At 40.6% G+C, this 112,631-nt stretch overlaps 3 protein-coding genes and 1 long non-coding RNA gene across 10 annotated transcripts; 1 reads left to right on the top strand and 3 right to left on the bottom strand.

The window, feature by feature from the left end:
• Nucleotides 1–10,985: 10,985 nt before the first annotated feature.
• INTS8 (integrator complex subunit 8) lies at nucleotides 10,986–63,503 on the top strand. Of its 2 annotated transcripts, XM_031439343.2 has the most exons (28): nucleotides 10,986–11,272; nucleotides 12,526–12,700; nucleotides 14,551–14,691; nucleotides 15,018–15,089; nucleotides 15,811–15,862; nucleotides 16,759–16,941; nucleotides 19,203–19,310; nucleotides 20,815–20,970; nucleotides 23,008–23,108; nucleotides 23,536–23,677; nucleotides 27,779–27,849; nucleotides 28,244–28,419; nucleotides 29,560–29,693; nucleotides 30,890–31,000; nucleotides 32,223–32,424; nucleotides 35,259–35,380; nucleotides 39,372–39,556; nucleotides 40,001–40,034; nucleotides 40,719–40,775; nucleotides 40,858–40,919; nucleotides 43,387–43,505; nucleotides 45,025–45,128; nucleotides 45,878–45,928; nucleotides 47,427–47,500; nucleotides 47,586–47,650; nucleotides 47,805–47,848; nucleotides 58,711–58,777; nucleotides 63,143–63,503. In XM_031439343.2, the coding sequence occupies exons 1-27, from the start codon at nucleotides 11,143–11,145 to the stop codon at nucleotides 58,765–58,767; spliced, it is 2,928 nt and encodes a 975-aa protein (XP_031295203.1). In that variant the 5' UTR covers nucleotides 10,986–11,142; the 3' UTR covers nucleotides 58,768–58,777; nucleotides 63,143–63,503. The 2 variants fall into 2 exon arrangements, with proteins under 2 accessions (XP_031295203.1, XP_010974318.2); XM_010976016.3 differs by lacking the exons at nucleotides 58,711–58,777; nucleotides 63,143–63,503 and adding an exon at nucleotides 51,031–51,234 and having other exon boundaries at nucleotides 10,990–11,272.
• On the bottom strand, nucleotides 51,156–77,909 carry CCNE2 (cyclin E2). Of its 3 annotated transcripts, XM_064476957.1 has the most exons (14): nucleotides 76,816–77,909; nucleotides 74,954–75,175; nucleotides 66,367–66,437; nucleotides 63,116–63,155; nucleotides 62,925–63,021; nucleotides 62,790–62,846; nucleotides 61,530–61,681; nucleotides 60,453–60,588; nucleotides 58,324–58,470; nucleotides 56,990–57,085; nucleotides 55,555–55,689; nucleotides 53,784–53,895; nucleotides 53,106–53,263; nucleotides 51,156–52,673 (listed from the first exon to the last, which is right to left on the bottom strand). In XM_064476957.1, the coding sequence occupies exons 4-14, from the start codon at nucleotides 63,127–63,129 to the stop codon at nucleotides 52,560–52,562; spliced, it is 1,218 nt and encodes a 405-aa protein (XP_064333027.1). In that variant the 5' UTR covers nucleotides 63,130–63,155; nucleotides 66,367–66,437; nucleotides 74,954–75,175; nucleotides 76,816–77,909; the 3' UTR covers nucleotides 51,156–52,559. The 3 variants fall into 3 exon arrangements, with proteins under 3 accessions (XP_064333027.1, XP_064333028.1, XP_010974317.2); XM_064476958.1 differs by lacking the exon at nucleotides 76,816–77,909 and having other exon boundaries at nucleotides 74,954–75,256; XM_010976015.3 differs by lacking the exons at nucleotides 66,367–66,437; nucleotides 74,954–75,175; nucleotides 76,816–77,909 and adding an exon at nucleotides 64,100–64,127.
• Nucleotides 77,910–79,745: 1,836 nt separating this feature from the next.
• LOC135318726 (uncharacterized) lies at nucleotides 79,746–82,061 on the bottom strand. The gene is made up of 2 exons (XR_010377058.1): nucleotides 81,766–82,061; nucleotides 79,746–81,381 (listed from the first exon to the last, which is right to left on the bottom strand). It is a non-coding gene; the product is annotated as an uncharacterized LOC135318726 (long non-coding RNA).
• Nucleotides 82,062–86,447: 4,386 nt separating this feature from the next.
• TP53INP1 (tumor protein p53 inducible nuclear protein 1) lies at nucleotides 86,448–102,839 on the bottom strand. Of its 4 annotated transcripts, XM_064476956.1 has the most exons (5): nucleotides 102,615–102,839; nucleotides 95,892–96,152; nucleotides 94,990–95,350; nucleotides 92,477–92,514; nucleotides 91,223–91,361 (listed from the first exon to the last, which is right to left on the bottom strand). In XM_064476956.1, exons 2-4 carry the CDS (start codon nucleotides 96,001–96,003, stop codon nucleotides 92,493–92,495), a joined length of 495 nt encoding a protein of 164 aa, XP_064333026.1. In that variant the 5' UTR covers nucleotides 96,004–96,152; nucleotides 102,615–102,839; the 3' UTR covers nucleotides 91,223–91,361; nucleotides 92,477–92,492. The 4 variants fall into 4 exon arrangements, with proteins under 4 accessions (XP_064333024.1, XP_064333025.1, XP_010974320.1 ...); XM_064476954.1 differs by lacking the exon at nucleotides 92,477–92,514 and having other exon boundaries at nucleotides 86,448–91,361; nucleotides 102,615–102,837; XM_064476955.1 differs by lacking the exon at nucleotides 92,477–92,514 and having other exon boundaries at nucleotides 86,448–91,361; nucleotides 102,626–102,837.
• Between the last annotated feature and the right edge of the window lie 9,792 nt (nucleotides 102,840–112,631).

Here is a 112,631-nt window from a genome sequence, read left to right as displayed (position 1 = left end):
TGTGGGGCCCCATTTCAGTCTTTTTACTACAACCTAATTCAAAAGTTCTGCCCTTGTCATGTTCTGTCTCCCATTTTCAGATATGTTTGCATTGTGTATGATTCTATTATCTAATATTTAATATTCTGTAGTCATTGAGCACTGGTGATTTTCTTTTTCAATTATTCTTTTTGCTGCCAATGAAGTGCCAGTCAACTTCTGCCATGTGTTGCCAGGAGAGCTCTGACAGCTGATGTAAATAATTCTCTGACCAGCTCCTGATGGTCACTGGTGAGTTCTGATGGGTTGAATTCACTGACATTCTCTCAATCCTAACCCAGGTCACTGAGAATACGGTTGGAATAACTGCATTTGCAATGAAGTCTAATGTAATCCTTTATCTTTTATGCATTTGATAGTTTTATTTGTTCTAGTGAATACTTGACAGTGTGCAGTTCAACAAATTCTGCCAATGAAATGCACCAAGATGCTATGTCTCCCCTTCCTAAATAGTTGAAAATTGGGCAGCTTTTATATTGTATGCTTTACACAAGGTTCACGTTATGGGAGAAGCAGGCAAATGTTGATGAGAAGCAAGAGCAAGTTGATTATTTCACATTCTCTTGTTAGGCTAGAATGCCCTGGTTGAAGATTGAAATCTCTGGCTTAGCAACACCTTGGCCTTTGAAAGGCCCTGGATGATTGCCTACACCATCTAATGGTGGAGCTGCCTCTGTCTGCTAGTTGTCTCTGTAATTAGATAAATCCATTTTTAAAAAACTAATAAATAAATAAGTAGCCCTAATTACCCTGCCCTACCAAAAGAAAACAACAACAAAAATTTTTTTAATCAGAAAAATAGAGAAACTCATGAAGAAAAAAGTGCAAAAATTTAATTGGGTTGAGGATTTTGGAGAAGAAACCAACATCCTGTGGGTTTGGGCAAGTGTAAATGACAAATAGCCATCATTATAGTGTCATACAGAGCAGTTTCACTGCCCTAAAAGTCCTCTGTGCTCTGCCCTTTCTTCTTCCCCTCAACTCCTGGCAACCATTGGTCTTTTTACTGTCTCCATAGCTTTGCCTTTTTTCAGGATGTCATATAGTTGGAATCATACAGTCTGTAGCCTTTTCACATCGGCTTCTTGCACTTAGTAATATGCATTTAAGTTTCCTCCATGTCTTTTCATGGCTTATTTCATTTTTTTAAATTTCACTTTTTTTTTTATTTTGGGGGAGATAATTAGGTTTATTTATTTCTTTAATGGAGGTATTGGGGATTGAACCCAGGACCTCATGCATGCTAAGCATGTGCTCTCCCACTGAGCTATCCCCTCCCCTCTGACAACTCATTTCTTTATAACACTGAATAATATTCCATCATGTGGATGCACTGTAGTTTATTTATCCACCACTTACTGAAGGACAGTTTGATTGCTTCGAAGTTTTGGCAATTACAAATCAAGTTGCTACAAACATCATAATTCAATGGTTCTAAAACACACATTGTTCCATAATTTAATATCTTTAAAAGTTGGATGCATCATGGAATACTACTCAGCCACAAAAAAGAATAAAATGCCATTTGCAGCAATATGGATGTACCTGGAGATCACCATACTAAGTGATGTAAGCCTGAAAGAGAAAGAAAATACCATATAATATCATTATATGTGGAATCTAAAAAAAATGGGGGACACAGATGAACTTACTTAAAAACAGAGACAGACTCACAGACATAGAAAACAAACTTATGGTTACCGGGGGGAAGGGAGTGGGGAGGGATAAGCTGGGAGTTGGGGATTTGTAGATACTAACTACTGTATATAAAATGGATAAACAACAAGTCCTACTGGATAGCACAGGAAACTATATTTTATATCTTGTAATGGCCTATAATGAAAAAGAATATAAAAAGGAATCTATATATATATGTATAAATGAATCACTATACTGTATACCAGAAGTTAACACAACATTGTAAATTGACTGTAAGTAAAAAAAAAAAAAAATGAGGGCAGAACACAGTCATATCCATCATTTTATTTGAGCCTAATGACAATGCTATAAAATTCATTGTTATCTTCATTTTAGAAGTTCCAAAGCAGAGGGTTGGAGGGATAAATTTGCCCAAGTTCCCACTGCTCTGCCAGAACTGAATCCAGAATTGAATATCTGGCTTCTGTCTGTTTAATGTTTTCTCCTCTGTGCCATTCCATGTGGGAAAGTCAGGATTTAGCTTGAGCCTAGACAAATGTTTCTCAATGTCTCCTTTGTTCTTATGGCCCTCTAAGGAGACTTTTCAGACATTCTTTTTGCAATGACTTCCCCCATGAAAATTTAATACCACAGATATACTGTATATCTGTTTATGTACCTAAATGTATATTGTGCTTTATACATAAAAAGGAAATTTTGCAGTCTTCCAAGGACCAGCTTTCTCCTCTTTGGATCTGATATCACCCCCTTAGAGAACATGTGGTCTAGAGAGCCTTTTCCACTTTGTTGATCTGGGGGAGAAGGTGATGGCCGCTGGTATGTTGGTGAGACTCAAGCACCCCCCGGACAATCCTGCTGGATGGTACTCCACACCCTAGGAACACTGTTGAAAATCCCCTAACATTTTGAGAGACACATTATGAGAGACAAATCCTCCTCAGCCATGGATACCCTCGCTGACCAGCAAGGAAAGACATCTTTCTCTTTCTATGGTACAATAGTGAATTCTACTGTGAACTCTCCTTGGTCCAAAGTTAAGCATGTTGTTCTAGGATAGTTCAAGGGGAATTTCATTGTTGGAATGTTAACACCATTCAGTTGAGTTCATTACATCAGCATTTGGAAGCTAAAATCATGTTGTGGTCATAAAAAGAATCTTACTTTCAGCAAGAGAGCAAACTCTGAACAGCAAGGAACGTCTCACAGTCCTTAGAGACAGTGCCCTTCTGTTGGTTGAGACACCTTGTCCAGGGTTGCACTGTGAAGTGCAGCGCTGTACAATGCGTGCCTCATGGAAATGGACCACTGAGATTTTACAGGGACAAAGCATTCACGTGCTGCAGTGTCCCACCCTGGGAACTGGCAACAATGATGTATACTGAGGTTTTAGGGATTACAAAGAACAGACACTGGGCACGCAAAGAGGCATGAAAGAAACCAGTCTCGAGGAATCCAAGGACAGGAAACTCAGGGAAGGTACAACACTGTTTAAAGTTTCTCTAGTTCTGTCTGCAGCAATAGAACTGAAATGGACACTAAAAAAATCTTCAGGCATTTCGCTACTCTCTTTCTCATTGGAGCTAAACCTGGTTTCGTATTTCTGCTTCTGTCTGTTTGCATGTCTGCTCCACTTCTCCTCTCTGTGGATCTGGTTCCTCTGCTTACAAATGACTGCTTCCAGCCCCTAGTCCTCATGATCTGCCAGTCCAGGGCCTGCCACATGCCAGCATTAGTCCTTGGGCCCCTTAGTTCATCCGTTGAAGGCATGTGGCAGAAGTCACAGACTGCTGACCAGCCAGTAGGCTGCCTGCCTTTGGGTAAGTGACTGTCCCTGGCTTTCGTGGAAGGCAGCAACACCTGAGCTGTCAGCTGACAGTATAGCTGTCACTGTAGCAGGGTCTCAGAAACCACCTGCTTCTAGTATCAGCACAGATGGAGTCACCCACCAGAAGAGCAAGAACTTTGCACCTAGTTAGAGCCAAGAGCTGGGTTCCCTACACGTTTGCAAAAGGAATGTGGCTCTCGGCGACAGTGCTGCCGGGTCAGAGTCAGCATCTAGGTTCCTAGTTGCTGGCAGCAACTTGCAGCTCTCCAAGTCCCATGTCCTTCTCTCTCAATAGAGGTTGCATACGTGGTGCACAGCTGAATGGAAGACCTTGGCCTCTGGACAGTAAGAACGCGGAGCCTGCTGTGGCCGTGGGCAGACCGCGCATCACAGCAGGTGCTGCTGCTGCTCAGTTCGCCACACCAAGCCCTGCTGGTCCTTTTCACTGCGTGGACTTGCAGGGTGCAGAGCATCCTTTTTCTCTGCCTTGCCTCCAGACCAAGGTGATGTGGCTCCCAGAGAAGCACATGAAGGAACTGGATCAGTTCTGGTTTAGCTGAAATGACAAACAATTACTTTCCTTTCATAGAGGTCGTGTGTTTTGCTGATTATTGGGTACAGTGGACTTCAGTCTTGTGAAATGTGGCTGAAAATGCCTTTCATACAAGTTTCAGGAAAGCATTTCTCCAACCACCTGTAGTGAAAGAACCAGTTTTGTTCTGCATTTTCATTTCAATCCATTACAGACTGATGTGTGGTCCTCCTGTTTGGGACTTGTTCCCAGTTCATGCTGCATGTTAAGCGACCACACAGGGTCCCCAGTCGCCAAACTCTGCTGAATGTGCTTGGCTAGACGGGGCCACTGATCACCCACTCACAAGTCAGGACAGTGTCCAATTGCTGTGAACATTTCTAAACTCAGACTACCAATCCCAGGGCTCAGTGCAACACAGACCAGCAACAAGCAGTTTGCGGGCTGACACCAGCCTGTGGACTACACTTCAAATGTCTTTGTTCTCTGATTTTGTGTATGTGTGATCTGAAAGCAGGTTGTCTGAAGCGGTCACATTGCTTGCTACCGCCTCCTCATCCGTCCTGTTTCTGAGCTTGTCTGGATAACACTTAGGGAACTCATCTTACGCCATGGGACTGCGTGAATTCGAGTTCTTACTAAGAGCTGATATGTTAATGTGACAAAATGTTTCTAGCTACCAAGAATGCCAGTAAAGTTCTGGGGGCCAACTCTGAAAGCACAGCTTGAATTCTTGTCCTGTCTGTATGCAGAGGGATTTTTATATTTTAAAGCCTTTAATGTAGAAGTTTAGAACTTGGAAGTAAAAGACTAAAATGAAAGTTCCCGTGACTTCCTGTCTCCAGATGCTTGGCTGACAGAATGGAGGTGACAGACCACCAGACAGCCAGGAGGGCTGTGCCTTCTTCTGTGAAGCCTGGAAATGCAGAGATGAGGGCACCCGCCTGGCCCAGGCCCTGACGACGTTTGTCTGCCTGTGTAGAAAGGGTTACATGGGAAGGTGGTATGAGGCTGCCCAGTCAGAGCACAAAAATCTCGAAGGTGCAGCTCTGGCTGTATCATGACGATCAGCATATGCCTGTTCCTTGTCCTAGGCCTTAAGGTCTACATTTAGTTACACTTTCGGCTGGGAATCACTTGAGTAATAGGGAGACAGATGTATGTGATGTGGATACCGCCTTACACAAGCTTTAAGTTCCTTGCTGGTTATGAAACCTAGAACACAGAGGTGAATCCTAAGTCTTAGGGGCAGTTTAATGCTGTAGGTCAGGTAACGGAGAGACCAAGTAAAGCTTTGCAGCTCTGGTTGATAGGGATGCATTTGCATGCATGTGAAATGTATGTGCTATATGGTCAATAAACCGTTTTATTTAGTTAGCAAATATTTATTGGGGGGTCTGATAAGTACCAGGGGCTGTAGTAGGTAAACCGTGCGATCACTATGCTCACTCCACCCTCAAGAGCTTAGAGTCTAGCAGGGAGGTTAGACTGTTAAGTAATTGCAAGGAGGTGAGATAATGCCAGGGTGGGTATGCGCAGTGCTGTGTCAGCTCACAGCAGGGCTCAGCAGGGGCGCGCACCGACAGGGAAGGCTGCGGTGACAGTTACTGTAAGTTTGCAGAAGTAATGTTTGATTAGCTACAGGACTCACTTATTTCTCTCAAAAGATCTACTTTTGGAAGTCGCTATGAAGATATGGTTCAGTTAGGTGTAGCAGGTTAGCTTATGTAAAGAATAGATTACCTCCAATCGTAAGCCTTATGTCATATTTCTTCTACGCAGGGACGTATTCGGAGGTGGTGATGTACTGCTGGTAGATACGAACAATACCCCCAAAAGGCCACAAGATGGCAGTATAACCATTAGCAAATAACCTTTTTTCTTTTTTTTTTTTTTTTTTTTTTTTTCAATTGAAGTAGAGTTGGTTTACAATGATATGTGAATTTCAGGTGTACAGCATAGTGATTCATTTTTACCTACATTTATATATTTCTTTTCGTATTCTTGTTCATTATAGGCCATTGCAAGTTATTGAATACAGTTCCCTGTGCTATACAGTAGGACCTTGTTGTTTGTTTATGTACAGTATTTAGCATCTGCAAATCCCGAATTCCCAATCTATCCCTCTCCCCAACTTCCCCCCCCACCGCCCACCCTTCCCCGTAACCATAAGTTTCTTTTTTATCTCTGAGAGTTTGTCTCTGTTCTATAAATAAGTTCATTTTTGTCCTTTTTTTTTTTTAAGATTCCACATATAAGTGATATCATATGATATTTTTCTTTCTCTTTCTGGCTTACTTCACTTACTATGATGATCTCCAGGCCCAACCATGTTGCTGCAAATGGCATTATTTTATTATTTTTTATGGCTGACTAATATTCCATTATACCATATATTCTTTATCTAGTCATCTGTTGATGGACATTTAGGTTACCTCTGTGTCTTGGCTGTTGTAAATAGTGCTGCTATGAACATTAGGTGCATGAGTTTCCTCCGGATATATGCCCAGGAGTGGGATTGCTCGATCATAGGGCAAGTCTATTTTCAGTTTAGGAAAATACTTACTGAATAAAGTTTAATCTGTGTTCATAATTAAATTGCACTGCATTTGCTTTTTAAAAAAAATTCACATAAATTAACTGAATTCAAATTTATTTATGTTTATGTGATTCTCAGAGACCCTTTATGAAAAAAGTCTTCATCTTTAGGATGCATAAGAGTAACATCTCAATGCATTTTTTTTCGGTGTAACTATTTTCCTATAGTAGTCAGTGGGGGGGTCCAGCTTTCAGAAGGAAAGACTTTATGACTTACCTGAAGAACAAGAATGCTGGGAGGATGTAAGAGAAAATACTTTAAACTCTCCTGAAGAAGGGCGAGAAAGGTATAGCCAGCTACTGCTGTTTTTTGTCAGCATAAAACAGATACTCCTTACTGAATAGTTATTGAAAATACAGAGCAAACATCTCTTACATGATGCTCTGTAATACATAATCATCTTTGCAAAAGTGTTTGCTAGAATTTCACTTATTCTTATGATATTACTAAATCTGGTACCATCTCATATGCCAATTTTTCCTTGACTTAAAGTTAAGCACTCTAGTACCTTTCAGGCTCTTTGACAGCCTTCAGGCCATTTCATTAATTAATAATTACTACAAGCTTCCCTTCTTATCATGCTTTTCTTCCCATATTCCCTCTCCAAGGGGAGATGTCAGCACCCCACAGCCAAGCAGCTGGGGGCAAATGGAGGGTGTGTAGCTACCCAGTAACATGTCTGGTGTTAGGATTTGCCTGGAAGAGGGCAGAGTTGCCAGGATGTAGGACTTTCATCTTTTTTAAAGGGGGGAGGTAATTTGACTGATTGATTGATTTAAATGAAGGTACTGGGAATTGAACCCAGGACCTTGTGCATGCTGAGCACGCATCCTACCATTGAACTATGCCATTTCCCCTAGGATTTTTACTTTTAAAACTGGACCAGTCCTGGCCAAACCAGGATGGGTTGGTCACCCTCACGATGTTCAAGGAAGCAGGGTGGGGCATAGAAGTTTTGTGAAGAGAGGGTGATGGAGACAATTGAGACACCTGGATGAAGGGGTTGCAAGAGTTCATACTATTCTTGAAACCTTTTTGCAAGTTTATAACTATTTAAAAAACAAATAAACAAACAGCAAGATATCTTCTTGAGGAAGAAGAATGGTAAATTTGGGCTCTGGGTTCAGATAAAATGGAGACTCAGATCCCTAGTTTACTGCTAGCTAGGTGTGTGATACTGGGCAAGTCCCTTAACTCTCATAAGACTCAGTTTCCTTATTTATAAAATGGGCATAGTACTGCTAATAGTACCTGCCTATTGTAGGATTGTTATGAGGCTTAAATGAGGTGGCATGTGTAAAATACTTGGCACTGTGCCTAGTTCACAAATAATAAATACCATATTAGCTATTTTTTTTATTATGTTTCAAGTATACAGCATTATAGTTCAACACTGGCATACACTACAGAGTGATCACCACCACAAGTCTACTTACTGTCCATCACCATATAGTTCACTCCCTTCACCCATTTTGCCCACCTCCCAACCCCCTTACCCTCTGGTAACCAGTGATCTGTTCTCTGTATCTATGTTTTTGTTTTATTTTGTTTGTTCATTTTTTGGGGGGATTTCATTTTGCTTTAGAGTTCACATTTGAGTGAAATCATATGGTATTTGTCTTTTTCTATTCAACTTATTTCACTTGGCATAGTAACCTCAAGGTCCATCCATGTTATCACAAATGGCAGGATTTCATTCATTTTTTATGGATGATCTATCTATCTATCTATCTATCTATCTATCTATCTATCTATCTATCTATGTAAAGTCTTCTTTATCCATTCCTTCATTGATGGACACTTAGGTTGTGTCCATTTCTTGGCTATTGTATATAATGCTTCAATTAACATAAGGGTGCATATATCTTTTTGAGTTAGTGTTTTCATGTTCTTTGGATAAATACCTAGAAGTAGAATAGCTGGGTCGTATGGTGGTACTATTCTTAATTTTTTGTTTTTTAGAAATGTCCATACTATTTTCCACAGTGGCTGCACCAATTTTCAGTCTCACCACCAGTGTGTGAGAGTATATTAACTATTATTTTAGTGCAGAAATGGGTTATATTCCTTTCTGCCATATTTAGGAGCAGCAATTGATTCTGCACTGGCAGAAGTGTCGAAGCTTAAAGGAGCAGGTTAGTTTAACAAATGTTATAAATAGAAATAGCCCATGAAGATACTGGAACTCAACCATATTGGCACCCTGATCTTAGACTTCTAGCCTCCAGAACTGCGAGACCTACATTTCTGTTCTTTATGAGACATAAATCTGTGTTGTTTATAAGTACCAGTCTATGATACTTGGCTACAGCAGCTTGAACTAAGACAGTGCATAAAGTGCTTAAATCAGTGTCCACATGTAGTGAGTTCACAATGAGAGTTTGCTAGTATTACCAGCTATTCTTTTTCTGTATACTCATCATCTGTTATAGCGCTCAGTGCCCACTGGACATTTCCATTTCGACACCTGACAGGTGGCGCATATTCATCACTTACAGCATGAGTTTCAAAGCTGCCCCCTAGCTCTTCCCTATACTGATAGAGAGTAGAGACGCATGTCATACACCCTGGCACTGGAGTCAGAAACATGGGAGTCATTCTTTCTCCCCTAAGTTTTTCATGCCCAGATGGTGAATGATACATGCCAAATTTTCTGTGAAAATAATGACTTAGTCTTTCTGTTTGTATTTTATTAGTTTAGGTCCTCATGATTTTATTAGTCTAATACATGATTTCCAAACTGTGGACTTCAGGGCCTAGGACAGACTTTCAGGAATGGAGGACGTGACCCAGGGATGGTTTTTACAGTGAGAAGAGGACTAAAAACAGGACCTCAGGGAACACCAGAATGAAAGGTTGGGAAAGAGGCAGGGCAGAATCCAGAAAGCAGATGGTACAGGAAGAGAAGAACAAGGCAATGGTTGCCATCGAAGCACTTATTTACCTCCACTTATGGAGGGGCCACTTTCATTTATTTTCCCCAAAACTTCTCAAAGCTTTATCTCTTCATTCTGGCAAAGACAATAAGCCATCAGTGTTAACCTCTCTATCCAATGTTGGAAGCAGCCTGGGTACAGTGGAAAGATCACCAAAGTTTTGGCTCAGTCCCTAATTTGTTGGGAAATCTTGGGCAAATGGTAACTCTGGAACTTCAGTGTCTTCATTAATTAAAAGATGTATAATGGGGTTGTTTGTAGGAGAAAATTAGAATCATGTACATTAAAAAAATCACTATGTGATATTAACTAACTTTTGCCCATGTTTCTAGATGGTAGCCCTTGTTTACAAAGCTTACCTGTGTCATCAAGTTCCACCTTTGATTTTATTTATTTTTTTATTATTTGTTTAAAAATCGAACTATAGTCGGTTTACAATGTTAATTTCTGGTGTACAGTACAGTGATTCAGTTATATATTCCTTTTCATATTCTTTTTCATTAGGCTATTACAAGTTATTGAATATATTTCCCTATGCTGTCTTTGATTTTTCTTATTTTTTTTAAAGTTCACCTTTATTTTGAACAAATTGCTCTTTCTTCTTCTTTTTTTTTTTTAATTGGAGGTGCTGGGGATTGAACCCCAGGACCTTGTGCATGCTAAGCAGGCACTCTGCCACTGAGCTATCCCTTCCCCCCTGATTTTTCTTATTAACCCTAAGATTAGGCACTATTATAATTCCTGATTTACATATATAAAAACTAAGGTTTAGAGAGATTTGCATTCTTAATATATAAATCGTGTGCTGGACCTATGTATACGCTTTTGTCAATTTGTTAATGAAAATCACAGGAACATTACAGAATGGAAATAAGTGTAAAATGGGATTAACAATATTTCTAGCCAGGATTTCAAGAAAATTAGCTAGGCGCTAAATATTGAGAGCTAGTCCTGAGAAGTAGCCAAAAAGCTGGATCTCATGTCCAGCGTCAGTTGTCCGGGAAACGGGGCTAGGACGCTAGCGCCCCAGACAGTAGGGTGCATCCACTGAGAGGACCTAAGTGGGAGAAAAATATCAGACATGGAAATGTGAAAATTGAAAGCACTGAAAACAAACTTTACCAGGATCACAGTTTTCACCTGAAATGTCCCCAGGCTTTTACGAAGACACTGAGGCCTGCAGATAGGCTGTTTCATTTTCTCGCTGAGAATTTCCCAGGGAACTGGGCAAACCAACCAGAGACCCAGTTTACCCATCCGCAAGCCGTCTCCCATGGCAACCGGGAGGCGGCTCTGTCTGGCGGTAGGTCCCGCCCTCTTTCTCCAACTCGAACAACGATTGGTCCAGAGGCGCGGCGTGGTGCAGGGAGGCGGATCCAGGAGCCCCGGCTCTGGCCGGGTCTTGCCGCCATTTTGGATTGTGTGAGTTTCCGGGACGCTCCGAGTACTTCCTCGCTCCCGGCGGTTCCGCACTTCAGAGGCCCGGGGCCAGCGTCCGAGTGTCAGGTTGGAGCCAGGAAGCGTCCCTGGGGGTAGCGGCGGCGGGGGCAGGATGAGCGCGGAGGCGGCGGACCGGGAGGCGGCCACCTCCAGCCGGCCCTGCACCCCGCCGCAGACCTGCTGGTTCGAGTTCCTGCTGGAGGAGTCGCTGCTGGAGAAACATCTGCGCAAGCCCTGCCCGGGTAAGCGCGGCGCCTGCAGCCCGAGGGGAGCGGGACCCGGCCACCGGCGCTGCCCGCCGGGCTCCCTCCTCCCCGTGCCTTCTCGGCCACCAAGCTGCGGCCTGGGAGGCGCGGACCCGAGCTGAGCCCTGGCCCGGCCCCTCGCTAAGCATTAAACATCCCAGTGGTGGGGATGGTAGACCAAGGGAAAGCGCAAAACAAAGGCCCTTCCACACCCGCCCCCTTTTCTGTTCGGGGTTTAATCCCCTGCGAGATGGTCTTGTGAGCGTACTTGGGTTGGGAAGGCTGGTTCGAACCCTCCTTTTTACAGAACTCCGGACAGTTTGAGGAGATGGGGAGAAATCAGCTGTTCTGGGGCTGATCCTGACGGCAGTTAGGTTCTTACTTAACTGTTTTATTTCTTAGCAGTGGGGATTTTACTGACTCTTCATTATGCATTCCAAAGTAGGGCTGTAAATTAGAAAGAAATCTTTGAAAGAGGAAATGCTGTACAACTGGGAGATGGTTGTTGTATAATGAGGATCATGGTTAATATCCCAGTTAATGAATGCTGTTAGGGAAGGAGAACTCCAGGCGTTTCTGGAAAGAGGTACTGGCATGAAAAGGTAAGTTCCTTGGATGGTATTTTGCTGATGAAGTTCGAACCCAGATGTGGTTTGTTCAGTCCAATAGATTGGCCTTTACTGGTGGAGACTGCTGTGTTAGTGTACTTCACTCGGTCCTTTTTACCGCTTATGTTACATTGTGTTCTTTTGCTTCATTGCTTTTGACTAACATTTGAGTATTTCTGGGTGCCAGGCACTGTGCTTAATGCTTCACATCTGTTACCTTTTTTAATTCAGGCTTCATAGTAATCCTGTGAGGTAGGTGATACATTGTCCTTCATTGCATTGACGGAAACATGCAGAGAGGTAACTTTGTGCAGGTTCCACTAACTAAGTGTTAATGCTTCTGAAGATTGCATCTGTTTCGTCTAATTAACTTTTTTTTTTTTCAGCTGAGCTGGAAATCTGTAACCATTATGTTCTTCCCTGTAAAGTGCTTTCTTCTGCACAAATCTATTATCCTTTCCTCCTTACACCCTTCCTGATCTTCTCCTTTACTCCCTAGGCACACTTCTTATAAATCATAATCTTTAGTCATTATTAACAGCGGTTTGGATTCCTTTTGTGGATAAAAACCAATACAGTGACTCCTTTTGCATCTTCATTATTAAAACTTACATTCAAGAATTATTTTCTTTTAAATCCTAGATCCTGCACCAGTTCAACTTATAGTTCAGTTTTTGGAACAGGCTTCAAAACCTTCAGTTAATGAACAAAATCAAGTTCAGCCTCCGCCTGATAACAAGAGGAATCGTATTTTAAAACTACTTGCTCTTAAAGTTGCTGCACATTTGAAGTGGGACTTAGACATTTTAGAGAAAAGGTATACAAGATTTGAATGAAATTTATTTTGAGTGCTGTTTAGATATCTTGGTTTATTTCTGTTTATGCCCCTATAATATTGGCTCTTAAAATCAAAATTATTTTTCTGTATATTTTTGGTAAAATATACAAGTATTTTTCAAAAGGTGTAAGAAAGGATTTGAATGTTAGATGACTGTAAATCACCTTTTAAAGTATAAATGGTGTCATCAGTAATGAGGCAGTTAATTGCTGTTATTATTTTCTTGATGTGGTGACTAGAGAAAATCCACACCTGAACAGTTTTAAAATATCTGAAGAAAATGAATACAAATTGATGATGGATGTTATATAAGATGGATGATTCGCTATTAAATAATTCAGTTCATTTTACTGGTCATAAATCAATCACTGTCTCCCCAAATTTTAAAATATCTTATTATAATCAGTGATTATTTAAGACTAAATACTTTCAAAGGTATAATTAGAAAAAGATGTCTTTTATGGGGATTTTCAATTGCATTTTATTTTTTTCTTTAAAAATTTCCTCTTATGTTCCTACTGAGTCTTTTTATTGAAGTATAGTTGGTTTACAATGTTGTATTAATTTCTGATACTCAGCATAGTGATTCAGTCATACATATATATACATATTCTTTTTCATTATAGGTTGTTATAAGGTATTGAATGTAGGTCCCTGTAGGACCTTGTTGTGTAAGACAATGATATGTTTTCATTCCTTTCTCACAATTTAAAAATAAATATCTTATAGAACATTTGGGGAAATTTAGAAAATAGGAAATAATAGGGGAGGGGAGAGAAGTATTTTTAACATTTTTGTGTAATTTTTGTTGTTTTTTCCCTATATCTTTAAACAAATTTAGTTGCCTGCATACTCTGTACGGTTTTGATTTCTGGCTTTTTTTTTTCACATAGCAGAATTCATGAACATTTCCCTATTTTATTTTTTGAAGATTATTTCATCATATGGATAATTTATTAACTATTCCTCCATTGAAGTTAGTCTGTAGATTTTCACTCTTAAAAATCACAGAGCCTTAAATGTCTTTGTCCATAAACTTTATCTGAATTTTGAGTTACATCCTTAGTATAGAGTATTAAATTGCTGACCAGGTAGTAAAAACGTTTTTAAGGCACATGGTGCATATGGCTAGTTGTACTCCAAGAGAGTTGTATTAGTTTATATCCTCAGTAGTAGTACTTAAACATTATTTTTCACCACATCTTTCTAGCATTAAATGTTAGAACTTAAAAAATTTTTTATTCTTTAATCTGAAGGGGAACTTTTCCATTAATAGTCTCAAAAGGCATATGAACAGATAGCGATGTGTACAAAAAAGTGTGATGTATATGATACACTTGGAAAATTGAACAATGATTGGATATTTGATGATAAGCAATTAAAATTAAAAAAAATTTTTTGGATTTCACATTAATAATGTCATTATGTTGGGAGGTAATTTTTTAGAGATGTATTGTAAAATACCTAGATGATTTAATATTGGAGATTTGCTTCACATTATGGGAAGGAGGTAAGCGAGTGAGAGTAGAGATGAATTAAGATTGGCCATCAGTTGATTGTTGTTGAAGGTGGGTGATGGGCACATTGGGGTTCATTGTATTATTCTGTCTACTTTTGTATATGTTTAAACTGTTTTCATAATAAAAATTTTAAAAATATTTTAAAGTATGATTGGTAAATGTATATTGGTGTAAGTTGTTCAGACAGGTTAATAAAATGGCCGTGTAGATTTAGCCCTTTAACAATAAGATTATTTTCAGTGAAGACACTGAATTGTGTGTTTTGTGCTGCTTATACAGCCTGCATGTCTTTTGCTTCTTCCTTTTAAGTTTGTCTGTTCCAGTGTTGAATATGCTACTGAACGAACTGCTGTGCATCAGTAAAGTTCCTCCTGGGACAAAGCACGTGGACATGGACCTGGACACCTTACCTCCGACCACTGCCATGGCTATCCTTCTCTACAACAGATGGTACATGTTTTCATAAACCTAAGATGTGTTGGGCAGCCTCTTTTTAATTGCACTCTGGCTTTCAGGGCTATGCTTTTAAGGACCCTCTCTGCTCTAGCGATCTCTCGGAGGATTTTGGGAAGGGTGAATCTGATGGTGGAGAAAATTTACGACTGCATAGATGAAAAGCATTCTGATACAAACGTGGATGACTTATAAAGTTTTTATTATCTGTCAATTAGAACTTTAGATAGTTTATATTACAAATCTTCTAAGAAATACTTGAAAAAATACTTGAAGTGACATAATGTATTACATACATTTTGTTTTTCTTGTCTTTTCTTCAGGGCGATTAGGACAATTGTTCAAAGTAGTTTTCCTGTCAAACAGGCAAAACCTGGACCTCCTCAGTTAAGTGTGTAAGTTGGCAGATAGAACCCTACTTGGCACTCTTTTCATCAGAATTTAAAAAATTTTTTTCAAGTTTTTAATCACTCCTGGTACAGAAGAAATAGAGCAGAAATTGGGGAGCAGAAGGCCTGCATGAAGGTGGGTTTGGAGGAGTTAGAAGGGTGAGAGAATCACGTAGTGCTTTGGCTGTCTAGGGCAGAGAGCTCTGAAAAAGGAGGGGGACACTTTGTAAATTGTATCTTTTATCTCCATGTTAGCTGACCTGCTCCAAGTCTTAAGATATTTTTCATTTAATTAAATTTATTTGAAGGGAATATATATTTGTTCCATATGTGAGAAATAGAGTACAAAAGTTAATTATAATTGCTTGATCATATCTGGAGTTGTAAACCTCATTCTTAAATTCCAGGTAGAACTTACCCGGATTTGGAGCTAGAGAGCATAGTTCCTAACTGATATAAATATGCTTTTGCTGCCAATAAGTTTTATTTTTAAATTGAAGGTTTTTTTTTTTCTTTTTAACACAAAGCAAATGAGAAAATGATGATAAATAAAGGAGCATCATCATAACTGAGCTTTTATTTTTTAAGCATGAAAAGAAATGGCATTAAAACCATTTTTGTTTAAATTCAACCTCACTTTCAAGAATGATCTTAAGTTTTGAATTTCCTCTCTTTCAAGTAACATTTGATCATTTCTCTTTTGGACATTCAATCATTTCTCTTTTAGTATGAATCAGATGCAACAGGAGAAAGAGTTAACAGAAAATATTTTGAAAGTGGTGAGTATTGGCATCAGTTACACTTGAACCCTCCTGGGGCGTGTATAGCGCATGTGTAGATACTTCTGGTCTTAGGTGTGTAAGGGTTGGCAAGGTCTAGCTCCAGTGACATTTAGGTTTTTACTATCAGAACATAGTTTGGTAATATTCTAAATTGTACATGTTTTCAGTGTTAATGACAGTGCTTTACCACCATTTCTGTGGTTGAATATTTCACAGTACTTAAGCAGACTTGAGAAGTCACTCTTACAGGTGATATCTTTATATTCTTTTACATTCCCCACAAATTCTACAATAAACATGTATTTTAAAATGACTTTTATAGTTAGAAAAACAATTTTTAAATTACTCTGGTTAATATGAAAGTAGAAACATGGTAGTTCCCATAATATAACAATGATTTCTATAATTTTTTATTTAACGCCTGCAGTGTGCCTGAGATACCGCGTAAAGTGCGGGGACTGGGAGAGGAGAGGGAAGATAGGAAACAGTCTGTATCTATATAAAGCAGATAATGTATTTTGAATGTGGAAGCCAAAAACCTGCATCATTTTATTATTCTCTAATGCCTACTAAAATGGCTGGCACATTGAAGCACACAGACATTTCTTGAATAAATCAATGCAACAGTGCAGATCTTTAAACTTTTCTATAGAAAAAAGATATCAATCTTTTCCAGTTTGTATTTTCTAATTATACAATACGAACCTAGTTTTTAAAAAATCTTTAGATAACTTAATTTTAACAGATAAAATTGTACTTTTGCTGTGTTAGAAACATTTTTAAAAATAGATTAGTATGCTGAGCCACTAAGTATTCTGTAAATATCTTTTGGTTAATATAGTCCAGTGCTGCCATTTTTGTATCTTAATAATTTGTTTGTTGAATTTTTGTAGCTAAAAGAACAAGCTTCTGATTCTATTTTGGTACTAGAGGCAGCCCTTAAGTTAAACAAGGATCTCTATGTCCATACAATGAGAACGCTAGATTTCTTGGCCATGGAACCCGGCATGGTAAATGGAGAAACGGAGAGTTCCACAGCTGGATTGAAAATCAAAACTGAGGAGATGCAGTGCCAGGTATTTCAGTATTTAGTCGATGCATGTCAAATTTTGTCTTATATGCGGTCACCCTAGTATTTTTAATTAGAATTTATTTTTGCCCTTGTCCCTTTGATTTTGACCTAAGATGCTACTGAAACTGTGACTGTATTTAATTTGTGAATTTTATAAGCCCTCACTTGTAATTTTTAGAAAAGAAATGGAAGGAAAATTTCATTTCATCTTTTGTCTCTGAACTAGTTTCTGAGCTGTATTTAGGAGACGAAGTTTAAATATTGACAATGTAGTGAGTATGTAACTGAGTTAACAGTTCATTCATATTATTAGAAATCAATTCAGACCAAAAAAAAAAAATCAAAATTGTGCTAAACTTTGAAAAATGTAGACCCCTAGAGAAATACCTAGTTTTTCAAGGATTTTAAGGTTGCCTTTTCTGTAAGTCTGTGCCCTAGTACCTTTGTTCCTTTCATTTGATGTTTGTTGTTAGATATTATTTTATGTATTGATGTCTTCTTTTTCCCTGCTAGATTGTTAAACTCTTTGAGGTTTGTTTTTTTTTTTTAAATATATGTATATTTTTTGCATCTTCCTCACTTCCTAGCACAGAATCTTCAGTATGATAGAAATATTAAAATATTTGATGACTGCCTAAAGAGGGCCCCTAGGAGAGTACCTTTTATATACTATGTTCTCTTTTTTTCATTGTGTGAGTTAGTGCGACTTCCTTAATCACTATTTCCCGTTCCTGAAAGGGACGGAAGTAGCTCAGACTTTAAAGGATTGGGAGGTACCTTTTCAGATTAGCCAATTCCAGAGACATTACCTTTCCAAGACCTGACGAGATGGAGTCTCATACAGTAGAAGTAGGAGTCGTGAGGCACTGACCATTGGTAACTGCTTTAAATTGACAGTGAAACTTGCATATAGGAGGGTTTCTGATACTGTTGTATCTTACAGTCACTGTGTCTGTTTAAAAATCTTAGTAATACTCAATGTAGTGGATGATAACAACCTGAAAAAACGGAAGTCTTAAAAAACACATGTGCTAGGTAAACCTTATCAAATATTCTTTTAATTGCATAGCTAAGTCATAATTTCTGTTTTCTGAATGACATATTGGTAGTAATCCTCATTTCCTGGCATGTTAATATTTAAAGTGCATTTGCAGTCTTTATGTTACTAATACCTGGCTCAAAAGAAAAATCTTAAATTTTTTCCCAAAAGTATTACTATCCTTCAAAGCAGCTTCATTATCAAATTTGTTTTGGTTTTTTTTTTAACCTGTTGATCACCTTTTGACAACAGAATTTAAACTTGTTTTAATGGTTAGTCAGTTAGTATAGTAATTTTTTTTATATTAAAAAACCCTTTTTTTTAGTATAGTAATTCTTGAAAGTATCTTTTTGGTATTATACTCTGTCTTTGCCTGGAAAGGGGAATTACATGGAGCTGTAATATGTGTACATATATATGTATGTCTGTGTGTGTATAAATCTTTCTGTATTACCTATACATGTAGGTACTTTTTTTTTTTTTTTTAACTTCTTTAGCACCCCTGTACCATAGACAGGGGGAAGCTCTATAGAATGAAAAGCAGCCAAACATTAAGTGTGGATTAAATAGTGCAAAGCAATATTCTAGAGGCTGAGATTCTTGATTCCTGTTCTTGATTTGTTGAAGAGGACAGAACAGTATCTAAAATGCATATCAGTAAAGAGTGGTTTGGTAATGAGTACCAGAGACTACTACAGCTTAGGAGTTTGGAGGGGAAATGAGTATCTGTTGACTAGGGTTGGTTTGGTGTAAATGGAAATAAGGGGTGTGGAATGAAGTTCATTTCTAGATCCGAGATGATTGAGGAATGAATGAGGAAACTGGCGTGGTTGAAATTCCCGGGCAGAAATGTAGCTGCTGCATTCGGTGTCTGGTGCTGGTGGCTGCAGGTGACCCGAGCTGTGGTCTGGTGTTGAGATGGCTGCAGGGCCGTTTGGCCCCTCTGCTGGCTGTTTGCCTTCCTTCCCCCTCTGTTTTCCAAGCCTGAGTCTTTGACTTTCCCATTAATTCTTTAAGCACCTGAAACCTTACTCATTTTCTGCTTAGGTAAGTCAGACTTGATCTCTGTTGCTTGCAACTAAGAACATTGATTGTTTCGCTGCTTATTGAAATGATTTTTTGCTGTATATGTACCTGTTTTGCTGAGAGAAATATGATTTTGACTTTTGTCAGCTCTTAAGTTCATGAAAAAATTCTAAGCAGTTTGGTATTCATTACCATTTTAGGTGTGTTATGATTTGGGTGCAGCATACTTCCAGCAAGGCTCTACAAATTCTGCTGTCTATGAAAATGCCAGAGAAAAATTTTTTAGAACCAAAGAACTAATTGCAGAGGTAAATATAGTTATAACAGTCACATAATTTTCAGGCCTTTAAAACATCTGTATATATTAATTTTTCTAATGATTAAAAAAAGTGTTCATTGTAGTAAATTTGGTAGTTCAAAAAAGTAGTGAAAACGTTAAAAATCTGTAATACTACTGCCTAGAATTAACCTCTTTTGCTATTTTAGTTTATTTTCTTCCAGTTTTTCTTTATTTTTATACAGTGAAGCTCATGCTGTGAATACTATTTTGTATCTTGCTTAAATATTTGAATAGACATTTTAAATGTATTCTGTTCTATTATATAGATATCCTGTAATTTACTTCATTTTCCTAATGTTTGGGCATTTAGGTTGTTTACTGTTTTTATTTATTATAAAACTGCAAAATTTCTATCTGCACACATAAATTTTTGTTCAGACTTTAGATACTTTCAAGTTAGATTCCTGCAAGTAGAATTGCCATGTCAGCAGTCACTAATTTTTTTAAAGGCTGTAATATATAAAACCAAATTGCTTTTTAGGAACATTTCTTCGAGGGTACTCCAATTAGGGGTGAATTTTTTTTTTAATTGTTAATTTGTTGTGTGAAATGTAGTACCTTTTAAAAAATGAATTTCTTTAATTCCTGGTAGGGTAAACTTTTTCTTGTGTTTGTTATTTGCATTTTTCTTTTTATGATTCAGACAAATGAATTTTAAAGTATATAACTAGGTCATTGTGTGCCTGGTACCTGGGAAAATTGCCGCTTCAATCTTTCCTTTCTTCACCGGAAATGTTGATGTAATGTGTGAGAGGTTTGGTTTAAATTTGTGCTAGAGCTGTTGGGAATCTGCATTTTACGTTGCCTGGGGAACTCATCAGATTTCTAATTTTATGGCATTTCAAGTATAGCAATTTAAAACTTTAAATTTTTTTAAACAGTGTGTTTTTAAAATCTTTTAAAAATTTTTTTCTGTTTTGGTAGAAGCATTTATGTTTTTTCCAGTTGAGTGAAGATTGAGTTTTCTTTGATGTTCTCCTTTAAATCTCTGCCAAGTATATGTATTTTTAGAATTTAAAGCTTGTTTTTAACAGTGTTCACTCTGTTAATATCTGAACTGTAATACCTATATAGGGTGATAATAATGTCCACCTTTTTACGTTGGCCTGAAAACTCTAAACCAGGAGTCAGCAAACTTTTTTTGTAAAGGGATAAATAGGTATTTAAGGCTTTGTGGGCCATCTGTAGTTTCTGTGGCATGTTCTCATTATTTGGTTATTTTTGCCTTTACAACCATAAGACTTGTTCTTAGGTCAAGGGCTCTATGAGAACAGGCCACAGGCTAGATTTGGCCTGTGAGCCATAGTTTGCTGATTCTTGCTCTAAACTTAAAACCTTTTCATTTTTTACGGTTCCTCTAGCCCCGAGTTTTCCATTGGCATTTTCTTGTACTGTTAAAATGCACTAAGTGGGTGCTGGACTGTTGTTTCTGTTACACTGATGGATAATGATCTATACCTCTTACTTTACAGATAGGTTCATTATCTCTTCATTGTACCATAGATGAGAAGCGGTTAGCTGGCTATTGTCAAGCATGTGATGTTCTTGTACCTTCTTCTGATAGCACATCTCAGCAATTGACTCCATACAGTCAAGTCCATATTTGTTTGAGATCTGGCAACTATCAGGTAAGATGTGTGATGGGGATACAACAACATAGTTGAAAAGCACTGGGAGCCAGACAGCTGAGTTCAAATCCTGGCACCACCATTTACCAGTTGTGTGATTTGGGGCAGGTCAGACTGTCAGATTGGCCTATAAAATAGTTTTAATGATTAAGCTTCTTATGAGAATCAAGTGAGAAAGGCAAAGCAACAGACAGATGCTGACTCGATATTATCCTGTCTTGAAACTGTAGAGTTTGCCCATTTTAAGTGCATTCTGTAAGAAACTCTGTAGGCAGAACTTTAAATTTTTAAAATTACAGGTAGAGAACTTTTAGCTTTGAAGAGCCTAAAGTCTTGTGTCTGACTTGAAAATACGGTCTTGTAGCCCAGCCTTACTGGCCCCTGCACGTTGTTAAGACTGCAGGAGAAAGTGAGCAGAGCGGTTTTGGTAGGTTTGTGGGTTTGGATAACCCATCACAGGGCCCAGGGAGCTTGGTCATCATCTCAGTTTTACCCATGAGAAGGGCTTAAGTTACTCTGTTGAGATTTTTACTGCCCCCCCTAGATATATGTATGTATGTTTTTCTACGTATATATATACATATGGAATTTGTACTTTTAAAATCTATCAGAAAGCCTTCGTTCTAGAAAAGTGAATAGTACATTTATGTTGTTTATTAATTCAAAACAGAAATCATGAAATGACAAAGCTATAGCATATCTTTAGTTTTGTGTCTTCAAGTGGGCTTTTAGCTTAGGTTTATAGTTCACTCTTCTTAACTAGAGTTTATTTCTTTTCAGAGAAAATAGAAGAAGAGACAGGATAGTACATCCTCTCCCTCCCTGTGGGCCACTCTCTACTTTTTTTTTTTTTTTTTTTCAAATTCTACTTTGCCCTGGGGAAGAAATTAAACTCTCTTGAAGGTGGATTTCAGATAAGATGAATTAAATGCTAGAGATCTCTCAGTTACATATCCCTAGTACAGGTCTATGGAGGGTGGGGATCAATTATAATAACATATAGAATCTTTAAGAAGGTCCCTGGGGTGGTAAGACCTGTGCAAACAAGACCTTAGAAATATTACTCACTGTCAGGCACATGTTGCTCTGCATATAATAAAGTACTAAATGTGTATCTCAGTAGTGTCATGCAATTTTTTTTTTTTGCAACTCTGAAATTTATCACATCAGTTATATATGCAGGAGTATCTTACAAATCATATTTAGCTTTTTTTCTTTTTGGTAATAGGATTCTCTTTGTATTAAGTATATATACATATATATTTGTGCTGATCAAACAAGTTATTGAACAGCTTAACATATGTGTCTTCTCACATTTGGAAAGTGGCTTGCTTGGCCCTGCGTGTCCCCACACTGCTCATGTTTTGCTGTGGAGGTGAAGCAGTGGTTGCTCTGTGGTTTTGAAACCATTCTTGTTAGTGCTTTTGTGGTAGAGCTGACTACTAGCTTTAGCTGTTTCCAGAAATCCTTTTCCCCATCTCCCCACGTAATCACCCCTTCTTTCTCTCCTCTTCCACTGTTTGATAAGAGCTGAGAAAAAGACTGTAATAATGTGAGTGATTTCTGTAATTCACTAAATAATATATTTTAAACCATTTAAATTGAGTAGAATAGTTTCTTAGCCCATGTTTTTTCTAGCTGAACTATTTTCAAATAATGATTTTTAATATTTTTAAAAGTTTGTTGTATGAACCAGTGTTTAAAGTAGATGAGAAGTTTAAAAATCTCTCTAATAACATAGCTGAATTGCTTCTTATTTGTTGATTGTCCTCTCACCTCTCATTTTTGGCCCATGATCTTCAATTTAAAAATTGGACCAGGTGGTGCCATTTTTACCTTTAATATAGTTTAATATTTTTAGAAAGAGAAGATTTTCCTAGCAAGGTATTTTAATGATTTTCTTCAATGTGTATTTTCAATTATAGATAGATTTTTAAAAATGTATTTAAACTTTTTTTGGGGGGGAAAGACTTTTTTGAAATAAAGCAACTTTGCCATGATTTTTGAAATGGATGCAATTTTGTGTCTGTGTTCTAGGAGGTAATAAAGATTTTTGTTGAAGACAACTTAACATTCAGTTTACCTGTCCAGTTCCGGCAGTCAGTGCTAAGAGAACTCTTTCAGAAAGCTCAGCAGGGGTAAGTAAGTGAATTACTTTTTGATTTTTGAATAAAAGAGTAAGTGTGCATTTCAGGTTTATCAAAGACGTACCTCCAAATTACCTGTATGTCTGTGACAATGCTTTCACTTTTGTTAGTATATAAGAAGTTAACATGGCCAGGGGAGCTACTTGAATTTCCATCTAACCCATATTAAAAGCACTTGGGAGAGAAATTTACATAGTAGAATTTGATTCTGTTACCTAATCTGTAGTTAAATTGTCCCTTGAATTTAAAACTTTTCTGTTCTTTTTTGCCCCACTCACTTAGGTATTTACTTGTATGCCTGAATATCCTAAAATCTTACCTCTCAAGAATAAATGGCTCATTCTTGTGAATTTAGTTTTGTAATATATGCCTTTCTTTTATTAAAAAAAATTAGTTCATCTGCTCTTGTGTTCTACAGAAATGAAGCTCTAGACGAAATCTGTTTTAAAGTCTGTGCCTGTAACACGGTCCGTGATATCCTGGAAGGTAGAACAGTTAGTGTTCCATTTAACCAGCTATTTCTTAGGCCTAATAAAGAGAAAATAGACTTTCTTCTTGAGGTAAGACATTTTTTTCCTGTTTTGATTTGAAATTTTGCTTTGAGTTTACCAGTGACCTCTTAGTTGCCAAATCCAGTGCCCTCTTTTCTGTCTTTGTCTGACTTGCCTCCCTGGCTGATAGTCGGTACAGCTGACACACTGTGCTCACCTGCGTGTCTTTCTTTGATTCTCCTCCATCATTGGATTTTCCTTAGTCCTCCATCGACTTCTCTTTTGCTCTCTCTTTAATGTTTTTATTTGCAAAATCTTGTCCTTGCTCACTCAACTTCTCATACCATTTTTTACTCTAATCCAAAACTTTAGCCACCTGTTTACTAAAAACTCTCCGATGGCACTTCTTGCGTCTCGTATAAGCTCCAGAATCTATGTTTCTACTGGATCTTTCTTCCTCTTTAATAGTCTTTAAGTCACAGACCTTGAGAAAAGTACATAAAGCACAATTAATACCACTTAGTTCCAAAAATACAACATTGCCAACATTCTGGAGGTCCTTCTTATGCTCCTCACCAAACTCCCTCTGCCTCCCCTTGAGGAAACCACCATCCTGCTTTTTGTGATAATCATTTCCTTGCTTTTCATGAGTTATATCACCTTTGTATGTGTCCTTAAAGAATATTCTTTAATATGCCTGTTTTGAACTTTACATTAATGAAATCATACAAAATAAATTGTCTTTCACTTAACATATTTGTGAGATGGTTTTCAGGGTATGTGCAGATACAATTTCACCCTCCCCCCCATTGCTGTAAGGTGTTACACATTATATGACCAAGCTACAATTGACTTACTCATTCTTACAGTGATGGACATTTGTGTTAAATTACAGTTTGGGGCTATTGTGCTGCTTGGAACATACTTGTACGTAGATCTGGTGCGCACATGTACCGTGTGTCTGCTACATTTCCTGGAGAAAGTGTATCTGCAGTGTTACTGTACAGTATCAAAGTGTTTTGCCACCAGCATGTATGAGAGTTCTCATGGTCAGAATCTTTGTCAGTGCTTGGTGTTGCAGATTTCCTAACAAGGTCGTTGTTCAGTGGTATCTCGTTGAGGTTTTAATGTCCATTTCCTTCATTACTGAGGAACTTAACAGCTTTTCATTTATTTTTGCTATATAGATTTCATCTTTAGAGGTAACCTGTTCCAAATGGTATGCCTCATTTTTCTGTTGGATTTTTTTTTTTTTTTGCAGTTTTTTAAATATATTTTGTCCTTTGCCAGTTTTAAGTATTGCAGGTATCTTCTCTGAGTTTGACTTCTGTTTTAACTTTATTTTTATTATTTTAAAAGCCCTTAATTTTAATATAATAAAATTTATTAATCTTTTCTGTAAAGGAGACGATTAGTGAATTTCTGTGTCTTGAAGAAAGCTTTTCATATCCTGTGGTTGTGAAAATTGTCTCATATTTTATCCTCTGAAATCTCTAGAGCTTAGCTTTCCTTTCACATTTAGGTCTTTAATCCACGTGTGATTAATTTTTGTGCATAAAATGAAGTCAGGGGTCTGATGTCATTTTTTCCCCCATTTGTTCCAGTACCGTTTATTGAAAGTTCCATCTTTTTTTCCCTACCAATCTCCAGTGCTACCTCTGTCGAATGCCAAGGGTCTATGCGTGTGTGGGCCTGTCTCTGGGCTGCGTTCGGTACCACTTTTCTGTTTGCTTACCTGTGTTACCCATCAGTATCCCTGTCTTGATAGCATCTGAAGCACAAATCTTGTTTTTCAAAGTTGTGTTGGTTATGCTTGTCCTTTTGCGTTTTCTTGTAAACGGTAGAGTCAGATTGTCAAGTTCCACCAGTAAGCCTGATGGATTTTTGTTTGGAATTACATTACAGTTAAAAACTAGTTTGAGGAAAATTAATATTTTTACAACATTGAGTATTCTAATCCGTGAACTTGTTTGGCTCTTGATTTAGTTAGGCATTCTTTAATGTCCTTTAGAGCTTTATAATTTTTCCTTAGAAGTCTTTTTTTTTTTTTATGAACTTGAAAATAGTTTATGTATTGATATAGAGGTACAGTTGAACTTTGTGTAATGACTTTGTTTCCAATTATTTGGTGAAACTCTTAAAAATTCTCTTAATTTATCTGTAGATTCATTTGGTTTCTTTCTAAATAAGTAGTCTTTGTCTATAAATGGTGCATTTTGTTTTTTTCCTTTTCTAACCTTTTCATTTTTGTGTCTTTTTACTTGTTCTTATTGTGCTGCCGATGACCTCCAGTACAGTGTTCAGTACAAGGGGCTCTGGTGGGCTTCTGGTCTCCTTCCCAGCCTCAGAAGCTTGCCCTCTTTCACTATTGAGAATGATGTTTATTGTCGATTTTTCTTACAGATACTCCTTTTCTGATGAAGGAAGTTTCCATCTATCCTTAATTCATTGAGGGCTCTTTTTTAAAAATCATGAATGATTTTTAGACTTTATTAAATATTTTTTCTATGTCATGATGAGCATGTAATTGTTCTCTTGTAAGTGGGTTAACGTAGTGAAGTGTTTTAATTTTTAAGTGTTGAACTTCTTTTGCTTGGCTGAAATAAACCCAACTAGGTTGTGACCGTTTCTTTTTTTAAACAGATATGATTGACTATAACATTGTATTAGTTTTAGGTGCATCCCATGATCTTTTCATATATATTGCTGGATTTGCTTTGCTAATATTTTAAGATGTTTTACATTTGTGTGTGAGATTGATGCATCTTCCCCCCACCCCTTGTCCTGTCTTTGATTTTTGTTATTAAGGTCATATGTGCCTCATAAATAAATTAGAGTGTGTATCTTTCTTCTAGCCTGGAAAAGTTCATGTGAAAATGGACTCAGTGCTTCTTTTAAAGTTTGGTAACATTTACCAATGATGTATTTGGGCCTGGAGATTTCTTTGTGGGAAGATTTTTTTGTCGTTGATTTAATTTCATCAGCTGTTCTTTTTCTTGATTAATTTTGAGAAGTTCTTTTCCAAGAATTTGTCCACTTCATCTAAATATTTAACTTTATTAATATTAAAGATTTAAATTACCCTTTGAATGCTTATAGCATCTACAGAGACATCACCTGTTTCATGTTTTTCAGTTTTAAAAAGTTGCGGTGAGTCCACATGAAATGTTAGGTTGCTTATCAGTAGTTAACACACATTCCCTAAGTTGTCCTATGACACATGTACAGTGTGTCTCAGTATGTGAATAATCTATTACGAAAGGACATTCAAGTATTTTTTAATCATAAGATCTTACATATGACAGCAAACTTAATTTATACAGTGGGGCAAAATTATTAGAATGTAAACATTGTGCATACTCCGAGATGCTCAGATGTGATGTATACTGATAGGGTAACCTGTTCAGTCAGTATTTCATTCCTTTTTATAGCTGAATAATACTCCACTGAATGGATATACTCTTCAGTGTCTATTTTGTGTGTCCATTCATCAGTTGATGGACTTAAGGATTGTTTCCACTTTTTGGCTGTTGTGAATAAGGCCGCTACAAGTATTGCATAATTTAATTTTTGTGTCAACATGTTAGAGAATATTTGACAATTTCTTGAGGTTAGGGACTTCTACACTAATAATTTTTTTGACTTCTTGTAAATAATATGTGGGAAGGAAGCCTAATCTAATAAACTCAAAATAACATAAGAATATTATTTTTAGAAAACTAGTATTTTTGTGGATAGTTTCTGCTATTTATTTTCATCGTGTATTTTTTAAACCTTTTAACATTCTTAATCATTGGTTCTGTGTACTTTAGCTGTTATTATTCACTCTTTTCAACTAAGATGACTCTTTCTCACTTTTCTGACAGGACTACTGATTCTTAAAGTTTATCACTCCATATAATTTGGCAATGTAACTTATAAACTTCAGCAGGACTAGTTAGTATGCTTAGCAGATTATTCTTTACTACATATGAGTACCTTGAAATGGGCACATTCTACTCCCTCTTCCCGTAATAGATTCTTATTCTTTGGTCTCAGCTCTTAAATTTCTTAAATCTGTGATAAATGTTTGAAGGGAAAATTTAGTTGTTTTTCAGTCTAACCTTTTCAAACTGTAGTATAATTATTTAAAAATACTCATAATCAAATAAAAATTACTCAAATCCCTAGGTATGTTCAAGATCAATAAATTTAGAAAAAGCTTCAGATTCTTTGAAAGGAAACATGGCTGCTTTTCTAAAGTAAGTGCCTTTCTTTTCTTTTTTCCTTAATTTTGAACTTAGAAAAATATCTTTGAACTGTGAGAAAAATATCTTCTAAGTAATACCGTTTTGGATTTGTCCCACATACCTTATAACAAGGCAATAGCTGGTATTTGAGAACAGTCATGGTTTAGAAGTGTGTAGCCACACAAAGCTTAGGGTTCTCAGTTATTCTTTTTGTATAGTGTGGCACTGAAATCACAGTTTTAAATAAGGACCAAAGAGAGATTTTAAATCTACTTCAAATTGTTGTGCAGTTTATGAAATGGTGGCTTTTAAAATGGTTTCTTAATAAAAAATTGGTTAATATGATTCTGTTCCCCAAACTAAAATTATACACTTTTTTGTTTTACAATATTTCTTACGGATCTAGGAATGTGTGTCTGGGGTTGGAAGACCTGCAGTATGTTTTCATGATATCTTCACATGAGCTTTTCATTACATTGTTGAAAGATGAAGAACGAAAGCTACTTGTTGATCAGATGAGGAAGCGGTCCCCTAGAGTAAATCTGTGCATTAAACCTGTAACTTCATTTTATGACATCCCAGGTCAGCTCTGCTAGCTCAAACGTTGGCGCGTTTTGCCCCTCAGTGTATTTGAGGATGCCCTCTTACTTGTTTCGGTTCACACTTATGCCGGGAATTAGTAGAAATTTACCTGTCTTCTGTAGTCACATTTCTGTCTAAGTCTTTAAGTCTTGGGACTCTGCATAGTTAATGTTGATTTAGGCCTAGATACATAAAAGATTCCAGCTGGGGAAGCAGACCTACGAAACTTTGCTGCTGTTCTTCTTGAAGGTGAAAAACAAGGGGCGGGGGGTGGTTGAGAACAGAAAAAAGGTGCAGGCTTTCCTGTATCTCAGCCTGTATCACTGTGTGCTGTCTGCTGGCTAAACATTCAGCTTTGGCAACATTGCCATTTTTGCCTCATTTATTTGATGATTTTCTTCCATTTTTGTTCTTATTTTATAAATGTAAGCAGAAAATACAGTGCTGCTCGTTAAGAGATACAAGCTATAAAACTTAATACAGGGGAGATGGAGAGTTCAGTTATTTAAACAAAGCAAACTTTTAGCTGCTTTGAACCTCACCATATTTAAACTGATCTGACTGTCCAGTTGTAAAAGAAAAGAAATGATATTAATACATATAGAATGCTGGAAATGCATTATGGAAGACTGTATCTGAAAGCTGAGTTGTAGTTAAGGATTTTAATAATCATTTCTTGGTTCTCTGGGAAGACAGGGGGCCTCCTCCTCATTCACTCCCTTCAGAAAACACGTTCTTAATGTTTATTACTCAAAATTAACATTTTATACATGCTTTTAACACGGTGTGTTCAAAAGTACGAGACTCTGTGTAAGTTGAATTTTTCCATATATACCACATAATTTTTTCCATGTACCAGTTAATTTATATCTGTTTATATTTTCATTATCTTTATTTATTAAATGCACTTACTTATTAAATGCAGACATAATACAAATTATGTTAGCCTTTCTCTATGAAGTTAATACATAATTTGCACTATGTTGAATAAAACAGTTTTCAGGATGAGAGATGCTTTTAACTTACAATACTTACAAACACGCAGTTTCTCTCAGTAAATTAGCATTGTCATATTTATAGGATTATGTATATTTTGAATCAAATCATTATTGAAATGAATATCTCTTCTTGCTTTCTTAGCTTCAGCAAGTGTTAACATTGGCCAGTTGGAGCATCAGCTGATACTGTCAGTGGATCCCTGGAGGATTCGACAGATTTTAATTGAATTACATGGTATGACTTCAGAGCGCCAGTTCTGGACTGTGTCTAATAAGGTAAGAAATCTTCTGTCAGGAGCAGATAAGAAAATTACCCTTGTTTTCTTATGTAGAAGAGCTGTTCCCTGACCTTTTTGAGAATAAGAACCCCTTTTATTTGTCAACAGTTCATCAACAGTGTGAAGGACCTTCAGATGACGGTCATTGCACTTTGAACACCCATTGACAGAGAAAATACTAAATTTCCTAAAAAGATACTATTAAATCAGTAACAACTAAAAATGAGTTTATATTCCATTTATTGTCATAGCGCCTACATGCATTTTTAAATACAGCTGTCAATATGTGTATAAGGTATATTATTTATTGCAGTTTGTAGCTAATACCTGCCATGTGCTTATAGAGCATTTTTGGTTTTGTTTTTTAATACTCTCTTGGAATCTAAAGCCTACAGTTTAGAACCACTTCATTAAAACGTCTTTATAGAACATTTTTGGCTTTAGATATTCTTTTTAAAATGCCAAGCTAATGTAGTTACTTGTTTCTGAAATTGTTTATTTAAAAATTATCCTGCGTGGGAAGTGCAAATGAAAATAGCTTTTAAACATTTCATTGGACTGTAGCTGGAGATACTAGGAATAGGCCCTAGACCCAGGTGAAGTTAAAGTCGTGTGGCAGTGCTTCTGATGTAAATGCACGTTCCTCCTCTGCTGAATGTGTGGTAAGAAGCAGCCAGAAATTGACCTACATTGTGGGGTTTGAACATGCAAGTGCAGTGAAATGAAAAATTGCCCCAAACCTTAGTTGGCCATTGTTATTCGTGTTCATTTTTATAGGTGAGGAAGCATAACATAATAGTTGAGAGAGCGAGTTCTGGTACTAACTGCCTGCGTTTGGATCCCAGATCCATGCTTTACTAGCTGTATCATCTTTGGCAGGTTATTTAACTTCTGTGTACCTCCGCTTGCTCATCTGAAATGGAGATAATAGTACCTACTTAGTACTGTTGTGAGGATCCTATGAGTTAATACATATAAAACTCCTAGGAGTTTTTTCCTTCTTTATTTCTACAGACTATCCTTCAGGAAGTTCCGGTCCATTTAATCTTTATTACTAGCTCGTTACAGTGAATATGTTCATTTTGATCAGCATTTCATTATGGCTGTCATTTTCCTTTCTCTTTAAAAAATGACCTCTGAGTGACTCAGATTTGGCTTTGTGTGTGTGTATTTATGTATTTTCATTTCTTCTAGTGGGAAGTACCTTCTGTCTATAGTGGTGTTATCCTGGGAATTAAAGACAATTTAACAAGAGATTTGGTTTACATTCTAATGGCCAAAGGTTTACACTGCAGTACTGTTAAGGTGAGTAAAAGCGTACATCGACCAGTGGTTAAGAATATGCCTTATTAATTCAGCATGAAGCCAGGAATCGGAATCAGTTATGTTTTCCTGATTTTAAAATCATAGTCATAGGCCTGAGAGGATATGTGAAAAGGTGTTTTGGTTTATCCTTTTTCCTTTACCCTTATAACTATACAAAAATGGTTTTGGACATAAGGCTATGACTCTCTTTCTTTAAGAAAAGTAGAAAACGTGAATAGTTATTTGTATTCTTTAGGATTTAATTAGTAAAGATTATATTCCAAGCTTAAAAAAAAAAAACCCAAAGAATCTTTAAAATACTTTTGTAGACTTGATATAAGGAATTTGTAATCTATTTGGGAAGTAGAGAGAGCTGGAAATACAGATTTGGAAATCATCAAAGGTCCCCCTGAGAGAATATACAGAACCTAGGGGATCCAGCACTGGGTCCAAGAAAGAGTGGCGTGAGGGGTATGAGGACCAGACTCATGGAGTCATGGTAGCTAAGGGGGTAGAGGATGTCGAGAAAAGGAAATGGATGGCACTGGGATGCAGCCCCGAAGTCCAGTAAGGTAACTGAGAGGTGTTCAGAAGATTGTGCAATTAGAAGGTCTTTGTTTTGTGAGAGCTATTTCTTCTTCCTGTTGCCCAGTGGGATAGAAGCAAGAGGTAGGAGCAAAGGAGGCATGTGGAGAGAAAATGAACCAAGACTACTCTTTGGAGAAATTAGAAGGAGATGTGTGGGAAAGGGCTTGGATCATAGCTGATTTGATTTATTTACTAGTCAGTTACTAGTCAGTTAATAGAGTTGGATGCAGCATTTTAGAATGTGGAACCTTGTTGACTGATGTAAGGTCTAATTCTATGTTAGATGGGCAAGGGTGTTTAATTACAGAATTGTATACCTGTGTAAAATATGTATATAATATATTTATATAAAAACTTGTTTTTGTTATTTTATAATTTATATAAAACTTGTTTAGTAATATAGTATGTGTATTATATTGACTATTAGTTTTTTTAAGTTACAAAAGAATTGACTATTATAATAAGTAAACAATGCAGAGATGATAAAGAAAAATATAGTCTAGCTTCACTCCCCAAGATTACTAATGTTAACCATTTAAATTCTTCTATTCCTTGCTCTGCACTTATAAATCCACTTATTTTTTTAACTTCAGAGAAAAGGTGATCCACACTATTCTGTTACTTCTTTTTATAGGACTTTTCCCATGCTAAACAGCTGTTTGCTGCCTGTTTGGAGTTGGTGACAGAGTTCTCACCCAAGCTTCGCCAGGTCATGCTAAATGAGATGCTGCTTTTGGATATTCATACGCATGAAGCTGGGACGGGGCAGTCCGGAGAGAGACCTCCCTCCGATCTTATTAGTCGGGTGCGCGGATATCTGGAAATGAGGCTTCCTGGTAAGACAGTTTCACAAAGCCAAATTTCAGAAATTCAGTACTCAAATAACGGGGGGAAAATCTAAAAGAATTATTTACTAGACTTTTTTACCATCTAAGAAGAAATTATTTTCCTCTTAAAACAATTCAGATTTGGCGTTCACTTGAGAACATTGGGGAACATACAGGAAACTTAATTTCCTAGGATTGCCATGAATAAGTATCAGAAATTTATTCTTTCACAGTTCTGGATGTGAGATGTCTGAAATCAAGGGGTCTGCAGGGCCATGCTCCCTTCGAAGGTTCTAGAGAAAAATCCTTCCTTGCCTCTCCCTAGCCTCCGGTGGCCCCCGGCAGCCTTTGGCGTTCCTGGGCTTGTAGGTGCACCCCTCCGGTCTCTGCCTCCTTCACGTGACTTTCGTGTGTGTGTGTGTGTGTGTGTTTCCTCTTGTAAGGGCACCAGTGCCCTAATTTGCTGTGACCTCATTTTCATTCAGCACACTACAGAAACTATATTGCAGTTTTAAGATATTCTGTTAAAAGAATCAAAATGTTCTGGAATCTCAATTTTGAAGGTTTATTTCCTCAGTGCTGCCGTAGACCTCAAAATGATTGCTGGTGGGTCGGGAACTCACTTGTGTTCGCTTTAGGAACAGATTTTGCCTGTCTAGTTGGAAACGTAAATATCTTAGTATGAAAAGGGGCTTATCATAAGCATTATCGTCTGTGTTACGTATACATCTTGCTTAGTTAAAGCAGTTTCTTGATCTTACTTTTTTTTTTTACTATTTTTTTTTTATTGAGTTGTCAGTTTACAATGTTGTGTCAGTTTCCAGTGTAGAACACAATTTTTCAGTTATACACGAACATACATGTATTCATCGTCACATACTTTCACCGTGAATTAATCTTACATATTTTAATAACAGATATTTAGAATAATTAAGTCATACTGTACACATTTATGTACAGTATATACATAAACTGTAAATAGTAAAATTGAAGCATAAAGAAAAATGCTAATAATGTGCCAAAACAGATGGCTGCTGGCCCTCTGGGGTCTTTTGAATTAATTTAATTGTTATTACATTGTGGTTTCTTGAAGAATTGACAACTTTTTAGCAGTCTGTAGATGGAATACCTTTGAGCTTTAATGCATCAGTGCCCCGCAATATCAAAAGAATTGATCTAATTAATATATACTAACAGTCAGTGGAGGTAAAAAAAAAAAAAAAACCCAACTTTTTTTTAAAAGTTGAAGGTTGGTTTTTCATACATGATTTCTCTAAAATGAAAAACAAAGAATTTTAAAAACTCTAACATGTATTGAGTGCTAACTAGATGTCAGACATTGTTCTGAGAACTTAGGTACGTAACTCATTGTCTCCTCGTGGCAGCTCTGTGAAGTAGCTTCTTTAATTATCCCCATTTTGTAAATCAAGAAACTGAGGTTAAGGAATTTGGCTAAAGTCATGAAGTGAGAGACAGACTGTTTTCAATTTATTAGTCCAACTTAAGCCTATGCTTTTCACTCTTTGAAATGGTTGGAAATGGCTTACATGATTGTAGTCTCTCGGTGCCGCCTTTTTGGCGCTTGAGTAGTTTGGAGTTTACGTCACTTTTCCCTGCCCCCCACCCCTTCCTCCCTTTTATCCCTCCCTCCCCCTCCAACTTACTGAATGTTCATGTGCTTGTCCCATAGTTTGTGCTGTAAACAGTGCATAAAATGAGAAGGGAAGGATGTACTGTTAGGGGAACAAGAAAATGATTGAACCCCACTCTCTAGGTGCTGATTCTTCTCTAAGAACCACTGAGGACTCACTAATGAGAACTAATGAGGGATGCCCGGTGAATAAAGGAGGCCTTGGAGCTGAAAGCTGTGTGGCCTTCCTTTGGCAAAGTGTACAGTGCGTAATGCACCTGACATATGTGCATTGGGATATTAAATTCCCTTCTGTCTTCATTCCTTCTTTAAGAATATGATAATGTATTTTTATTTTATTTTGCTGTGTTCTTAGGCCTATTTTTTGTTGTCTCCAGTTGCTTTTTGGAATAGTGAGATATAAACAAATTAAATAGCCACAGTCGCAGTCTTGTTAGAAAGACTGAAAAATATTAGGTACTCAAGGAGTTTCATAGCTCTCTCCATTTTCAGTTTTCACGTTGTTATTTAGTATTTATTGTGTTTCTTTTTCTCTTTAAATATATTAAAACCTGAGTGTTAAATACTTTGAGCTACAAAAATGCACAACATATTTAATATTAAGGTATATTTAATGATCATTTCAAAGGAAATAATGGTCAAACAATTCTGAGTGATTTTTTCCCCATATCTTTTATTTAAAATGGTCCCCGGCACAGTAAACACCCTTTAAATGAGTGAGTTATTTGTTGCTTATGAATATTCATTACATTTTAATCAGGAAGATATTTTTAAATGAATATGTTAACTCAGATTTATTACAGTTTTATATGTGGTTTACTGATTTCTGAGCTCTAAGTGTGCTGGAAGTTTATACTGTACCATTATGTGTTTGTGTTGTTTAATGTGGTTATTCTCTGCTCATTTGAATTATAAATTTGTGGAGACTAGGTACCAACCCTTAGACTTCCACAGCAGAGTGATGGGCATCTTAAGATGTTCTTACTAGAGAATTTTGTTGATAATTGTGAGGACTATGGCAGTTTATTACTGGGAAATCATAAACTTTCTAGAGAAAAGTATAAAATGTTAGTATTTTTCTGTTTTTTCATCTGTGATTGTCAATTTGTTCAGCTGAAATCTGAGCAGATATTTGCTCTGCTCTTTTAATGTCATGTTGGTAATTCCAACCACTTTCTTCTTTGCTTTTCAGACATTCCTCTTCGTCAAGTTATTGCTGAGGAGTGTGTTGCTTTTATGTTAAACTGGAGGGAAAATGAATACCTTACGCTGCAGGTTCCTGCACTCCTGCTTCAGAGTAACCCATATGTAAAGGTAATTCATGTTTAATCTAAGTAGGATTGTTAGGGTGGAATTACTGTACCAGTTTCTTGAGAGCTATGCTCCTTAGCAAGCTTTTCCAGTTTCTAAGAAACAGTGTAAGATTGGACAAACGCATATTGGTTTGTAGGTAAACATAGTTTTTGGTAATTCAAGCACTTGAGTTTGCCCTCTCTACAATTTTTTTTCTCATACTCTACAGTTATGAGAATGCAAGCTAATATTATTTGGTTAACAAACAACATTTTGGTATAATCCTGAGCTAGTGAGAGGTCAGGCAGCTTTTCTTGCTCTCATTGATATAATCGAACTCCAGTTTCAGCTCTGGAATACCCAGGCCTGCCTGGGTTGAACTGGGGGAGCCCTGAGGGATGTGCTGCACCTGTTTTTCGTTTGAGCATCTTACCCTTTGTCAGGGCCTGTTAGACTCTAAGTTGAAGCCTGGTTCTCACTAATGTGCATGTTTGTTGTCAGTGGTCATTTCCATGTGACAGAAGTCATTTGGTGAATTGACGGTGAGTTATTTGTTTATTCTCCTTCCTTAATTACATCTGTTCTGGTCAACTGGAAATGCTTCTGGGTGAAGAAAACATCAAAAATAAAGAGACTGGAGATTTTCCCTCAAATTCTATCTTTCATGTGTTAATATTATGTTTACCCTGAATAAGCAGTGAGCTTTTCTCTCTTTCTGGCCTTATAATTTAAAAAAACAAAACATTTCATGATTTAGCATTTTGTGCTATAGGTTTGGTCCTTCAGATTTTTTGTTCCTTCCTTGGTGCTGTGTTACTTTTTGTTGTCCTCCTCGCCCTCATCTCTTCTTCAGTACATCGTCTCTTAAACTGGCACTTCTCTGGGAGCCTTGTAAGACTGTACCAATTTTTTACATTTGTCTTTGGTTATTTGTTTCTTCCTCCTTATTTCATGTATATTTTTTAAAAAACTGAGCTCGTTTCAACTCTTTGAAGTCTTACTGATTTCTTTTGTTTTTTCCTACTTTTGGTCTTCTTTACAGTTCCTAAAAATGTATTTTTGTATGTGAATCATCCTTCTCTTTGGAATTTCGGACACTGGATTATATCTGTTTTTTCAGTGAACTTTCTGAGACAACAATTCCTAGTATCTAGGTTATCTGTCTGATTATGCCCAACAGTCTCTCAGTCTTCAGTAAAGTCTCAGATGAGAGAACCGTCTTGTTTGAAGATAATCATTTCCATTTAGACTCAGTCGTAGCTCGCTGCTCAGTATTGAGAGGGTGCAGTAGCTTCTCCCTTCGCCGCTCTTAGCAGTGACCCCTGTGTGGCTGAGCACCGGGAGGCGGCGTGCAAGGGCACAGGATGTCGTGATGCAGGTTGCCTAACCTTGGGCTCAGTTACTTCGCTGCTTCCTGCGGTTCCCCCTGATCTGGCCCCAGGGGAGGAAAGATACGTGGTGACCTTGCTGCAGAGCCACTGAGACATCTCACTGTCTCATCCAGGTTAGGATTTTGTGTGCCTCCTTCCCTGGTTGGCCCCTTGCTCCCTTGTTAATGTCAAAGAGAAAGGAATCAGAGAAAGAAGTCCAGAGTAAGGGATTATGTTTTAAAAATTACACGATTTGGAGCAGCTTCCGAATTTCGAATTCTGTGCCGAGTATATAAACCTATGCTTAGTTGAAGACTCTGAAAGGATGTTAACAGTCATTACTGCTGGGTGATGAATAAAACTCATCAGTTTTATTTTCCATTCTATTACATATTATTTACTTGAATGTCTACTAATTATCGCAAAAAGGAAAGAAAAAAATCTTAAGCATGTGACCAAAATATGACCTTTTGAAATAGTAAAAAACTGTCCTGCCTCTCCCTTGGCTCGGCGTGGAGGTAGTATAGAATACTGGAAAATGTGCAGGATTCTTGGGCACTTGGAGTATAAAAGCTTGACTAGTATGGGGAGGAGGGGAGGCTGGTGGTAACGGAGGTAATGGTGTAGGACAGAGACCACGGCTTTTCATATGGCCCGAGAGGCCTTTTAAGGTGTGGGACCTCCTTCCCGCCTTCGTCCCCTCTGCTGCTCGTCCTGCCGGCGCTGCCTGCGGTGCAGCAGCGCCCGTGGGTCCCTGCACACACAGTGCGTTCTCTGCACGTGCCTGTGTGGGTACACTCAGCCAGGTTGCCCTTCCCACTTTTGCCTGATTGTGCGGTTTCTTCGAAGCTTTCCATAATTCCTTTCCCTGCAGCCTTGCTCCTCTTGTTACTTTTGTGCTGTGGACATGCTTCCTTTGTTGTGTTTATACTGTGCAGTGAGTTACTTGTTCACCTGTCTGTCTTCCTCATAAAACAGTGAGCTTCTTGAGGACAGTTAATTTTTATATTCTTAGTGCTTTGCTTGATACCAGCACACAGGAGATGCTCAAGAATGTAGAATTCAATTGACTTGGGGCCTCATACCTCTGAAGACTCTTCCTTTTACTTAAATGTAACTTGCTTAAGGTAGTGGCCTTCAGCGTGATCCCGGACAACAGGAAATGAAGTTGAGATCAAAGCAGTGCATAACCTGCCTGTACTGTGATGCTGGTTCTTAGAGAAAAGTGTGTGCAGTAGGTACACAGGATGGAATGTTCTGCTAGACTGTGGACCCTTGATTTCTGTTCACACAGCAAGCTAGGGGTTTTGACATCATTTGCACTAGTTTTAGGAAGCACCAGAATTCTTGTAAATTTTCTTAGGTGTGATCCTGAAGTTGTGATTACATAAGAAGACGTCCTTGTCCTTAAAGATACATATTGAAGTATTTAGAGGTGAGATGGGCCTGCAACTACTTTCACATAGTTTAACAAACTGTCAGTGTAGATAGATACATAAAGCAAGTATGGCAGAGTATTCACAGGAAGTCAAGTAAACAGGTATTTATTAAACTGGTCTTTCAATTTTTCTATGTTTGAATTTTTTATTCCAAAAAAATTGGGGGAAAGACCACTATTTTCACCTTTGTCAAAATCCTGCCTCCTTCTTATAGAAGCCACCTTAAGCATTGGAACCCCATTATGAACATTTTCTAGGTCCAGTCAGGGAACTGGAATTTCTTGATGGACATGAATTATCTTTGCTACTTCACCCTCTAAAGAGAAATGATGTGTAAGATTTACTAAGAGCAAACAATAGAGGGGCCCTCTCTTGCTTTGAAATTATAGAGGGAAAGAAATGCTGGATTTGGCATATAAGCCTGTTTCTTTCTCTGCATTTTGGGCCTGCCTTTTGCTCTCAGCCCTTCTACTCGGTATTTCTGGGTTCCTACACCTTTGGTCCTGAAGGCTGCCTTCCTTCAGGTCAGTCACTCTCAATAATCTTCCCTTCCTTAACTCTGGCCTCCTTGCATCAGCAGGAGCTGCATCCCCAGTTACTACTGGTTTTTTAGAAGTAGCGCTAAGTCTTGTTCCTTTATTCTGCCAACTTCAGCGTCCATGTTTTTGCTCATTTTTTCATTAAAAATTTTAAAAAGTAAAGTATGTGTTTGTGAGTGAAATTTAAGCACTATTTTAATCTCATCTCTGGGCTTTTACAGTTAACACTGTAGTGTGTATGTTCCATGAGGTGGTTTTTTTTTTTGTTTGTTTGTTTGTTTTAAGTGGGGACCATACTGTGTGTATTTATTTAGCAATTTTTTTTTCAGTTAATAAATTGCATACCTCTTTGCATTGTCTCAGTTTTGTTCTCATTAGACTATACTTGTTTTTGCCCTCTTTAAAATATAATTGTTCAGAAACAAGGCGATTTATAATGTGGTAGAACCAGAGGGTCCTCTTCCCAGATCTGATTCAGATCTGTCAGTAGACGGTGAGCTCTAAATTCCTCAGTGGCTAGATGAAGGCACAGCATAAAATAACTGTGCTTTGGCTGTATGGGCAATTATCCATCTTTCTTCAAATGTGCCTTAATTATACAAATAGCTTGTATGACATTACAGATTATCTTTTGTGTATTTTCTGTTTGTTTTTCATGTTACAGCTTGGACAGCTTTTAGCAGCTACATGCAAAGAACTTCCAGGCCCTAAAGAAAGTAGACGGACTGCCAAAGACCTTTGGGAAGTTATTGTTCAAATCTGTAGTGTGTCCAGTCAACACAAACGAGGAAATGATGGCAGAGTTAGTTTAATAAAGCAGAGGGAGTCTACGTTAGGTATAATGTATCGGTATGTTTCCATCAGTTTGGGTTTTTTTTAGTTATTTATACTATTTGTACTGTTTCAAGAACATTATCTGCCATTATCCTTGCATATCGTAAAGATGGACCGTGTAAGAATTCTCTGATGCCGACCCCTGACGGACTTGTCTGGTGTGGCCACCTTTGGAAATAGTTTGTATGTGTGTTGCTTTAAGAGACTGCCTGTTAATCATTTAAAATAATCAACCTGAATTCAAAAACAATGTCCGTAGTTAGATAGTACTGAAGAAGTCACATGTGATTAAAACAGGAAAGAAATTTTATTAGGTTAGTACGATGAAACGTTACACTCTTTTATACAGGCGAAACTGGAAAGTTAGGTGTAAACTTTCACCTGTAATTTACTTTTTTGATTTTATTTTTAATTTCTGATATTAAATATATATACAAAAATTTTGTGGTTTTTTTGTAGGAGCGAACTACTTTCTTTTATCAAAAAATTACGGGTAAGTTTTATTAAAAGTTGATTTAATTACTATTGCTGATTTCAGTAGAGTATGACTAAAAATACTGAGTGCTTAAATGATGATTATTTAACTAATTTGTTAATGTGCTTTTCATGTTCAGTGATTTTTTTTTTCTTCTTTGAGGATGGGATAGTCTAAATGGAGAAGTTTATTTTGCATTTACCTTACAATGTTTTAGTGAATAGGACAGGTTTTTGTTTTTGTTTTTCCTTAATTGTAAAGAAGTCTTCCTAACAGGGCTAGATGTGAGACCGAGCTTTGCTTTTTGCTGATAGGATTAACGTCATACTTACTTACTGGACATGACCTAGATTCCATTCTATAAATGATATTTTGAAGAATAAAAAGTCAATTATTTTTAGAGGTAGCTGGAAGGACTAGATGGAAAGAGATCTATTTACTCAATTTTAAAAGGCATTTGAGGATTTGAACACTATAAGCCAGACACCTAAATATGGTCATTTTTGTGTAAATTGTGTGTTGTGATTTCTTTCATGAGATTGAAAATAAAGTTGATCTTTAGTGTGCTCTGAACTAAAGATGATGGTAACTTTTAAAAGGGTAAGAATCTTTCGAAAGAAAATACTTTGTATCCTTGAAGTTGATAGGAGAAAGATTAAAATATATATAATATTTAAGGCTTCTCTGTTTTCTTCCTCATAGGAACCATTGGTTTTGACTATTATTTTGTCACTCTTTGTGAAACTTCACAATGTTCGGGTCAGTATTTCATAATTTCATTTAAAAAAATCTTTGAAAGAAATTTCCTTTTAAATCACACTGTTTTTTTTTTCCCCTAAAGGAGGACATTGTGAATGATATTACAGCTGAACACATTTCTATTTGGCCATCCTCCATCCCCAAGTAAGAAGTATTGTAGCTTACAGCCTGTTGAATTGTTTCTGTGTTTAGAAGCCTTCCTGACTGATAGAAATGTCCCTGAATAATCTGATTAAAAGTTCTGTTAGGACTCTCCAGCCAGCTTTGTGTTTCTCTGTTACAGCAGTGATTTTCCTAAAAATTGTGGGTAAGGCGTAACTCTAAGTAAGAGCTAGTTATCCTAGCCTTAAGCCAAACCGTGCCATCTCCAAGTGGTCCTGATTCGTTGTCAGTGGTAGAATTAGAAGGCTGAGGCTCATGAGAGATGAGTTTTACCGGGTTTTTCTAGCACTGTGATTATTGGTGGGTCCCAGCCCTTTCTAGTTGCCTGAAGAAGTTATTAAGTTACTTTAAGAACTCTTCCCTCTTACTTTCATTACCTGAGAACGTAAGGATGGTGAGGGAATTTTTTTTTTTTAGGGAGAAGAAAATTGTTCCTTTTCTGGAAGAAGTCGTTTACATTTTTCTCTTTCCAAACATAACAACTTCTCATTCAGGAGAATCCGTTTGTTTCCTCATAAATATTACTTTTTCTTTTCTCCCTTCCCCCACCAGTCATCTTCTTTGTGCCTGAAGGGTCTAGGTCTTATTTTATTGCTCTTAGTGGCATCTTTGACGAAGGAAAGTTTCTAGTAGATATGTAAGCAGGCAGCAGAATGAGAGTTACTTGCCTCCATCTCAGTCTTAAGAGACTGGACACTGAGACAGGGGTTTGGAGGGTCAGAAGTGGGTGAGCCACCCTCTCCTCCACTTACTGAGCCTTCTTCCCAAAGGAGCACTTTGCTTCCTGCAGGAAATAACCGCAGATTTTTACATAAAATTGGTATATAGATAGCAACCCGAGAATCAGAGGTCATTTTGCCTTTTTAATTGATGGTTATAACACCTCTTTGGCGTTAGATTTTTGGCCTAAGTTTAGACTGTAAACTGGTGATTGACTTTTTTCAGTGTGTATTTATAAATGAGGCAAAAGAATGGTTTACCATAGAGGCTCTGAGCCAGACTCACAGGGTTTGAGTCCCAGCCTCTCCGCTTACCAGGTATATGACCTTGGGTTAGCTGCTTTCCGTGCCAGTTTTCTCATCTGCAAAATGGGCATAAGAGTAGTATCTACCTCAGAATCCTGAGGATTAAATAATACACTTTCTAAGCTAGGTGTTTGGAGTAAGGGTGGCCACATAGTAGGGTTTAACTATATCTTCGTGATAAAATTACTTTAGTGTAAATTAACCCAGAGAAAATAAAATATGACTGCATGTTTGACCAGAGAAAGTATTTCTCTCAAGCAAGAAACCTTTTTTTTTTTTAATTGAAGTACAGTCAGTTTTTGAGCGAGTCTTTATTGACTCCCAAGAATACTGTGAGAATGGTATGGATTAAGTTTACTGTTTTAAAATTGACAGTTTGATATGTAGATCGAATTCTTAGACTTCAACATTTTTAAAATTACTAGAAAATATAATCATAAACCAGTTTATCTCATTTAAATAGATGTAAACAAATGAGCTGTTAGTAAAGAGTTGGGTGTTTGCTAATAGCACCACAGTCCTTTTCCACTATGCTGGGAGCAGTGGTGAGTTACAGCAAAATCTTACCTCAGGGCAACAGAAGTACTTTGTCCAAGTTCACCTTGTAAATGATAGAGCCAGGACTTGAACCTCACGTGTTTCTGAATCCAGAGTGTATGTTCTCTACCAGTGGGTCTCACTGCTTCCGGGAGGTAGGAGCTGTCAACCTGTTTCATGGGTGTTGGCCTCGCTCTTAGCCTTTTAGTTCTGCCTCCTCATTCCGTGTCTCAAGACTTCCAGGTTTAACCGAGCTCAGAGCACTGGCCCCATTCCCTACCCTTTTTTGGATTCTTTACTGCTACTAAATGCGCTGAAGTGAGATACACTTGCCACATCTAGCCCCCAGCCTGTGAGGGCCAGTGGATCATCTAACCCAGAGCAGTTAGTTACTTTTATAAAAAGCCGCAAGATGGATTTAAGGCCACATAGCAGTATTGTTAATATCTGAGCCCTTGTTTTTGTGGCTAACATAAAAATCATGTGGGGAATGTTTATGAGTCTGCCCCTTTCATTTTCTTGTCTGTAAACTGTGTATAAAAAGTTAGTGATAGGGTGTCATCATGCCACTTTATATGCTTTATTTTGTAAAATATTTAAAGATACTTTTTTTAGAGTGGCCTAGTGTACCTTCTTTGGCATTTTGGGGGGAAAAGGAAGCAAAAATCAGATTGTTTTCAACTCCTTATAAAAAGTTAACTTATCACACTTCCTCAGATTTGGTTGTTTTGATAGTTTTAAAAGATTTACTCCTTGTAGTAGTTAACATTGTATTTATGGTCACTTAAGTTTTGACTAAGTCTTTTTGTTTTTGTCCATAATAAATGTGTGTATGGAATTCGAAGCTGACTCTTAGATAGAGAGGATGTTTATTGTCTTTCCTTTAGCCTCCAGTCAGTGGACTTTGAGGCTGTGGCGATCACAGTGAAGGAGCTCGTTCGGTATGCGCTCAGCATAAACCCCAACAACCATTCCTGGTTAGTTATTCAGGCGGATATTTATTTTGGTAAGTGAGATGTGTGGTTGCTGTGTGTTTTATTCTTGTAGCACTTTTAGAAGTAGAAATAAATATATTACACATTTTATTACAGTACTTAATTAAACTTGTTTTTGACATTCTCTAACTCTTCTTCCTAGATAAAATTGAGAGTGACTGTAATTATATATATGCATTTTTCTGTGTAGAGTCTTTGATTTAGATGCTTTTAATTTTATGTTGACTACTTTTTTTTAAAATAGTAAATGGTCATCTAAAAAGTTGGTAAAGAGGTTAAATTTGAGTTTGCAAAACTGCTGTTTAAAGGTCCTAAAATCTGTCTAGGCACTCCTGATAATTATTTGTGTTCATGGAAATAGAGTCCTAATTCCCTCCCCCGACTCCCCACCCCCGGTTAAATGTGATAGATTTTCCAATGTGATATGAAATACCTAATATTTGTTACTATACAGATTAGGTAAAAGTTCTGACTGGTATCATTCCTGGATCAGTTTTTTTAGGAGTTGATTTTTTAAAAGAGAAAGTTCAAAATGATAAGAATGATATAATGAACCCCCATGTATCTGCCACCAGCTTTTTTTTTTTTTAAATTAAGTGACTTATTGCAAGCAGCCTTAAGTCATTTTTATTTTTGTTTATTTCATTTTTAAAAATCAAAATATGGCCTGCGTACAACATTACAGCAGTTACAGGTGTACAACATAGTGATTCACAATTTTTAAAGGCTATATTATATTAATAGTTACTGCAAAATATTGGCTCTATTCCATGTTGTATAATACACTCTTGTGGCTTATTTATTTTATATGTAATGGTTTGTTGCCACCCGCCTTTTACAGCAACTTGTGGTCAGTCTCATTTCACCTGTACCGTCCCGCTCTCTCCTGGATTATTTTTGAAGCAAATAATTGACAGTTTTAATGCTCATTTTCACCCCAGTCTCCCAAAGATTTTATTATCAGGATCTTAATATCTTTATTCAGAATTGATTTTTACTGTTTCTAAATTACCTTGGAAAATTAAGATATGTTTCTAGTACGGGCATTTGGGAAATAAATACCTCCAAATACTAAGTTCTGTGCTAGTAAGTTTGCTGAGAGAGCTGAGCTAAATTCTTGGCTACTCAGTTTTAGAAGGAAAGAAGCTATCATACGACATCTTTAAAGTGGTTTAAAAATAAAGGCAATTTTTCGGGGGAGGTTATAGCTCAGTGGTTGAGTGCGTGCTTAGCATGCAAGAGGTCCTGGGTTTAATCCTCCATTAAAAAATAAACAAGTAAAACCTAATTACCTAATCGCCCCGCCTCCAAAAAAAAGACAAAACAATCAAAAAGAAAGAATTCCTTTAAAAAATAGTAATGAAGGCAGTTTTTCTCAGTGTTGTCCTAGCTAAGTGTTATCTCTAGGTCCGTGGCTTGAATCTGCTTTTGTCAGACATGAAATAATACCTCACTCTTCACAAAAGAGGCCCCATTTTTCTGGCTGTGTGCTGGGATAGGTAATTCCTCACTTCTGTTTCCTTCTTCAAGCGACAAATCAGTATTCGGCAGCTCTTCACTATTACCTCCAGGCCGGAGCTGTGTGCTCTGATTTCTTTAATAAGGCTGTGCCCCCGGATGTTTATACAGACCAGGTAAGTTGCTTTTGTGGGCTTGCTTTCTTCTTCTTTACCTTTGAGTATTCTTCCTGGGCCCCTTTTTGTGTGAGTTTATTCATTTCCTTGTATGTGGTGGTAACTCCCGAATTGATTGCTCTGGACCAGATTGCTCTCTGTATTTCCAGGGCCCACAGACCACTGGTGCTTTGATTTCCCCAGAACACTTCAAACCCAGCCTGTCCGAAACTGATTCAGTGTCATACTCTTCCTTTCTCCCCTCTTATAACCTTCTTTGCATACCAAAACAGAGAGATTGGGAGTCATTTGTTTAACCCTTTGAGTTAATCAAGCACAAACCCTGAATGTCATCCTCTTTTCTTTACTGACCCTCCCACCAGCATCACTCAGCCTTCCAGTCATATTGATTCTACTGCCCAAATCTCAAATGACCGTACCTCCTAAATCTCAATTTTGTTCCATTTCTTTTTATAGGCATTGCTCTTTTCTCTGGTTTGGGTCACCAGTATCATAATTTAATAAATGGCATTTTTCAAAACTTATAATAATGGCTTTTGAAATAAGATTTGAAATTTTTTAGTAGCCAAATTTTTAAATAAAAAATTCTATTTTTTTAGAGCAGTTTTAGATTCACAGCCAAATTGAGTGAAAAACAGTTCTCACAAACTCCTGTCCTCACGCATGTGTACATCCTTCCTCAGAGCGCTGCGTTTGTTACAACTGACATTGACTAGTTTTTAAAAATGATCCGAATTTTGTTTTTGTAGGTAATAAAACGAATGATAAAGTGCTGTTCTTTGCTGAATTGCCACACACAGGTTAGTTCATAATATTATGACGTTGGTCTGTTTTCATGTATATTAGAGTTTATATTAAGTATAAAGCATTGGACTGGGAGGTAGCTTTTATTTCCTGTATCATAATTGCTTAAATTTATGGTATTTAAGAATTTGGCATGTTCTTTAATTTTTTTTAAATAGTTTATAGAATTTTAATTAAAATGAAAGTATGAATTAGGAAACATTGGTCTTTGAACCTTCTAGAAAAAGCATTCCCAAGTATGTTTTCTTATGTTTAAGAGTAGATGTGTACATGACTCATTAGGAAGGTGTAAATCACCACCTCGCTCACTAGGCTGGCTGTAGTTGAAAGACAGTAACACGCATTGGTGAAGATGTGGAGCGATTAGAACCCTCCTATGTTTCTGGTAGGACTATAAAATGGGGCAACCTCTTTGGAAAACAGTTTGGCAGTTCCTCAAAACATAGTATTACCGTATGAGCTAGCGGTCTCACTCCTAGGTATATAGCCAAGGAAACTGAAAACATATGTCCACTGAGGAATTTGTATGTGAAATGTTCATAGCAGCATTACTCAAAATAGCCAGAAAGTAGAAACAACCCACATGTTCATCAGCTGATGAAAGGTTAAACAAGTTTGGTATATCCATGCGACAGAATACTGTTCGGCCATAAAAAGGAATGGAGTGCTGATAACATGCAACAACAGGGATGAGCCCTGGAAGTTTTATGTTGAGTGAAAAAAGCCAAATACAAAAGACTTTGTATTGTATGATTTCATTCATACAAAATGTCCAGAATGGGCAAATGTGTAGAGTCAGAATGTAGATGAGTGGTTGCCCGAGACTGGAGGGTGGAGGGGAGGGTGGGGGGAATGGAGACTGACCGCTAATGGGTATGGAATTTTTTTTTGGAGGGGGATAATGAAATGTTTTGGAATTAGATAGTGGTGATGGTTGTACATTTTGTGAATATATTAAAAACCACTGAATTTTATTAATATTATGGTATGTGAATTCTATCAATTAAAATTTTTTTTAATATTTAAAAACAAAATCAGCATTATGACCTACATACCTGACTGAAATGGATCTGTCTTCTCCGTTAAGCAGACTGGCAGCCTACGTTTTACCAAAACGAGCTTCTGTACTTGCCAGCTGTGAAAGGTTTAATTGGAGGTTGTGTATGTCCTCGAATGTCTGACACTTTTATTTGGCAGTTTTCCATTCCCTTCAGTTGTCTAAACTGGCTTTTTGCCATCTTCTCATTCAAATAGAGCTCTAAAAATGTATGATTTAGGTCACCAGTAAAGAAAATATTGGGTAGACAGACACTTGGGTAAGGGCTTCTGCAATTAAAATTGGTTGGAATCCATAAATATGAGCTGATCCACTCAGCATGCTCTGCAAGGCCTCTCAAATTAACTAATGTATTCTTGACATAAGAATTATTAAACCAGTAGAGTCATTGTTGACATTAATTACATGAAACCACTTTCAATTCTTTGTTTATGTAGGTGGCAATTTTATGTCAATTCCTCAGAGAGATTGACTACAAAACAGCCTTTAAATCACTGCAGGAACAAAACAGGTATGAATGGTTTTTAAATAAAATGAAGTTGAAATTTTTCTGCTTAAGGAAGAGGAAGAGGAAGTAACTGAACTCTGTTTTTCAGTCATGATGCTATGGACTCCTACTATGACTACATATGGGATGTGACCATTTTGGAATACTTGACTTGTATCCTTTCATCAACATACGTGATATTAGAACTGTTCATTTCTGCAAGTTAAACAAGTGTTTAATATTGTGTATTTTCTAAGTAAAAGATGAACGGGGTGAGATTCTATCATGTATTTAATATTATCGGATTATTCTTAACTTATACATTTAGATCTTCATCATAAAAGAGGAGAAACGGATAAAAGACAAATTGCGGTAAGTTATTTTATGTCTGTATTCTTCAGTGATATGCTTAATTTCCCTAATACTAAGCCATTTTCTGTCTCACATAGCGCCAGAGTCTGTGTGGGGTCTGCAAGGCTGCACGTGACTTTCCCCCTTGCTGACTTCTGCTCCACCAGCACCCCTCCTGCTCTCTGAATGTGCCAGGAACATCCACCCAAGGGCCTTTAACATTTTCTTTCAGAGACATTCTTTAACTTCGCTCATGTCTATCCTCAGATGTCACCTTCTTAGTGATCATCCTTTCCTGACCATCTTATAAAATAGCAATGTCTCTCCCTCCTTTCCCTCCAGTCCCCTTATTCTCATTTCCCGTTTAAAAGTTTTTTCTGTAGAGTTTACCTACATCTGACATACTGTATATTGACTTATTTGTTGGCTGTTTCTCCATAAGGGTAGGGATTGGTTTTGTCGTAGCTGATACCTAGATGGTGCCTGTCACTGTAATAGATGCTCAGTCATTACTGAGTAGATGAATTATTTAAATTTAACTTACAAGCCAAAACGCTACAAATTTATGGCCAGTTTAGGTAGCCTGACATTTTCTGCATCAATATCGCTGTAGGTAATTTCTCTTTGCTCTTTTACACACTAATAAAAATGTATGCTGTTTATTAAATGTCTTTTAAAACTTTGTACTTGGACTAAATTGTATGTCCTTAGTTTAGAGGAAACAGTGATAACAGCATCCTTAAAAAAAAAAAAAAAAACAAAACAGAAACAGAAGAAAGGAAAAAGGACATGAAGCCAGTTCCACTTGATCGGAGGCTACTCATTGTCCCATTTCCAACTTACCCAGGGCTGGAAGGCAGTACTGAAAATTTCCCAGTTCCCTGGTGGGATTTCCAGACCATCTCTATTTGTATCATTTTTAAGTCCCTTTTCCTTAGACGTTTACACCTGCCTCCTTACCAGCTCATTTAACCAATCTCCTGGTTGTTCCTCTATACGCATCAAAAGATGCCCTTATCTAACTACCTGACACCCCTAGCTTTCCAAGCTCCATCGTCACCTTTACTCTTCACCAGCCACCCGTACCCATTGGCAGGCCTTTTTGTAGAATTGCTCTACATAAGATCTCTCTGCCAATAATGTATCCCTTTCTTACTTCCTGGCTCCCGTGTTCCTCGTGATCAGTGAGATGTTTGAGTTCATGACCAGTTTTCCCCTAGTCTGTTAGCCCTTTCCCAACTTCCCTTCCTTCCCGACTGACCTTGAGTGCAGCAGTTACTGGTCTGTATGCCCTCAGAGATACTGATTCATTTGGTCTGAGATGAGGTCCTGGGATCCAGTTTTATAAGTTTCCCAGGGAGTTCTGATAAACCAGATTTGGGAACCCTGCTATCTATGGTCGATTGTCAGAACTACTCTGATCAATATCTTCAGCATCTTTGCTTTTTTGTCCTTCACCTCACCTGTAAAAGTCCCAACCCTGAATCTGTTCCAAAATTTATGCTTCTTACCCCTAAGGCACTGAGTCCTGTTGGAAAAAGTTCTCCAACTGTGTAAATTTGTGCCACTACCAAACCATGGCCTGCAACCTTAGCTGGCCCCTCATTCCTTTTGTTTTACTTGCCAGTAGTCAGTGGTCTCCATTCTTTTCAGGAATTATTTTAGACTTTTGCCCTACTAAGTCCCTGTCCCCTCTCTCCCTTTTCCATTTTCAGTAACTTCCTTGCCTGTGTTTGGAATAGACCAGAAAAAAAGACTGACCATCTCTGTCCTTGTGCAAGTTAGTCTTGGGGATTGTGGCCCTGGGAGTCCCTGCTTGGCACCTTTAACGTGCCTATAGCTGTGCTCCTTGTCGAGGCCACTTAGTCAGGAAGAGCTCAGGCTGCTCCTTGACGGAGGCAGGGTTTTATACTTTTGCTTCTGTCATATCAGTGATTCCATCCCTTTTAATTAGTTGTCTCCTCTCCTTTCCCATAGCCTATAAACTACGCTATTCATCCTTCATGGAAAACTTCTCTTGACTGTGCCCCCACCTCCTGCTCACCCCTCCTCTGCCAAGTTCTTGAAGCTCTTCGACCCAGTGCAGTTTGACCTCTGCTGTCCCCACTCACTAACTGCTCTCAAGGGTCACCAAATGCCAAAGCCAGTGGATCCTTTCCAGCCTTGATCCTACTGTTTATATCTCCTCCTTGCTTGAAATTCTTTATTCCTTTGACTTCCGTGGTGTCGTTTTCACTCGGCTCTTTTCTCTGACTCTTCTGCCTTTTCTTCTTCATGGCTATTTATTTCCCTCTGTCTACCCCTTAAACTTGCTTTTCCCAAGAAATTAGTCCTTGGGTGTTTTCTGATTGCCCTGCATTCTCCCTGGGTAACCTCAGCCATTCCTGGTTTTGAGTGCTGCCCACCTAGGGTGTGTCACTTCTCTCAAGTATCTGGCCCCTTTTCCAGGTTCTGACTTACACTTTGGACTTTTATAGCCACTTGTGTTCAGAATATTTTGTTTGAAAAACCCTTTAGTTATACCCCACCACCAGGTTTTCCCACATGCATTCTTTCATATTGAAATGGCATCACCCAGCAATTCCTTCCACCCCCAAACTAAGTGATGATCATTTCAGAATAGGATTAGCTCCCTTCAGGCTACCTATCTTAATAGTCTTTATTGTTTAAAGAAGTTTTTTTTTCAATCTAAAGGTATTTCTAAGGTCCTAAAACATGCTCTCGTAGAATACTCCATGGTGGAATACTACTATAGATTTTTATTAGGCTGAGGTATTTCTTTTTAATCGTGAAGGAGATGGGCCACTCTGTAGTATAGTGCTGAGCAGCTAGCTGCTTTTGCACATTAAAAAACTGAAGCCCTGAAACACGGGTTTTGATTTTTCAAGTTACTTTGTAGGAGCCTTAACTGTAAAAATGTGTGAGAGTACATGTAGAGTTTATTTCCTGGTACTTTTAGTCAGATAAACAACATGAATTTACTTAGTGTTACTCAAAATAATTCCATAAATTGTGGTTCAGCAACTGAGCTTTGCTTTGAACGGCTCTGGTCCGTTTTTGTTAATTTCTTCCACACCTCTTAGCATTTACAGTTAGAGGTTCAGTTTATCATTGTTAGCATGCAGGTCGTTTTATATTATGTATACTAGCAAGACTTCATTTTTGACCAGACCTCTGATAACATCACTTTTCTCTTCTGGAAGATCAAAGCCATCGGCCAGACAGAATTGAACGCAAGCAACCCAGAAGAAGTGTTACAGCTGGCAGCACAGAGAAGGAAAAAAAAGTTTCTCCAAGCAATGGCAAAACTTTACTTTTAAGCAGTTAGTTAAAATTTAACTTTTATTTTTTAAACAATGGGCTAAAAATAAACAGTATTAAAAGATTAAGTTTATATAATACATATATACATATTTAGTGGTGTTTTCTTTTCAGATAAAATACTGAAACATTAGTTTAAAAACAAAAACTATACAGAAGACTTCATACCAAAACAATAGCTTAAATTTATAATTTCTTCAAAGGAAGAGATTCACATGTCCAGTAACAGAATAAACTACTGATCTAGTATAATTTTTCTAATTAAATCCACTTTTGAGGCTGAAATTTCATTCTTAAAAAACTAAAACATGTATGTAGCAGTAGCTAACTATATACAGCAAGTTTCTAGGTCAAGGTTTTTTTTCCTTTTTTAATAAATAGATTTCTAGGAGTCAGTGTACATTTACTACTTTCCTACCTTGAGAAAATAGAAGTTTAGGTCAAGTGTTAAGCTTCATCACTTTGACACTGTCCTTAACTCATAATGTAGGAATTTTAAAAGGACCTTAACAGTTTTGCAAACATAAATAAAGCCTTGGTCACACTAAATTAAGATAACCCTAAGGATTTTTTTTTAGAGTAATAAAGTGACTTTCTCATATAAATAGTTTGAAAGGGTACTTAAGTTTTTCACCCAAATTGTGATGTACAGAAAAGTTATTATAAAGCAACCTATATGTCAAAGCCCCAAGTAGGAGCCCCAGCATTTACCTTGTTTATAATTTCTTTGGCACTCCCACTGTTCAGAGCACAGTTTAAAACACCATGTTCATCTAAGCCTTACTGGTTAAACATGTTATGGCAAGGCAAAGAAACTAGTCAGGCAGATTAAAGTTCACCATTTTAAAAAATTCAAGTTTCATAATAGCTTGCTACAGCACCTATAGGTAAATTAGTCACCTTATTACAAAACTAAACCTTTGTAAACAAGTTTAAATTTTATTTTCAAGAACCAAATTGCACTATCAAGAGTTTATAAATTTTGAGAATCTAAAAACTAGATTCAAAGTACTGTATCACTTAATGTACCCTTTAAGGTAGCACTTAGCTAGTCGAAAACTCCAATAATAAAATTCCTAGTTTATTAAGATAAACACAGTAAAGTAACACTGGGTCAAAAAAATGGTTACGGCGTGGATCACGGCTGGCTTCTGTCCAGTCAACATTGGGAATGAAGTCGCCCTTGTAAACAAGTCCTGCTGTCTCTTTAAACAGCTGACATAAGAATTAAATGAATTTCTTCCTTGGTGCCAATTTTAAGTGGTTTTAAAATCAAAGAATGGCAGTGACACTTCTGAATTGGCTAGGACAGTCACGGCACTGTTTTCCTGTAAAACTTAAGTAGTTCAGTTCTATGAAATTCTGTACATTACTTCATCAGTTCCCACTTGTGTGCTTATTACTTGCTCCTTTAGTGTTTTCCTGGTGGCTTTTCAGTGCTCTTCGGTGGTGTCATAATACCTCCATTGCACACTGGTGACAACTGTCCCCCCTTTCTGAAGGTGTTCACATAATTTACTTCATCCTGTAATGTGAAAAAATTACGCAGAGATTAACAGCTAAGATAAAGCACTGATGTGGTAAAGCAGAGTCCACCCAGACTTGTGTGTGCTAGTTTGAAACAACGGAGGCCTGATGTGACGGTCTCGTTCTGCCTTTACAACAGTGACTAAGTCGTGTTCTAGAGGTTCAACAACATGGACTGCCTGCGACTCATATTTTAAAGACTCTCAACGTGGGCTACTGAGATTGTTCTTGGGACACTTCACAGATCTTGCTTTGACTTCAAAGTTATTTTATTAGCTTTTCTGCATTTTGAAATCAGTATGCTCATTAGAACTTTCTGTCCCCTTACCATCTTGTATAACTGCCTGAAATATTATTCCATAATATCCTTACTGTCAGCTTCAGTGACTTGCCAAATAGTAAGACAAAAAAGTTCTACAAAAAAACATACCAGCATAGTCAGGTAATTTGTGTGTGTCTGTATATTGTGTCTGTCTTCCATAGAAATCTTCTTAAAAATCTTTAGCTTCACTGGGCTAGTACTTTTTACTACGCTGACAAAAGGCTCCATCCATTCTACACATTCAGAAATGCTGTCCCACTCCAAACCTAGAGAAAGAAAAGATAGAAAAATGTGACGGTTACGTCAGAAACTAACATAATGCCTAATGTATTTGCTCTTACTTCAAAATTCAAAGTTAATTTAAAATTCATGTAAAAAGGAAACCAAAACAAACATCAACAAAAATGAACAAATTTAGCAAGTCAAAACAGATGATCACTCTCAAACTATGTTTATAATGTGACTATTTTGAGGGAGAAAGACTTAGAGCTTCTTAGCCAGTACCTGCTACACAGGAAATTGAAATTGTCAAAACCCAAGGAATTCTTAAAGCAGAGTTATAGTCATGTTGACCAACTTCAAGTGGGTTTAAATTCCACTTGACCTTATTTTTTGTTTGTGGATATACGCTGAAGATTAGACAGTACTTCTAGCAGAAGGGAAGTAATCACTAAGCTGCTAAATTTTTAACTTTAAAATTTTAAATTCTTGTTTAGCAGGATGCTAAGTTCATAAATAGTCCCTTTAAAAGTTGTGAACAGGTAAGAAGATGATAGAGTGTCTTACCTGAGGCTTTCTTAACCACTTCAATAGAGGTAAAATGGCACAAGGCAGCAGCAGCCAGTATTCTGTACTGGAACTCTAATGAATCGATGGCTAGAATACACAGATCTAAAAGCTAACAGGGGAAAGTGTCAGTACCTAGGAGAAGGATGAGTACTACGTGTCGCTACTGAACATCAATTAATATTTTAGAGTGCTTAAGATGTGGACTATATGGCAAGGACTGCTAGAACTACAGGGATCCAGAGAGAAATAAGCCACCACCCTGACGGAAGTTGAGTCTTGGGACCGTAGGTGAGGAAGAAGAGAGTAGGACTGTTAGCATGTAGTGTGATGTGTACTATTAGCAGGGGAACCTGATCCAGAATCTGGAAGTCAGGGAAGACTTCTGCTTAAATGAGTCTTAAAAGACAAGGTACCCAGGAATACTGGGGAGTGTAGAGTTTGTTCTGGTTATAAGAAACAATTTGCAAAGATAAATGAGAAGGTATCCCTTGGAACTCAAGTAGTTAAGAACACAAAGTAAAAAAATACAAAATAAGGAATACCTTTCCTTCATTCTTTATTTAAAAAAAAAAGGCATGGCCTAGGTTAGATCATAAAGGGTCTTTAAGAAGTCAGAACTTTATAGTTCTGATTATTGAAATTACCGGAAGATTTTAAATCAGGAAAGTGACATTTTAAGAACAATCCCTTTGGCTACAGTGCAGCAGAAACACAAGAAGGGAACATGTTCTAAACAGATTAGTTAAGAGGCAGTATGATCCATGCAGTAAGAGAGCTGGTCAATGAGCAATGGAATCAGGTAAAGGGGTTAGACTTCAGGGACACCTGTCCAGTGGAGTAAACCTTCAATTAGTTTTGTCCCCATTGGTTCAGAAGATAGAAACACAAGTGGAGTCAGAAAGGAATTATTACTATTACATAGCCCTAGAAACTTTCTACATTGTTCATCATCTCGGCAAGGGTTTGCCCTATCAAGAGGGTAAAGCTGTCTATGATGATCTGGGATACCAGGAAATCTGACGGAAAAAATCAGTAAGCCTTCATTAGAAAGTTCTACAAAATGAACCAATTCCAATATATTTACTGGTTATCCAGTGTTCATAATGTGTTTACTAGATGTTTTTAAAACAAGTTGAATTTCAATCTATGCGACTTAAAACCCACCCAGAGCACCACAAGTTCTTCAGTTCCACGTGTGAGGTTTTCACCTCCCACACGGAATGGAGATGCTCTTCACCTACATGTGGTGCTTAGAGCAGCCGTAAGAGCCTACTTAGGAGAAGCAGGCAGGAGAGAATGGCGCGTTCCTCCATTAACTATTAGTTACTTTCTTAGAATATTTGTTACGTACTGGCCTTGAAAGGTTTAATTTGAACTTAAGTTTTAAAAACATGTTATAACTGAAGTAATTTAAAGTTTAATATATAAAATAGATTCCCTGTGTATTCAAATACAAGAGAGTCAGATAATCATACAGAATAATTTTATTCCACTATAAAGCCTAGAACAGCTGGCTGAAAAATACCTTTCCCCATTTTGTATCAAAAAGAGTTACTTAACTCTGTTTTGTATTCCTAAAGGATGAGAAGCAAGCAAGCAATGTAAATGCTGGGGACAGAGTTTTATGCATCAGAAGTTTCGTTCTACTCGGAGTGAATTCTTTTCAGTGTGCTGTCATTTTGTAGTACAGCCTACTTAACACTATAAATACACTAAACAAAGCCTGTAATTAATAACATTAGCATATACTCAATAAAAATATCAATACCTGAGCTATCTGAATGAACTTTTCCTGAGAATACTGAGGTAGAAGAACTTTAGGAGCATCTTTAAGAGCATCAACTTGGAGGAAGAGGTTTAGCCAGGAGATGACTGTTACAGGACCGAGTTCCCATTTTAAAGCCTGTTAATGAAATCAAGATGTGTGTTAATAAATGTAGGTGTATATATATATATATACCATATTCTATAGCTTCTTTCTTAGTCACTTAAGAGACTTTCTGCTTTAAGCTTATTTCTTCCTATTTTAGTAAAAATATTTATAGGTATCTCACAATCTAAAGCTGCTTGTGTTTTAATCTATCATTGATACAGACCCCTTTATTATCTAGTTGTCTTTACTTAAAAAGTTCACTGGACCTATTATTCATTCCTACTTTTCTCATTTCTTGCAGGCCCTAGTCTTCCAAATCTGTTCTCTACTTTTTTGAAACTGTCCTTTGAATTTTACTGAATGATTCCACAGCCAATCCCATTCAGATCCTCCGTAAACTGATTCTGTACGTTTTCTTACTTTCCGTGATCTCTAACGGCTTCTGCTCAAAATGTAAAAGTTAAAAAAAGGGACAAATCCTAATTTATGATACCATTCCCTCCATGAAGCCCTGGGACTTTTCCATTTATAGGAAGTCTGAAATAATCAGGAGAGGACAGAGTCTTAACGCCTGTAGGACCACCTAGAGGACTCCATCTTCCTTTTACACATGCTTCCTCTTTACACTATACTTCAAGCCTGAATCTGAATAACTTCGTTACAATAATATCAGCATGCCAACAAGATCCCATTCTACAGAGCTATCAACCTGAATGTTTATAGTTTGTAAACAATTCATAACAAAATTTTAATTTATATTAAATATATTAATTTATAGAAAACTTGTAAGTGAAAGTCATATTGATTGTGTTTTCTTGTATGTCCTATTTATAAAACCATGATGTCCAAATTTCATAACATACTTTCTGGTAGCTAACATTCACCCTGTAATCTCTAATTCAAAGCCCAATTAAACACTTTTATGCTTCTCTCCTCCACTCTTATATTAATAGCCCATTCCATGCATACAGAAAAGAAAAAAAGGCAATGAAATAATTCTCATTCTCTGTCTACTGGAAGAAGTGGAAAAACAGAATTAAGAGTTGAGAATCATTGTTGGAATTTATTTATATACACATGCTTTGCTAATTACCTATATATTTGGAAAATATCCTTAAACACTTTTAAATAAAGAAATAATATTCTCAATATAGGGAACATGAAAGGTACAGAAAAATAGAGCTTACAGGTTAAGCAAATTCCCCTCCCATCTTAGAAGTGGATCCTAAAATTAAAACCTCAGTTTTGACTACTTACTTTGTAGTCTTTGAGATTTAATAATAAGTTATTAAACTGCAACTAGAAATAATGAAGATATAATTATTATTACCTTTAAAATAATGAGTTCCATCCTTAAGATATCCTCTTCACTGCAAGCTCCATCAGTGACATAAGCAAACTCTTGGAGCTTAGGAGCATAGATTTCCTTTAAAATGGATTTTTAAAATTAATATCAAGCACAGTTTAGAGTGAGATTAAAGCAAAAGAATTCTATACAAACCACATACAGACTTCATTTTAAAAGGACAGCTCAAATGATTATAAATCTTAGTAAAATAATTCTGTGGTAGCCAAGGCAACATTACATTAAAAGATATTTTTCATTTCTAGGTATCTAAATTAGCCCACTATATTGATTGAAACTTATTTTCATAGATCTTGAATCTTTGTTAATAAACAATTAAGAGTATTTTAACCAGTCATTTCAGTGACTGATTAAAACAAAAAGCCAAATTTGTTTTAGGATTGCCTAATATATCAATCAGACCAAAACAAGGCACTCAACAAATAAGGTCTAGAAACTGAAAACACTTCCTTTACCCTAGTACAAAAGCATGGTAATCAAAAAATAATTTGTGCAGTTTGTTTGATGACATGTCTGTCTCAGCAGTTCAGAGAGGAACAGCTAGAATGATGAGAGGAGAAGGAGAGAAGTCAGCCATAGATGAGAACAGGCTAATGGTCAAGGTTTCAGTCTAGAAAGATACCTGAAATACACTGTGATTTCAGGTAAGGATACACTGAATACAAACACTCATCAGATGTGGCAGAACTTGGGGACAGTCCTTAAATGTGGGAGAGAAGAAAAATACACTTAAGGAAATTAGTGCATGATTCACATAACCTCTCCTACCCTCAAAATGATACAGGCTTCAAAAATTTCAGATGAAGGTACTAATTCAGTATGGGCTCAATCTAAGAAAAGTAGCCTGAGATCGTGTGAAGGAAAATCTAAGGCAGGAGAGGAGTCTCCTTCTACCCTGGCATCACCATCAGAAAGGCTGGATACAGACCGTTATTCCAACCCGGCGTAGTAGCACTTACTGCATTTGAGTGGTTGCTTAGGTTTCAGAGACCATTCTATTGAATCCAAGTGTCGTAATTATGAGATTAGAGACTGCATCCATTATTTTGTTTGTCACAATGAGCCAGGGAACATGTCACCTAGATACCAATTCCAGAATCCAACCAGAGACTTACAATAGGCTCAGATACTGAGAAGGGAACCATGATATTTAGCCTTCCATCCAAATCATAATGTTCAGAAAATGTACTGAAAAAAACCTCATCTTTCCTAAGGAGCAGCATATCAAATTGATACACAGTATTCTCTGGGGTTAAAAAAAAGTTTGGGGTAAATATGGATAAACTTCGAGAACTTACCTCAAGTTTGGAAGCAATGAATAATGAGGTAATTCCAATGAGTTGAAGCATATTTTTATTTATATCCTTTTGGGTCAACATGAATCTATCAAAAAAGTCTTGAGCAAGATAAAACGTTTCCCTATGAAGTGTGTATACTTCACATACCTAGAGAAGAATCCAAACATTTAAATATTATTCCAAGAATTTCACCGTATTAGAAAGTTATCTCTTAGCATATCTGACTTCAGAACACTTTTAAGCCCAACTTTGCTTCTTTCTAGGATATCAAAACTAAGGTGAGGGGAAAACCTAACATATGCTAATAGGATAAATGTATCACTGTCCTCGTTTACTCTTACTAGTTTTATAGTTTTTTTCACATGGACTTAATGTGTTTATTCCCAGATACATTTACTGACTATGGATGACAACTTTTTTTTCCTATTTCCTGATTTTTATTGATGATAAATGGGTAAGTTTTCATGTTTATTAATAGTACCAACAGATTCTCTTCATCATTCTCGAGATACATTTAACTACAAAATGACAACTCTGCTCCTTTCAATGTTTCTATTTCATTTATTTTTCATGTTTTACTGCTCCAGCTAAGAATTATAGAAGAAACTGAATGAATAATATTGATGATAGACAAAAATTTTCTTATCCCTTGTTTCTGACTGCAGTGAGAATTCCTCTAGTGTTTCATGATTGTTATTCATAATAAGGGGAATCTCTCATTTCCACACTTAATATAGGGAATGCTTTTAATGCCCAAAACAACTTCTTGAAGAAGAGGCCACTACTCCATTTTGGAGGAAGCAGAGGGACAGACATACATGAATTTCTAATAAACACTTAACATGTTGAGGAAATCTATTCCTAGTTTCTTACATATTTCAAAATCATGACTAGATACTGAATTCCAAAAAATATCACATTTTGATATATAAACTTATGATTTTTCTCCTTTATACTATTAAGATAATAGATTTCCAAATATTGAACCATCTGTGCATTCCTAGACTGAAAGACTATATTAAGACAAAATTGAGTTTAATGCTCTACTGGATTTATTACATTCTATATGGTTTTGCATATATAATCATATATTTAAGGGAAAATAGGGATAAATTTGAAAGACAACCACTGAATAAAAATCAATGTGACATAAAATGGAAAAATAAAATAAAATCAACATAATTGTGTTTAAACTGCATCCATGATCTTTAGATACACAGAAAAAGTCAAAACCCAACTACCTTCTTGTACACATATGACTGAAAAATCTTCCCTTCTAGTCAGAAAAAGGAATAAGCACAAGAGGACATTTTGTGGTCTTAAGAACTTCTCTGATACCTTCTGAGAGCTATTTTGCCATGTGTTACTCCACCAAAAATCCTGTGGTATTTCTCCCTTAGAATTCACCGTCTCTATCCATATTAAAGACAGGGAAACTACAGAGCAAGTATCCAAGGACTGGAGGAAAATCAGTTTGTCATCAGTACAAGTAATCATTTTCTCAATAATAATTTTAGAGACTCTTAGAATTATTATCCAGAGAAAGGGAACGGGCCTAAACAAGAGAAAATTCTGGCACAGATCTTAAGGGACTCTGGATCACTGTTATTCCTTTAGATTAATGGTCCAGTGTATTTCTGAAAGGAATAGAGAGATATGATAATAAAATGCAGCTACATGGAGCCAAGATGCTGGAGGGCTTAGGGCTTCTGGATATTCAAAGCCTCCTTATTGTTTAGGACACAGAAGTTAGGATTCCAAATCATAATTTGATTTTGGTGCTAAAGAAAGGACCTCTGAGAGTCCTGAAGCCTAGTCCTGGTTCTTCACTTTGTATAGCAAAATTCAAAACCTCGTCAACTATATATTTAGTTCATCTTGAAGTATCCTTGGCATCTACAACTGTGCCTAGTACACTGCAGTACTCAGACACCAGAGTTTGGGTTGTATGGGTCTACTTGTATAGACAGTCATTTTCCATTTTGGTGTCATCAACTACAGTAAGTAGCCCTACTAAAACAGCTCCTGGCAGTAGATGATATACCCTGAGGCCACAAGAAAAGCATATTCATGTCTAGACATTTTCCCATCACCCAGAGGAAAAAGAAATTTGTATTCCTGGAACCTACCTCTAAAAGCCAGTCTAGAAGTATTGACCTCATCTGTGGTTCCAAGTCAGAATGCAGAACTTCAAAATGTTTGTCATGAACATATCTGGTCTCTTTATTTAACATGTTTAGCCAAACATCCTTTGAACATCCCCAGCTATGGAAAGAGGGAAAAAGAATTAAGTGATCTTCATAATATACAAGCTACCTGTTTCACACAGAGTAAACTTAACTTTCAAATGTTGATATCCAATTTTCAATTAGAATTTGGAAGGAAAAGCTCTTAAATTAGGAAAAACTGCTACCTTAACTTGTAAAAATCATTTCTTTGGAATGAAATTATACAGCAAGAACTTGAACTATGATAATCTAAACTGATAGATTCCAAGAGTACCTTCTGGTCCTCATTTATTTACAATTTACAAAGGCTCCTGTTTAAGATAACCATGTTTTCTCAAGAGCAATACTAAAAATGTAAATATTTAAAGCATATGATCCCAGGAGAGACAGTCTCAATCACCTCCAAACTGATCATCAATACACTACAAGCTGGGGGGGCAGGGGTAAGTAGGAGAGTACAGAGAAGGGGAAGGTTGGTGAATTTAAATGTCTGAGTCCGTTAATTTGCTTATTAAAGCCAAATATAAATTACTACACTACACGTTTTATTTAAGCTGTACCTCTTAGTCATTCATTAGCTAGAAAAAAGAATTAAGTACAGACTTTAGTTAAGCTTGGTGAGAAATAAAAAGAGACGATATATCAAGTGAAAATGCTGTACATGTTAAAATACATTTTAACAATTTAGATAAATTATTTAGACTCCATTAAAAAGGTGATTCAGTTCTTCTGATAAGGCTTACAGTACTCAGCAGGAGAATGAAAATCTTTACAAAAGCAATGTTTTAAATATCTATATCATTCTCAAATAACACTACTCTCAGATAAAATATATGCTTAAACACTAGGAAAACAAAAAAAATTTTTTTAACAAATTTTTCTATCTTATAATAAAGGCAAAAAAACCTCAAAATAGCACCATATATTACATCAGTACGATTTTAATATTTGACATTAAATTACTGAAAATGTTCTTACCTTAAATCAGGCAGAGGTGAAGGATTAATAAAAAGATTTTTAAATCTGTAATTTGTAAATCTGGAGAAGTCACTTGTTCCTAGTTCTTTGTGGGGTGTTTCAATGATAATGCAAGGACTAATCCCCCCAGATAATACAGGTGGCCAACAATTCTGTCATAAAAAAAAAAAAAAGAACATCTTTGTGCAATAGGAAACCAGCTTTTGTCTTGGATCATTCATAAATGAAAGCTAATACTTCTCAACAATCTATAGTTTTCCCCAAACACCATCATTAGCTAACACTGCTGATGATCTAGCTAATTTAAGTTGCACTCATATTTTATTTTTATTTTTTTGGTGGGGGGAGGTAATTAGGTCTATTTATTTTCAGAGGAGGTCCTGGGGATTGAACCCAGGACCTTGTGCATGCTAAGCATGTGCTCTACCACTTGAGCTACACCCTCCCCTATAAGTTGCATATTTTATAAATAAGCCATATATACCTCATATCAATCTGCATAATGCATTAGTAACAGGTAGGATGTTTGTTTAGACAACAAAATACAATTCTGGAAATACAAGACATTAGGTATTGAGGGAGAAGAGAAATAACAAAATGCATCTGCGGTCAAAGACTAATCACTTCCAAGGTTATAAAATTCTCGTAGCTGTATTAGCCAGGGCACCTTGTTTTATAGGAAACTACGTCCCCTGCCCTCCTCCCATTAAAGCCTGTTCCAGTACGTTAGAACACATGAAGGCAAAGCCTTAAAAGTGGAATCAAGTGGAATCAATTACTTAAATACTTAAAGGACCCTTTCCCCAGTCAGTGCTGGTTGCAAAGAGACCCACTGTCTCTGAAGTGTTTTCTGTACAACACACAGGAAGAAAAGGTAGCAAAAGGCTGGGTGTCAGTCTGTCAGTGACCTCGCATCCTATTTATGCCCCAAGGAGCAGCTATGAGGACCCTCCACTACAGTCAGAGAGGGAACAAAGAGCAGAACATTGGGCAGATTAAGGCGGGCCCTGGTGCACCAGGGAGCTCCAAGAGGGAGGGATTTACAAAGAGGAACCAGCTGCTTCAAGGCAAAGTTACTCTGCAGCTGCAGTAGGATTCAGGGACATAAAAACCACCCAAAGATAAGTGCTTTCCTGCTGACCTCCGGGGCATTAAAAGTAAAAGTGTCAGAGAAATCTTCGTATTGCAAAGCAGTAACGCAATTCTATTCTTTTTCGTCATGCATTTGTTTCCCCCACACCCAGCCCAATTCTGCATTACCCTAATTTCATACTGATGTTTCTTGGTGACCTTCTCCTCTTTTCTTTTTCTGACATCCTGGAAAATAAAAAAAAGACCATTGTTAAACTAAGGTCCCAGTAAGGAATTTCCTCCCTCTTCCCCCTCTTAACTCACCTGGGCTGTTTTTCTCTTCTTGGCCTGAATTATCTGGGCTTCTTGGGGGGAATCCGTCTGGCTGGGCTGGGGCTGCTGTTTAGCTTGTAAACGGCTACTATAGTGAGTTTTTAAAAAGGAAGTTTAATTAGTAAAGCGTTTCAAAGGCAGCAGCTAACTTTGAAACATATCTCCAAGACAAATAATGTTACCTGCGTCTTGACATTCTCTTCTTTCAGGTGTGTGAAATCTCTGGAGGTGAGAGAGGAAAAAAAAAAAAAAAACACCAAAAAACAGAGTCAAATACATTGTCATCCAAACTCTCCAAGTGCCAGTTAGACGCTGATTCCGAGGTTGCAACTAAGTTCCGCAGGAGATGGCCTGAGCCATTTTACCATGCTGTCTTCTCCACTGTATTAGTTACCCATGATTTTGGACTCATGCTTGTATTTCCTCAAGTGAATGTACAGCCGGGACGAGAGTGTCTTCAAAATTTTGCAAAGCGCCCCGAACGCGCAGGGAGGCAGATGGGTCTTTTTTGCGTCCTGCACCCTCTCCCCCGCACAGCTCGAGTGGGGCTTGGGCCGCGCCCCCACTCCCTCCTCCCATCCTGGACGGGCCCGGGGAGGGGGTTGTGGAGGCGAAACGCTGTGGAGATGCCAGTTCCGCGCCAATTTGGAGAGCGGCGGTGGCGGGGAAGCAGAGGGCGGAGGGAACTTGTGTCATGTCCTTCAGTCTCCTTTCCCTCCTTCTCAGCCTCACCCGACCCTGCTCATCTCTTGGAGGGGCACCGGGACCCCGACTCCAGATGGGGGATGGGAGTGAAGGAAAGGGAGGTCAATTAGGAAAAGGGGAAACTGGGATGCTCCGGGAACGTTCCTTCCTGTGAAGGGGACCCAGACCTCCATCCTCTCTCCTGAGGGATAGCTCCCCAAATGGGAGTGGCAGAGAGAAGCCCCTAGAATGAGGGGCTTTCCCGTGGCCCCCCACTGAGGGGCTACCCTCCATCTGCCGCCGCTTCCCAGGCCCCCTGCCAAGGGTCCTGACAGGGACGGAACGCGGGGACCCATCGCCCCCAGCCGCCTAGTCCTCAGCCCTCCCATTTTTCTTCCCCCAGGTTCCCGCCTGAGGGGCGGATCGGCCCAGTGTAGCTTTCTTTCCTCCCGCAACCCGCCCCATACCCAGCACCTCCTCACCGCCAGACCCGCTACCGCTCGGCTCTCAGCTGGCGCCGGCGCCAACCCAATATATAGGCCGGGCCAGGCCCGCCCCGCACGCATGCGCCTCAGACTGACACCTCCGGACAGCGCGCTCCCCTCCCCCGCGCCCGCCAGCCCGGCCGCAGGCCCGAGAGTTGATCCCTGCGCCAGGGCCGCGCCCGCCCACCTCGAGGGGCTGCAGGGCCGGCTGGCCTGCGCCCTTGGCCGGCGGTCACCTGCACTCACTCCCCTTCACCTGCCTGTGCGGCCCGGTGGCGGGAGGGAGTCTCTCAGAGGCTCCTCCTCCACAGCCCCGGCTCCCCGCCTCTCGGCTTCCGCATCTCCCGCCAGTACGTCCCTGTCCCCTCCCTCTCTCAACTCTCGGATCCCAGGGGTGTCAGGCCGCGGCCGGGCCCCAGCATACGGCCAGGTGGAGACGGTTTGGGCGAGCACAGAGTGGCCAGGAAGTGGCCATCCTGTGGCGCACTCTGGTAGTCCCGCCAAGGCCTCCAGGAACCCGGGTTTTCCTAGGAAACGCGGGGACCAGCAGGGCCCGCCCCTGCGGGAGGAGCGCAGCGTTGACTGGCGAGCTGGCCAATGGGCGGCGAGGACGGCAGCACAACGTGGAGCGGCTGCAGAATGTAAACACAGCCGGGCGCGCGGCGGGCCACGTGTGCCCCGACTGCCACCCGCCGGCCGCCGGGACCACCGGGGACCAGCTGTGGCACCCCAGGGCAGCCAGGCTCAGAGATGCCTGTCTTGCACTTAGCTCCAGCCCGCCGGCCGAGGTATGTATCAACCATGTTTTCCAGCTCCCTGCTCCGCGGACCGTGTTACCCTTCCCGTGGGTGAGTCACTCCGCGCCTCGCCGCCCGGCCCGTGCCTGGCGGCTTCCCACTCAGTAGTCCCGACGCAGGAAACGCTTGCGCCAAGCCGCACGCTCCCTCCCTCTCCTCTCAACCTCCAGTTCTGGGGACCTCAAGGGTAAACACCTCTCCCGAGCAGTGCCGGGGGTGACACTACTCCTTCCCCAAGAGAACAGTGGCTGTCGGGAGCCGCGCCGGGCGGGGAGAACTGTTCCACCACGTGCAGGCCCCGGGCCCGCCAACCGCGCCCCGCCCAGCCGCCGCCGCCGCCGCCGCCGCCAGCGCGCCCTGCAGAGCCCGCGCGAGCCGCCCGCGCGGGAGGGAGCGCCCGCCTCCGAGCTATAATGGGAGGAGGCGGTCCGACGCATTTCTCTCTCTTTACCCCATGTCTAAATTTAGGATTCCCTCGCTGCTTCTACTAAAATCCTGCTCCAGCGCGCCCCAAGATCGGACGTCTCCAAGTAGGACATGCGGTTGATAGTCCGCAAACTGGGTTTGCGGCGGGAGCAAGTGGGGCGGGGGACGCCGGCAGGAACAAAGACCCCCGGGGTAGAGGAGCCGCGCGAAGGCTGCCTTGAACCCGCCGCAGCTCGGGCCAGGCGCGGGCCGGCCGTGCTGGTCTCTCTGCCCTGGCCCGAGCGAGCGGCTGGGAGAGCCCGAGGAGACGCGGCTGCCCGCGCCTGCCCGGCACCGCGGCCCAGGCGGGAGCCCTTCCCGAGATGCACCAGGCGGCGGCGGGGAGGACAGTCCCGGGGTCCCCGCCCCGCGCCTTTTGTGCCGCGTCGCCGGTGTGAGCCTAGGAATAACCAGCGCTCTTCCGGGCTTTTTCGATTCTGACCACAGTCTCGTGACGCCGGCAAAGTAATTGTTTTTCTCCCAAATTTACGCATGAGGAAGTAAAAAGCTTGCCTAAGGTGACCTGGAATCAGAAGAGCCCCAGAATCTTGTCAGTCCAAGAAACTTCGTACCATTTATGATGCTTATGATGGCTTTCTTGTTGGGGGGTGGGGGTTGCCTCCTTTTTGCAGTCACCTCAAAACGTTGTGCTGTTCAGCTGTAAAGCTTAGAGAGCTAACAGCGTGATGATAAGAAATGGGAGGTCTTCCAGCAAGCCCAGAACCGAAGCAAAACTGGTGGCAGTCATGAGTGAATTTGATAGTTAAAATAAGCTGAAAACCAGTCTTAGGACATTGACGCCTAGCACTGGGCTAACTAGTAAATTACTTGTAAACTTTGGGCAATGCCCTGGACTTTGAAGTGAACAGAGTGCAATCCTAGTAAAGGAAAATTTAGAAAGAATCTTAAGACTGCTTTGTGTGGAAACGGATAGGTTGAATTCTGCCAAATTACAAGTGTCAGGTCACTGGTTAAGGGGGACTAAAAAGAACATACGCTTACCCTTCAGAAGGACCGAGGTTTTGATCCTGCTCTACTGCAAGTTACCGAATCCTTCTGAGCGTAGGTTTCCTCTACAAAAGATAAAACAAAGCACTCATTTCAAGGGTTGTTTTACAGATTAAATTTTACCACAGTTTTTTTTTAAATTAAGTATAGTTGATTTATAATATCATGTTAGTTTTTGGTGTATTACATAGTGATTCAGTTTTATACATATATATTTTTTCAGATTCTTTTCCATTATAGTTTATTACAAGATATTGAATACAGTTCCCTGTATTATACAGTAGGACCTTGTTTATCTATTTTATATATAGTAGCATGTATCTGTTAATCCCAAACTCCTAATTTATCCATCCCCTCCTTTCTGCATTGGTAACCATAAATTTGTTTTCTATGTGTGAGTCTGTTTCTGTTTTGTAAGTTCATTTGTATCATTTTTTTTTTTAGATTCCACATATAAGTGGTATCATACATTTGTCTTTTTCTGACTTCACTTAGTATGATAATCTCTAGGTCCATCCATATTGCTGCAAATGGCATTATTTCATTCATTTTTATGGCTGAGTATACATACTCACACACACATACATACCTCATACATACACACAGCACATCTTTATCCATTCACCTATCAATGGACATTTAGGTTACTTCTGTGTCTTGGCTGTTGTAAATAGTGCTGCTGTGAACATTGGGGTACATTTATCTTTTTGAATTAGAGTTTCCTCCAGATGTATGTCCAGGAGTGGGATTGCTGGATCATATGGTAACTCAATTTTTAGTTTTATAAGGAACCTCCATACTGTTCTCCATAGTGGCTGCACCAATTTACATTCCCACCAACAGTTGTGGGAGGGTTCCTTTTTCTCCACATCCTCTCCAGCATTTATTATTTGTGGATTTTTGATGATGGCCAGTCTGACTGGTGTGAGGTGATACCTCATTGTAGTTTTGATTTGCATTTCTTTAATAATTAGCAATGTTGAGCATCTTTTCATGCGCCTATTGGCCATCTTTATGTCCTTTTTGGAGAAATGTTTGTTTAGGTCTTCTGCCCATTTTTTGACTGGATTTTTTTCCTTTTTTTTGATACTGAGATGTATGAGCCGTTTGTATATTTTGGAAATTAAGCCCCTGTCGATCACATCATTTGCAAATATTTTTTTCTATTCCATAGGTTGTTTTTTCGTTTTCCCTACGGTTTTCTTTGCTGTGCAAAAGCTTTTAATTTTGATTAGGTCCTATTTGTTTATTTTTGCTTTTCTTTTACCTTAGGAGACTGCGCTATGAAAACATTGCTACGATTTATGTCAGAGAATGTTTTGCCTGTGTTTTCTTCTAGGACTTTTATGGCATCATGTCTTAAGTTTAAGTCTTTAAGCCATTTTGAGTTTATTTTTGTATATGATGAGGGAGTGTTCTAACTTCATTGATTTACATGCGCTGTCTGAGCACCACTTGCTAAAGAGACTGTAAAGATTACATTTTATAATAAATTGTATATAGAGTCCCTCCCTTGCATATGTACCTGTCACAGAGCAAATGCTAAGTGCTGCATCTTCGCTCTCCCATCCACCACCCCCCTTACTAGTTTATACCCATAGACATTAAGAAGTAATTTTAAGGATACTGAATAAAACAAAAAGCCGAATTATAAAATTGCTGTTTCCTAGAGTTTTGTTATTGTAGTCCTTTTGGGTACCAATTTTAAGCATCATCTTTCAATATGTTATCATTGTTCCGTATTTATGTTCATTTTTAGCTCCCTCTTCTTCTACTCATCCCAATTTTAAAATTCGTTTACTTTGAAATGTATAAAATTTCTAATAATTTTAGAAATTTTGGCGTTTTCTCCATTGTACATGCAGAATTAAAACACCATGGTAAATAAAGTATTGGCCTCTATGGTGATTTCATTTTCCAAAAAAAAGAAAGAAAAAGAAAGATTCTTAGAAACACAGGGTTGGTATTTTTTAAGGCCCAACCTACTTTTTATTTCTTGCTTCTGCACCTCTTCTGTGCCATACCTCCTCTGTGAAGCCTTCCCAAACCCCTCTCTGTGCTCTTCAGTTATGCTCACCTCCCAGGACAATAATTACCTATTAAAATGCCTTTTACCTCCAGCTAGGCCTTGGACCTTGTTTTGTTCTTTTTTTTTTTTTTTTTTTTTTTGCAGCGACTACCCAGCAGTTCAGAGGCATACAAAGCAGGACCTTGGTAAATGTTTAGTTGAATTATGGATAAGAGATCCCATTATAGAACTTTAATTCTGTAAGTTTAAAATGATGGATGGTAGAATTATTCCCGGTTAATATTAGGATTTTTAAAATCAATAAACTATTTTTAAGAAAAGTTTTAGATTTATAGACAAGTTGAGCAGGCAGAACAGAACTTCCATATACTCCTCCACTCCACCCCGCCACCTCATACAGTTTCCCCATCACTGACGTCTCACAACAGTATGCTGCATTGGTTACCATATGAACCAATGTTGATTCATTATATTATTATGATGATGCAAAATTATAATAATTATTAAAGCTTGTGCTTCGGATTTCCTTAGTCTTACCCTGATGTCTTTTTACTGCTGCAGAATACAAACATCCCATTTAGAAGTCATGTCTCCCTAAGTGTCTTCTTGGCTGTGACAGTTTCTCAGACTTTCCTTGACAGTTTTGAGGAGTACTGGTCAAGTATTCTGTAGCCTTTCTATGGGAATTTCTGTCAGTTGTTTTTCTCATGCAAGTTACAGGTTTAGAGGAAGAAGATCACAGAGGTAAAGTGTCATTTTCATCACATCATATCAAAGTACATGCTGTCGTCATGGTTTATGACCATTGATGTTGACTTTGGTCACCTGGTAGTATTTGTCAGGTTTTTTCCATTTATTTGTTTACTTGTTTGTGGAGGGTGGTAATTAGATTTATTTTTTTTTTAATGGAGGCACTGGGGATTGAACCCAGGATCTCGTGCATGCTGAACACGCAGTCTCCCACCGAGCTATACCCTCCCCCAGGTTTCTTCATTTAAACTTGCCCCTCTTTACATGGTATTGACCCCTGGGATCCTCCACCACTGTGAGACAGACACTGTTACTGTCATTCCCACTTTACAGGTGAGGAAGCAGGATGCAGTTTGCCACAGTCCCAGAGTGGAGTCTGACTCTGGCTCCCCTGTGCTGTGCTGCCTCCAGTTACCATCACGTCATTTTCAAATTAATTCTTTTTCCCCCTCCGCCTTAGTTCAGGGCTCCATTCTCTCCTCAGTGCAGTCATCTCCTAACTGGTTTTCCTCGCCTGTGTTGCCCCTTCTAACCTGTCTTCCAATACGTCTTCCAAACTCTCTTTTTAAAGCCCACACATCTGCCCACACCTGCCACTGACCTGTTATGGATCACTTTCGGTTAAAGGCCAAACCCCCTAACTTAACACACAAAGCCTCTCAAACCCGGGAAATCCAGCTGGGTGCTGTTCCCCTCACCCCTGCCTTCTCACTTCCGACCACCTTTGCAGCTGCACCTCTCCTCCCTGCCTCCACGGTCTCCCCCAGCTAACTCCCAGGTATCTGTTAACATGCCAATAAACACCGGCATCTCTGGAAGGCTGCCTGCTCAGAACAAGGGAAGGCTCTCTCCTTTACTCCCCGCTCCCTCCCACCCTTGCCTCTACCATGGCCCTTCCCAGGTTGTGGGGAGCTCCTGGGGACAGGACCCTGGGGCCTGGCCGACCACAGCCCCCTTTGTGGAATGAATGGGGTGGGCAGCAGAGGTGTACTCTCTGGGGATGGCCCTCCTACCAAGAATCCAGGGAACACTCTTGAAACAGCAGGGTCGCGGCTGAGCGCTGCCCTCTAGAGGCAGAACTGGGACTCCTGTCCTCTGGGACTCCGGGAGCACCAAGGAATCTAGGCAGAGAGCGCCGGCCTCTGCGGAGCTGCCCTTGGCCACCATCTCCGAGGGGAGCCCTTGAGAAGGCCGGCATCTTAGGGGGTGAGAGCTAGAGGGCTCCCAAAAGATGGTTGGTCCAGCCTGTTCAGGGTTCATGATACTCCACAGTGCGGAGAAAGAACAGGGATAAAGGGTCGCGCTGGAAATTAAGCAGCTCTGGGTGGAGGTTGGAACAGGCAGGCAAGTGTAGGTTGCATCAGACTGCTCCGGGTCAGGCACTGCTCTTGTTAACTGCAGGGCACAGACTGTCCACAAGAGCTTACGTTCTACTGGGGTAGGGACAGACAATAACTGTGTAACAGATAACTATCATTAAGCACTAAGAAAAAGAAAAACTATTGTAACACGAGAGGGGACTACTTGAGCTACGGGGGAGGAGGAGGGGGACGGACTCACAGGGGAGGTGGTATTTTATCTAGTTCATTCATTCAACAAGCAGTAGGACATAATAGGTAATGAAGTAAACAAAAGTTCCTGTCCCCTCAGAGCTTAATTCCAGCGTTGGCGGGGGTTGGGGGGGGGCGTATCTCGTTTACTGGCTTTGCCCCGCCCCCCACTTCTGCAGGTGACTGAGACCGGGCTGAGCCAGGGCGTAGGGGCAGGGCTGCTGGCTCCCACTTCTGAGTCTCCTAGACGGGGCTGCCACCGTTCAGAAGAAGCTCCCCAGAGACCCCAGGGAGGAGGGCCTGGCAGGCAGCACCTCTGGCCTGCTCCGGGGTCGGCTACCCAGCTACCGCAGCCTCGCAGACGACTTCCAGGCCTGCCATCCACACCTAGGTCCTAAATTGGGGCCTGGCTCTCCCTCCAATCCCAGTTCCAAACCCTACTTAAAACTGAGCTTTATTTTAAAATGTCTGTTCTGTTCCGCTGTTTTGGGTCTTTCCTTAGGGACTCTGACTTCACATGTGTGCAGTTTCCTTTCCCTGTCTTCCGCATCACTCCCTCTCTAATGCCGTTTATTCATCTCTGTTTTACCTTCTTCACTCTTATTTCTATTCTTTGTGTCTTCCACGGTGTCCCTTGAGTGCTGTCTCCTCTCTCGTGTTTCTTGTAATTTGGTTTTTGTTGAAATGTTTTGCATTTATTTTTCTTACACTTACTTCTAAGTCTGCCTCCAACTAGTCCTAAGCTTCCCTGGTCCCCTCCCAGCCACTGATTCCCGGGCACCCGCCCCTTCCTGCCAGGGTGCCCGTCTCTTTTTCTGAAGCTGTGCCCGTGGGTTCTCCTGGCCTCCAGTCACTTACTGGGATTTATTTCTTCCTCTCCCCGTGTTCCTGCCCCCTGCCTTCCTGGTCCTGCTCACAGCCGTTCCCACCCAGGCTGAGTCCTCTCCTGGGGTTGGATTTTCCCTGGGGATTGGTGGGAGTTGCTGGGACCTGCACCCCCGGACTCTTGTGCAATGTCTGGTCTTCCCTGTGGCACCTGGTGAACCGCACGTTATTCGCTTCCCGTGCTGATGTGGGGTGGCGCTACACACCGCATGAAATTTGTGAAGTTTCTCACTTCCTTGTTTCACTGAAGATGTAAGCCTGTAGCTGTTTCACACCTTCATTCCCATTGCTCTGAATGATTTTCAGGAGAACTGGAAAGATTCTGAACAGAGCTGTCACCACGTACCCATCAGGCTGGCCTAGGGTCCTCAGCCAGCCAGTCGAAGCCCTCCACAGTCTGGCCTCAGGTTCTCTCCCTGCTCCTCCGTGTGACCACACACAGCTCCAGCCAGACTAGCCTCCCACCACCCCAGGAGCTCACCGCACACATGCCTTCCTGTGTTCCAGCTGTTGTCCACACTGCAGTGTTCCCTCCAGGGGCCTCTTTATGGTGGCCATTGCTTCCGGTGACCCAGCATGCATTGCTCCTTTTCTCTTTCTTCTGGTATCAGAACCAACTCACCAGCCACCAGCAGGGATAGACGCGTAAACCCAGCTCGTTAATCATGGTGCCTCTTCCCTGGGCAACAGTTTTGGGGAGAGCTAAATGGTCCAAGTGGGGCCAGAGTCCCTCCTTGACTCTTCCTTCCCCTAGAGCTAACTGAGAAGCCTGCCTCCTGCGTCTGGGGTCACTGTGCCAGAGAATGTTCACCTGGAAGAACACCCCATCTGCAGAATTAAAGGAAAAGGTGACAGAGAGAGAGAAAGAGAGATTCCTTGCTTAAGTACTGGATCTGCCCTGAGGTTCCTGGTAACATAAGTCAGTCCATCACAGTTTAGCTTAAGGAACTCTGAGTCAGTTTTGTGACCTGCAACTGAAAGAATCCTGACAAATACACCTTACTGTGTTCTCCCGTTGCCCTGGAGTTTTCGCCTATTGTAACACACGTCACACCACCTAGTAATTATAATTACCTGTTTATTTGTGTATATCCCCCACTGAAAGCCCTTTACTGCAAGGCCCACGCTTATTCACCACTGGGTGCCTGGAACCTAGTTTTGTGCCTGACTATCCTTGGGCAGTCAATAAATATTCCATGGAAACTGCATTTTTGCCTTTTTTAATTCTTCCCATCACTTAAGGCCTTAGCCTCCAAGTCCTTCGTGCAGCATTCCACCAAGCGGGAGCACCCACCTGAACTGTCCAGGAGAAAGCAAGCCCCCATCAGAGCTGCATTCTCCTCGCCCTAGTGACTCGAGTCAGAAGTGATGTCTCCCTCACAGGAGCTCCTGTATCTCATGTAACCAGTGGCAGCTACTCATACTGTCTTAAAGGGGAATGCAAATAACTTAGAACTAATATAGGTTTTCAGATGTGGTTGTAAATGCAAGGCAAGGACCTAGCACAATGCCTCATACAAAAGAAGCCACAGTTGTTGAACGGCTAGCTGAATGCACAGTGATCAGCACTTCAGAGGTTAGATGGAAGCTGGTAGTCTGTTACTGGCTGTGGGGGCCTTGTGCTAAGTGGGTCACGGGGCAGATTCAGAGGAACCTGAAAGAAGGGGAAAGCTGAACCACACTTTTGCAGAATGTGTGAATGCTGTTTGAAAATCTACTTAAGCCATGACAAGTGACCACAGCTGACAAATAGCTGTGGTTATTTTTTACGCCCACATGTCTCATTACTTGGTAAAGGCCATTAACTTGTCCAAGCTGAGTAGCTGGAAGGAGAGATGAGGCATGAGGAGAGCAGGTCAGAGTTTCTAATGCCTGCCGCTCTGATAAGGGGAAACCGAGTGTTGCCAAGAGGAAAGGTCAAAAGCCCTGGCACCAGCACTGTGTTCCCACCTCTCATATCAGCCACACGCTTTTCTTTGGCTGTGTCTTTCATACGTAATTAGCAATAGTCTGACTCAATCAACTTCTCTGATGGAACATAAGCCCCAGAAGGCCAGGGACTTGGTCTGCCTTGTTCAATGCTCAGCCTCCCAGTACCTGATACAGTTCCTGGTCCTTATGTCTGGGGCCATAGTAGGAGCTCCATACATAGTAATTGAGTTCATGTCTCTACAACACTGGACACGGCTTGTTTACCTTTTGTGTATCTTGCTAAGATATTTGTATGTCGAGACTTCCCTTTTCTGACACAGATGTCAAAAGAACATCTCCAAGTCCAAGTCCCATGATATCAGTGAGCGCCAGTGCCTTATTCACTGAAGTATCTCTAGTGCCCAATACAGGAGACTTTCTGTCAATATTTATGGAATGAATGATTTAAGTATTTTTTTAAAGTTTATTTACTTTTAATTTTCTTTTTTGTTGTAGAAGGAGTAGGTAATTAGATTTATTTGCTTATTTTTAGATGAGGTACTGGGGATTGAACCCAGGACCTCGTGCATGCTAAGCACGTGCTCTACCACTTGAGCTACACCCTCCCCCCGAATGATCTAAGTATTAGCGAAGTTTAAATTAAACAAAGAAATGGAAATGAGCAGCTCAGATTTAGTAAGCAGGTTCTGCTATGTTTGTTTTAACCTTTACAGTTTGTAGGTATTCTCACAAACATCCCCTCAGTTGACTCTAAACCTCTGGGGTTTATTTTGTCAATTTTATAGACAAGGGAATAGGCTCAGAGGACCCACAGGGCTTGTCTAAGTTACATGGCTTGCAGGCTGGGACTTGAACCCAAGATCTGAATCCAGACTGTATGATCTTTCTACTTTTTTCATGGATGGCAGCTGAAGATGAGACAGAATTGTTAGAAAACCATCAACAATTTATAATTGGAATTATAGAATCTTAGAGTTGCAAACGGCCTCATACATCACAAATTCCAAACCACTCCCTCACTTTTCAAAATAGGAAAGAAGGTTTGGAGAACATCTATGATCTATCCTAAGGCACACCTTCAGTTTGAGGAGTAATTACTCTGAAGCTGCCTCCTCCACTGATGGCCTCTGGTTTGTCCTCAGAGCTGACTCTCAGGTAGACATTGTGGACTGAGCTCGGAGACCAAGCTCCCCTCTGCTTTCCTGCATCCGAGGCCCCTGGAAGCCTGGTTCCTTTCTGACGGGAGCCTGGCCCTTGGTGAAGGAAATTCGATTTTAATCTGTCTCTCTTTCTGTCATTTTTTTTTTTCCTTCTTTCTTATTTACCTTGCCAGGTGAGGGGTGAGGGTTGTAAAAGAGGCATCCAGTCTTCAAGCTTCCCTGCTCCCTCCCCTGTAAGATCTGGTTTGAAAGTTAACAAAAATAACCCCACTTACCTCTTTATTTATTTACTGTTTTTGAACAAGTGTAACTGAGTTCACTTTTGTTTTTCTTTGTCTGATGTCCGTGGTGAAGACCCTCCAGCTACCCAAGGGTACACTCTGCACAGAACTCAGCAGAATCTTGCCCTGGTCTTGAAGGAGTAATTTCACTAGGCCTTAGAGAGGAGAGGCTCCATTGTTTGGCCTTGCGCATCACTCTTGTTTTAGGAGTCAAATCTGACAACAGAAGAGCACAAATATAAATTTTACTAGTGATCAAAGAAAAGTAATGAAATACCATTTCCCACCATCAAATAGGCAAAAAATTAGAGCAATGGATACTCTGTGCTGGCAAGGGGATGCAAAAATGAGCACGGATACACTGCTGCACCTTTGGGGAATGCAGCCTACTGTCTGTTAAAATAAAAAACACAGAGATTATACAGGAGAAATGTAGAGATCAAGGTTTCAGTTAGTAAAGTGATATGTTTAATTTTTTCCTTTTAGGGGACGGTAAATTAGGTTTATTCATTTTTTTTATTTTTGGAGGAAGTCCTGGGGATTGAACCCAGGACCTCCTAAATGCCAAGCATGCACTCTACCACTTGAGCTATACCCTCCCCCATATGTTCAAGAAAGTTTACTAAAGCTCTGTTTGTAATTACCAAAACCTAAAAACAATTTGAATTTGTCAGGAAATCTGCAATACAGAATACATCATGCAATTATTTTTTTAATGAGTTAGGACTCCATGTGTGTACTTGGAAAGCTGTCTAGGAATATATTATATAAATGTAGTGATAAAGTTGCAGAATAATATTAATAGAATATCTTACTTTTGGAAAAAATAAGGTAATCTTTTTATGGGTGTATACATGATTACAGACCCTTCTGGACCGATGATGGGGTTACATCCCAATAAACCCACCATAAGCTGAAGATGCATTTAATACACCTGACCTTCTGAACATCATAGCTGAGCCTAGCCTACCTTACACATGCTCAGAATACTTCCATTAGGCAAAATCATTTAACACAAAGCCCATTTTATAATGAAGTTTTGAATATCTCATGTAATGTATTGAAAACTGTACTAAAAGTGAGCATCAGAATGGTTGTGTGGGTGCTGGTTGTTCACCCTCGAGGTCACGGGGCTGCCCAGGAGCTGCCCAGCGACAAGAGTGTGGTTCCGCAGATCACCAACGTGGGAAAGGACCAACATCCAGAATTCAAGTATGCTTTCCACTGAGTGCGTATCTCTTCTAAATGATCATAAAGTTGAAAAGTTGTAAGTCAAACCATCGTGAGGCGGGGACCATCTGTGTGTGAGTGTGGAGAGAGAAATGGCAGGATTCCGTCTCAGCTAATGAGGTTCGTGCCTGGAGGGTGGAGACATGAACACGTCTGTTCTGACTTGGTGTAACAAGCATGCTTTGCCACTGTGATTTTTTTTTTTAATTTAAGTGAAAAATTGTTGACAGAATGGGTTTGAGAGATAGACAGATGGGTTATCATCTAATTTCTGTCACTTAATAGTTGTGAGAGGTTTGGTAAAGTACTTAACCTCAGTCCTTATCTGTAAAAGGGTTAGTAATGTCTACCTCACCGTGTTTGATTGAAAGAAGTGAAGTATACAAAGCATGTAACACATTGTAATCCTATAAACGCTAGTTTCTTCTTCCTTCTACACAAGCAGTTTGGAGTAGAGTGTTAACCCTTGCGGTATGTGTTGGTTCTGCAGTGTGTGTTATCCTGATGTGCACAGCGTGGCCCTGGCCTACTGGAGGGGTGGATTAGTGTCTCCCTTCCCCCACTTGGTCCTCATAGAGACAAAGAGTAACATACAATGGTGCCTCAGCCCTCCGGGGATGACTCACCTGGCACCGGAGTTATCAGTAACCCAGCTGTGACGGAGGGAGAGGGCCTCTGGCTAGTCAAAATGGATGTCTGAAGTTCAAGCTCCCACCGGGCCATTTATTCTTATTTTAGAAAACCCAAACAAGCTTCTCCAGCGATGATGCTGTGGCAGGCACCCCAAGAACAGCCGGCGGGGGTCGGGGGCGGTGAGCCCAGGGGTGCACGGAAGACTCAAACGCAAACACAGATTGTCAGGGAGCCAGGTGGTCTGTGGCCAGGCCCTGTTTTCACAGCGAACAACTGATCCTCACAATGACAATGCTGGATTATTGAGGAAAAACTAATTCATGCTTTGTGTAATCCTGTAAAGGCCCCTTATTAGAGGGTGAAACAGTCTAGCAGTATTACCAGCAAAGACGATTACACTTTGCAGTTTTACTACGCAAAAAGTGAATTTTGTTTTGTATTAGTGCCAGAATATAGCAGAGGCCTTCATCCCATGAGGGAAAGACAGAGCAGCTGCCCATGGTTAGAAACCTGCCCAATTGAGTGTGACGGGCATTAGAAATTGTTGAGAAAGGATCTTAACCTGGAACAACGGGATGATTTCTTACAAGTGCATTGTTTGCTTTTTGACTAAAAGAAGTTCCACAATCCGTAATCCAAAATCCTTGGGGCCTGGTGAGTTCTGAAATTCAGAATTTTTCAGATTTCTTAAAGGTAGCATGTACACATACCATATGTGATGTAACAGCCCCGGCAGGGTCTAAGGCAGCACACAATAGTCAAATGTATTAATATTTCTATAGAGAAACACTCATTAAGACAAATAGTATATAGCTTATTTAAATAACAAAACACTAAATGAAACAGTGGGATAGATATAGAATGTAAATACTCTAGTAATCTTATTTCTAAGAAAACATTTTATAAATCTTCAAATATATGCAGTTTCGAATTCAGCTAAATATGCCTATGCGTGGCCAAACCCTGAACATCCATCACCACTGGTTGCATGAGCATCTCAGGAGAGGAACCTGAGTGCCTGTCACCAGCAGCAGCTGGAGGTGGCACCTGATGTTTGCAGGAGCGGGACTGAGGGCAACGCTTTAATAGGGGCCATTTTAAGGGCTTTTCCTGTGTCAAATGTTCCAGCAACTTACGTTTCCATCTGAGCAGTCCCTCTTAAATTATGAAACCATCATACACTCATCATGCTCATTGACAGATGTGCAGGGTTCAAGGCTAGCCACTGACTGATCGCACATTTTCACCACGTCATATAGGGATTTTTTTTACCACCTGTGTTTACAAATTCATCTTCATCATCACTGATATCTATATTTAAAACCATTTTACACACCCATTAGGATAGCTATTGTCAAAAAAATCAAAACCACAAGTGTTGGAAGGGATGAGGAGAAATTGGAACCCTTGGGCACTGCTGATGGGAATGTGACATCGTGCATTTACTGTGGAAAAGAGCATGGCAGTTCCTCAAAAAATTGAAAATAGAATTACCGTATAATCCAGCAACTCCACTTCTGGGTAGATACTCAAAAGAACTTAAAACAGCATCTCAAACAGATATTTGTACACTCATTTTCACAGCAGCACTCTTCACAATAGCTAAAACATGGAAGCAACCCAAATGTGCATCACTAATGAGTGGATATACAAAATGTAGTACACACATACGATGGAATATTGTCCAGCCTTAAAAAGGAAGGTGATTCTGCAATATGCTACAATAGGCATGAACCTTGAGGACATTGTTCTGAGTGAAATAAGCCAGCGGCACACAAAAAAGACAGACACTATATGATTCCACCTATTTGAGGTAAAGTACCCCAAATCCTAAGACAGAAATGATAATGGTGGTTGCCAGGCATTGGGAGAGGGATGGCTGGGGAGTTACTATTTATAAGTAAAGAGTTTAAGTTTCACAAGATGAAAAAAGTTATGGGGATGAATGATGGTGATGGTTGTACAAAATGTGACTGGATTTTAGTACCACTGAACTGTACACTTAAAAATGGTTAAGACGGTAAATTTCATGATGTATTTTACCACACAAAAATATATCCATACAAAATCTTAAAAAAAAAAAACATTCTTAGGCCATTTCCCCACTCAAGACATGCATAGCAGAAGCACTGTGGTCAATGTGAGACATTTCTTTGATGTCAGCTTAGTTTATACTTTTAGCTGATAAACTTTTGGCCTGAGGCAGTCTTCTCATTAGTGATATGAAATCCTTCAAAGTCTTCATCTGTAAATTTAGTTTCTAACATCACTGTAAAGCAAAGTCTGTGCCAAGCATTTTTATAAACAGACTTTTAATTTTGGAATAATCTTAGATTTTCAGAAAAGTTGCAAAGATAGTACAGAGGTCCCCATACCCTGTACCCATCTTCCACTAATGTTAAATAACCATGGCACGTTTGTCAAAACTAGGAAATTAACAATGGTATGAACTGCTATTCCTCGAAGCCCACACTTTAGCAGATTTCACCAGTTTTCCCATTAATGGCCTTTCTTCTGTTCTAGGATTCAATCCAGGATGCCTCATTGTGTTTAATCATCAAATCTCCTTAGTCTCCTCAAGTTTATGGCAGTTTCTCAGTTTTTCCTTGTTTTTCATGACCTTGAAACTGTTGAGGAATGCTGGTCAGGTATTTTGTAAAACGTCCCTCGATTTGAGTTGGTCTGATTTTTCTCACGATCAGTGTGTGGTTATGCATCATAGCAATGACAAGCATTTTTAATATTGATTTATCAACATAATTCCAAGCCTTGGCAACTGTGTTAATGGCATCCTGGAGGCTGAAATTTCCAGAGAAGTCTTTGTTTCTGGTTTTGTGTAATCGACAGAATGGGCGACAGTGACACACCCAAAGCTCTCGGATCTCACTTCAGCACTGTCACTGTTTGTCCGGGACTGTGTCTCCAGGAAAGATCTGTTTCATCAGCATTGCAATTTGCTGAAGAATGAGTTTTTTTTTTTTTAATGAGCTATGCCTTTATCAAACTCACTATCAATTTTCTGACACTTTCTGATCATTAGAAGCGTTTTCCAGTTGATCTTCAGGTTACTTTACACAGCGATGAGCCTCAGTCTCTGTAGCTGATCTATAAAAGGTTCTCACGCACACTTCAGGGTCCGTTCTTCACGGCACAGTCTAGCGAGATTCTGGTCACATGTTCCCTTTGCATTGGATCCACGCAACCAAAACATGTTCCAGATCTCAGACTTATGTCCTAAGCAGTGTTCTCCTATTTTTGTTTTTGTTCATCATCACTGTACACCTTAAATGACTCCTGTTTCTTTAAGTTATACATAATAATGCTTCTGCGCCATGATCTGCATTGAAATGCCTCACAGACACCAGGCTCAAGCTTCTGTAAGAACCTCACTCTCTCCTGCTGTTCACGGGAGATGCTTTTCTTTTCATCTTCTCGCTGTGACAACAGGGTATCCTTGACTCTGACGTTTTCATGGTTACAAAAGAACAACAACAAAAAAAGCAACAAAACACCAGCCCTCGGCAGATATTTCGGGAGGAATGTTATGACACAACTTAGTTCAAGCCAGATTTTGCTGCAAAATAAGTTTTGTGCCAAACTTACAGAATAACTTTTGGTTTTAAGAGCTTTCAGTCTTCAGAATTACAAATGAGGAGTGTGGGCCTAATTTTTTGAAAGAAATAACAGCTCCATCATACATTCATTAAAAAATGTTTCCTGAGCACCTAGGATAGTGTCTCCCATTTTTTTTTCTTTTTTTTTTTTAATTTTTAACCAGAGACCCCTTCAGCCTTGGAGCTCTATACAGACAACCGCCAAACAAAGCTTCTGATCGGCATGGTCAGCCAGTGTAACCACATGGAAATGATGTCATTTAGAGAGACAACCTATTTTGACTTGTATACCAATTCAGGTTCTGCATAAAATTTATTAGCTTAATATATATTGTAACTTAAATATATATTGAAAATAGCATCGATTCCTCTTGCTGGTTTTACTGGAAGTCCAAGGGTCTTTGGCTGCAAACTGCCACACACGTCTCGGGTTCTGCACCCAAAAGTAAATGTCCAGTCCTTGAAAGTTCAAAATTGAGTCACATGTGGGCCACACGTACAAAGGGGAGGCATGGATGTCCGTGGATCCGGACTTGATTGGCAGTTTAGAATGAGACCTGAGTAGTTCGTGGACCTTGCGCTCACAAGGCTTTTTAGCAAGTAGAAGCAGAAGTGGGACTTCCGAGGAGGAGTGACGGGGAGACCAGGGGAGAAGTGGGAAGCCCTCACAGAGCACGTGACACCTGTACCAGGCCTCGCAGGATGGATGGGGTGTTAGTGGGTGGGTGGAAGAGAGCGCTAGGGACCCCCCACCCTGACATCTGTGCCCTCCTCCTTCCTCAGCAGATCTCCTTATGTGGCTGAAAGAAAGGCTACGTTTCCCAGCCTCCCCTGCAGCTGGGAGAGGCCACTGACTGACCTCTAGCCGGGGGCGTGGAAGCAGACACAGGGCGCACAGCCTAGGCAGTGATGCGTAAAGGCGGGTGTCCGATGGTCGCTGAGTAGCTGAGGGAAGTAGCAAGATGGTACAGAAAAGAAGAAATAAAGCCTCATGCAATCACTTAGAGCCTGAGGGAATACCTTCCCCTCTGCTGTTTCTCAATAGCGATTCAGCCCTGAATCGAGGGGGTCCTAGCACAACAAACAGCCCAGCCAGAACCTTGTCCTGTGGGATCAGTACCACCTCACGGCCAGAAAGTTCCTTAATAGAGCCACTGTCCACTTGTCCATCTGTCTGCGGGGGAAGGGCCAGTGCCCCGCCTGTAACACCTCATAAATAGCCCAGTCCCTTTCACATCCCGGCTGTCACCCTGTCAGGCATTTACGTGTATTTAGTCTTTCCATTTAAAGGGATTACTACAGAGTACGCCCAATTTTAGCTTACTTTACCTGTTACAGGACAAAATCAGCCACAAAGAATAAACAGGAGACAAACCACTGCAGAGGGTAGTGTCAGGCATAGGTTCCTGTAATAAAAAGTAAGCCCCACTACAGTAACCTAAGGATGGTAGTCCTCTGGTTTCCACCTGTCGCCAAGGAGCCCCGTGTGAGAGCTTCAGAGGCGTTTACTAATGTCCTCCCATGAGCCTTACATCCTCTGGGAGGTTTCACACGCTTACTGGAATTTCAGCTACAATGTTGCTATTGTGCAACTGGAACCCACATTTCCCAGTACCCAGACTAGTATGTTGTCTCCCCATGTAACAATTGGAAAAATAGAAATAAAAGTAACTTCTGCCAAAATTGACAATAAAACATATAAAGCTTTGGGTCTGAAGTGGGTTATTTTTGTACAATGACCAATGGTATTTGAATGACCAATTAGTATCTGAATTACCAGTAGGTGTGTTAGCAATGGCACTCCCCAAAACTGGTTTTAAAATAGAAAACATAACCACAGAGTATCTCCAAGAAGAAATTTAGTGTGTCAACACTACAGAGATTTAAAAAAATGTCAAAGACATGCATAGATTCTATTTTTTAAAAAGGGGGCAGAAATTTTAGTTGGAACATAAAACTAACATCACCTAGCTGTCAAGTCCTCCCCTAAATGTTATGACCTCATGCATTAACGTTTACCAATCCAATTTTTTGACAAGGTGTACAAGAAAGAATCCTTAAGTTTATTCACTTTGCTAAGTAAGGAATGTAACATATGTCAATTCTTCCATTATGTTTGCTTCTTAAGAGCAAGAATATTAACAGAAGTTTGGTTATGCTAACAGCCCCTCAGGTTCCTCCCAGACCTCTGGGGCTACAAATTCATTCTCTAGCACATGTTGCCAAATGCAACATGGTTTTTTTTTTTGTCAGTTTTTTTTTAAATTGCAATGTGTTTGAATCAGCAAAACTTCTGTCAAATGTTTTTGGATATGTAAAACTTTTTTTTTTTGTAAGTTGTTCCTTAGTTCCAAGATTTTCTAATTTTTCTGGATTTCTGGATAGATATTTGTATTTCTCTTTTTTCCAAAAAAATATACTGCCTGACTTGTAAAACCCAGGAACTTCCAAGGGCATGGTACTAACCAGCTTGACTCCCTTCCTGATCAGTGCCATTGATACAGTCTGGGCTCATCAGGGAGACAAAGCCAGCCGGTCTTCTTGTCCCCTGGGGCCCAGACTTGGTTTGAAGCAGGGAACCCTGGCCGGGCCTCCCTGGCTTTCAGAGATAATAGTGACAGGGTGGGTCCCGGGAGGCTGGTTGAGGACTCAGCTTTGCAGGGAAGCCACCACATCAGACTCTGTTACTGTTATTTTAGAGGTTTCATTTATCACAGACAAAGCCTGGTTTGCTCTTTAACCACTAATCCGTTTTTCAGCTTTGCTGACTTCTCTAGGGTGAGCTGCCTGTTAGAAATGCAAAATCTCTGGCCCCACCCAAGACCTACTAGATCAGAATGTGCATTCCTAATAAGGTCTCCCATGTGATTTGCTTGTACGTTAAAGTTTGACAGCACTGGGTTAGGGGCCTTGAGGAGACTGGAGAATGGGGAATAGTATAGAGTTGACCAGAAGCATGACAGGACGGCCCAACAGTGGACCTGAGTTACCTGAGCTTGTAACCCTGTGTCTTGTGGTCCCGATCCCCATAGCTGTGTGATATCCTGCAGCACCTCTTAGGCAGCTCAAGCATAGACACAAAGTCCTGCATTCAGACTGACATGAGGTTGAGATCAGCAGAAGAGGCACATCTGAAAGAGAAAAGATTCAGAGTTGATCATGAGAATGGCCACAATGATGCAGAATGGTGTGGAGTCTGGGTAGGAAGGAGGGTGGCCATGAAGGAAGGGAGTGACAGCCTGTGTACTTCTAGTAGCTTGAAGCAGGTAAGTTGGTGGGGGTGCTGCATGGCAGAGTAGTGGTCTGAGATTGCTGCACAGGAGCTGGGGAACCACTGATAGGGCTAGAGAAAACTGCCCAGTAGAATGTTTCTAGATGATGGAAATGTCCTGTATCTGAGCTCATATAGCATCCCCTAGCCACATGTGACTATTGAGCACTTGAAATATGACTGAGGAATGGAATTTTAAATTTTATTTGGTTTTAATTAAGATAGCTACATGTGGCTAGGGGCTACCATATTAGACAGGCCAGGTCTAGAGTTTGCAGTCTTATGGGATCCTAAATTGTCAATTTGGGCAGAAGTTTTTACTTCAAATATAAATTTGTATGTTAAAGAGGGATATCTTAGTATTTTACACCTAAAATTAACTCAAAGACACAGAACTCAAGGCATTACCTCTCAGCTGCATAGAACCCATGATCTGATGAAACAGATGACTGAGGCAGTACTACTCAAGGAAGGAAAGAGATCAAGATAGAAGGATGCAATGGAAAACAAGCCAGGGAGAGTGACACTCTTTTCTGGTTGGTCACCTGAAACCAAGAGGGAACTTTACGGTGAGTGGGCCAGCACCTCCGAGTCCCAGCGCGGCAGTCAACCAGCGGCCTTCGAGAGCTGGGGCCTGTGGCTTCCCGCACGCAGCCAACTTGTGCCGGGGATTTCCTCTCCCAAAGAGAGGTTTAGGGCTCTGTCCTTCTGGGGAAGGAGGGGGACTGGGTTCCGGTCCAATGAATTCCTGACAGCACAGTCCCCTCTTCTGACACCTGCTCACTACACCGGGGGTTCGCAACCTTGGCTGCCTAAAAATCACACGGGCAGCTTGAAGAATCCAGACTCCCAGCCATCCTCCAACATTCTGATTCAGTAGGTCTGGAATAGAGCCAAGAAACTGAAAAAAAAAAGTTTTAAGTCGTATTAAATATAAAAGGATGTACACAGTGAAAGTGGCTCTCTCCAACCCCAGTTCCTAGACCCCAGTTCTCTCTAGAGGAAGTTTTATGTCTATCCTTTGAGAGGTATTAAATATGTAAGTATGTGTGTATATGTCTTTTAAGAATTGTGAAATATCCACCTGTCTTATTTAAGAATGTATAAAACATATCTACAGTCTTGCACGTAGGCTAAGAAACAGGACAGGGCCCTGTCTGGTCACACCATCTCCCCTCCCGGGTAACCACCATCCTAACCTGGGTGGTAATCATTCCCTTGCTTTATTTATTTCTGCAGCTAAGTATGCTCTCCCAAATGTCATATTGTTAGCTCAGTCTAACTCGCTTGAGTGCACCACACTTTATCCAGTTTACCACTGGTGGACATCTAGGTTATGTCCAGCTTCTGGCTGTTGAAAAAAAAATGCTATCATGAAAGTTCTGCTGCCTGAGTCCTGATGCACGGAAGCACACATTTCAGTATGGTCTACACCTGGAATGGAATTGCTAGGACACAGGTGTGCATATCAACAGCAGACCATCTGCACTCCGTACTGTCAGCGCCAAATTTTTGCCAATCAAGTGAACGTATAATTGTATTTCATTATGGCTTTAATTTGCATTCCCATCATGATTAATGAGGTTGAGCATTGTCTCAAATATTACTTGGCCACTTGCATTGCCTCTATTGTGGAGTTCCTGTTCAAGGCTTTCAACCATTTTTCAATTACATTTTTGAACTCTTTTGTCAGATTTCTTTATGTATTCTGGATACCAGTCCTTTGTTGATTGTGTGTCACGAACATCGTCACCCACTTTGTGGCTTGCCTCTTCACTCACTGGAGCCTTTCTTTTTTTGAAGTAATTTTAGATTTACAGAAAAGTTGCAAAAGTAATACCTTTCATCTAATTTCCCCTAACATTAAGAACATATAACCACAGTACAACGATCATGTTCAGGACATAAACACTAATATCACAGTAAATTAAATCATCTTACTGCGTCGGGGGGGTGGGTAGGGACAAGTGGCAGGGGGCGCACTCGTGATGCCGCTGCTGGTCCCGTGACAGCCTAGCCCCTTGGAAGCGGGCCTGCTGAACATTCTGCTCAGCAGCAGCCATTCACTCTTTCATCTCAAGCTGCTCCGTCCCAAGTCAACCTGCATGACCTTATTTTCCTCTTTGGGGTGACCCCTCTTCACCCCTTTTCCCAATCTTTTCATCTCAGCCCAAAGTCTCAGAGATGATATAAATGTGTCTTGAAATAAGCTACAGTTCTTCTACAGAAGGCTGCTCTTCCTCAAGGATCCATTAACACAGGAGTTATTCTCTATGCTCCTGTTCAAGTGCTCTGAAGGTTTACCGGCCTGTTTAAACTGCAGCGCCTCAACAGGGCATCAGGGGACCGCAGGGATGCCGAGGTGTCCTAAAATGTTTATGTAAGATTGTGTCTGCATTTATCTGGGAGAGGAGCCATTAAGAATTCACCAAGCTTGTTTTAAAAAGGCTAAGAATCAGTGTATTAAATTCTGTATTTGTTTTTTAACAAGGATTGGCTGGAGGGAAAATGTCCCGGCTGGGAGTCACCCTCCAACTCATGTTCATGCAAATGATTATTGATTTTAGGTGAAAATTTAAATATACTAATTCTATACAAGTTTTTTGTACAGTATTTATTTTAAAGTGCATCTTAAACATATCTTTTGGACAAGTAAAACTAAAAAGCAAGTATTTAAGTTAGCTGTACCTAGTTTTAAGACTAATGACTGTAAAGATAAAATAAGAGAATTTGACAAATGTGAAGTTAAAGAACATTTTATTTACTGACAGATTAAAAACCGTGACTCCAGGTCGTGCAAAATACACCACTGAACCCAATTACAAAGAAATGGTGTTAATATACAATATTTAAGTGATGCTACACTTATTTTTGGCAAAGTGCTGTATTGTTTAGTCTGTGTATAAAACTGACCATCTGTGAACCAATCAGTATAAAAATTTTCTATAAAAACAGAAAAAAAATTTAGACAGTGGCTCAAGAAGACGAGCTGCCATTTATGCATAGATTGATGTACAGTATAGAACCTAATTAGACATCCCTTTTGAGTTTTCAAGTTGTCAAAAAAAAAAAAATTGTGTCCAGAAACACAACAAGAAGGCACATGGTACAACCTGCAATAGCTTCAGTCTCTAGAACTGACGCCCTGCCCTTGAAAAGCAAATGTGTTCACAATTTTACTTGAGGAAAAAAACAAAGCCGCTTTAAAAATATATATATAACACACACAATTATTGATTAAAGTTCCAAACCTCTGGAGGGAAATACAACCAAAAAGCAAGCAAAACCACTCACACACACCAAGCCTGGAAACACACACATCTAACCTCACCAAGTACTGGTTCGGTTTTTGGAAGTCCACCTAGAAAACAAATACTAAAACTTCAGGCAAATACAGAGCAAAATTGGACATTTAACAATTACACTATTAAAAAAAATGTTTTAAGGAAAATCCTCAATGATACACAAAACATTATCCACTTAAGCTGCCTTCCTTCTAACAGTAACTTCTCCTCCCACATAACGGATACTGTTGCAAATAGAAAAAGATACTCTTATCTGTATGCTTTCCAGGACTGCATTCTCCGTCCCAAACCACTGTAACTGGTGTCAAATTTCAAGTGAAACTGGTACATGGCAAGGCAAGGCTGACACCATTGTATTAAATGTAAGTTTTCTAAATAAAGCATTTTATATAAAACTTTAAGCATTAAAATAAGTAGCTAAGGATGCCATTTATAATACATCAAGATGGCTGATGGCAGTGAAACCATCCATGATAGTAGCCCAACTTCTTAAAGACTTTAACCAGTGGGCATGAGACTTGTAAAATAAAAAGATGATTTTAAGGTAACATTACAAACATCTGCTAGTCTCTCCAGGACAAGGAGCAGTCTCTGAACTGATTCTAGGAACGAAAGCTAATACTTGGAACCCCTTACAACTCTCTCCACTAATCTATTTAAACTTATGTGTCTATCTTCTAGTTGGATTCCTTCATTATTTTGTTTGTTTCCAACTCAGAGAAAACGAGAATAAGAAAGATACCCTTCTTTGCTCTTTTTTCTTAAGAGTATATAAAGACAATATATTTTCTTGAGGAAGAGAAATAGCAAAGACATTCAGATTCAACGAAGACACAAAGATTATAAACCAGTGTACTACACAGATTTGAGAAGTAAAAACATTAGGCAATGCTGAATGGCCCTCTCAAGTTTTAAGTAAACTGTCATCTCAACTAGAATCAAAGTACTGATACAACACAGAAGGTATGTAAACAGGAAGTTTGCCTGGGAACTGGAAAAATGCGCAGGAAATGAATACAAAAAAAGCTCCCTGGAACAGTAAGTAAAAAAATCCAATCACTTTGCACCTTCTGCAAAAAACTCCCCACGCACTCAACCATATAAATTGCCAGAGAAGATAAATAATGGATGGTTAATCTTCAACTTTACGGTACACTTCACAAACAAATTAGTTGAGGAAGAAAAAGTAATAAACATAGGATATGCATTATAAAATGTTTTATTAATGAAAAACACAAACTTTGAGAAACCTGGTGCATTATAAAAACGAAGAAACTCATTCATGAAGCACTGTTGCGTGCACCACGTATTCCAGACTTTTTCCAAGTAACATTCTATATTATCAGTTTAGAAACAGTCAGAGCACTAAGTTCAGATGGGTCTTATTTCTCACTGCTTGAATTTTTAAGGGATATGCTTTGAAGCACATTGTAAACCACTACTATTTACAACAGCAAAAATAATAATTAACTTATAATAAGTTGCACTTCAGCCATGTTTCAAAGAACACTTATCAGGTCAGCATCACTCTGTTATTCCTGGTCTCGTGTCTTGCACGTAGAAGATCCCTAACAAACGTTTAATGACTAAGAACTTCAACTGCCGTTATGTAACTGCTTTCTTCAATCCTTACATGTGCCAATTTTAGACAGAAACCTTAGATACTGATACAGAAACCACAGTATATCACAGACGGTGTGTGGTAACCCTTCCCCTGAAAAAACATCCCCAAGGCTGAAATCGTTTGTTTTCCAGGTATAACGCATTAAAAACTTGGCCCAAGTAAGGCAAACAAAAAGTCAATAACTGATAGAGATGTAAATGTATTTAAGGTATCAGGAAATCTGAAAAAAATAATAGTAAAAAAAGACCATTGCAGTTTTATGTACAAATCTGTTCATGCTGCCAAACAAATTCTCATGGCTGAACTTCTGCAGCTCGTGAGGTACTAACAACTTGCATTTAATATATGAAAAAGGAGACCCCCATGTATTCAGAGGCTTACACCCAGAAAACATTTAGCTGGTCTATGCTCAAGTTAGCAACACACGGCCCTGTAACAGTCGTGGTGCAAAACAAACACACTTTCATGAAAACTCTACCTTACCTCCCAACTGCGGTAAACACAAATAGTAACAAAAGAACACCTAGCTCCGTTTGACAAGACTTTACAGACTTGGCCCCTAATTAGAAAACAAATAAATAAAGGGGTAGTCGAAATGGAAGGGGAATAATAAGGAAAGAAGGGGGACCCAGACTCTTGTTCTGAAGAGACATTCCTGGCCTTCCTCACGGCCAGTGGAGGAACAACCTGACGACCACCATCTAACTAAGCTATTTGACCTCTTCCGACCCCACACATCCCAGTCTAGACAGAAAAGAGCACAGCTCTTCACTTAAAAAAGCAAAAAGTCTCCCATGGTTCCCTGCATCCAACTGCTACAGGGTTACTGAAGAATATAATACTTTACATAACTGTACGCTGCTTTTTCCCTTGACAACATTGTATAGACGTGTACTTATGTAACTGGGGTTGCAGAGGAGATGGAAAAATAAGCTATTTGATTATGAAGGTGACACTACCGCTCTGTCAGTAGAATGTGCTTTGGACTGTAAATGTGTTTAACTTAATTTCAGAGGAACTCAGTGAGAGAGAGGATGGCTCAGCAAAACCCATCACAACTGCTGAAAGATAAAGTGACTGGCTAGAGGTAAGGGAATCGATTTTCTCTGTGTCGAGTTAACTGGCCTCTGTGTGACTCGAACCCTGCACCCTGGCCTCATTAGCACCAACGGACTGAAGAACGGCTGCGGCGGGCCGGTCACCCCCGGCCCCACCCCATCACTCGATTCAGTAGAGAGGCCCTGGGAACTTCATGCAGGGCTCAGTTCGGGGCAGCCCCACTTCAGATCAGCACGCAGGCCTCCCAGTGCCCGTGAGGGAGGTCCGTGCTGCTCCCCCAACCCGCCCCGCTGGTGGAGGGAACAGAGGCCAAAGTGGTTAAAGATTTTGCCTGAAGCCCGAGTTAAAACAAGGAAATGAAAACTCAAGGAAGCCAACCTGTCCCTCTTCACTTAGATGCTATGAAAAGATGTCATCAGGAACCCCCCTCACCCGCGCTGGCCACTTGGCAGGACAGGCTCCACGGCAGAGGATCTGTCCCTGTATCAGATGCAGCCCAGCTCTTTTCCCTTGGGCAGATGATATAAATGTGAAGTCACTCAGGTGCCAGGACCAGGACTTCTGAATTTACAGCTGACGCGAGGTGGCGAGTGGGCAGAGCTGGCAGGAAAGAATCCAGGCCACTTAAGCAGTGGACCACTGGGTTATAGACATACATTTTTCCAAATACAATTTCACAGGTTTAATTTAATCCCTCCACACGTGAGACGAGTGCTTCTGTCCTACGATACCTGTAATGTCTGTACCACGTCGCACAGTCACATCGGAATTACTGAATGCACTGTTCACTAACACTTAATGTACCTGAATTCCAAAATGAACTGCATGGCTAATCTGGGAAATGAAAAACCCATACACACAGAAATATATCAAGTTTTCTTCCGAAAGAAAGTTCAGCCATAATTCCATTATATCCATGGCAACCATCACTTGTTAATGCTCATGTTAGTGTGTAAAAATGTATCCGTTATATACAGAAAAGAGTATCAAGTACTGGTCAATAAAGTGTATGGCTGACCCTGAGAATACATTTCTGCTTACTCGGAAGATTAATACCAAATCAAATGAAATTGAAAGATGCCTATTCTCGTACTTGGGAAGAAGTCTTTAAACTGCTAACTCATGTACACCCTAATAGATTTAAAGACATCCCCAAACACCAAACACTGTAACTGTATTGATATGTTTCCAAAAAGAGTCTGAAAATTTTACAAAAAAAGTAAATGTTAAGAGCAAGGCATTACGTGATACACAGCATGTAAATCTGGTTTTCAAGATAGTGTCTAAAAACGCTGATAAAACTATGTGATTGGTCAACAGTTGGCTGTAAAGAGACAGCATCTTCATCGTCCACACACACACATCCACACACATATGCACAAACCAAGAGAAACCAACCAACCGAACGTGAAATTCTCAGTAATTGTACTGACGTGGGCAGGGCTGATGGACAGCCCAGCCGCTGTGCTTGACTGGCCGAGAGTGGCAATCCCTGGTAAGATTTTGGCGACGAAGACTATTTCTGTTCAGAGACTGTCTCTCACTGTGTTCTTTTATCCACTGGGAAGGGCGAAAGCTCTTGGGTTGTTCCAGAAAGGCTGTATGAGCGGCGAGAGCTGCAACATAGCAATGAATGTGCTGCCCCACTTCATTCTCCGCTTCCACTCTGAAACAGAGATGAGGAGCATTAAGTGACAGAGCACGTCATTAATGAAACTGAAAAGAGTTACTCAGCAATTTACTTTGACCACACTAATTTGTTTATGGTTGACGTTTATGCTTTGTGACCACCCTGACTGACAATGGCAGAAAGGAGAAGCCAACTTACAATCGAAATATGCCTTATGACCCACAGGTGGTTAATTAAGTGGACTGTATTTTTAAAAAACGCTTTACACTTGGAATGAATTTCAGTTACGCAGCAAACACATTTATATACGCTTTCCTGGGAGGGGAACTAACATTTTTTGAGTATCTGCATTTGCCCGCTACTTTGCAAATTTTATGTATTTTTATTCTCACCATGACTTAAAAGGGAACTATTTTAATTCCCAAGTTTTACTGATCAGAAAACTCAGGCTCAGAAATATTAAGGTCACAATTATTAACTGATTCAGCCAAGATTCTAACACAGGTCCTGCTCTGAAGACCACGGTTAAGAGGCGGGGTTCACACTCATGCATTGTGCCAACAGCACCTTCACAGACTTTTTCTGCCTATAAATAAAATGTTCTAGGAAACCAGTTTTAAATCTATCTTTAATAAAAATATGCATACAGAAATTCTACTCATTTACAATTTTTCTCGGTAAAAAGTTACTTGCTTATTACACAAGACAACACTAAGATTTAATTTACATCACAACAGGGCGCATTTTGGAATGGCATTTGCAGAGCAATGTTATAAAGACCCCTGGAGAATACATAATCTTAAAACATGGCTACAAATCATATAGTTATTATATGTTTTCTATGTTAAAAGCTAATCACATAGATCTAAACTATATTAACACATAACATGAAGAACTTCAAGATTTTTAAGGGTTATTTTATAGAGGAAGGCAGTTATATACTCTGCCTATACTTACTGGAGGAAAACACTATTATTTTTTAATATATTGTTTTTATTAAATAGTAGAATTAAAGCAGGTCACATTAAGAAACTTAATTAAGAGAGAGCAGTTAAAGACAGTAGTTTTGAAAAGGTCAGTGCCTTGAGTCCTTAGCCTCCCTGCTCAGACTGATAACACATACCACACGGTCTCAAAGAGGATATACTTACTCTGTGCCAGGGAGTCTTATAAGCAGCTTTTCCTGGCCCTACAAATGTTAAATGGCGAACTATTAAATCACTAGTAAGGTTTAAAGTGCTATTTAATTTTACTGTTAGGATGTGATCAACTTTTCTTTTTTATAATTGGTTTAGCAAGTGTCATTAACAGCACACGTATTACTTAAATTAAAATTATGATAGCATGTAAACCTTCACAAACAGTATTTATAAAGGCTAAATGCAAAAAAGTACATACTGCGAAGCCCAGCTGTAATTATGAAGCATCTCACTTTAATGTGCTTTATGGGAATAGCTCCAAGGATAGACAGGATGGAAACTAGCTTTTGAAAAATATATGATTCATTTCCTACTCAGAAAATACAGACATTTACTACATAGCCACTCTCCTAATTTTGGCAACACCTGATTGCTATCTTGATTTAGTGGGCCTTTCTTAGAAGAATTTCAAATTCAAAAATAAAGACGTTAAAATTTTTTTAGTTACTATAAAACTATAATAATTTATAGTACTTTCTTATGTTCAGAAAGAATTTATATAAAATTGTGTTTTTTTGATCCTTTGCCCTGTATGTTTAACTATCCTATGTGTTACGTCAAAACATACAACCAGATACAAAAACAAAATATTAAAAAATGAACATTTTCACTGCATCAAAACTGCAAACACATAACCAGATGCAGTGCAAGGTCCAGAACTGGATGCTGGTTTGGAAAAACTAAACAAAATATTCTGGGCTTTAGTGGGCAAATCTGAGTATAGCTTGTGTAGCTGATGAAGTGAAATTTCACTGAAAAAAAAAAAGGTAGAGATCATTGCCTAAGGAGGCAGATTATAAAACAGTATATACAGCTTGGCCTCATTTAGGTAAAACGTGATGCGGTGCGTGTATGGGGGCACATCCCGAGAAAACAATCTTGAAGGACATGCCCGAGGGTCTTAATAGCGTTCATCTCTCAGTAGTGACAGTGTCATTTAAAAGGTTTTAATTTCTGCATTTTCTCATTTTCTGCAGTGCATATGTACTGCTTCTGTTATAATAATAAGTTGTTTTACAAAGCTGCTGAATATATATATATATATGTGTGTGTGCGTGTGTGTACACACGCACTTAAATACTGAAAAGTAAACACACGTATGCCAGTAAATTTAAAGTGGCTATTGATCATGCTAAATTCTTGAGTGGAATTTCTCAAAGATGAGATCAAAATCAGGCGGGAAGAATTTCTAAGAACTGAAGAAATTAATCTGAACCAACTGTAAAGCAATTAAATCGAAACCACCTCCAAAAGACTGTATTTTAAACTTTGTTGCAATGACTGAAACATTAACCTCTTGATAAATTTATAGTGCTGAATAAAGTGCCAGTTAAAGTAACATTGCCCATCAAAGATCTTAACTAGTATAAAGCCTAGGTAACTATAAAAGCAAATTGCTCTTTAATTTGGTACAAGCATATGTTTATCCTCATTCAAGATCATCTACAACACTGAGACTCGGGAGTGTAGCAGACTCTGGTAAAGTTAACAAATTCATGAGCTGCCTGAGCTTCGCTTATGTTTGGCAAACAGGAAACAGTAGAAGAAAAATACAAAAGAGGCCCTTGGATGACAGCACTAACCAGAGGAATCCTGTGAAATGCTGCAGAGACTCCAGTTCACCTGCACCCCTCCCAGGTGTAAGGGAATTAAGTCAGTGTCAGCATCTCTCAAATACTTTAATACCATAAGGAACTTTCCACTAACATGCGTCATGGTGAGCTGGACTCTGAGCTAACTGACCCAGCCGTGGGCTTTATTTCAGTGGGAGGGAGCAGTCTTGAAGGCAGTCCCCAGGTAAAGGCCACAGGCTGTAAGTCTGTTTTGGGGCATATCACTGACCAGGCACCTCCCTGAACCTTCCCGGGTTCTCAGCTCATCTGCTTCAAGCAGAGCCTTCCAGACTGCTTGTGACACCCATGTAACAGCAAAACACTGTTTGGGTGTGAGATCTTTCCTTTGCAAGGCGGAAAACGACTCTTAGAGAAACACGTGTTTTGGTAAAACTGCCACTTTACTTCATGCTCAAGATTTCTTCGGTTTTCAAGGTTCAGCATCATTCGATGTGACCTAGCTAGGACTACGTGCAAGAAAATAAGGGATTTATTTCCAGGTATACTATTCTTGTCAAATTTGATACCCCAACTAATCCAGCCTATAAAGCGTAGAGTTCTGTTCTAAGGTACTTAGTAGAAGTGCTGGTCTTTTCTTTCCATTCAGTAGTAGAATATTATAAATGAGGCGGCTCTCCATTACTTAACCAGGGCCCATGCTATAACTAACTTATTTGAAAATCTAAAATGAACACGTTTTTTCATACTATCAACCGCCCAGTACACCATGCACGTACTCTCATAAATCTGTAACAATATTACTTTGCATCTTCTAATACCTTAGCTTTGCATTGTACTAGAATAAATAAAATGCATGCTAAATAGACGATGCCTGTGGAGACAGGGACATACCTGGGACTACTTGGGTTATGAAATTCCTCGGTCCCACAGCGGGCCTCACTGAGGCTGGGGCAGGAATTATGCACAGCGTAGACAGACATGCTGGGATGTTCGATGAGAAGGTTTTCCATTGGACTGGTTTCCACCTTGATAGTGGTTAATCCACCTGCAGTAAAACACGGGGGAGGGGTGATAAACCAGCTCTCCTCCATCGGGCAGGACTCAAACTGGAGGAAGCAGGAATCACTTGTATCAGCTAAGCAGTCAAGAGACGCAGGTAAACAGGAAAAGACTGAAGGGTGCTCGGCGGGTGACTCTTCACTGACGTCTTCTTCTTCCTCGTCTTCCACTGCTGAGAAACCAGTGCAAGTGTCTAGATCGTGGTCCACATGTGTTGTTGAAATCCCACGGGACATTAAGTATCCCATTGATAGCACATCAGAGCACAGAAAAAGAAGAGATGACACTGTTAGCTGATACGTTCCTCTCTTTATTTAGGTCAGAAACAAAACCATTTATATTCACTCATAATGATTATAAAAGAATTTCTGAGCATCTAGTATCTGTATGTGTGTGGCAGGGCTGAGGGATGTATCACTGTATGGGATGGATTATGTTGGTTTTGCAGGAATGGTTTTAAGACTGTTTCTGAGCCAAATGGGTTACTGTTTCTCTAGTATGAGTTTCCTCTTAAAGTGCCTCTGATTTGATCAGGGTGCCAGAGTTGCAAAACTGGAAAGTCTGACGTCAATCAACTTCACCAATCATCTGGCACAGAATGTTTCCTGCAATTTTTTTAAAGATAAATTCTTGTTTATTTACTTTTCAGGCTTAAAAACCTTCTGAGTTACTGGTAACCAGATGCAAGAGCTCCCACCTTTGCTGTGACGATTAGCGGCTAAGAATACCCTTACCTATGAAGTCAACAAGGATCCATTCATCATCTTCTTTCTCACTAAATTCTGGTTCTCGGTTGGAAGAAGTACTGACTTCACCCACAAACATTTTATTCAGTCTCTGGAACATTGTTAAGGCAAGATTGAGACTTTGGCTGGATGTCTTTATAGCTGAGATCTCAAAAACCTGTCTTCGGTCAGCCCGATGGCACTGACAGGGGACTAAAGTGCACAAGGTGCTTATTCAACTTAGGCGAGAAGCAAGAAGAGTCATGATCCCTAAAATAAAACAGAAAAAAAGGTTATTTTAAATCAGCAGATGTTTATACGTGTATGTGGTTTTAAAATACACTCACACATCCCCACCCTGAGAAAAAAGCACATCCCTTCCTGCAGGCGTCAAACACAAGAAATGCAGTATCTCTTTTCTACAACCACTATGAATCGAGTACTCAGACGCAACCAGCAGAAGGGAAGGAGTTGGTTCTTTTTCACATCTGTGATTTTATAGTAAGGGATAAATCTGAATAACGTACTTCAAGCTGAAACACTGCTCTTCTGTAAGTAAAGCAAATACTAGATATTAGCAGTCAACTGCCCAGAAGCTGCCAAGTGAACCCAGCAACGGTGGCCAGTGACCGCGACTGCACCAGGCCCTCACCGTTCCCTGGCACCTTTCCTTCTGCTCTGTTCTGGTTGGACTGTAAGCACACCTGATTACACTGAAAATCTCTAAGTACAGCATACTTTGACCTTCAAAGCAATTCCGACTGCTGGCATGGAGAAAGCCACACTGGAAAATTGAGGGCACCTAGAACTGGAGACAATCAGTGTGCCTCGGTTCAAGTGCTAGCTGTGTGGCAGGTGCCCTGAAACAGGAAGGAAATCACACGACCTCAGTTGCTCTACTTCATGGAGTTCTGGGGAGTTCTAAATGGGGAACTCCAGCCTCATCTGATCTCATTCCAGAGTTCCCCATTTATATATCCATTTCTGCCTGGCTACCTGATGGGCATATGAAACCTAACCCATAGCAAAGAGATCTTTTAAATACCTCCCCCCGCTCCCCAAACACACCCAGGCACACCGCCCTTCAGCCTCTGCTCAGGAAGGAGAGGCAGGAGCATCCAGCAGTTACTCCAGCCAAAAACCTAGCCCTTATCCTTGACTCCTTTTGATTCTCGCCTTCCCTGCTCCTCTTCCCTAGACCCGTCAGTCAAACTCTCAGCAAGTCCTGCTGACTCTGGCTGTATTTGGGGCTCAAATCTGCCCACTTCTCTCCACCACGCTCATCCTAGTTGAAGCCAACTGGTGTCCCTCCAGACTTTGACAGTCATCACGTCCTAGATGGTCTCCCAGATCCTACTCTTGTAAAATGAGGTCGTGCAGGCAACCTACTGAGCAAGGCACTTGGTGCAAAGTTCTCTGTCAATGTCAACCATTATTCTGCAAATATTTACTGAGCACCTATTATCCATCAGGCATAGTGCTAAGTGCAGGGGAGATGGTACTGGATGGGGCCCTCCCAGGACAAGGGCAACAAGCCAGTGTGCTGAGTACCATGTTAGTACTGGATGTTCCTCAGATCCACATGGGCAGAGGTCAGGGGATGACTCCTGCAATCAATGACTTTAACCTTGAATGGTTGAGAGGATCAAGAATGGAGGAAGGAACACTGTGGAAACCTGCAGATGAGTGGGAATGTGGTGCCTTCCATATGGCTCAAGATCCAGGTGGATGGTTGTGAGCGCATGCTCGGGGGCTAAGCGGGAGCCAGATCCTGCAGGACTTTGTAAGTCAGAAGCAGAGGGGAGGCAAAAGTCACAAATGCCCCAGATTTTCAGCTTGGTCACCTCGGGGCGGGGGGGATTGTTTAGTGGAACAGCAACACTGCAGAGGGGCAGGTTGCGGATTCTGGTCACGTGGAAGTGGGGAAATCTGCAAGTCCTGCACTGGGATATCAGGAAGGCAGCTGAATATAGGGCTTTGCACTTCAAGAGCACAGTGTCAGCACAAGGAACTATATTCACTATCTTGTAACAACCTTTAATGAAAAAAAATACGAAAACAAATATATGTTATGTATATGCATGACTGGGTCATTATGCTGTACACCAGACACTGACATATTATAACTGACAATACTTAAATTAAAAAAAAAAAAAAGAGCACAGTGTCCACTGGGGGCACAGATTTGGGGGCTGTCAACAAACACAGGAACCACAAGAGGGTGAGACCATCCAGGGAGCATCAGCCTTGAGCCCCTAACTTCTGGCTCTTGACATCTTGCTTTCCAAACAATCATCTTTAGCTGTAAATGGACTTAGAATCTGTGGCTGCTGCGACTCCTGGTTCAATTCTTTGTGTGCAAATTGGACCGCTAGAGTTGTCTGGTGTGCTACTACCCACGTGAGTACTACAAACGTGGGCTCAAAGGAATGACATCTGAACACTTTTGTGGTCACAATCTGTCATCCTCAGCCATTAATTATGAAAAGCGGGTAAACAGGAAGTTTCACTTGCATAACCAGTGTTCCTGAAACCCTTCTGAAAACCACCAGGGCCAAATCATGAAGGCTGGAGCTCTACTATGGGAACTCAAAGTCAGCTCTATGTTCCATGTAAGAGAGTTTAGAAGGGAAGTGGGCTGTGTAGATGGCTTGGCTTATATCCCAAGATGAGCTATCACAAGGGCTGATGTAAATAAAGGTTTTGAGCATATGAGCTAAGGAGGGAAAAAGGGTATTTTCAAAATCTTTTCCCCATTTCTCTTAAATTATGGAGGCAGATATTGGCCTCAAGTACAATTCTGTGTTTGCTGACCCATTTGGGAGAACGATCCCAATTCTCCTTAGAACAGGGCTGGACTCAGGCCCTGCACCAGTGAGGAAGCTGGAGCTGCTGCATGGGGAGGAAGCACTCCACAGGGGAACCCTTGCCTGCCCTGAATAAGCACCTTGTCCCCCAGCTGTGCTGGGACATGAGGTCGGTCACTGGGGCCCAGGCCAGTTAAGGGGCAGCAACACGGCAGGAAACACTGCTGGGGCCCCTGTGGCTGGGCAGCTGCGGGTTCCCAACTGCAAACTGCACCCCCTGGCTGCAGCTCCAAAACCACAGGATGGAAGCCAGCTCCTGCCTGGAACAGACACAGCGCTGCACCAGGGAAGGTGTCTCGGGAGGAGCTTTCCACAGGGATCACAAGTCAATCTTCTTTTTGGTTCCCCGAAGTGAGGTTGGTCTAACTTGGCAAAATTCCTCTGGCCCTGCTTTCTGTATTAGTCACAAAGGACGAGGAGCTGTTGGAAAGACCCCAATACACTAAAACACACTAAAATATCAGTGGGGTGGCTGCCAGGCACATCAGGCGAATGAACAGTGTGATTGAGAAAGTAAATTTTTAATCTTACTTAATTTGGGATATATTAGGCTCAATTAAATACATTAATAAAATTAATTTCACCTGTTTTTCCTTTTTTTAAAATGTGGCTACTAAAAAATTTAAATGTACATATAGCTTACATTATATTTCTCTGGACAATGCTGTTCTAAAAGTCTCTCCAATGCCTTGATAGCATATCCTCCCAAAGACCCAGAGACTGTCCCTATCAAGTCACTCTGCTGCTCTTGACCTTGGCTCCCGCCCAGGAATGGAGGCTCTGCATGGGGCTGGTTCTATGTGGGGCTAAAAGGCAAAGCAGAACTTTAGACTTCACACCTCACCACATGTCACTGACTTTTTGATATTTACAACCCTGGTACAATGATAAAACTAAAGTGAAAAGTCCAGAGAAAGCTAATGTCCTGAGAGGACAAATATGCAAATACAGCTGTGGAACTGAGCAGAGGTAGGGAATGAAGGCTAGGTGGGGTGATGCTGTGTTTCCAGGGCACCAGCAATCCCTGCAGTCTCACCCCAGCGGAGAAAAGAAACAAAGTGTCTGGGCCCCAGCATTTCAAGCAGGCAGCTCTTCTGCTTGACTTAAAATACTTCCCTCCCTCCCTTAAAAAAATGTCTTTTTCATTATAAAATGAATCAAACCACATTATAGAAAGTTTGGAAAATAAGAAAAATAGTTACTATTCCGTGCTTTGTTGCAATCATTGTTAGTATATTGTGGATCTTCTCCTGCAAGTATGCTTTCTTTCTATAACTGCTAGTGAATACAAAATTTTGTATTCTGCTTTTTTAACATTTTATCATCAATGTTTTTCATATTACATGAGTAGAAATGCTCTGTGGGCAGACAAAGGTGGCTGAGTTTAATGCTTATGGGGTAGAGCATTCCAGTTTGAGAACTCAGGAGTTACTCGTCTGGAAGGGCTGGTATGATTTGTTTTTGAAACAGGCAACCAACCTAGAGGCAGCATGGCTCTGGAGTTAGCCAGCTCTGTTTGAAATCTTGATTCTGCTCCTTGCAACTTAGGTGAATTGAGGATCCTTAGTAACTTCTGGATGCCTCAGCTTTCTCATCCCTAAAATGGGGAGGGTAGTGTCAATGTGAGGATGAGGTATGTATCACTCGGACGAGTGCCTGACATACAGCAGGCACCCAGTAAGTATTAATCATAAGTTCACTTCAAACCAGTTGTGTGACTGTGAGCCAGTCACCTAGCATATTTGGGTCTCAGTGTCTTTATCTGCAAAATATTTATGTAATAATTAGAGCTACAATTTACTGTGCTTATTGTATGTGACAGACTTGAGGTAGTTATTTCTCTCATTTGACTAATATGGAAATTGAGGTTCAGAAATTAAGTAACTTGCTCAAAAGCGACAGAACTGGTCAGGGTTGGAGTCAGCATTAGAGCTTAAGTCTGTCTGGTTCCAAGGACCATGCTCCCTACCTACCCCACCCCGGGGTCTCTCAGGCTCCTTCCAGCCTCAACTCTGGCTCTATGAACTTCAGAGAACAGCACTTTTCAGTTAGTTTTGGCTGCCAGTAGGCGGCTCCAAAAACAACATTTTAAATTAAAAAAAAAAAAAAAAAATCCCACAACTTTGATGATCTAACTTCTAACTATGTGTACAATTGTGGCTTCTTGACAGTTTCGAAATATCAGGTGACTAAACACATCATCATCAAAAAGCAGCCTCAAAATGATCTTTCTCTTAGATCCCACCCTTTCTCACTAGTTTAGAAAAATAAATACGCTGATTCAAGTAATTTAAAATCGACTTTCAACTGCAAAAAACCAAGCCAAGAAAGTTGTCTTTGCTTGTGGCACTCTACCCACCCTACTCAGCTGGCTACCAGGAGGTTCTTCTCCCAGGGATAGATCCACCAGGATCGGATCTAAAGGCTGTGACAGTGGACAGTGACGGCAGTAAGTGGTAATTCATAGCCTGTTAACCTTGAATTTTGAAAGTGGGGCCATTCCCAAGAGAACTATAAGAGAGAAATCCATGGCACATTCACAGAAAAGAACAAAAGACAGGATGAAAAAACAAACGAGACCTTGGTTATGGAAATTAGTTAAGGTCCTGTTTCCAGGCAGGAGCCTTTGAAAATTATGCTGCCAGTTCAGGATTATAGTGGCTGTGACTTAGAAGCAAAAGCTTCCCAGTGCTTTTCACATCTGCAATGAAAAATATACTTCAACCACCAAACAAGTGATTTCAAGATCTTGGGGAACCTCATTATCACCTCAGTTCAATGACCCCATGGGTCACTTTGCACCTCCCTTTCCCAAAACTTACTTCGTATTCAGAAAAGGCTCTTTTCTGAATGATGAGGGTAGAGGGGGTGGTACTTCCTTAACCTACTCTAAATTGGAATTTACATAGACGCTAGTGAGCAGACGTAACTAGGAAATAACAATAAAAACGAGGAATCCCCATGTAAAATTCATCTCCAACTTTTAAAGAGGAAATACAGGTTTCCTTTCAACCGGCTGTGTGGCCTTGAGTAAGTTGCTTAACCTCTCTGGGCCTCAAGTTTCCTATCCATAAGATAATAAAGCCTACTTCATAGGGTTATTGCGGGGATCAATTGGGAGAACGCATGTAAAGCCCTCACATAGTAGATGGCACATAGTTAGCACTCAGCTTGAGTGATCAAGATGATGAGGATTTTCATCATGATGGGCAAGAACACTGCTCTTTCCACAGGTGCAAACTCAAACAGGGTAAGATCAAGCAGGGTCAAGCAACAGGCAACGGACAGGCGGACACTTGGGTTGGCGCGGGTCTCCGGGAAACAGAGCCAGGTTCCCGGGAGCCGCCGCGCTACCGAGCGCGACCCTGAGCGGGGCGCGCTGCCGGAGGAGCAGCGGCGGCGCCGCGGGCCTGGAAGGATGCTGCCGGGGGCCGCGGGCGCGGTCCTCCTCCGGAGCCCGGGGCCCCGACGCCGCGTCCCGAGGGGGCAGCCCCAGTCCGACGGCGGAGAGCAGGAGGAGCAGTGGAGGGGAGTGAGGAGGAGGAGAGAGGAGGAGGTCCCGCCGAGGCCAAGAAAACAGGCCACGCTCGGGGGAGGAGGCAGAAAGCAAACACCCAACCGCCGCCCCGCGCCGGGGCTCCGCCGGCCCGCGACAGCTCGGTCGCCTCCGCCCGCACCCCGGGGCCGCGAGAGTCCGCCGAGCGGGTGGGCGGCTGCCCCGCGACGGCGAGCGGAGGCAGCGGAGGTCGGGGCGCGCAGCGGCGGCGGCTCGCGGGCCGGCCCGAGGGCAGGGAGCGCGGGCCGGGCAGCGCCGCGGGGCGGCCGGGGGCGAGCGGCCCCGGACGCCGGCCCCGCCCGCACTTACGTGGGCCCGACCTGCGGCGGCACGGGCGGCGAAGGCGGCGGGGACCGGCGCGGACCGGCGCGCGGGGCGGCTGAGGTAGCTACGGCTCCCAGACGGCGGGCTCGGGGCTCGGGGCTTGGGACTCGGGGCCGGTCCAGCACTCCTGGGGCCGCGCCGCTGGCCGCCGCCGGCCCGTCTCGCTCCTTTTGTTGTTGTGCAGCCTCGGAACAGCTGATCGGCCGCTGCGCCCGCCCGTCGGGCCCGCCCGCCCGGCCGCCCCGCCCCGGGGCCGCGCCAGGCCCGGCCCACCAATCGGCGGCGCGGGGGCCCCGGGGCCGCCCTGCGAGAGGTTGTCACTAACGCACGTGACCTGGCGCCGAGCCGGGCGACGCTCTCGAGTTAGAAACAAGCCCGGGCAACAAAGCGGAGAGAAGAGAGGCGAACGGAAGGCGGGGAGGGCGGGGGCGGGAGTCGGGGGACTGGGGCAAGTGGCGAGAGGAAGGCTGGGGGCGAGCAGAAATGGGAACCCTCAGGAGTGTGAGGACGAACTGGACCAGGAGCGGCGAGAGGAAAAGCCCTGACCCCAGGTGTCCCTTTGGCCTAATTCGGGGCCCAGGGTTTGGGGTACAAAGAGACACAAAGCCGTTTTTTGCTGTGCGATGAAAATTAAGGGCATTGAGAGTGATGGAGGCCAAAGACCCCGAGAGGCCCGTTCAGGCCAATGCAGGGGTAAAACCATAGACGAGGTGCTGTAAGGCAGGCCCGCTTAACTTCTTGTCCTTCTTGGGAGGAAAAGTCTGGGCTCCAGATACAGGGATGCCGTCCACCCAACGTCCTTTTCAAAACAAGGAGCCAGGGTACACCTCGCTGTGGGAGCTGACCTGGGAGCTGACTGAACGGTCCCACGGGCTCAGCATTCCACCTACAGGCCGGCGAGGCAGAAGAGGCCGTCTCTCTAGACCTGAAGCGAGGACGTCAGGAGCCTGGGGGGGCCCTCTGCTCCAGCAGCCCAGGAAAACCCTGGAGGAAGGAGATACAGGAGAGCTGCGTCTTCCCCAGGCTCTGCTTCCAAGCTCTCGTGTGACCGAGGGAGGTTATGACCTCTCTTCTGTACACGTAGTGCGTAGTGGGGGCATTCACACGGGGCCTACCTACCGACCTGGGTATTTATAGTGAGCGGCACATAAGACAGTGGGCCTTAAAATGTTTCCAAACCAAAGCTCTGGACAGGTATAGACGAAGTAGCTGTCTGGCGAAGGCAAGGGAGTCATTTGGATGTATCTCCACTCTTACGTGGCTCTTCTTTGGACTGAGATGCAGTTCTCTGGCCTAGGATGAAATTTATCGCAGCCCTGACAAGTGTATCATACATTACAGTATATGAAAGATTCACATTCTGGCCCTCACAAGTATCCTGTGGTCAGTCTGCTTCTAACAATACCGGTTTTAAAGGGTGTAAATCAAAGTGCAGGGGATTGTCTGACACACCCAGGAGTAACAGCCAAAATACGGAGACCGTTTGACTTTTTCTCAGGAGGTAGACCAAGCGTGTACCTTGTAGACTGGACAATCTCACAGAATCAGGCTCATCTCCTGTTTTCTCTCAGATGTCATTACTGCGTTAGGGGCCCCATAATCTCTTGTTTCTTCTTAGGAATTCATGAAGAGGCTGTCTTCCCCCTCAGGACCAAGGCATAATGATAATTTTGTGTCTAATTTTTGAAAGGTCACGTTGAGACTTACCTTTTCCAAACTTGGTAAGATTTATCACCATTGAAGGCCAAGTGTGAAAGCATACAATACCTTGTCTTGATAGTGAAAACAGTGTGAAATAGCTCCTTCGTGATGCAGTGAAGTCTGTTTATTCTTCCTTTTGAACCTGAGCTGGCCCTTTGACTGCTTTGACCAACAGATTGTGGCAGAAATAATGTTCTAGGTCTTTGAAGACCACATATTAAGCAAGCCTGACAGCTTCTGCTTCATACTCTGGGGAAGGCCAGCCACCACTTAAGAGGAGACCACCATGCTGTGAGGAAGTCCAAAGTATGTGGAGAGGCCACATGGAAAGAGAGATGCCTGGCCAGCCCCAGGATGTTGGGCTTATCTCAGCTGAGGTACCAGCCTGAAAAAGCCCTCTAGGAAGGTCCAAGCCCAGCAGACACCACATGGGACAGAGATGAACCATCCTCACTGAGCCCTGTCAAAGTGGCAGAATCGTAAGCAAATAAATGATTGTTTTTTTAAGGCACTAAATGTTGGGGTGGGTTTAAAAGCAGCAACAGGTAACCAAAACACAAAGCTAAATAAGAGAAAGGCCCAGAACAAACAGATCAACCTTCTCTAACCTCCACAAAGCAGAGTTTTGGGGATGCTTTTTAAAAATCTTAGGAGTTATTTGCTTTCTGTTTACTCTCTTGCTGATTTGTAATCTTCCAACCTGGTGCTTGTTTATTCCAGTGTTAAGGGTGGGGGGAGGGGGTGTGGGAGAAGTCCGCCCCTACAAGGGAGAGGTATTTTATTGTTATTGCACATTGTTTGCAACTGTTGGAGCATGAAAATAATAATAAAAAAATGACTTTTAGTCAGTTTTATTATTGTTTTAAAATTCCCTACAGGCACACACACACAGAGAAATTGACCGTTTACTGTCTGCACCCAGAGTGGATGGATGGTACCACTGCCCACCTCTTTGATGTGCCACTGGTTTACATGCATACATGCAGGGAGACTCAGGAGCAATGTCATCTCCACAACACAGAGCTGTCTGAACACAACCAAACCGTCAAATTACACAGCTGCAAACCAGCCTCTGGTCTGTTAGCTGACAAAGACCCAGCCAGGTTCCCTGCCTGGGCAGACCCGGTGAATCCAAGCATCCCTTAATTCACAGTATAATTCTCAGTGGGTTGCTATAGTACCCACTTCCAGGCTGACCTCCTGCTGTAGGGGTGACCCTTTCCCCATCTGTCAGCGTCCTCCTGTCCGTTTTCCACGGAGCTCAATACACTGCCTTATCCATCCCAACAAAAGGGATTCAACCTCGTTTTGTTCCAAAGGACCACAGAGCAGGACCACATTTCTGCCAACATCCACAAACAATACGGCTAATGCCTCTGCCTCCTGTTGACAAAGGCAGGCTGTGGCCATTGCCCTGCCAGTTGCATCAAGGCTGCTAAAGAATGTTGTTTCCTACCAACATGCTGCAGATGGGGAACCCCAGAGGGTGGCTACTCAGGGCAACCTCCAAACAAAGCAACAAGTCTTCCAGTCTGTACTAAGGAGACTCCAAAAGTGACGTCTGCCTGGGCAATTTTCTATCTACCCATCAACAAATACGGTCGGCTGGGCTTCTAGGACCCATCCAGCATGCTGTCAAGTGTCTGGGAAAGACAGAAATTTTTTTTTTTGCACATTTTAGAAGAACAATCACTTGAAATCTCAGTGAAATCTACTGCCCTAAGAGAAGGAAAGAAAAGGTCTGTCCTGATCTCCAGAAAGCCTGGAACAGAAGGAAGCGAGGTTTGATGAACTCCACTTTCTGACGTAAAAACAGAAAACAGACATTTTTTTTTTTACTTCCAAATAATTTATTTTATTTTTTTAACATTTTTTATTGATTTATAATCATTTTACAATCTTTTGTCAAATTCCAGTGTTCAGCACAATTTTTCAGTCATTCATGGACATATACACACTCATTGTCACATTTTTTTCTCTGTGAGTTATCATAACATTTTGTGTATATTTCCCTGTGCTATACACCAAATAATTTATTAATAAATACCAGGGAATCAACTATATGGTATTCTGAATTACAACTACAAGTGATTGTCTTTTCCTTTTTTCAAAATTAAAAAAAAATGTTTTTATTGAAGTGCAGTCAGTTACAGTGTGTCAGTTTCTGGTGTACAGCACAATGTCCCAGTCATGCATATATATATATATACACAGAAAACAGAAATTTATCTGGGCTTATTTATGAAACCAACGCAATAGTGTACTTGTTTTTCATGACTCTGGAACCTTTGTTAACTCTAGCAGATTAGTTTTTAATCTAATCATGATGATTAGAAATAAAATCCTTAAAATGTAAAGGGTCTGTGTTCTGGCTGACGCACCAGAAAGGAGAAGGGAGGTGGGACCAGACCACCTCATTCAGCTCCCAGTGTGTGGGGAGAAGAGCCCTCAAAAGCTGTGGTTGCATTTGCTGGATTGTGAGTGGTTGATGATAGTTCCCCGGACTTAGTGTGGTTTCTTTAGTTTCTGTGAAGTCCTGAATTTAAAGGCTTTTTAGTTTCTAGGTGAATGCACAGGTAAGTATCCAATTATTTTAAATTATATTAAAATTAAATTATATCCTTACAGCAGAGCAGAAAACAAGTCATCCCTAAATGGATGTGGCCTAGATCCATGATGTAGGATGGCCCCCATGCACCACCACACACCCGAGGGAGCCACGAAGCTCCAAGAGACCCACTGGGTGGGGCAGACGCGACCAGTCCTGGGGCAGTGGCAGCCGTTATCTGAAGTGTGTGAGCAAAGGTCTCTCATGGCTCCTGCTACTTAAGCTACCTCTTCACTCACATGGCTACTTCTGGGTCATTGCCCAACAGCCCGCATGTGCCAGAGGCAGCCCCAGGTGGGGTCTGTAACCGTGATTCGCTCTATTATGGGGACAGCTTGAGCAGAACGTGTCTTGCTGCCTTTCTTAAAAGGATGACGCAGACAATATGGTTGCTGCTTATGTAAACTGCACGCTACCTACACAATCTGCCTATTGAAGGAAAACTTGTTTATTGGGTTATTCTTTCTGGTGGACTTACCTACCTTGAATAGCTATTACATTTTGCAAGATTAACTTGTGTTCTTAAATGTCCAAGTTTTTCATGGCTTTGGCCATGGAAGTCTTGATGGTCAGAGGTGGGAGGGTTTTTAATTTCTATTCTTTTGGGCCTCTACTCCTGTTTACTCCTCTGGTAGGAGTAGTCAGTTCTCTCTCTCCGTAGCTCAGACAGAGGAGAGATGTGGATAGTCAGCCTCATAAAGACTGAACATCATTCACCCATTCACCAACACAGGCCTACTGCGTTTGTGTTCACAGCATCCATTCATTCATTCAGTGATTATTTAATGAGCACCTACTCTATGCCAAGCACTGGAGACACTTCAGTGAACAAAACAAAGTCTCAGAGCTTAGGAAGCTTCCCTCTAGTAGAGGGGAGACAAGCAGATAAACAGAACTTAATGAGTGCTGGGAAGAAAAACAAAGCTGGAAAAAGACTTCGAGAGAGGTTGGCGGGGGAGGCAGGATGGTCAGGAGGGCTTCTCTGAGGACAGAAGAATATGAGGGGGAGAGGCGCCCAGGCAGCCAGCAGAGCCAGTGCACAGGCTGGAAAGAAGAGTCCATGTGCTCAAGGACTAGCGCCATCTTGTGCTGAAGGGAACTGGACCCCATCTGGTACCTGACGGTTACCTGAGCAGACCCGTAGGTCGAGGGTTGGAGAAGACTGGCCCAGAAACTTAAATTCCTTTGTAGTCTTTTGGGTTTTGGCCACACTTCCAGAAAGGCATATAGGTCCCTGAGAAGTAACTTTTCAGGTTTACCATGGTATCATGGAACTAAATTTCAGAGCCCTGGAAACAGGTGTCTCAGAATGGCTCCCAGGTAGTCAATCATGTAGCATGCTGGGGAGGCAAAAGCTGTCGGGGCACGTGCTGTCTGGTAAAGAAGGAGGGAACAGGAGCCTGCAGGGCTCCTGTGCTGTAGTGTGGACACTTATTTATCTTCTGAGCCCCTCAGTTTCCTCAGATGTAAAAGAGGGGAAATGATACCAACTCAGAGAGACAGTCAAAGCAGAGAAGTGCCCGGGACTCGCAAGGATTCCATAAATGTTTGTTCTCACCAGCACACTGGCCTTTTTCTAAGGAGTTTATTTTAAGAATTTTATTTCTAATCACCTTGTGGAAATAGGATTTTTTTTAAAAGAAAAAAACGGAAGCTTAAAAGCATTAATAGCTTCTGAGATCTTCAGCCCCAAGAAACAACTAAGTTAAGAGCAAAGTACCCTCCTCTTCTTTAATAAATCTATAAGCAAGAACCACAGAGGTGGTCTAGACCCATGTTTGAATTTGTCCCTACAAGACCTGCATTTTGTATTATCTGAATGTTTAAAACCAGAGTTTGGAAAATGAGCCCAGCCTTAGTACACACTGACATACCTGAGCTACTTTACCTGCTCAAACACAAGTGCAATGGAAACTAGTTAATCCTGGAAAGTAAACTCCTGGAAGTCATATTGTCCATAATTAAGAATAGCATTTAAAGCAAGAAGCAGCTGAATTTAATGGTTAAGAGCACTAGTTTTGAAGTCAGACCTTAGTGCAAGCTGTATGACCTTGGGTTTGACCTCTCTTAGCCTCGGTTTCCTCACATGTAAAATGGGGATGGTAAGAAAGTCTCATTAGATGGTTCTAAGGATCAAATGAGATTATGCATATCAAGCATATACTATAATGTTTGGCATTATAGTATGAGCTTATTAAAATGTTATGGGTGTACCCTGAGTGTACTGAGGTCTACAACCTTCAAGAGAGTTACATGAGACAGTGGGTCAAGAAAAGTCTTTCTAGAGGGTGAATTTTGAGCCAAGCCCTGAGTGATGTAAAGAAGCAAGTAGGCTCTGTGAAGCTCTAACTGGTGACTCACAGTAGAGGCAGAAGGGACAGTAAGTCTAAAGGCCACCACAGGTGTGCACAGAGGACTAGCTATCCGGCTGGAGGGCTGGGGGAGGGGCGGGCAGTGGAAGATGAGATAAGAAAGGTATGAGAAACTTGCAAGCAGGGATGAGAAATTTGGGTGTCATTTTAAATGTGATGGGAAATTAGAGCCTGGAGTTTCTGACGTGTTGAGTTTGGAATGCTCTCGGATATCTAGGGGAAATGTTCTTAGCAATTGAATATTTGACCCTGGAGCTCTAGAGACAGGTGGGGGCTGGTGATGCAAATGTGTGACTTATCAGCTTTTTAGTAATGTTTAAAGCCATAGACCTGCATGGAATGCCTAGGGAAAGACTATGGACAGCGAAGAGGACTGGGGCCTGGGCCTGGGGCCTGGGGGCTCTGACTTTTGCAAGACAGAAGGATAAGGAATATTCAGCCAAGAAGACTGAGAAGCAGCAGCCAATGAGGTGAGTGAAAACTTAGAGTGAAGTGACCTGGAACCCAAGTGCTGCAAATGCTGTCAGAAGGCAAGTGTGACCTCCTGCAGAGAAGCTGAATCTGATAAGGACAGTGAAGTGGCCTCTGGATCCAGCAAGATGGCAGTCAGCAGTAACCTTGGGTGAACAAGTCTGGTGGATTGAGGGCCACAGAATCCTGGTTAACAAGAGAATAGATTAACAAGAGAAAGGAAAATCATGAGGGGACTAGGAGAGGAGGAAGCAGAGACAGAAAGTCTAAGCGTATTAGTTTGCTAGGGCCCCCATAAAAAGTGCCACAGACAGGGAGGCTTAAACACCAGACATTTATTTTCTCACAGGCTAGAAGTCCAAGATCAAGGTGTCAGCAGGCAGGACTGGTTTTGAGAGTGGAGGGAAGGGGGAAAGGCACAGACATTAAAAGAATGACACAACAATTAGCACTGAGATGGTGGAAGATTCAACTCCTTGGAGACCTTGGGCTTCAATAAACTCTCATTAAAATGCAGTCGCATGCTCAGTGGTGCTCCCACGGGCGCCATTACAGTCACAAGGCTGACCATAAAAGGTCAAAAAGTGGGTAATGGCCTAATTCCTGGGAATCCCGGCCCCTTCCCCAAAGTAGTTGGAATACTCCTCCCACTTGATAGCATATGAAGTTCTCTGTCTCTCTTTTGAGATGGCCCGCACCCTGTCTATGGAGTGTGTATCTACTTTTACTTTAACCACCCCCACGCCTCGTGGCCTCTCTGGCCTCTGAGACAACCTAACCTCTGCCTACGGAGTGTGCATCTCTCTGACTAAATCCACTTTTACTCGACCATGGCTTGCTCTTGAATTCTTTCCTGTGAGAAGCCAAGGACCCTCAATTGTCAGGGTGCGTCCTAGGGGCTCACCTAGGACCTGGGACATGGCCATCCTCTTGCGACCCATTTTTCCTGTACCAGTTTCTCCTGAGGCCCCTCTCCTTGACTTACACATTCCCCTGTCTTACATGGTCTTCCCTCTGTGTTGTCTGTGCCCTAATATTTTCTTCCAGTAAAGACACCAGTCATATTGGAATGGCACCCCCTCAGACCACCTCAGTTGAACCTAATCACCCCTCTAAAGGCTCTGTTTCCAAATACAGTCACATTCTGGGGTGCTGGGAGTTCTGGCTTTAACATATGAATTTCAGGGAGGGAGACGCATAACACTAAGCAATTCTCTTTTTTTAAGAATTTTGCTGTGAAGAAGATCAAAGGGTTGAGGTGGAACTAGAGGTGATGGGGGGGGGGTTTGTCCTTATTTTGGATTTTTACTCTGGGAGCAGTTCCAGCCACGGGTACCACGGGAGATTGGCCGCGGGAGAGAGGGGGCTGTTACAGAGGCAAAGTTCTTGCCTACCTTGAGCAGGGATGGGACCAAGAGAGGTGCAATGACTTACCCAGTCACCAACTTGTGAGTGGTGGGGCTTGCTCCTGACCCCGAGAATTTAAGCCCCGAGACTCACTGTCTTGCCAATTACATTTCAATACCAGCAAAACTGTAATAATTCTCCAAGAAAGCAGCAGAGGGACATAGTGGTGGAAACATGCTCATGTCTGGAATTACAGCTGTCCTGGCTCCCTACTCCCACTGCACTCGGGGCTCGGCTGGGGTGAGGGCGGTTTTAGGTCCACGGAAGGGGAAGGAGGAGAAATAGGTGAGGCTCTGTCTGACTGATCGATGACCTGAAATACCCCCACGAATCCAGTTCCAAAAGTGCCTGAACACTGGGAACCTGTGACCCACGTTGGCCTACTTATTTGACCTGAGCTGGGCTTCAGGTCACCACCAGTTTCAGACAGTTGCATCATCAGCTTCTCCCGTGCAGATTGCTGCCCTCTTTCACCAGCCCCAAGGAGCACGTGGCTTTGTGATTCTGCTTCCACAAGCTCTCTTATGAGAGCACAGTGTGTGTTGGAGCCCAGATGTTAAACAAATCAGTCAGTAAACAAACCTTGACTTCACATTTTGTACAAAGTGAACTGACACACATACGCACTGTCTCTGACCTGCTCACGGCCTCAGTGTCATGGTGTCTCTGACTGCAAACACTTCTTTTTTAAAAACAGCTTTATTGAGATAGAATTCAGCTGTCAGAATCCACTCATTTAAACTGTGCACCTGTTGGTTTTTAGTGTATTCATCTTTCCTTCTTGACACTGTGGTTTTCACCTGAGTAGACAGGTCAAGCCTCCAGCATCAGATGTACAGCTTTGCTATTTCAGTCATGGCCAGTCCCTAACCTGACAAGGTTATCTGAAGGCAAATGTGGATCTGACCGTGACTTCCCTGGTGCCTAGTGAGCAGCTGATGAACTGGCCAATGAAAACCACTCAGTGACCGAGACTGTTGTGGAATAAGTAGACACACCTGAGTGAGCAGGTTTTAATACAGCGACGGATGGACACTCTACTTGGAGCTCAGACAATGGGGTCTCAGTATATTTAATGGCAAAGCACCAAGTCCCTTACGTTTGTTCCACATCTTCTTACCAACCCTAAATGCTCCACTTCATTATCCTCCAAAGTATTGTTTTGAAACCACGCATGTCCTCCTTCCTCTCATGGAAACCACCTGTAGCAGCAACCACTGGGGCTGCTGCAAACATTTGTTTTTGATAACACTGTATTTTGAACGTCTGTGGTTTCAATTTCTATTTTTGTCCCTTACTGTCATAACTTTTCGGTCTCTTCATACCTTTTATGGCTGGTTTTGCTTTTTCCAGGCATTTGCAGTCTGCTGATTATGTCAGCTACATAAACTGTGCACTGAGAAATTTTACAATTTCAAAATCAGTCTAATTGTCCAATGACTT

This window comes from Camelus dromedarius, chromosome 20, assembly GCF_036321535.1.
Source record: "Camelus dromedarius isolate mCamDro1 chromosome 20, mCamDro1.pat, whole genome shotgun sequence".
Lineage (NCBI taxonomy): Eukaryota > Metazoa > Chordata > Mammalia > Artiodactyla > Camelidae > Camelus > Camelus dromedarius.
Note: the sequence above shows the minus strand (reverse complement) of the source record. Positions and strands in the feature narration are given on the sequence as shown.

Excerpts from the sequence above, each read along its gene's own strand:
- INTS8 (XM_010976016.3), top strand. The coding sequence starts at position 11,143 with ATGAGCGCGGAGGCGGCGGACCGGGAGGCGGCCACCTCCAGCCGGCCC. Across the intron at positions 23,109-23,535 it reads TTTCAGAAAGCTCAGCAGGG|AAATGAAGCTCTAGACGAAA; the intron begins GTAAGTAAGTGA and ends TGTGTTCTACAG. Across the intron at positions 35,381-39,371 it reads AGAGTAACCCATATGTAAAG|CTTGGACAGCTTTTAGCAGC; the intron begins GTAATTCATGTT and ends TTCATGTTACAG.
- CCNE2 (XM_064476957.1), bottom strand. Across the intron at positions 58,471-60,452 it reads TTCTAGACTGGCTTTTAGAG|GTATGTGAAGTATACACACT; the intron begins GTAGGTTCCAGG and ends ATTCTTCTCTAG. Across the intron at positions 53,896-55,554 it reads AGTTCATTCAGATAGCTCAG|CTTTTAGATCTGTGTATTCT; the intron begins GTATTGATATTT and ends TTCCCCTGTTAG.
- TP53INP1 (XM_064476954.1), bottom strand. The coding sequence starts at position 96,003 with ATGTTCCAGAGACTGAATAAAATGTTTGTGGGTGAAGTCAGTACTTCT. Across the intron at positions 95,351-95,891 it reads GATCCTTGTTGACTTCATAG|ACACTTGCACTGGTTTCTCA; the intron begins GTAAGGGTATTC and ends ACCACGATCTAG. Across the intron at positions 91,362-94,989 it reads CATAACCCAAGTAGTCCCAG|AGTGGAAGCGGAGAATGAAG; the intron begins GTATGTCCCTGT and ends TCTCTGTTTCAG.